Source organism: Epargyreus clarus, unplaced genomic scaffold (genome assembly GCF_041222505.1).
Source record: "Epargyreus clarus isolate Ecla_fem2 unplaced genomic scaffold, WU_Ecla_fem_2.2 ptg000007l, whole genome shotgun sequence".
Classification (NCBI taxonomy): Eukaryota; Metazoa; Arthropoda; class Insecta; order Lepidoptera; family Hesperiidae; genus Epargyreus; species Epargyreus clarus.
The window spans coordinates 6,022,475-6,166,653 of NW_027332215.1; the positions used below are offsets into that span (position 1 = coordinate 6,022,475).

General features: G+C 35.7%; 6 protein-coding genes across 7 annotated transcripts; 2 read left to right on the forward strand and 4 right to left on the reverse strand.

Annotated features, from left to right (window-relative positions):
- Nucleotides 1–2,467: 2,467 nt before the first annotated feature.
- Nucleotides 2,468–3,042, reverse strand: LOC140743096 (uncharacterized). The gene is made up of 2 exons (XM_073074158.1): nt 2,889–3,042; nt 2,468–2,805 (listed from the first exon to the last, which is right to left on the reverse strand). Exon 2 carries the CDS (start codon nt 2,803–2,805, stop codon nt 2,518–2,520), a length of 288 nt encoding a protein of 95 aa, XP_072930259.1. The 5' UTR covers nt 2,889–3,042; the 3' UTR covers nt 2,468–2,517.
- A 9,068-nt stretch (nt 3,043–12,110) lies between these two features.
- On the reverse strand, nt 12,111–55,023 carry LOC140743293 (palmitoyltransferase ZDHHC3). Of its 2 annotated transcripts, none has more exons than XM_073074456.1 (6): nt 54,702–55,023; nt 39,297–39,454; nt 33,768–33,959; nt 22,519–22,740; nt 17,447–17,659; nt 12,111–15,746 (listed from the first exon to the last, which is right to left on the reverse strand). In XM_073074456.1, the coding sequence occupies exons 2-6, from the start codon at nt 39,435–39,437 to the stop codon at nt 15,588–15,590; spliced, it is 927 nt and encodes a 308-aa protein (XP_072930557.1). In that variant the 5' UTR covers nt 39,438–39,454; nt 54,702–55,023; the 3' UTR covers nt 12,111–15,587. The 2 variants fall into 2 exon arrangements, with proteins under 2 accessions (XP_072930557.1, XP_072930558.1); XM_073074457.1 differs by having other exon boundaries at nt 17,443–17,659.
- A 436-nt stretch (nt 55,024–55,459) lies between these two features.
- LOC140743294 (transmembrane protein 208) lies at nt 55,460–59,419 on the forward strand. Its single transcript, XM_073074458.1, has 4 exons — nt 55,460–55,712; nt 56,687–56,845; nt 57,337–57,473; nt 57,858–59,419. The coding sequence occupies exons 1-4, from the start codon at nt 55,704–55,706 to the stop codon at nt 58,075–58,077; spliced, it is 525 nt and encodes a 174-aa protein (XP_072930559.1). The 5' UTR covers nt 55,460–55,703; the 3' UTR covers nt 58,078–59,419.
- A 3,539-nt stretch (nt 59,420–62,958) lies between these two features.
- On the reverse strand, nt 62,959–63,507 carry LOC140743286 (uncharacterized). Its single transcript, XM_073074446.1, has one exon. It carries the CDS (start codon nt 63,505–63,507, stop codon nt 62,959–62,961), a length of 549 nt encoding a protein of 182 aa, XP_072930547.1.
- Nucleotides 63,508–65,495: 1,988 nt separating this feature from the next.
- On the forward strand, nt 65,496–107,926 carry LOC140743295 (clavesin-2). Its single transcript, XM_073074459.1, has 7 exons — nt 65,496–65,598; nt 96,451–96,682; nt 97,371–97,530; nt 101,973–102,034; nt 103,151–103,344; nt 103,814–103,930; nt 105,396–107,926. Exons 2-7 carry the CDS (start codon nt 96,469–96,471, stop codon nt 105,651–105,653), a joined length of 1,005 nt encoding a protein of 334 aa, XP_072930560.1. The 5' UTR covers nt 65,496–65,598; nt 96,451–96,468; the 3' UTR covers nt 105,654–107,926.
- A 2,595-nt stretch (nt 107,927–110,521) lies between these two features.
- LOC140743296 (uncharacterized) lies at nt 110,522–114,841 on the reverse strand. The gene is made up of 5 exons (XM_073074460.1): nt 114,078–114,841; nt 113,251–113,415; nt 112,896–113,077; nt 112,666–112,792; nt 110,522–112,574 (listed from the first exon to the last, which is right to left on the reverse strand). Exons 1-5 carry the CDS (start codon nt 114,718–114,720, stop codon nt 112,336–112,338), a joined length of 1,356 nt encoding a protein of 451 aa, XP_072930561.1. The 5' UTR covers nt 114,721–114,841; the 3' UTR covers nt 110,522–112,335.
- Between the last annotated feature and the right edge of the window lie 29,338 nt (nt 114,842–144,179).

Here is a 144,179-nt window from a genome sequence, read left to right on the forward strand (position 1 = left end):
TAATATCTATAGAATTAGAAGACGAGCATGCATTCCACCTGATGGTAAGTGGCTACTGCCGCACATGGACATCTATAATCAACCTCAGTTAGGATTAGATATTCCTACCTGAGATCGGCTACAAATGCGCAGCTACCTCCTGAGTACTAAGCTGAAAGACTTCGGAAAAGTATGTCTCTCTTACCACACACTTCAAATCAGAACACAGCAGCGCTTAACACTACTTTTAATAGGGAGAAATAGGAGTGGCGGTGGAGCTCCGGAGTCGCACTACAAAGGGTTCTACCACCTTCATCTTACAATAGACGCAAATTTGGCTGCAACCTTATCTGATATTATGTGAGACGTAGTCTTGGACGTAGATTGAGTGATTGATTGATTTCATTGATTTCTTGATGAATTTGGGGACTGGGACTCCTTCGTCAGGTATAATCAAATCAGGTAAATCAACGCTAGAAATTGCTGCTACTGGAGGCACCAGTACCTACTACGTATTAATGATTTTTTATATTTGCTTTTATATGATAGAAATAAACTGGCAGAATGCGTTGGATATGAAGACTTCTATATAGATAGTTCAGAAATTGATCTCAAATCCCTGATCACAGGAAAGTTAGTGTGTGTTTAACACACTAATCTACTCACCGCTGTGTTTTCTGATTTATTCATGATGTAATCTCAAAGCTCAAGCATCAGAATCTTTAAGCAGTTCATTAAATTATTATAACATTTATGAATATGAACAATGAGAATCGAAGATTTCCTGAAACATTTTTTTCTTCACAGTTAAATCAAGCGATGTTTAGTTCATTTATAAATAAGATTATGTTTTTCAAAATTTTACGCAATTCTGACAGAGTAATCAGGATCACAATATCATTATGTTAAGGTTGGCATAGCGGTGGTGACTGTGGAAAAATCTCATTAAATAAACTCTTGTCAAAAAGTGTAGATTGATGAGTAGCTATAATTCATAAAGTCATTAAATTTTGACATTCGGCAGTCTTAATCCAATATATAGTCTGACAATCTTTTCTGTGTTGTGTGTGTCGGTTTTCAGAAACGCATTTGTTGTCTGCTACACGAGTTATTTTTCAAGTTCCCAAAGTTAAACGTATTTAGTTTTCAGTTCTATTGAATTACGATTTTTAAAAATAGATCTTATGTTATTTTTCAATAATGGATAATTTCTGACATTATTATTCGAGATTTATATTAATATGTTAAATATTTATTACGTAAGTTACGAGATACACAAACAAAGAAACATTAACATTATAAATCTTCTATTAAATTAAATTAAGATGAAATAAAAATAAGTAAAATTAGATAATAAATTAAACTTATAAAATAAAAATGTCGTCCAAAACCCAGAACTGCCAGAACGCTGGCAGCGTCGCCTCGCTGTATAGCGAGGCTAATTTTTTGGGCAAAAAAGGTGCCAGCCCTCTGGTCACCCGAAGCGAGGATAAGCCTGTGGGACATCTCTTTCATGAAATGTTTAATGTCAGCCGACCATGGACCCAAAGTCTCAGTCGCATGCGCCGCAAATTGGTAATCTTTCATAATTGAAGAATATTTGCGGCGCTTGAGAAACTGAGCGCGGTCGGCTGCAGCCCCAACACTACTGCGGGTGTCATGTATGTATGTTGGGGCTAGAGTGTCCAGTGTCCACACATGATAATAAAAAGTACCGTAAAAAAAATCCACTCCTTTGACAACCTAACAACTTCGTGATGTTTAGTGGCGCCTCTCAGAGAAGTTGTCAGACTATAATGTACTCTTTTATAGCCTATTTTAACAGGCGTGATAATGTCTAACGTTATCTAGTGGCCGGCCAGCGCTAGTGCACATACCATTCAGTTATTTTACATAAGAAAGTCATTAAAGTTTCGATAGTTCAAGGCACCATTCCATTATCATTGTATTCTTAATTAACTAGTCGTAATTAATGATACAAGTTGTTGCTTTAGTTCATGTGACTAATTACGTAATATCATAGATAAGTTTACATATCTCACCGCCTTGTAATTGAAGGAAGCCATTAAATGGCTTAAACCTCTGACAGTTCTGTCAGCCATTTAATGGCCGTCATGGTGTAATTTACGCGGAACAATGCCGACATGCGCAGTTAGGTGGTGCAAAATCACGAAATCGAAGAAAAAATGCGGAGAAATATCGTTTCATTCGTAAATGATCTAAAAACTACTAATTTTTAATATTTCTCAAACACGAAAATAGATGACAGTGACAATTTCAATTGTCAAAACTGGCTACATTTTCTTGTTAGGAGTGAGTAATATTTACTAATCTATCTATCTTTATATTACGATAAAGAAAAATCATCGACAGAACTGATCCTCACGTACTGATTACGATTTATTTTTTATTATTTTTAACGAAAAGTGATTTGAAAACAAAACAAAAATACTTCAATTTCTCGCGAAAGTAAAATGAATAAAACACCTAAAACAGCAAAGACAATTTATTGATAGAATGTTAAGCTTATTACGTAAGTTACTCATCGTCAAAGTTGAATCTCCTCATTCCGTCGAAGCGAAATCCGTAAGCGGCCGCGTTTTTGACATCGATCAGCGCCGGATTGCGGTGTTTATAGAAACTACCATGCCCATGCGCAGGCCGTGAAGAGCCATTCGGTATGCCATGTGCCTCTCGGGGATAAAACGCTTCAAACTGTCCACTAGATGGCAGCACATTTTTCAAGTCACCGTCCTCTGGGTCGTAAGGCCGGCTCAGAGATGGCGCTGCAATCGCCAGAAAACAAATCGCGTAGCACAGCCGCATCTGACGAATATACAATAGTCGGACAAATCGAAATACAGTGACAGAATAAAAACGAAAGAATAAAATAAGATTGGCTTACGTACTGTTGTCAGATGCAAATGGTGAGGCAAACTCAATGGGAGTGGTTGCGTAAATGCGGCGGGTCGGAGCGCGGGTCGGTCACCTTGAGGCTAGCCAGGCGGTCTGGTGGTGGCGTGACGCGCACCACTTTCCCTTCGACAAGCCGTTTGAGCTGACCATTTATGCGTTACTATTACGTGTGCGTATAGCCGTGGCTTGTGGGAGTTATGGTTTCCATTAGTGTGATCATCAGCTTATTTCGCAATTAATTTTGAGGAGGTCGTATTGTTGGTCATAAAAGAAAACAGGTTTTCTCATCACATTCACATTAATTTGAAAGTATATGTTTATCGTATTTACCCAATATAACTAGACACCAAGTATAATTCAAGTAAATACTGAAGTGAGCTACGTTCACTTTTTTGCTCCATTCGTGTTGTGCTGGTAAGATCGAAACTTGCTAAACCCGATAAACTGTGTCAAGTTGCAGTATCCACACTGTGCTGTATGTTACCCAATCTAACCTTGGACCATACCATGACCTATGATGTCATGTGGTCATTTATCTGCTCATATTTGCCTCGAATACTTCCAACGTGGTGATGATATGTGACGCTTATTTTTAAATACTAAACGGTGGACTTAGAAACCATGTAAGCAGATAATATCTTATTATATGTCGTGGGGCATCTGACACCTGAGGTAATTATTTAAAATGTTAATAAAAAGTATACAAATACTGTTATATGGATACTGACAGTTATTATGTGTTCCCCTTACGCGTAGTATGAAATAATCAAAGATGGTGAAAGTAGTATATATAAAATTGAGAATTTTAGTCACTTATTGTCTATATTATTATCAATTATACTAACAGTAGTAAAAATGTAATTTAATTTCTCTTGTAATTCTCTAGTATTCCCTTGAAGCAGACTTTAGCAATCCACGCACCTATTACTCCCACAAATATACAAGATTGCAATGAATTACAGTAAGTACAATTAATATTGCTGTCAGGGACATTTAGGTTCACCAAAAAATAATAGGGTTTGTAATTCGACTCTGACGGCACCACCGCCACACCTATTCCTGTATAACAACAGCAGTGCTAATCGCTGCTGTTTCTGGTTTGAAGGGTAAGGGACCCATACTTTTCTGAGCTTTCAGTTTCATTCCAACGTAGTCCTCAGAGGTTGCGATGTATCTGTGACCGACCTGAGGTGGATATGTAATCTTATCTCGGGTTCATTACAGTACAGATGTCCATGGGTACTTTCCATCGTACTTGGACTGCATGTCCGTGGTTACTCCTATTATGAAAAATAAAACACATCCTTTAGAAGTACAGTTTATTGCACAATACTGATAGATTCTGATATAGCACTTAAATCATAAAATTAAACTAAATACAAGACATAAAATCATACAATATATTTCTGGAAAAAAATTAGGCCCCGTTCACACGTGAATTGGTGAGACGGCACATCACTTCCACACCGTTTCATGAAACTCTTCATCCATTATAGAGTAACTTAATTAATATTAATTGCATCCATATTTCTGGAATTTAAATATATACCATGCATATAGGGTTTAGGTTATTTTAAAGTAAGTCGTCTAGTAGTTCACCTTTTAACACCTAGTTATTTATAGGTGTACCTAGATACATCCAGCTTCGGGAAGTTCTAGTTTGTTATGGCCAAGGATTACGTCCGCCCTCAAAAGTGGCAAGGTCTGTGGTAGCAACGCATCTGGTCAAATAATACTTCTGTTCTATTTACAGCTGTTTATAGATGTATACTTTTAATCAGAAGTCTACTTTTGATTCTAAAATCCAATAGCAAATATATTTTAATAGCTTGCATGTTTTATAAAATGGGTACATAATAAGAAATCTAAGATCGTTTTGAAGATCGAATTCCTTTTATATGGAGTTGTTCATAAGTTGAACGGCACGATAGGTTTAAAGAATGATATTAAAACATTACTCTATATTGGACAAGACATTTAATTCAGAAGACATTTCCGTGAGAATAATTTATTGCTTATAAACCGCTAATAAATTGATACAATAATCGTGAAATGTTAATCCACCATAAATAACTTAAGTGCACACTGTTCGCAATTGTTTTATAAAAAATAAATATTTCCTATGATAATCTTCAACGCTAGTGTAACTTAAGCAAATAAATAAATAATTTAATACACAAACACCGACTGACAAATCAGAAGCACGCCTTTGTTAAAAGCGGCGTTGATATTACATCGACTTATATTCATTTGTCATGTATTATTGCGGGAAAATTATAACTAAGCCTGAAATTATAATTGAACCCGTCAAAGAATTCGGACTCGCCTGCAAGTGTCATAAATATTTAATGAAACAACGGTCAGAATATTTTTTAGAGGTTAGTCATACTTCGGTTTTAATGATCACTAAAACATTCGATCTGCATCTTAAATCGGTATCGCCCGTTATTTATATTAATTAAAATTCTACCTAATAAAGATCGAAATTTGGACATTGAAGGCAAAACATTGGATAGATCGATTAAGAGCAGCAGAATTAGGGCTGTGAGTGTAAATCTGAGATAAATGTAGCCTTTTCATTTTTAATCAGCAATACTTTTGAAGATTATTTTGTCCTTCACGCTGCTCTTTTACCAACAGAGATGGAATTGTAGAAAAAACTATAATAAAACCGTATGTTTCGCCCTTTGATCTTAATTGATAGAAACAGACTCTTTTCACTAACCCCAGGCTAAGTCATAATGTTCGTTTTACCAAGCATAAGTATCCCTTCACCAAGTCTGGTAAAATCAACGCCGGAGTATAGGTAATCACTACTACATTGATTCTTAAAATTAATAAACGCAATCACACAATATGATATACATGTGTTCATCGGCTTATTGTGACCAGTTTTCAAAAATAACATTTACACTTATCTGTACTATTTATTATTTATGTGTATAGAACTCAAATGATGTGGACACTTTGATAGACAAAACAATTGTGTCTTCTTGTTAAATATTTTTTCGATAACAATTAACATGGGAATTTACTAAACAAATAATCCAATTACAAAATTTTGCGTTCTAAAATTCTATTTTTTTTTTATTTTGGTAAGATGAATCGCATATGACTATTCAATTTTGTTTGGTCATCTGTCCATGACATTTGAGTAGAACACAAGCATACATTAATGTTATGTAACTTACGAAAAATATGTTATTTCTGCTAATAGGCGTTAAAGTATTTGTTCGGCTTAAATATCAGAGTACATAAAATATAAGTTAGGCCTATAGTATAGATTAATATTGATAGAATCGATTCATACCAACATGGCGGTTCATCTATATTTAATCTAAATATATATAACTCCAAGGTGACTGACTGACATAGTGATCTATCAACCCACAGCCGAAACCACTGGACGGATCGAGCTGAAATTTGGCATGCAGGTAGATGTTATGATGTAGGCATCCGCTAAGAAAGGATTTTGATCAATTTTACCCCCAAGGGGATAAAATAGGGGATGAAAATATGACTTCGTAACGCGAGCGAAGCCGCGGGCAAAAGCTCGTCTTAATATTTAATTCTACATGCAATGATCAGTTTTCAGTATAAGATCCGCTATCCCGTTATATCGTTATATATTTAAGGAATACGTTCGATAAGAGGGAATAAGCTGTGTGTACGATTCTTCTTTAAAATAAACCTAGTTTATTTTCCTTCAGGTATGAATCAATTCTACTTTGAAGAAGTTTTTAAGATTACAATCACATACATTGTTAATGAAAAGGTGGAGAGAACTAACATTACCACAATATTACAATTATTAGAATTACAGGGAATAGCAGTTTTTGACGTACTATATTGTGAGTAACTGTGTGTAATATGCATATTTTCAATAACCCTGTAAATAATATGAATATATTTAATCAGTTTGAAGTTCATACATATTAATTCAATATAGACATAGAAAGACATCGCTAATATCTCATCTAAATAGATATATTATTTCAAAAATTGTATCGGTCTACACACTTACTTATGAGATACAGTGTGATCAAAAATGTGTTTACTAAGTGAGACATCTCTATAAACCCACATAACACACTCTTTCGTGATACGTGATTTTTAACCTAACTGAAGTACTAGCAATGTATTATTTATGAATAAATAATTGTATATATAATAAATACGTCGTATATATTAAAAGACACAAAAACTTCATACATATTGAGCCCATTATACATACTTAATTATATAATATTATGATGATCAGTAGACGAAATTTAATGATTCTAAGCTGTTAAGGGAATATACTAACTAGATTATAATGTACTATAAGATAATAAATGTGAATGTAATCATATTTATTAAAATATTACACATCAATTACAATTTTACGCAGCATCTCAGTTATAATTAACTTTAATATTGAAGTTACTATCTCAATAACCTTAATCGAACGATAAATATTACACCCAAAAACTATACACGTATAATTTTATAGAATGCCCCGCATATTGATTATGACATAATATGCGATCGGCGCATATATATGAAGAAATCCCTACCAAGCTATGAAATTCTATCAAAAATAACGCTAATATGTCTATAATAGATATCGCGTAACACCTCAGTGGAGACATTTGTATGTGCTTTATTATAGATATTATAGCAAATTCTATACAAAAGACAAATAAACGAAATGTTGTGTCTATATCGTGGATGTAATAGAAATACACAAATATAACACACTTATTGCTTATTATTTAGGTTTGGTAACGAAGCAGACGAGACGGCATAAGCTGAGATAATCAGACGAAATTTTGGAGATAGTACGCGGACATTATCCTCTGGAGTCGAGTAAATAGGAGAATACAGCTAAATACCTCATTATTCCAAATCCAATTATATAATAACTTAGCAGATTAATCATTTGTTACGTTATATAAGCAGGCAATCAACTAGCAAGTACTACGAGTACTAAAGAATAAAACATGCATAAGTGTACAATTATATCTCAAATTTTACAAGCTACAATTATCAATAGATATACCCTCGACTCATTGTGTGATTGTTTTTTTTAATTTGTGCGCCAAATTAGCAAAGTCCCAAACCCGATGTCCCAATAGCAAAATATATATATATTACAGATTAAAGGCGATTTGACACATTTAATTAAATAAATGTTGATCAAATGTATCGTTGTTTAGTTTACATTTAGAATTTCAATTTGAGCAATGTAGTTCACTTCATTGGAAAATCTAGACTCAGTTACCTTTCACAGAATATACTCGTATCTATGATTCATTTCTGATAATTTGTGTTTTGTTACAACATGGTAAACTTTATCACATTAGCCGCAATAATAAATTATTTTACAGTAATATAAATAAACATTCATTAATTACTATTTATTGCTAAAACATTGTTATGGGTATAATCAGATATGTTCCTCACATATCACCTAATTATATTGCTCGTGCTAATTCATTACTATGTAAGCATTACCTCGCATAATCAATTTTTAAGTTATAAAATTTATATAAACTACCCATTTCTTGTTATGTTACTTGTGAGAACTAAGCCGGAAGGCCTGTCCTTAAGTCTGCTCTTAGACCCAGACCCGAGCAGCTTAATACCGCAATTATAAGCCAGAAATAAGTTTGAAGGTGGTAGAACCCTTTGTGGTTCGACTCCGACAGCACCACCGCCACACCTATTTCTACCTAACAACAGCAGTGTTAGGCGCTGCTGTGTTCCGGTTTGAAGGGTGTGGTAAGAGAGACAGGCTTTTCCGAGGCGTTCCAGCTTAGCGGCAGTCCTCAGGGGTAGCGGCGCATCTATCTGGGGTTGATTAAAAATGTCCATGGGCGGCAGTAGCCACTTACCATCAGTTGGACTGCATGCTCGTCTGCTACTCTTATATTATAAAAAAACGTATGGCGTTAGAACTTGGCGCTGGAACACAAAACATAAGCTGGAATAATAAAGTCAAGTTATCATAATATTTTAATTTTAATTTGAATATGTGACAAATTTATTAATGTTCTCCTTGCCATTTTTTTAAGGGCTGCATCAGCTCTTGGTAGCGTAGGCTTATACTAATTTTGGAGAAAATTCATATCTAGATTTTAATAAATCACTTTAGTTCTAATTTCATTTTTTCAAATCTTATTTGTGCCTTTTTAGAGCTTGATTGTACCTACGGCGTATCTATTAACGCCGCTTATTAATAAGCAATCTATCCTATTTTTACCAACCAAAGATCGAAATTTGAATAATGTATGGAGAAATAATCAATGCCTGTCTTAGATTGACCATTAATGGTTATAACAATAAAATATATTGAAATGGAATCGCGATTAAACTGAACGTCTTATAATAATTAATATCAACAAAATGAATTATTCCCAAGCGACGTAATCCTTTACCGTTATTACAAGAATATATAATCACATACAAGAGATCCTTACGCCCACTATTAAGTAAAGCTTAGACAACTAATTACTCGATAATATATATAATAATCATACAGAAATTTAGTAAGCATTAAACTTTTTCATAAATTTTGATTAAGAAAATTATATTTACGATTTAGAATATTCATTTATCATTCGCAGATTAATAAAATTATTTATCGCTCATAATATAAATTTAAGAATTATTGTTTGTTATCGTTACAAACTAAAGTCTGAAGTTATTCAGACCGCAAACATATTGCTATTTTAGCAGATATCGATTATTCTCGAAAAAGTTAACTTTTTTAAATAACATCGATACCTTTTACTCTCTAATAAGTTTTAAATCAACTTTCCGAATAATATTGCCCAAAAAATTTTGAACTCAACTAAGTGAAAACGACTTAAAACGTACCATATCTACTATTTTGTGCCCTTTTTATTATTAAATCGCCACTAAAGAAATACATATTACAAGACCGAAACGAAGAGCCTATATATATTAGCCCGATAGGTTTCCTATGCGTGTGGCATGGACGCCACTGTCCATCATAATGTTGCCCGGTTGTCAAAACAACCTAAGAAAGGGAAAAATGTAATGATTATATTCAACAATATTTAGCATTGTAATATGAATCTCTAATAATAATTTTAAATATTAGAAGCTGATCCGGCAAGCGTTGTGTTGCCATATAAATAAAAAAATGTTAAGGGTGAACAAACCTTATCACTTAGGGATATGAAAAATAAATAGTAGCCGACTCTCAGATCTACTGAATATGCATATAAAATTAGGTGAAAATCGGTAAAGCCGCTTCGGAGGAGTACGGTAACTAACATTGTGACACGAGAATTTTATATATAAGATATTAAGATTGAGAAATTGAAAAATCGCTCATGGAGCTGACAACAAATTATTGTTTCCCAAATCCGCCACAAGCTCTGAAAAGTCACCCGGACTAATAATTTATACATAATACACAAAATACTGTTAACATTATCAATTTTGAAAAAATATTTTCTATTTAAAATTATAAACAACTTCGTACTTATTACTGAGTAAAGGTATGAAGTTACACCAATCACGAACCTACGAAAGTAATCCCTAACTAAAATATTGCTATAACTATAATGTGCCCAAAATTCACTTTAGCGGTACAACCGTGGACCATATTTATGTAACATTTTGTAAGCAACTGCTTCTAAGTAATACACGAAGTTTTCAAAACACTCCCAATGTATAATAAATTTATATTCAAGTAAAGCTGACGAATAATGTATCCATACATACTGAAGCGATTCACTGCAATGTTTGGAAAAACGAGAAAGGGCCAAGAGCTCGTAATTATTAGTACAAGCAATGTAATGAATAGTAATGAATAGTATATGATTTAAAGAGAAAGGACAATGTAAATTATACGCGAGTTCAAACTACTTTTATAAATAATGAAAATATTTCACTCGTCATATTTATTAAACATTTCATTAATATGGGGTCTCCATTCGATATTGTAAGCCCTCTTAATTTTATGTAATACATGTATATCAGAAGTTTAGCTGTAATTTGTGTGGCATTTTTCAAATTATTCAGTTTGTAGCAAACACATTTTGTTGTTTTTTATCTCAATTCACGATTCCGATCACATGTTTCAATTAATATTATTTTAATATTTGTAGAAAAAACTCTATTTATTATTATCTAATTTATTAACATGAAAATTCCGCAAATTACTTCAGTCGATTATAAAATATATTAAATGTTATTGTTTACATATTAAATTCAAAACATATTTTAATTACGTCGTTATTCATTTTAACGTACGCGGTTGAATGAAAAGCCACATCTTTATCAAATTCATGAATAGTTACGAAATGTTTCACGAATACGACGAGTGGAGTATACCTAAACAATATCACGCTGTCAGTAACTTCCGTGATCACAAATCGATATTTAAACTTACAAAAAAACCTTAATGTTAGGTATTGTGTTTAATGCTAAAATTCATTATTATTACATATTTGTTCCGTCATAATCTAGTTTCGTAAATAATTTGGAATAATAAGTAAATAAACGTATCTATACCTTATTACGTGTTAATTTTTCGATTCATTTATTTCTCTCTACAGATCGCAATTACCTGCAAAACTCGTCAATTTAGGTCCGATATTGATATTCAAACTCTCCAAGTTTCTTCTATCAAAGATCGAAATCATTACTGCTTTAATTACTGACAGCGCAATATAAATAATAACTATTGTGATTGCTCTATAAACGACAAAGTAAATGCATTGTTTTGGTTACTAAGTAATGATAACATAATATATTATGAACATATAAAGATTTTTCATAACATCAATACGATATTCATGCGAAAGTTACTTGTTGCACCGGCTGCGAACAGCGAGTATAATCTTAGGATGCCTTTCCACCAAAAACGGGCGAGATAGCTAAAATGGATGTTTGTCAAATCCATCAACAGAATTGCTTCATTTAGTTTCACTCACACTTCTTCTTAATAATCAATCTATCCAATGATCCTACCAACGATCGAAAAATGAATATGTTAAATATGATATTGACAAAAGTTGATCTATTAGCGTTAGCGATAGTTTTAGCGCCTTTAGGCGTTAGCTACTGTAAGACCCCTTAAGTGTCATAAAAGTAGAACGAATAAGAGATCTCCCTGATTTTAATGTATTTTTGAAGGTATAATACATAGACATTGCTTCCACCGATTTCTTAGTAATAGGATACGTAATAGGAAACGTTTTCCATAATACTTTAAGGACTTTTTATTATTTATACTTCTATAATTTTCCTTGTTATTTAAGAAATAGGAATTAGTTTTACTCGACATAAAGTTTGCACGTTTACTAAGTTTCCAAGCCAATTTACCTATTGCAATCGTCAAAACAATTTCCATGTATGTCATTACAATTTTATCCAAAACCTCCAAATACCTTCATATAAAGACATTGAACTTTAAGAAAATAATAAAATAGAGAATCATATTTCTTAAATCTTATCGCATTATTTAAGTTCATTTAAAATTATATTGGTCTTAGGGTTCATGTGTCTTAGAGATTTCTACAACATACATTCACGCCTACCACTATAAACGGGGAGGGGGACACAGTTCTAATATATATGAAATTTATGTATACTTTATCTCTAAGCGCCGTGTGTCGTGCGTATCAACTCCACTACTCTAATGTTAACTTACATATTACTTTATGGGTCACTACTCACTTATCACTAGCATTTTGATATATGGTTTACTAAAACACGATGCTTCCATATGTATAGTTATTGCCAAACTGCTAGTCCACTCTGAAGTTGTTGCCAGCAGGTATAGCCATACAATTTGCTTTCGCAACGCAACTCATTTTTATATTCAGATGTCGATGATAAATTAATAATTGGCTACTCTTTTTCTTCAATTGATTCCTAGCCAATTGTGCATAGATTCCTTCATTAAGTAGGATTTAAGCTATAGACTCCTACCCTGGACTAGTGGGAATTCGTAGACTTCGCAAACCTTTTAGAACATTTATTTTTCAGACATGTAGTATTTCTTCCTCGTAAAAAATCGCCTAGTACTCTATTATGCTTACTTAAATTATTGTATTGTCAGTTGGTCGTGATACATGCGTATTTTTTCGTTTTCAATGAAAAATTCTTATGAATTAATATTCAACTCTCGAGTTTTAGTCTTAAAGTTTATTTTATTGGTCAATTTTGAATCGAAAATTTGTCATAAGTAATTTTTGACTAAACCAAGCAATAGGTATTGAGCTAGGTAGCAAGTTAGTTAGAAGTAATTATTTATTAAATACATTTTCTCCAGAATAAACGCCAATGCTTTATTAACTTCTTTTACCCCTTTTCAACAACCGCATGCTTTAGAATATCTAAACTATTTTACATTTCAAATTTTAACGATTAAAATATATTTAAACATTGACGCGATAAGTGAGTTATGAGCCCAGAGCATAAAGATTAAAAAGCAATAGTCTTTTACAAACGTGAATCAGAAATGTAGAAGTATATTTTCAAAAAACACCGCGCTAGTTGATAAATCCATCGCAAGGAAGCATATCGATAAATCGTTCATCGATATCTCAAACTCGATAAAAGTATTATATTCCCATACAAAGACTATGCAAATATTATAGACTACACGATACGACCTACAAGATACACGTGATTGCGTTACTCCAAATTGATATAGAAGAAATATGATAAAAAATAGCCTAAACAATGCTTACAACACAAACTTATAAACACCACAAGTTGCCCTATGAAAGGTCCTACGAAAACTTAATATTATTGCAATACGCTTCACATTGGAATGACAATAGATACGCTAGCGAATATCTAACGATTTCTCGATATAACGACATATACGAAAAGCAAGAACATCTAAGACGAAAGTATTGCTTAAGTTGAATGATAATGTTCGTTTCACTTATAATCTAATTTGAAATACTAACGATATCTACTGGTTATGTCAGTGTAGTGCATAACTACATATAGCTACATGATTTGACGTGTTTCGTTTATATTTTTTTACCGAGGACCACTATAAAACGCTACTAGCAATTAATTATTGGTCTATTTTAATCGAAAGGTAGAACTGATGTTTTTTAGAAACAATTTATTACCCCCAAATATGTATACTAAATTTCCTTTTGGGGGAAGAGTATATAAAGTTTTAATCGCGGTGCTCAAACGTTAATATGTATTGACTGTGCTTGCTTTAACACACTAATAAAAGTGTATTAATACAATTTTATTGTACAGGCAATACTATGAAAGTTCGCGATTTAAGCAGTTCTAACTTTCGATTAAATTAGACTTTATAGAGCATACGACATTTCCTTGTCCGTACATTGAGTGCACAGTGAGTACAGTGCGGAGTATGAAATGCCGACCTAACATGGGACGGGGTTCAGTTACATACTAAAATTACACACTGGCCTATTAACTTCTATAATACAAATGGGTCGCCTGGGTGGTCGAAATTCGACCTTAATCATATATTTTACAATATTTCCAATTCACTATTAAGTTAGGATGAAAATACTTCGCCAGTTGCAAAGTTGCTTTATTTCGAAGTAGTTTCATACTAACTGTAACATGGATTTCTGAAAAGTAACGTAAGATACTATTAACTATCCAATTTCCTATTGATACCACTAAAGCTCGTCAATACCTACCTAATAATTAACTACCTAATAAGTAAAAAAAATCACTTGACAGAGGAAAAGTGGTTCTTAGCTGTGTTGTCTTAGCTTAGCTTAATTATATATGGATAGTTTCTGCAACTATTACATTACCTATTACCTATACCTATTATTCACTGCCAACAATGTGTGTCAAGTGTCGTGTTATCGACCGTTATTATTAATCAATCTATCCACTGTTTTGCTAACCAGAGATTGGTATTTGACATTATGTTCATACTAGACGTTATCAAATTTCGATCTATGGTAGGTAACAAATGGTATTGATTGATTATTAATAATGAGCGTAAGTCTACATCGTGTTCAATAAAGCTATGTACAATAATGAAATATTAAATATTTTGACGATAGTAATAGGAAAATCAATTTGGTAGTAAAATGACAATAATTCGATATTATTTGAAAACTACTAAGTGTAACTTAGTAATTCTATATATATTTCTCATGATTATTAAAACCCCGTCCCGAACGTTTCACGAGACATTGAATAACGAAAAATCTTTAGTCGCAAAATACTTAACCTAAATTTATTTGTTCTTTTTAATTTTGACATCGAAGCCGTTTGCATTCGATCTCTATTACATCAATTTTTGAAATTATTTATGCGCAGTTCAAAGTTTCGCGTGAGTTGCTTAACCATTAATCTTTTTGTTATGAATAATTCCAATAATTGGCCAAGTGCAAGTCGAATTCACACATCGGTTCCGAGCCACAAAATTTTCATGTATTTTTATTTTTAATATTCGATGTTGGCTTTATACATATGCTGTAAAAATTTCAAGCGTCTATCTATTACAGTTCAAGATAGAGTATGTGACAGACGGACAAACGACAACAGGGTTCTTACCCCATGGGTACTGAACCCTAAAACTATCAATTTTGGACTGAAGTAGTTTCGCCTACAGTTTGCTAGTAGCGACTCCTGGCTGCTCAAACTTTGAAGTTCACATTGAGCGAGCGTCGCCTGGTGTTCATAACGAGTGGTCCCCGTGAGTCGATTCAGACACTATACAGATAGCTTTCCAGCTTCGTCTTCGGGGATGGTTGGGTGAACGGGGAGAACCAGAAGATCGAGAACCTTCCGAACACCGATTGGATGCTCTTCCAGCGGGACTTGCGCACCCATCGCGCTTGCTCCTTCTTCAGTTGCTCGATGCCCTGGAATTATTACACGTTTTTATATAATTACTTGCCTTAACGTCGCGTAGTCTGAGATTTTGTCTATTCCTCGGAACGTACCCTACGGGATAAAATTTATAGTCCGCGCCAGACTTCAAGTCCGCTCTGAAGTTGATGCGTGCAGGTGTCATTCAGAGAGTCAATGAGGTCGAACAAGCACATACTCTGTAGCAAGGGCACACTATGTCCCCGCGGGCGAGAGCGGGTAGTGAAGGATGTCGGAATGGTCCCGCGCTGTCTTCGTCTCGCTAATATCTACAATTTGCTATTGCGACGCGACTCATTTCTATATTCGGGGCGGACTAGTAGTTTGGCGTTGGCTCTACCTTATATCATTATAGCTGTTATAAAGCTGCTATGATGGCCATACTAGGCTAGAGACACGCATTTTTATTTTTGGGTGTCAAAGAGGGGTTATAGTGAAGCTAAATCTAGGTTTGTGGGTTCAACTACGGTCAAAAACTCCTGTCTTTCCTGGGTTTTCACGCTCTATCAGCCAAACTATTTATCGGGTGTTAGAGCGTGAAATCGCTTTTCGCCCCTTTTTCAAGATGGCGGCCGAGGGACAGAGTTGTGACCCCACAAACTTGGATTTAGCTTTATACTTACCTCCCCTTAACATCCATCAATAAAACTGCGTCTTCTGACATTTCAATGGACCAACGGTAAAATATAAATATCTATCTTATAAAACGGCTGAAAGTAAATCATTAATGGTTTTAAACATTTCTTAACCTAATAAATAAAGAAATAAGTGCTAATTCGAAAATCTTGTAATCTACAATTTTTGCATTCTACAAGATTTTCGAATAACCTACGAAGTACCTTTTCGAAGTACCTTCCTATTACTTTACGAGTACCTTTACGATTAAATACACCCATTAATATCCCACTACTAGGAATGGATCGTGTATTGATGTGAAAATCGTGAATACCGTGATACCTATCATCTGTATGCATTTAATTTGTGAGCTGTCACACTAATGCAATCTGTATCTATGCTTTAAATCTATTTTTACTGCCATACAATGTACACCGAGGTCGGGCGATGATTACAATTGCTTCTATTTTCAATCTTGTATGAAATCAATGAAATTACATTAATGATATTTGTGGGCGTTTCCTATACCGTCTGTTAGTACAGTATGGAACTTCGTATGCCAGTCATGTCTAATATTGTGCTTCGTATAATTTAATTGACGCTCTATCGATGAAATTGAATTAATTATAACATTTGACACCAATAAACAGACGTTTATATTTTGATTTCAAAGATAGTTAATTAAAAAAAGACGTTTAAATAAAGCCTTTTTAAACAATTTTGGATTTTCAAATAACACAATTAATTGATAGGTGAATTAAAGCACCTAGTTTGAAAATGCCCGAATATTCATGTATGATGCTAAACTCACTCAGCCACATTGCATATAAACACAAAAATTAAATATTTACAAATCACAAAAAGACTATCGAAATCACGAAACTAACGGAGACTAATATCATTGAAGACTGCCGTTATCCTGAGAGACTTCATCCTTATCATATATTTTTACGAAACAACAGTTTATGAAACAATATGAAAAAAAGAAACGATGTATCATACCGCACTAGCATATATCTCCAAAACTACACTACACACTACATCAATTAAAAAAATATAAAAACAATACAGTACATACGGTCTCATCGTTCCATATCGCGTGGAGTTGCGTGCCGAGCATCACCGCTGTGAAGATCGCGAAGAGCAACGCCTCCGCTATCAGGAACAGCAGGAGCACCACCGTCGCAGGCGGGGAGTACGCGCTGCAGTCCCGCCACTCGTGTCTGATACACGTCACGAACTGGTACACGGAGAGCGTCAGCGAGTGGATCGAGATCATCGCGATGTAGAACTGGTGATGGAGACAAACAAATTGCTCAGTCAGTCAATCAATCATTTTTTGGACGTTATCGCTTTTTCTATTGAACCCTAACAGATTTCCAATTTTTCCAGTTGACAGTTCCAATTTTTAACACACATTCACTTCTATAACTGCAATAATAGCAAATATTGAAAATAAAAAAGCTTGTGAAAATAAATGAACTTTAGTAGCACGACTCGCACTTGGAAAATATATTTTTATATAGTTACAACAATCGCGCCTGACAAACATGGCGAACTAATGAACGAAGAGCCTAAAAGAGTGAAAAAAAAAATGTGGGTATGTAGAACTGTTCAAGGACAGAAATAAACTTTAGATTATCCTTAAAAATTATAAGTATGGGAAACTGGGGACACTTGATCTCCCCTTTTGTTTTTTGACCACTATTTGGTAAATATTGATCCGATTTTAAATATATTGGTACTGAAATACGTGGAATTTCATTGGCTATACTAAGTATAAAAGCGAATGATATCGGTATATAAATTTTGTAACCAGCTCACGAAAACTTTGTATAGGGAATGATACCATGTGTCCCATATGTATGTCTGACTTGATCCCCCCCTCTGGAACACTTGATCCTGAGGGAAATAAGTCTCCTATATTTTCATATGATACCAAAATGAAAAAAAAATATGTTAAAATTGATTTATCAGTGATTTATTTGCTTAGTAGATAAAGTAGAAACAACAACAACAACATATCCACTGTTTTGATAAATCACATATACGAGTAACTATGTTTTCAGCTAACATTACTTAATGTTCCTATTATCACGGAATCTTGATATGGTTGATATTTTTTTCCTGCACATATTGAACCCTGAAATTATTCAAAAATAAACATTAGTGGATGCTTGATGCGGGGGGATCATATCTCCCATAAGAAAGTGTACCAAGTGTACCCTAGCTATACTGTGGTTATTAAAATATATTGTAAAAAAATCGACTACTATTAACACTATTCTATGAAACAGACGTTTAAAACATAGATAATGAATAGTTTAAAAGTGTTACTTACCTAAAATAAGTTTACTAACCAATTTAATCAAAATGAAAACACGAAAAATATTTTCCTGCGTCTCGAAACACACAATCATCCGCCATCTGCTTAAATATCAAATTGGACAAGAGTACCAAGTTTAGAAAGTTATAACGTATCATAGACAACCAATGTTGCCACACTAAAATCATATAGCGTTCACAGAAGCTCTGTAAATCCAGTGTGCCAAGTCTCCCGTAAGGATCAAGTGTCCCCAGTTTCCCCTACTTATAATTGTCAAAATATTTTTTATGGTCACACCAATCGTTTCTAATACATGACGAACGAATGAACTAAGAGCCTAGTTGAATGGAACAAGATTGTACAACTCTAGTTCATAGAGGGAAAGAAACTGCAGATTATCGAAAATGATTGAAATTATTCCAATGTAGTGCTAATGAACGAATACTATAACTTCATTTTTATAATCACGCTACTCGCGTCTGATGCACATGATGAAGTAATGAATTAAGAAAATAACTAAAAATAAACATTATCGAGATGTGGAACTATTTAAGGAGAGAAACCAAGGGATATCTATGAATACGAAAACAGAAATAACAACTTACATAGAAGTTGAGAATAGGTAAAATATTACGAATCTTTAAATATAACAGTTTTTCAAAACTAAATGTTTATCATCATCAGATATAAGACATTACAAATCAGGAAACTGTTAACACCACTATTTCAAATTGAAATTCAAAATTATCAAAGTTTAAGCTGTAATAACCAATGAAGAATAATGAAGTGGATGTATACGATAATTGGCTATCTCGGACAATCATCAGACACAACTTTTATTTTGCTTTATTTGTTGAACACCAACATAATGTACATTTATACAATTTAGATACAACTTTAAACACATAAGGGGCTAGCTTAATGCCACTATTATTAAAGGTATACAAGTACCTACATAACTACATACAAGTAAAATAAAAAAGAAACATAAAAGAGAAAAAAAAAAATGAATTGAATGAAGCACAATAATATTTATATAATTATAAATAAATGTTACAGTCATAATACAATGCAGTACACTTGATCTTCTTAAGACTAGAAGAAAACATGTCAAAATTTGAGTTCCTGGAGACAGTATTGCATTCTTTAATTATTCTGTTAATAGGCGCGCACATGCGGTCCGAGTTTGTTTTGTGGGAGTACTCAGAAAAAAGTTTAAATGTTGAAGATCTCGGTATTCTGGCAGGAATAGAAAAATTTTAAAGACTCAATAAGCTTGGGCAATCCAGAACACCATTTACCAGCTTGTATAAAAATAACTTTCATTCAATTACTCTACATTTTGAAAAGGAAAATAAAGTTTATAATGAAAATGGACTATTGAATGACGCAAATAAATATGAAGAAGGGAACGGAAAAATAGATAAATAAATTGAAAGTGATTGAAAGAAAATACTGCAGTCAGTATTTTCTTTCAATAACCACTTACTATTGTCCAAAGAAATTTCATTTTCTTGACAACTTTTCCTTCAAGTTAATGAAAGTGAACTCGCTACTGACCAAATCCATTGAGAAAGAAAGGGTATAATGTTTGCAATCTCTTGTGCTTTGTCCACTTATTTTGAAATATAAAGAAATACTGTTTGAAGGTTTTAATTTTAAAATAATAAAATCCCTTTATTTTGATGCCCTGCACGATACTTTTTTTTGTACATGTACCTTCTATTTCGCGACAAAAAACCACCGTTTCTTTTTTTAACACGCTTTTATTAGCTTGGGTTGTACGTTTGTATGTATGTATGTACGAGGGTACGTTTTTAAGTTCGCGGAATGAGGGACAAGGAGCGAAAATAAAATGTCAAAATTATTTTTCTTTTTCTACATATTCTCCTGCAAGACGAATGCATTTTTCAGATCTTTGTATTAACTTATTTAAACCCTCATAAAAAAATGTTTTGTCCTTGTCGGAAAAATACGAGGAAATTGCGTCCTTTACTTCTTCGTCTGTAGAAAATTTCTTTCCACGAAGCTCTTTTTTCATTTTTGGAAAGAGATAATAATCGCTGGGAGCCAGGTCTGGACTATAGGGTGGGTGATTTAAAATATCAAAGCCCACCTTATGCAGGGCAGCCAGTGCAATACGGCTCTTGTGTACGGGCGCATTGTCGTGCAACAGCAGGACACCTCTGGATAATTTTCCTCGTCTTTTTTCTTTGATGGCTTCTTTTAACCGCTCCAAGATTGTTGCGTAATATTCTCCGGTTATAGAGACACCTTTATCTTTGTAATCTATTAACAAAATTCCTTCTGCATCCCAAAAGACTGTCGCCATGAGTTTGCCGGCCGATTGTGACACCTTAAACTTTTTAGGAGGTGCTGTACCCTTTTTATGCCACTGCATGGAGTCTTGTTTAGACTCAGGTTCATAATGGTGAACCCAAGTTTCATCTCCAGTAACAATTCGATTCAGTACAATATCCTTATCTTCTCCACAGAGGTTCAAAAACGCACGGGAACATTCAACGCGCTGTTGTTTCTGAGGCGGCGTGAGCATTCTCGGCACCCACCGCGCGCTGACCTTAGTCATGCCAAGATGGTCATGCAGAATTTTAAAAATGGTTGTATCCGATACTCCAACCATTTCTGCAAGCTGTTTCTTCTTTAGCCGAGCATCTTCCAGTACTAATTTTTCGACTTCCGCTATCGTTTCCGGAATGGTCACCTCAACAGACCGTCCTGGTCGTGGGTCGTCTTCAAGTGAATCCCTGCCTTGCTTAAAAAGGTTGTTCCACTTGTAAACCATCGTTTTTCCAGGGCAAGAGTCCCCGTAAACCGATGACATCTCTTCCATTATGATTTGCACAGACTTTCCTTGCTTGGTAAGGAACTTTATAACGGCGCGATGCTCGATTTTCTCCATACTTCCAATTTTCTTCCGGATTGAGTTGTTTAATTGTCGATAGTTTTAAAACTAATGATGCAATTGTGATAAAACTTTATATTTATACTATTTATGAGTCACTTAACACGTACCGCCCTTAACGAGCTCGCTATCCCCCCTCCAACCCTGCCATTCCGCGGACTTAAAAACGCACCCTCGTACGTAACAGTAACGGAATCTTTGAGCCCGATTTCTATCCACTTTGACCGTTCAGTTTAATTCAAAATTTTGAAGAATTATCAAAAATCGATAACAATACACGATTTTAATAATTTTATACCATTGTTCTTATCAATATCCTCAGGATTAACGATTTTCGAGGCGAGAGAAAGCGCCTTATGGAGCGTTCAGGCAAAGTTACTAGATTGATTTTTAGCTTTGGAAAATAATAATGTTATTTCCCTACAACTCAAATATACTGAAACATATCTATAATGCCATCTTGTAGAATGATTTTTAGGATTCCGTACTCAAAGGATAAAACGAAACCCTCCGCTGTCTGTTCGTGAGTCACAGGGCTTTATCTCTTAAACCGTAATAGATAGACACTTGATTTTTTTACAGACGATGCATAAGCATTTAGCATTGGGTATACGTATTTCTTACCTTTAAGGATGGTAGAACCCTCTGTGGTTTGACACCGGTGGCACTATCGTCACACCTATTTCTACCCAATAACAGCAGTATTCTTACTGAGATATACTTTTCAGAGGTATTCCAGCTTAGTCCTCAGGGGTAGCGGCGCATATCTGGCCGAATTCAGGTAGGAATCTGGTCTTGTCTAGTGTTGATAACACCGATGGTCATGGGTGGCAATAGCTACTTAACATCAGGTGGACCGCACACTCGCTTGGTACCTACATTAAATATAAAGAAATCTTACCGTGAACAGCACGAAGTACTTCTGATTGTTCTCGCCCACGCAGTTGTTCACCCACGGGCAGTGGTGGTCCATCTTGCGTATGCACCGCTGGCACACGGAGCAGTGGTGAGCGCGCTCCGGCTTGATGCTGCAGCACTTCGTGCACTTGAAGATCACCTGCCCCTCGCGGAAGCTCATCTGCTTTATCATTTCCTTCGTGGCGTTACCCTTCGGCACTGCGCCCTGAGGACAATGGACGGTAACTCATAATGTGAATGAGTCATATAAATTTAAGTACCTAATATGAAAATGTAAACTGAAAAAATATAACGCTGATTCAGAAAAAACACGAAAAGATGTCTGTAAATAATATATTATGGTGTAATAAATTTAACAAGCATGAAAATATAAACTGATAAATATGATACGTGATTTACGGGATAACATTTTTTTATAAAAAACTACCTGACCCGGCAAACGTCAAATATAAATAATAAAATGGTAAGGGTGAACAACCTTTATCACTTAGGGGTATGAAAAATAGATAGTAGCCGATTCTCAGACCTACTGAATATGCATATAAAATTTGGTGAAAATCGGTAAAGCCGTTTCGGAGGAGTACGATAACTAACATTGTGACACGTAAGATAATATAACAATTAAGAATTTGGTGTTTAAATTATTAATTAATGTACATAATAAAAATGGCGGCTTTATTATACCTATGGTTCTCGCTCCACATTATATAGAATGAACGAGTGATAGATAGAAATGTCGCCAGTTTGAATAACAGTATTGTCATCTTATCTTTCTGTAGTCACATCTCATTCCTTTTGTTCTATCTTTATTAACAATTGAAAATGGTTGGTTTACAATACATTGTTCATGATTATTTATGGTAGAATAGATTTTTCAATTATTATTTGTTACGTTAATTGGCCAATTGTAATTCGAACTTGCACACAGAGAGTTATGTGCCACCAAATTCTCATTTATGTTTATTTCTAGTATATATTATCATAGCATCCATATAAGTAAATGCTAAAAATTGGAATGTTAAAAATTTTAACTGTCTATCTATTACGGTTCAACAGTTAGTTCGAAGATGCCGAAAAATACCGGTTTGCCTGTATGGAGACCACAATGCATTTAGGAGTACTTGCATGGCTGCTATGATAGTAAATACTAAAATTAAAAATAAATGACTATTCTCCTTTTAGCGGAATCCTGTCTTTGGGTTACCTTAACAAACTCTGTAATATTCAAGGAACTTCATTTGAATGCAGCTAAATCTTCGCTGCAAACTTATTCTATTCACAACGTACACGGATAACTGTGCCATAGCAGGCGAGAGAAATCTAAGCTATAAAAGATACTTTCTTTTTTGTTAACGAGGGGGAAACCTTCAAAAGGTACCTTTTATTTATAATTTTCTTCCACTACTAAGCTTCCACTATGATGCTCCAATTCGGATTGGCAAAAGAAAGTACGAGTTATGAAGTCCGTGTTGCTATCGAATAGAGGCAATTTAACTAATTGAAGGTGTTCTACCAAATATAGAAACGTTTGAAATTTAGCCTTTGATGGTCATTGGCCACCCCGCCCTACTCACGATCACCCAAAGTAGGTAAGCAAGATCTCTGTGGATTGCTTTTATAATGTACGTTAGCTACCGGGCTATACGCGCTTTGGGATATTTACCTTAGCTCACATCATTAATAAAAAATGATTTGCTATAAAGCAAAAAAAATCTTCGGTTGTCATTATTAGCCGCCTTCTCGCTTGTCGCTCAGTGTTACGCTATGTGACAAGTGCTTTGAAACTAATTTGAAATTGCACCCTGGAACGTTACAGAAACATCATTGTATAAAGTCTTGTACAACTCGCAGAAACTCAGATAGGATAACGTGTAATTGGTTTTCTTATCAACAGTACAACTTCTTCAGGTCTATATTAAATTTCAAGAAGCCCAAGAGTGTATAAATACATTTTCACTAGACCTTGTACCTAGTAGGTTAGAGAACAAGTGCATAGTAGGTAAATAGTATTGGTAATGGTGCCTAGTATGACCAAAAACATACAAGTTATTAAATTTTTTGACTAAAATTGCGTAAACCTAAATTTATTTTTTGCCTATCTATATGTGTATTTTGCCTGTCGATTTGTTTGCATTTCCACTTACTGCTAAGTGAACGAACTAATCCACGGGGTCATTTGAACAACGTAGTCCGTTGAGGGCTATTTAGTGACACCTACATTTATCAGAGCAGTAACCGCATAAGTCAATCGCAAATGTTTTACGCGTAGGTATTACATACTATGATGTACATACAATATGAAACCTTCGAAGAGTAAATGTTTTTACAATGTTTAAAATTGATAATTATAACATAATGAATGCGAAGTGAGCATAGTCGTATACTCCGAAGTAAACCTGAGCGCTAGCACAAGAAAGTTACCAGCGGTCGCAACTCTGTTGAACAACAAATTGTGAAAACAAGCCAGAATTATGGCGCGCCGGATCAACTCACGGCACCGTAGAAAACCTAAAGTGCGGAGTCGTTGGCCGTGGCGGGGACATCTTCGGAGCCGTGTAGCGCTGTGCACCTGAATCCCAGCGCACCGTAGCAACTTACAACTTATATCCATAGATACGTATAGATATCTAACCGCCTTGTAATTGAAGGAAGCCATTAAATGGCTTAAACGGCTGACACGTGTAATTTACGCGGAACAATGCCAACATGTGCAGTTAAGTGGTGCAAAAACAGGAAATCGAAGAAAAAATGAGGGAGAGTACATTTTTTTTAATATTCTTTAAATACGAAAATAGATGACAGTGACAATTTAAATTGTCAACTATGTCAATTGTCAAAACTGGTAACATATTCTTGGTAGGAGTGAGTAATCTTTACTAATTTATGCTTATATCGATCTCTTATACCACGCAAATGTGCGAACTCGTGGGTTTTGAAATAGCTTTATTTCAACCACTTGGCTTCCTCAAAACCGTATGTGGACTTGGTTGAAAATCGCTCAATGAGGTCTCACTCTGAAGAGGACATTTTAATTAACTCCCTCAACACCGAGATTGGAAGTTAATTGCTATCATCACACGACTACATCAAGTAGAGCCTTGTAATTACATTCGTTTTGTGGTTTATTGGAATGGAATGATTGAAATGACATAATTAAGATAACTACAATTATTATTGGTTAAATGTGGAAGGAAACAATTATCATAATACACTCACTATTACAGTAAACTTAGATTTTTAATTATAATATGTAATTTATATTATTTCAATGTTATTAGTACGTTAGAATTAACATTAGGAAATGATGGTGCCGCCATCCCATTTTGTCTCACTGCTGGGCACGCACGCAACAACGACTCACAGAGTGAAAGAGTTTACGTCATAATCGACCTCGCTGAAAAAACACGGATTGGTAGAATTCACACAACTTTCAAAAATAACTCTCGTAATTATGTATAATTTTCCTGACCGTGAAAGAAACAGATAATTAATTTAAAAAGCCGTGTCCGGGATCCAAACGTCGGACTTGAGTCCAAATTTTGCACCACCCAGACACGCGCTTCTTCTGACTTCAGAAATAAAATGTGTATTTAAATTAATCTTATTTGCACTTGCTTACACAAAGATTTCCTATTTATTATAAACGGCTAACAACACTATGTGATGGATCTCTGATTTCTCTTTCAGAGATCTCTATTTGTAAATACTTGGAGATGTGAGTAAATGTGTAAGTATATTTCATTTACACATAAAACATGAGAATGACTCGCTTCCAATAATTTATAAGAAACAATCGCGTAGAACGAAGCATTTGTAACTTCCACATCCCTATTCCACTTGCACAGAAACGGAAATGAACCGGGTAATCGATAACTCCACTTAGCTTCGTTGACTAAAGTAAAGACTAACGAATTGAGGTTAAATTACGGTTAATAATTGAAAAGTTCCAAATACGATTTAATTTTGATTGCAAAAATTTTCATCCGTGTTCCGGATATAGCTTTTACCAGAGGCTTCAACTGAGGTCAGAGGTCGAAGACAATTCATTTCAACCACTAGGTTACCACTGCTTTTGTACGTACGAGTAGTTACATGTGTCATGTTAATTCTTATTTTACTTACTGGTTAATGACAAACAAAAATACATACACTAGAAAATGAAAATCTATCCAATTTGCAACCCATCACTAAGAAAGTTAGCCATTGCCTCACTGGTTAGATATAATGGAACTTTAATTCTACCGTTTTTAGAAAATCAACCCATATTTGGGTTATATAAGAGTTGTAAGTTTGTATGAGAGTCCCTCAGTTTTGATGTTAACTGTATAAAAATCGGTATTTGGGTCATCCTTTAAGGTCGTTAAATGGGGGTTGGAATTTAATTTCTAACTCCGTTAATTCGGAAGCAAAGACTATAAAAACTTGCATTTGGCTTTCCTGTTAGAAATAATAGAACTTTTTTAACACCATTTATGGAAAATCTACCCTTAAGAGGGTAAAATAGGGGTTGTAAGTTTGTATGAAAGTCCTCCAGTTTTGACGTAAACAGTATAAAAATCGGTATTTGGATTTTCGATAGAAAATAATTAAACACCTATTTCATTGTTTTTTGGAAAATCATCCCTTAAGGTCGTTAAATGGGGGTTGGAATTTTATTTCAAACTCCATTAATTCGGGAGCAAGGACTATAAAAACTTGCATTTGGCTTTCCTATTGGAAATAATAGAACTTTTTTAACACCATTTATGTAAAATCTACCCTTAAGAGGGTAAAATAGGGGTAGAAAGTTTGTTGGGAAGTCCGCAGATTTTGAAACAAAGTCTATGAAAATTTGTATTCCGCTTTCTGATTGAAAATAATAGAACACCTATTTTACCGTTTTTGGAAAATTAGCCCTTAAGGACGTTTAATAGAGGATGAATTTTTTTTTTTAAAACCATTAATTTGGAAGCAAGGACTGTTAAAATTGGCAAGTGACTTTCTGGTTGGGAATGATAGAACTTTTTTAACACCATTTATAGAATATCTACCCCTAAGTAATATAGGGGTTGAAAGTTTGTTTAGAAGTAAGCTGATTATGAAGCAAAGTCTATGAAAATTGGTATTTTGCGTTCTGGTTGTTAATAATATATAATTTATTTTTCCATTTTTTTAAAATCAACCCTTAAGGTCGTTAAATAGGAGTTGGAACTTTATTTTATAATCCGTTAATTTGCAAGCAACCACTATGAAAAATTATCATAACAATCAATGAAGCATCTGAGTCACGGTTTTTTTAGATCAACCCTTAAGACTGCTATAAAAGGGTGTATGCATTATGTTTACACATCTGTTTCAGCATTTTTAGCAACTCGACAATCAACCACCATTAGGGTACTATAAGTAAAGAAAGTTTCTTTAAAAACCGTTATTAAAGTTACTTCCTTTGGCGTGTCTAGAAAAAGAACAGAATGCAGAGAGGTTTGGTGTAGGGTGAAATTCCACGGGCCATCGTAACATATATTTCTAACATGGGAATGTATTGCGCCTACTGAAGTGCAGATCGACGGTTTTTTAGGGTTTCCTACATAAAGGATAAAAACGGAACAATATTACTAAGACTTCGCTGTCTGTCCGTCTGCCCGTGTGTCACAGGGCTCTATCTCTGGAACCGTAATAAAAGACATTTGAAATTCTTACAGAGGATGCATAACGGTGGCCGCTATAACAACAAAATACTAAAAAAAAAAAAAATGAAACCAAAAAGGGGTCCCCATACAACAAACTGCTATTTGATATTTTTCCAACTAACTTTTAAACTGTTAGAGGTAGGCAGTTCAAATTTTTACAATTTTAATGGCTGCTGCAATATTAGTTACTAGATATTAAAAAAAAAATGAAAATTTTGGTTGTACGGAATCCTGAAGGTGCGGGTTTGACTTGCACTTGGGCAATTATTAGTAACGCGCAGACCCGCGGTCCACAAGGAAAAGTCGCGGGCCACACACCACCCGTGGGTGTCGGGTTGCCGACCGCTGGTGTTGAATATTAGCTTTCAGAAATTTGCTGATTAAGTATTTATTGAGGCATGTACATAGGAATGTTTTTGAAATTCTATTAAGGAGGTTAAAGAAGTGTTACATGTATACGGGAATCTTTTAGGATCGAAGTTAGAAACGTGAAATTTCAGATAACGTCTCTTCAGACAAAAACACGACAACGTGGACGGTGCAAATTTCATATATATAATATACAGGGTGAATTTTTAAAACGGGCCTTCAGGGCCAAATCCGAAACTATAAGGATTAGCGAAAAATGCTGAAAGGAGTTACGAGGCCGATTTTTATAAAAACTAAAACTGCATCATTAGTTTTTTAAAATATCTTTTTCCCTAGCCGGGAATCGAACGAGTTCATTTTGTAAAAAATTACACCCTCTATATTATTCCACCATCTGATAGTGTCGCTTATGAGGATCAAATTCTGGAAAGTAATGTTATGTGACAAATTAAAGGAAAAGGAAAATTTTGAAGAAAATACATATTTTTCCATACATTGCCATACTAATCCTTAAGGATTATACATAACAAAGGATTTATGTGTAATTGTTTAGAATACGTAAGTCATACCATTGAAGAATTTGTTGGTTAATCAACTAATTATTCGATGTTATAACCGTGACATACTTAGTATGAGAAAGTAATAGTTTGGCAAGTAAATTACCGCCGTTTTTAGGATTTATTTTTTAATAAAAATAGATAAGTGATTAAATAGTAAATTGTTATTGTTTGTTGTTTATAACTACGTTTCAACAGTAAATATAATTTTCTATATCTCTTTGTTTAGTTATCGCTCGGATTTGACTCGAAAAAAACATTTTCGCAAATTGTCAATTTTACATCTGTATTAAACGAAACTCCGCCCATAGCAAGTTAAATCTATTATAATGGTCCTAAAGGTAACCTTAACTAAGTCGGACATAAAAATATAAATTCTTGAAGAACAAAACGTCCATTTCGAATGATTTGAAACATTGAGCCAAAAAATTGTTAATACGCGAAATGTTTAAATTGATGAATGGCGGGAACTTAACTGCCAAATTAATATAAAAAAATATGTATTTTCTTAAAATTGAGGCTTTTCCTTTAGTTTGTCATTTATCATTACTTCCCAGATTTTGATCCTTAAAAGCAACACTATCAGATAGTGGAATAATATAGAGGGTGTATTTTTTTTCAAAATGAACTCGTTCGATTCCCGGCTAGGGAAAAAGTTATTTTAAAAAAGTAAAGATGTAGTTTAAGTTTTTATCAAAATCGGCCTCGTAACTCCTTTCAGCATTTTTCGCTAATCCTTATAGTTTCGGATTTGGCCCTGAAGGCCCGTTTTAAAAATTCACCCTGTATATAATAATTTTGGTATACTGATTAGGTATATCGCAACGTGCCAACATTTTGTCCTGCCGTGGAGTATGGTTGTGGTTATGCGTGGATTAGTGATGGTTATGTGGTAGACACATAGACCTTGGATTAAAATTTTGGGCTAGAACAGGGCTACAGTATCCCCTGTCTGCCGTACGAGACCAAAGGGGGACTTCTGGAGTTGCGGGCGGCAAGAATGGGAACTCTAACCGCCCAGCCAGTTACCCTGGAAAGAACCACTGTATGTAAGGCCACATATAACATGGACGATTCCTATGGCATAGAGTAAATAATAATTATTGTATCCTACATGAAACTTATATTTTAAAGAAAGTTTCCTTACAGTCCACTAATTAGAATTTTAGTGTATGTTTCTGGAGAAAGCTTGACCAATTTAGGTACACAGTGACGAAAAAAAAAGCTTTTATTAATTAAATATTAATGCTATTTTATCGTAAAAATTGTTAAAGGTACAAATTTACGATTACAGTTACGAGTATTTGTCTGTCATATCATATTTTTTTACGCGGGCGAAGCCGCGGGTTCTGCTAGTTGTGTATAAAATAGCAGCAAATTTTAATTAGAATGTCAGTGTCACTAAAAATGAAATTGAAAGTTCTAAATATCCTCCCGATAATTTAAATTTCATAAACAGCTCCACGATAATTAATTTCACTTTGTGCTACGCTATCTATACCGAAGTATGACGTACCGAGTATAACGTACCGAAGCGTCTTGTAAGTTAATTCATAGTTTGCAAGCACTTAGTAGAACCCAAGAGGGGATTTTGAGACTTACTCGAGAGCGTCAGATTAACATATAGTGGAATACCTTTCACCCTGTAGTACCTTCATATACGAGCGCTCTATATAAGGGCATTCGTGCAAGAGATCCGATCACTTTAGTAAAAATAATGATCTTTAGAAAAGCTAGAAGCGATAGAAAGGTTAATTAAAGTTGAAACAAACTATTTCTCAATAATCTGACATTTTGAGCATGGCATAAGAGAGTAAGAGGGTCATAAACTTGCAAATAAGATGTTACCTTGACATTTGCGAGCGCGGTTTTATAGAGGAAATAATACGAGAAAACCGGAAACATCATAATCTGGGTATTTCTACAAAAATATAAATATATATAACTCAAAGGTGACTGACTGACAAAGTGATCTATCAACGCACAGCCCAAACCACTGGACGGATCGGGCTGAAATTTGGCATGCAGGTAGATGTTATGACGTAGGCATCCGCTAAGAAAGGATTTTGATAAATTCTACCCCCAAGGGGATAAAATAGGGGATGAAAATATTACTTCTTAACGCGAGCGAAGCCGCGGGCAAAAGCTCGTCATCAATAAAGTTTAGTAGGTACATCTGCACTCATACATATATTTTCCCGCTACTTACTTATACTTAATTTATTATTTTTATTGTTTGTAGGTACTAAGTATTTTCCAGTGACAAAAAATATAAAACATGTAAGTTGAAGTAATTTTTTACAACGATTTGAAGATTAAGAAAATCTCTCCAAATCATTGTCAGATGATGATCAGGACATTAAACTGAACCAAGTACTGTATATACCTATATACAAATCTGACGCGCTTGGGTATTTAAAATGGCGCCTATTTTTTCGATTTTCCAAAACTCATCGTGTGCTTGTGCCACATGCAAATCGTCAGTTTTCCGAAATAGCGCTTCGTTGGAAGGCTTCTGAATATGTGAAGCACTGAAGTAATTTTATTTTCCCCAATTTCTTGTAGGACTGTACCCCCATGCAAATTGGCAGATTAACATATTTCTCGCATCCGAAATACATATGTGGGTTAATACACATTACCAATAAAATCTGAAACGCACGAGTATTTCCATTTGACTATTTTTTTTACATTTTAGAACCTTGTATATTCCTTTCTTCATATTTACATTTAATCTACAAAATCTAATAGGTCCCAACGTCGCTCGAGTAACTACGTATTTAGCGTCGCGGGCTCCCCTACTAATACGCTTTCACGTTGTAATTAAGCTTGCAGATGAAAACGTTTCATCGTATGTCTTGTTCAAAACATAATCTGATTGCAATTTCGAGTTAAATTACATTACATTAAATTTTGTAGAGGTTTCACGAACCAATTTTCAAACAATATGGAAAATAAGAATGTTATGTGTTGAAAGCAAAACTAGTGATATTTTTTCAATGAAACCGCGCCTCATTTAAGGTACTATATATCTTGCGACCCTGTAAAATCACTATCTCAAATATTGCTTTGATAATATCCCTGGATCCACAGCCTTCCTCCATCATACCACTCTCCGAACTATGATGGATACCGAAAGCTCGTATCGTTTAATTACACTCGCTTTCCTTTACTGCATACGTAAGACTCTTCTCTTAGATAGCTCTGGGTTACGACTTGGAGCTGTTTTTCGCTAATAGGTAGAATGACTGCTATGATAACAAAAAGTAACAAGTAATTAATTTAAAGAATGAAAAACCCGACTGCACCAAAAAGGCTGAAATAGAATTTCCAAAAGCAGTGAAATAGGAATTTCATTATTTTTATCCAGAAAACCAAATACAAAGTTTCAAAGTAGGTGTCTGCTTCAAAAACAAAAAATGTTCAAACAATATTATCCTATTTTATCCTCGTAGTGCTCATTTACGCTATGTAAAGAACCTATGTGTAAAATTCCAGCACGCTTAAGTTCAGCGGTTTCCCTTTGCGTTGATCTCTGGCACAGCAACTCACTCATTTAGTCAGACAGTCATCCCGATGTGTATATACGAATGTATATGTACTAGCTGACCCGGCAAACGTTGTGTTGCCATATAAATAATAAAATGTTAAGGGTGAACAACTCTTATCGCTTAGGGGTAAAAAAAATAGATAGTGGCCGATTCTCAGACATACTGAATATGTATATAAAATTTGGTGAAAATCGGTGCAGCCGTTTCAGAGGAGTACGGTAACTAACACGAGAATTTTATATATAAGATAAATTATGTAATGTATGTGTAATCCCCTCTTAAATTCCTTTATTTTGACATCCTACTCGATAGGTTTGGTTAACTTTTTTTAAAACGTGTTACTATTTCGCGAAATAATCCACCATTTACGGTCTATAAATTATATAACTTCAGTAAATCAAAGTTTCGGTCATTATTTTACCTCATTAGAGGTAGAATTTAATTATTTTTATCCAACAAGCCTGATACAAAATTTCATAGTGTTTGCTTCAAAATTTAAGATTGTTCAAATAAACTTTTAACCCTTATTTTACCCTCTACGGGGTTGATTTTTGGGAGGAGGATAAATTAGTGCGTCCTTGTTCCTATTCAGAAAACTAAATACAAAATTTTATAGTAGTTGCTTCAAAATTAAAGGATTTCAAAAAAACTGTTTTCCCCTATTTTACCCTCTTAAGGGTAGAATACAAGATACGCGCGAAAAACATAACCCTTCCTTGGCAGTCGGGTAAAAATAACTAAAAAATGGTGGTATGGAATGCTCGTTGTTCCCTATGTGTTAATGAATATTGTGTTTTCCGGACAATAAATAAAATGTTTTATCTTTGCACAGACATGACTGCTATTCTAGATGAAATCTTTGTTTGTTTGTTTGGTTGTAATGAATAGGCTCAAAAACTACTGGACCGATTTTAAAAATTCTTTCACAATTCGAAAGCTACATTATCCACGAGTAACATAGGCTACTTTTTATTTGAAATATATTTGATAAATAGATTTTGAGGCGATACGAAGTTTGCCGGTTACCGGGTCAGCTAGTAAAATATATAGTACATAGTGAACTTAAGCACATCTTAGTATACTTACAGGATCAGTGAACATGGTGCGCAGATGCGAGGCGAAGGCGAGGAACGCGAGGCACTGGAAGATGAATATGTTGACGTAGCTGTAGAACGGGTACGCCGAGAGGCCGGGGAGCAGCATCACCATCATCACGACGAACTCCGCGTACAAGATTAGGAGCCATGTCAGCACCGCGCAGATGATACCACAGATATCCTACGACAAGGAAATTCAATATTGAAGGAAATCATAAATAAAGATGTCATACGAATAAGAACGGTTACAGGTGGCAGAACCAGTATGATTCGACTAGCGAGTTACCGCCGACATTCCTACTTCTAATAAGAAGCAGATGTGTGAATTTGTTGAAGGGTGAAAATGACGATTGTTGGCTGACTTAAATACGAAGCGACCGTATCGTCCTCAGTCCGTAGGAATTGCAATGGATGTGTGATCAGCTTCAGGCAAAACTGCTATAGCATAATATAGAGTTGGTTAAAATTTTCCATGGGCAGTAATGACTTCTTACCATCTGTATCTCCATTCACTTACCAATATTATAAAAAATACCTGTAGAAGAAATTTGTCATCGCTTGATATGGTACATTCGGGTCCCAATTTTAGTTTAATGGAAATACATGCAAAGATGTTTGTAAGTTGTATACAATATGTATACATATACGACTGTAATTTGGTCATTAAAATAATTATGGAGCAGTTTTGCGTAATTAATGAACAAAGAAATAAATATACGATGCCTACCCTAAGGTTGGGTTTAATATTCAAAGCTAAATGTTAAATTTAGTTAAAACTCCACTCATCTACTTGTGTACCATCAAGTACTTCTTCAAGTTTCAAAGGTCAGTAGGAAAAGTTAAGGGCAGATTTTATCACTTCTATATTATGTGCAAGGTCTCTAGTGAATAAGAAAGATGGTTTATTTCCTGAGAACATATTTAAATGCAACAGTAACTTTAAACTCTTTACACTCAGAAGATCGTAGGTTTGTTATTGGCAAAATAAATGTCACAGCTGTTTATGGACATTTATTACATGACCAGATACAGCCGAAAGATAGCACTTTTTACCGCAATCTATCGATGATAGTACAATGGTGACGTGAGACACCATTCAGTTCTGCCGCGTCTTACACTCTAGTCATACAGAATTACAAGAGTATTGGACTTTGTGGAGGACAAATATTGCCGGCGCAGTGGCGTATAGGTACATTCCTCAGTACTGCAAAAAACATTTGCATTGGCGCATAGAATTACAATCTCGTTCACACGGTGCGATGAATTGCGTTTTATATTGAATAGTCCCCATGATACAGGGCCATAGAAAACTTATGTGAAAACTGCAGTCAAACTAGACGCACGACTGTGCGTCCACAAAATTCAGCTTGTTTTTAAATGTATCATTTCCCGAGTGAAACGTGAGAACGTGCACGTGTTAAATCGAATACGACAAATAACATGCAGTAGAATTCCGTGTGAACCCAGCCTTAAACTGCATAATACTAATTTTCTGTTATGTTGCAGTTCACATTTTTTTTATTATATAGGAGTAGCAGACGAGCATGCAGTCTACCTGATGGTAAGTGACTACTGCCGCTCATGGACATCTGTAATCAACCCCAGATAGGATTAGATATTCCTACGTGAGGTTGGCCACAGATGCGCCGCTACCCCTGAGGACTAAGCTGGAAAGCCTTCTAAAAGTATGTCGCCCTTACCACACCCTTCAAACCAGACCACAGCAGCGCTTAACACTACTGTTATGAAGTAGAAATAGGTGTGGCGGTGGTGCCGCCGGAGTCGAACCAGAAATCGGAACATTTGTAACATCATTAAGTATGAATAGTCTTTCTAAGAGCAAAAGCTTCCAATTTACTACTGATCGAATTGGAATGTTTATAAAGCATTGGAGCGAATGCAAATGCCCAATCAACTGTATACCGATAACGCTCTAGCGCAGCCCTGAAGGCAGACAAAATGTATTCATTCGGACTGAAACACTCAATTGTAAAATGGAGAACAAATACCAATTACCTAACCTAATTACCCTCCGTCGTTTTTAAATCTCTATATCATTGTTCCATCAATTCATCAATCGTTCCTGTTTTGGTAGTCAAGAAATGATAGACAAGTTATGCCTACGGGATTTACCTGTGCAAATACGGATTTTACACAAGTATATCCCTCCATAATCGAAAGTAACCATACGTCCCTGTCAAACAGAAAAATAATATTTATCTTATTTTCATCACACGTAAAATTTATCACATACCTTGACTTGTTTATTGCTTATGAGATATAGGTACGTTTTCAAAAATCGATACATAAAGTTAAATTATTCATTTTATTTATTTTCAATCTCACTCATAATAATGTGCCAAACTGTGAAACAGTGTCGGCAGATCATATTTTTCTCAATTATGTCATTTCCGTAATTATCATCTTCGCCTTAGCTTACATTCTTACATTATCCGATGTAAGTGAACAGTTCAAAATAAGACACTATTCAAATTCAAATCAGCATACCTAACACAAGTGGCTTGTACAGTCGTCTCGTCGCCTGTTTCCGGATTTCCATCTGACGCTAGATTCTATCTATATTTGGTACACTAATAACGTATTATCGATCTGTCTGGCCCAACAGCCTTCACGAATGTCTACCATATATGGTTCATTTACGTCTACAGACAAAGAGCGTGTCAGACGCGTGACACAAGCAAAAAGTATTCTATACATCGTGGCGTACGACGTAGCATGTTTGTGGGGTCCTGCCGAAGTTGAATTCGCCGCTCCCTATAATGAAATAGGCGAAACAAATAAAAGACAGGCAGGACTATATGTATACTCAGTGACCCTGCCACCCCCAAAAATCCTGCCGCCCGGGGAGGGGCGCTAACCCCATGGCACGCCATGCCTCTGCCTATACAATATAGACTTAACGTAGTTATATCTACCGTGACAGCCGCGCAGACCATGCGTCAGTTATGAAAAAAGAAAAAATTGGCTGCTACAGTCCGTGTGTGATACGATTAAGATCCCTAGATATAAACGAGGCTTTATTGATCTGAACAGCCATGCATGAGGTAATATCAAATATCATAGACGCTCTACAATCAAAAAGATAGGTCCGTAAATGACCCTCTCGAGACCGGAATACAGCTTCGATATTCCCTGCCTTTCGTAAGAGGCGACTAAAAGGAGACATCCAGGCGGCGAGAGGGGAGCTCGAACTGTCCAGTCTCCGACCCCGGGAATGATAGCGTTATGTGTGGTCGCATACCGTTGCAATTACCCCAACGTTCGAACCGGGTGTCGCTCCTACAACACTGGATACAGTGTATACCTTTCCTCCCTTGTCAACAAAAATAGGTACGTACGTAAAAATGGGATAGCTTTGTCGGCGACATAATACTATTTCTTGTATTTCATGTCCGATCGATTGCGGTTGCTTTAAATAATTTATTAGATTTGAGTAACAGTCCCTGAAACGTCTGTTATTTCAAATAATACGCGACAAGAAATAATTCGTAACACATGTTAGAATTCCCAGCGATATGACATCGATGCACATTATTTATGCAATAAAAATGAAAACCGAAGGTATTACTGTTAAGTAATTATAGTTCCAACATGTCACAGTACTATTATTCAAGAAATGAAATTGATTGCTACCTGCAACCTGAAACACGTGCACCGTGAAAGTGACGTACGACGGTTATAAAAGTTATCCAATATTTGTATAGAAAAGGTTGAAATGTAACCATTTTATACTAGATTGGTCAAATATCCATTTTTAGAATGGCAATATTTGGATAGATTGAATATTAATCACGGTTATTTCCGTGTGGCTTGCAATCTCGTTCCGCCGATTCTACGCGTTTCCGTGACCGCGTAAAACTGCGATATTGTGAGTTGTGAAATGCTATTCCGCTTCGGTGTGCGGCTGAAAATCCCTTCGTGAGTGGTCACTCTACCGTCCATTATTAATAATCAATCTAACCAATCTTTAACTGCGGAAGATCGAAATATGACAATGTTAAGTATGAAGAAATTGTCACATGTCGATGTTTAGTAGGCAAAACAGATAGATTGATTATTAATAACAGGCGTAAATCTGTCTTCTTTCTAAACGAACAATGGTATATTAATATAAGAAAAAGTCCTGGTGGATACAAGAGGTAGTTTAGATTTTTGCACAAAGAGTTCTACCATTTTTAATATGTTAAGTTCAGATAAGAGAGAATGTAATGTCATCAAAGCCCATACTTCTGTGTACCTGAAAGGTATTTGCATGGCATGCGAAATGTAATATATTTATTATAATGAGTTCGCTAAAACCGAAACATCTAGATATAGGCGGACGTGATTAGGATAATGCAATATACCAGGAATCCAATCGCTTAATTACTCCCTTTGTTTTCATATTGGGATGTCTCATAACATAACACACGTGACATCTTTGTGTTCTGTCTATGTAAGGAAATATATGAAATGGTAACGGTCTTCTCCTCAACTATTACTGTCTCACTTCTGGGCATATATCTACTCTCAGGGTAAAGGTTTGGGCCATAGTCCACCACACTGGCAAAATGCGAATTGACTTCACGCACCCTTCAGTATTTTTATTTTTTCGAACTCCTAGACGTACGAGTTTCCTCACGACATTTTCCTTCACTTTTCAAGCAAGTGAAAATTAATTTTTAATACGCAAATAACTTTGAAAAATTGAGGTGCGTGCCTGGGATTTAAACCTCGGATCCCTAATTGAGAGGCCGAGATCTTAACCACTAGGCTATATTCTTATGCAATGGGTTCAATTTCATCAAAATAATTCAACACTTCCTCTGATTTCAATAATACAATGTGTTATTGTATAAACAAGTCAGTCAAAGACTTGATTTGAATAAATATAACCTTCTAGGGTTTTACCCTATTTACATCTATTACAAAAGTGTTTGTTTGAGCGTTACGTAACATTTTTAGCATTTAAAAACTTATGAGTATAGGTACCAGCCACTTCGAGCATATCTCCGCATTTGCAGGGGAGGCCTATGTCTAGCATGGTGGTTACCTCGAATAATTGATACTAAGAAAGTGAAAAAAAAAAAGGGAAAATTAACGTGAAAACTTTTATAATATATTGTTATATTTTTGATGTTACCTTCGCGTAATTAAAGGTAGGTATCCTATTTTTCTACATTAATGGTGAAAAATCAAAGAAACATATTTAGCGATCACTGTCGCCCATGGACATCAAAAACAAAATTCTTAGGTTTAAAACTAGGGTTCTACCGTATAGTACGAAGCCGATGACGAATGCGTTACCGCGATCCGCGACCACTCCTGAGGACTAACACGATTGCCCTACATGTAAAGCGGCTTTCCCTCCCACCCTTCCACCGAAAAGCATGAAAATGCTTCGTGTTGGTAAAAGATGTGTCTGTTATCTCCCCCGTCGAACTTTGGCATCAGACCAAAACTTCGAACAGCTTACTCCTGTATCTATCGTCTTAAAAAGGGGATTTTTTCAACTTACCCGAATACACCAAGCTCTACCGGCGCAACACCTGTTGTGCATGTCTCGGTCGGGCCGATGGAGCACCAGGCATTCCGGGTCTACTTGGTAAGGGCTTTCCATGTCGTCATCGTCTGAACTGTCGTAGAAATCACGTACCATTTAGCAGTACTTCAGATCTGAAAAAAATAATTACTTTAATGTGTGACTTTAAATGTCACTTGTCTGTATGCGTGTTTGTGTGTCTGCGTGTCTCCATGGGCTTTTAGGTCCAAAACAGGTTAGTTGTATTGAAAATAATTTTCTTTTTTCACGTATTTTATTAAAATAGTATTCTGTTTAGAAATATTGATCAGTTACCCAATTGCAATTTGCACTTAATTACATATTTTTTGCTCAATCTTTATTATTTATTACGTTTTAACCGCGTTTTAAAATCATTTATTATAACTTTTGCCGTAATATAAAACGACGAAAATAATTCAGTAACGAACATAAGAATCAAACGTTTCCAAAACTCGAAAATCGAAACGCACGCCATTAACTAATCAAAAGCTTCCGCACGCGCGAATTAATCAACCGATCGCATCGAGATAAAGCACTCACTCGTGCTTAAAACTAAGATAGTTAAACAATACTAACTTGAAATCGATGTTCCCCGCATTTAGAACATCAAGATATCGCTATAGAATATGAAAACCGCGACAATTCCTATTGTTCTATTGATAGTCAGTAGGCCTACGTGCAAACGTGCACTCTTCAACAACCAGCGCGCGAATGCCGCTCCGGGGCGCTGCAACAGGGCTGACGCGGGGATCGCCCATTGATATAAGGCTGGGAGCACATGCGCTGCTAAAAGCTTTGCTTAGCATGTACGTCATACTGGTCAAGTCTATTTATTCTGTCACTTAAAAGCCTTTATAGAAATGAGTTAAATTTTACCTACCTACTGACTTGAATTGATTTTTATAACGACCAAATTTATCTCAGATTGAGTAACATATCAAGTGGCACTTTTATTGGCAAAATTTATATAACGACTTTATTAACAAATTAAAACAGTTTTATCGATATTTAAACTTGAGCTTAGACATTCGGGCTTGGAGAAAAGAGCTGATGACGTTGACCACTAATTCGAAACTTTGGTGTGGTAAGGGAGACATCCTTTTTGAGGTATTCAGACCGAGACCTTAGGTAGAAATCTAATCTTATCTGGGGTTGATTACAGACGTCCATGGTTGGCAGTAGACCATCAAGTGGACTATATGCTCGTCTGCTACTCCTATATTAAAAAAAACCTACACTAATCCGCCCTGAAACAGCCGGCTCATGTTCTATCGATTATCAATTGGGGGACCCGCGCCGTGCAGTAATACACATACGAGTTACAGTTGATACATGATAAACACAGACAGTTAAATAACCCTATTACCGTTTATTTAACCGAGATGAGATTGCCCACGCCATTTAACGCGGCGCGTCAGGAGCCCTGATCCCGTGCGGATTATTGCATCTATTGTTTTATACTCCGAACGATTTTACACTTGTTATATATATATATATATGTATATATATATATATATATATATATATATATATCGATGTATATCATAATACGTAATAAAGATCCAAATTAGACAATTCCTGCGTAGTAGAAATAGTGAAATTTTAATTTTTTATTGACAAAATTTAATAGATTCTTATTAATAACGGCCCTTAGTGAATAAGTGACAAGTTAATAAGGTAATAGTACTTTAATTTCGAATTTTCTAGTAAAAAGTTCTCAATGAAGCGAACAATAGGAATTTGCTAAACTGACGTTTCATATAAGCGTGCTTTATTAGATCTCTTAAGCAATGCTAAATAGCATACATTTATAACATGTAAATGTAAGACATTTTTTTTAATTATATCCTAAAGTGATACAAATTATTGTTGCTAATTTCATTCGTGAAATTGTTGTGACGTATAACAGCTATAGCACCTTGATATAATAATTGTTTTTGTTTAAGACATAAGCAATAAGCATATTCGAATAAGCATATTCGATCTCAAAATACATATCGTTCATAAAACATAACCGTTACCAAGAGTAGGCTGCTTTAAATACCTAGGACATATTGTCACAGAGACATTGACTGATGAAGCAGATGTAGAGAGAGCAGGAAGGGAGTTAACGGTGAGAGCTAATATGTTGGTCCGTAGGTTTGTTCATTGCTCAACAGAGGCTAAAATAACGCTGTTTAGATACTTTTTCCAGACCTATACTTCGGGAAGGTGGTAGAACCCTTTGTGGTTCGACTCCGGCGGCACCACCGCCACACCTATTTCTACCTAATAACAGCAGTGTTAGGCGCTGCTGTGTTCCGGTTTGAAGGGTGTGGTAAGGGATATAGACTTTTCCGAGGCGTTCCAGCTTAGTCCTCAGGGGTAGCGACGCCTCTGTGGCCGACCTCAGGTAGGAATATCTAATCCTATCTGGGGTTGATTACAGATGTCCATGGGCGGCAGTAGCCACTTACCATCAGGTGGACTGCATGCTCGTCTGCTACTCCTATATTATAAAAAAATGCAGCCTATGGTTCATATATACTCAAAAAACCGTTGACTCCCTACGTGTTCAATATAATAATGCATTCAGGATGTTGTTGGGCTCCCGCGACACTGCCGTGCCTCTCGTATTTTTGCGGAGGCGCGTGTGGATGATTATTTCGCGTTCATGCGTAAGAAAGTGGCCTCACTTGTACACAGAGTCCGCGGGCACCAACACCATCTTGAAAACTATTGGTATTGTGTTATAGCCCGCTGTTTAAACGGTTAGTTCGGATAATGGTGAAATAATACGTTTTATCCTTATCTCATACATTATCCGAATGTTTCTGTATAATTAGACTAAATACCTAATATAATTTAACTAACATAGTTTTTAAGGTGCCTACTAACATATTCAATTCATATGGATTTTAATTGTCTGAAATAAATAAATTATTATTATATGTAATTATAATGATATAAAATATCTAAGTCCATATTTAATAGATTTAAAATCTTTTTCTATATCTTACCCTACAACAGTTGTGTTAATTACGTAAAAAGCGACGTTAATTAACTCAAAATAAACTTCATTTTGATAACAAAAATCTAATGCCGATTACATTTAGCAATCCAATTAATTAAAACGAAATTTCGCTCACAATTTAAAAATAAAACTTTATACAAAACATGAGGCATTCATTCGCTGTTTAAGACTCTTAGCGTGAAATGAAATTTAATTAACAGGAGAGCTACACGGCGTCTCTCAGCGGCAATTCTGAAAATATGAAACTATTCGTGATAATTGGCCAAGTACCTACTAGTCGAACTTCAGAGGGTTTCGTACCAGGAGGTTTATTTTTTTAGTGTTTTTGTGTATATTATTAAAAAATAAAAGCGGAAATCCATTAAGGTTCAACAGATAAACCAAAAATCTACGAATAATACTCGTGCCTTTACGGAACTTTTTATTTTTAGTATTTGTTTTCAAAGCGGCCCTAGTAATTCCGTTTTTACCTTATGAGAACGGGACCCTAATAACAAGAGAAGTATTCGCTTCCCCATGCACTATGAAAGCTTTTCCGATAGATCTAGCTTCTGTACAAATAAACCAAGGATATTACGATCGATACTATTCGTATTTAGGTCATAGGGAAATGTAGACCGTCATACGAAAATGAATTCAGTTTATGTGTCCGTTATGTTGTGTTAGTTAAAATTTTATAAAAGATTTTCAGTTCAAATAGAATTAATATTTACAATTTTTTAGTGCTTCAACGTCGAAATTACCACCATCCTCATAAAAGCAGCATTAAGCGCTGCTGTGTTCTGCTGTAAAGTTGTGTTATGGTAGAGACAGGCGGGCATTTCCAACCTAGTGCGAGGCAAGGGTGGGTGACTTCGGTTAACCAATGCGCGGCAATGGCTAGTTACTGTTAACTGCGTGCTTTGCTACTTCTACAGTATAGAAGGTTCCAATGCCGTGTCATATTTTTGAAATCGACGTTACCAAATCATCGGCACGTGAAATTTCTTTGTTTCGATGTTTTCCAGCGACGTGGCTTTAAAAAAAAACAAAAGGGCTTACCGGTGAAATAGGAGCCATACAAAGAATTGTCTAACGTGGTGGTGATGTAGTAGTCTTACTATCTTAAGCCCATTGGAATATTAGGGTCTAGGATGCCGACGACAAATATATTTCTGGTTAAATAGAAAAATCGCCATAGCTGTCAGCTTTTAACGCTAACTCTTTGAATTACATACAATGTCAAAAATCAAAACTAAAAATAATGAGACAACTAAAGAAATGTGGAAGATTTCGCTATGCATATCCTTACATTTTAACACAGATTTAACACGAACAAAAATAAGCAGACAGACCATAATTTTAAGTCACTTATTAAATTAAAGAGGTAGGTATAATCAAAATTAACTCTAAAACACACAAAATTAAACATAACGTAAAAATATATATCTAACATGATAAAACATAGGATGCAAAAAAAACGATGAAAAACCAACTGCAAAGCAAAAACAACATAAATAGTCTTCAAAAGGATGAGGATAATAAAGAAATATAATTGCACAAGCTAAGGCAAATAAAAAAGCGAGCAATTTTAAATAATCGTAAATAAATAAAAACACATTTTTATTATTTATTGATTATTTTTATGTAATTTTAATTTATTACCAATTCATATTTAATTTAATTATCAATGTTATATTACTAATGTTGTTTCACTACACTAACGTATTAAGTTAGCCTGTAATGTTGGATTAAGTTTGATTAAGTAAATAAATTATAACTGCAAATGTAACTTTGTAATCATATAGGATTATATAGGACTTATATAGGATGCAAAGTTATTTTATGTAGTTGGTGTATCTAGATAACCGGACAGAAATTGCAAAATATTTTAGTTTTTCTGTGAGTTATATACTAAACGCTAATTGTATTCTCAATCTTAACCTTCTATGTCTGCTAGAAGTGCCTTAACATTTTGATGATCGACAAAATTACGAACTTTGACTACTTGTAATTCTTAAACTACTGGTTCAAATTAAATGAAATTGGTAATACACCGTGTCTATACAATGCTTGCTTGGCTCCTGAGGCTTCTAGCTTCATATGCAACGAAGTTACAGAGGGTCAAAAATGGGCCGAATTGCTTCGGGAAAAGAATGCTACGGCCGTGCCGCTTTTTTTGGCTCGACTTGGCGGAGGCACTGCCGTGCCTCCAGATATTTAAGTAAAGGCTTCCTTTCATAAAATAAATTATACATTAATAATTATTCTATTTTATAATAAACGAAAATCCTTAAGGGCAAAAAATATGGACATATTAATTGTATGCTGTGGTATACTAAACATAACACTGAAAAGTTTCTTTGCTTAGAATTTAATAAGCCAGTTATCACGGAAGGTTTCAGGAAAGAATTTATAAATGTCGGTAATCTGGAGAATTCGCCTTCATATACAGAGGGGTTTAATTAAAATGGTTATTGGGATTTTTCACTCAGCGGGTGTGGAGAGCAGAGCGAGTGGGAGCAGGAATAGTGGAAGAGTGGGGAGGATATTATTTTAAAAAGCAAGTAAAACCACTTGGCATACATAGTTCACTATACAGCGAAAAGCTCTATGTGCCGTACATTATTTTGAATTAGAACACCATCCACTTAGCCCAATTCTATTAAAGTTTTATTACGCCAACGCTAAAGGCGTAAGTGAAGACAAAATAAATAGTGCAACAGCTAAATGAGTTCTTTTCCTCCTCCAATGCAATTAAGGCTGCCAATTTAAATTTATTTCCTAGACTATCTCCAAACAAATTAAGATATAAGTAAGGGAAGGAAAATCAAGAGCATCTACGAGTACATTAAGAAAATAATGAAAGATCCTCTAAACATTTCTCCTTTCGAAGTATTAAATTATATAAAAGCTGTGCGTTTTGTTTTTGTAGACTGTGTACTTTCTTCAAAATTTCTTAAAAAATAAAATAAGTAAAGCGCGCGCAACAAAATAGACAAAAGTAAAAATTCTTAAGCAACTTAATTTGCATGTTTAAAGTAAAATAAAAAAACAGTGTAGTTGAAATATATTACAAACAAAATACAATAACAAAATAGAAAACAAACTAAAGGAAAAGCACACAAGATATGTACATAATACCTAAGTATAATTTTTTTAAATTTTATTCTCACTGGGTCCATAAAAATTAATACTTGGATATACATAATTGTATAGATTGATTATTAATGGGCACCATGCTATCGATTGTTTTATCACTGGCCACGAAGACTAATTGTTTTAAAAACTGTAAACTTACATGTACCTTAAAAGGTTAGATCCTTTTTAACGGCCCTTGAAAAGGAGAAGGTTCTGTATTCTGCTGCATTTTTTGTCTAAAAGAAGAAATGTGCAAGATAATACACATAAGATTAAGGAATTTCTGATATATATAAAGTGAAACGAACGTAGAAAGAAGTACGCACAAATATTTTTATTGTGCAGCGAATTCCGTTCACAGACGTCGGCGAGAACACTGAAGTGTATGGAATTCAACAAAGGAAGTATTGAAACTTAAGCACTGGAATTTCCTTGTCTAAACCTTAACGTAACACAGACGAAAGACGGGAATCCAATATCCCGGTTTCATGAAATAGAGTATACTCGGTAGACACGAACAATGCATTATGTACTCGTATATTGTATTTTCTAACTTCTATCTTATAATAATAATCCTATCCTAACTCACATTACAAAAATTCGAACGTGAATTTGTTTTCTATATACGCACGTTTCAAGTACAACTGATTGTCATGAAATTTTATATGTTGTCAGGGGTTCAGAAAAGGGGATAGATAAAAACCCCTGATTGCGAGCGAAGCCGCGGGTAAAGCCGCGGGTAAAAGGTAGTAATTATATAGATAAGACTTAGCCGTGGTTAGCTAACAATCTCAGAAATGCAGTTTAGCATTCATAGCTAATTACAATTTTAGACGACCAGTGTCATTCTTCTTACTCTTGTACTAAGAAGTACAAAAGTATGAAGCTACTCAGGTTTGCATGTAATTATCTCTGTACAGAATTTCTAGTAAATCAACATAGCTATAACTTATAATCCATAGAACAAGGTAGACAGTGAGCCATAGAAATTGTAGTCAAGTGTATTGTACACCTGAATTTTTAAATAGAAATGGTATTAAATACCTATTAACTACAGTTGTATTTTTCAATACGGACAAGATTACTACTACAATACTTTAAGATTGAATATACAACGGAATACTTTGATATAGTTATTGGAATTTTAATAATTTGGGATATACAAATTATAAATAAATCTAGAAATTTCTTCAGCTATAAAGGCCTCCAGTAACGCAGACCTTCAATCTGTCTGGTTTCTTAAAGTATTAGACATCCGTAAGACATTTAGAACATAATTATAACACAGAAGAATAGTTAGAAGATAATGTTCTCAAAAATTAATGATCCTTCTTTAATTTTGAGCTCAACGTTTTTGAACCAATCTGCACATGACTAAATAATGTTCACAAAATTTCAACTTTTATTCATTCATTTCTTTTTGATAGAAAGCCTAAGCCCAACAGTGGGTAATGAAAGACAAACATTGTCATTGACCACATTAAAGCTAACAGAAAGTCAGACTAAATAAGTTGCACTGAAAGGTTTATTTTTCACATGAATTCACCGTCCAACTTTACTGCAAACAAACAAACGTAACTCTGTTCAATTAAAAGTTTTTCACGAAACGTACATAGGTAATTGAAAAAGTTCCAGCAGGTAGCTCGTGCAGGTATTGCTGTAAGCCTGTTTAGTTTAGTCATTTATGTATTAGTTTCAGTTGCAAAATTTGTTTAAAATTTAGAACAACACACATTGCTAAAACTATTTTCTCCATATTTTGGAAAGCAGTATAATAGTTGTGGTTCGAAAGAGGGGGGAAAGGGGCTAATAGAGCCACCGCCACCCATTTCGATGAAAGTTTGTGGTTTCCAGCTGACATATATATGGGGCAAGATTATTAGTCCACTGGCATAGTAAGATGTCTGTGATCAACATCATGTAGAACCCCTGGAGTTAATATCTATCTATGGGCAGCAATGACCTCTTACTATCGGGTGGAATTCATGCTTGTTTTTCTATGTTATAACACTGGTAGTCTGGGACCCACAGATCTCAGTGGTATGTGAAATGCTCCTACCAATCAGAACTTAACGTATGTTCTGTGACTATGGCCTTAACTTTTCCTGCTCATTATTGATGCCATCTATTTCTACCATGAAACACATTTGCATCGATGAAAGCATGTGGTTTTCAGCTTACTTATATAAGGGGCAATATTAGACTATAAGAGTAGCAACATGACTGTGATCAACAAGGTAGAAGCCCATTCCTATGTGGAATTGATAATACACATCTATGGCCACTTATCCTCAGGTGCAACACCTGCTTGCTTGTTACTTCTGTATTATAGTACACTGGTAGTCTGGAACCCATATTTCTCAGCGGTATATGGAATGTTCCTACCAATTAAGGCGAAAGGATAGGCCAAACTACGACATAGACCTCTCTTTAAAGGCCTACTACTACTAGACGGATTTATCAAATTAAAAAATAAAATATACCTAATATGCATAATATAATAAACTTTAAATCTTAAGTTTACTTTTATCGTTATTTTTGGTGGTTTTTAAGAAAAAAAATCTATTATATCGTCTATATATTTGCAGGAATTTGCTTACTGCTTCCAAAGGACTGAAGCGATTTAAATGTTTTTTTTTACATTATTATAGACAATTTCTTACTTTATTAAATTTAAGTTCAAATTTTTGGAAAATGACTACTTAAGTGCTATTAAATCAATAACACCATATTATTCTTTCGCGGATGGCGCCGCGACTGTCTCAGACGCGTGGGCCAGTCTTACCCAAGCGTTCGCACGGGGAGGTTGTGTCACATGTCAGCGCGCTCCGCTCTCTACACTTTGCGTCAAAGAGTAAACAGTTCAGACAGTGCATTTGTTACAACGCTTGGACGTTTTTAATATAAATATTTTTATTAGTGTGCAAATAACTTTGTAAATATTTAGATTTTATTGTTTTAGTAAGTAGACATCTGAATATACATATTTTTATTAGTGTACAAACTCTTCGTAAATAGTTAATTATAATTAAATATTGTTGTAATTGCGAGTGGACTCTGAATATTTTTGAATACAAGATGCCACTCTAGATCAGCTAGCATCAGACAGACAACTGAATGTCCAAATTGCACCCTGTGGGCTTTTTTGTAGACGAAGTAATTCAATTTCTTGGAGCCACACCCGATGGCTTGATTGGCGCTGATACTATTGTCGAAATTAAATGCCCTATAACAGCATACAATAAAAATGTCAGAGAAGCTGTAGAGAAAAAGAAAATACCGTTCTATAAAATTAATAAAGGAGAGATGTTTATAAACAAAACGCACGCTTGGTATTTTCAAATACAGGGACAATTGCATATAACCAAAAGACCAAAAGGTTTGCTTGGCATTTGGACGGGAGAGGATCGGCCTTTACAGACAGAATTGATTCCCAAAGACGATAATTTCTGGGCGAACGAAATGGAGGAAAAATTGTGCACATTTTATACAGAATGTCTACTTCCAGAACTGGTCGATCCCAGGTTCCCACGAAATATGAAAATAAGAGATCCCCAGTACATTCAAAGCGCGATCGAAGAAAAAAAATATAAAGAAAAGCGAAAACATACGAGTACAGAAAATAACGATAAATCTGGCAAGCCACAAAAAAAAAAACAAAAAACTGTAGAAAAAGAAAATGAAGAAGATATACGGAAGTCAAGCTCCAGTAAAAAAAACACAGAAGGAAAAAAAAGTACCTGTAAATTAAACTATTATCATAATGTTGAAGAAAAAAAGATATATGGAAGTCAAACTCTAACCAAAGCAATACAGATGAATCTATGTATTTAGAATCTACGTTGATTAGAGATTTAAAATTTACCGAGTTTTGCTTGATTTAACGAAACTGCAGTGTTTCCGCAAAAAGAGAACTATCGTATTCATAGTGATTTGATGTGATTTTTATGCACAGTCGTGAAATCGGGTCATTTTCACGTTGTTTTTGATACTCATAATGAAGACAAGAACGTTTAGTGACTTTCTGTTCGTTTAGTGGATTTAAGATTTTTATTTTAGCTTCGTGATGTTTCGTCGAATAGCTAGAACCCTTTTCATCATCCCTATAAAATGGAGAAAATGCCATTTTAACGTTAAAAATGTTAAAATAAACGATAGCTATAGAATGGTACTTTCAAGACTGTTTTTAAACGGTCTTAACGAAACGTTCAATAAAGATGTTATTTCCACATTTCAGTTTTTTATTAGAATAAGCACAATAAAAAAGTGTACCTTTTAAAAAACGCATATGGCGCATCTGTGGAACCGGTTCCTTTCACTCACTGTGCAACCGGCTCCCGGTCCCGTCACAGACATGCGGTATAATTTTTTTCACAATATAAATTAAAATTTTCCTAATTTTAGTACTTATTTAAAGAAGTAGTTGGTTAGTAATGAATTTTAAAAAATCTCCAATTTCACTTTTACAACAATAACTGCACTTACTAAACAATATTCTATTCAGGAAATAAGCACTGCAAATATTTGAAGTCTGCTTACATTCAATCATGTTATGATGATAGAAGTCCATAGGTGACAAAAATGCTTCGAACGCATCTGTTTCAAATACCTACTCTTTGACTTTCGGGGGAGTGCGCGTGCGCGCGAGGCAGTAATCGCTGGCCGCTTACTGCCTACCGTGTCGTGTTCGATTCTCAAGGACGTTGGGCTATCATTTCGCCTTAAAACTTAGCCAGCATTGTGTGACTATGGCTTAAACTAAATAATAACAAGTCGGAAGACTTGTGAATGATATTGAAATTCAAACATCAAATTAACATAAAGCTCTTGTATGAAAAATATTTTTGTGCACATTTAATATTATTAACTTTGCGAGGAGGTCGTGAACTTCTCAAAAGTGTAGAAGCAAGAACTATGAATGTTATCTCAACAGGACAACCAATATACTGGCCCATCAATAAAGGGAAAATAAGAGATACAATAGACTTTTGTGTCACCAAAGGTGACCACCAAAGTACCATATCTTGTCATAGCTGCTGGGACTTATCGTCAGATCACTCTCCCTTCCTGGTGGAAATTGCAGCGAAAGCCAGAGAAACCTCCAGGAAATGTACATTGCACAGCTAAACTACCTACCTTAAACTACCTAGTGCTTATTTCGTGCCCTTATGGAAGAATCGATTAGAACTCCAGTACCACTTGAAACAAGAACTGACCTCAGTAATGCCATTGAATTCTTCACTGGCAATATCCAAAGCACGGCTTGGAATTCGACTCCAATATACCAACATAACCCCATTTACCAACATATACCCACAAATATTCTGGATAAAATACGTGAGAAAATAGACCTCCGTAAACCTTGGCAACGCAACAGGTGCCCTGATACCAAGAAAAGACTAAACTACAAAATCAAAGAACTTAAGCACATTCTTGATCAGGATCAAAAGCTGCTGATTATTTATTAGCTCTGGAAAGCAACTCGAAATATTAAACGATCGACAATAATGACCTCACATGTGTTGGGCACGAAGTGACCAAGAAAAAGCTGAGCATCTAGAAAATATAACTTCATCCATATGAAGGCACTCCAGAACATGAGAGGGAAGTGACAGAATGTATGAAAGCAACAGACTCAGATGAAGTCCTACCAATGCGATTTATAACAAAAGAAGTCAGAAGAGCAATACAAAAAGCCAATCCGAAGAAAGCCCCAAGATATGACCTGATTAACAATAAAGTCCTACAAGAACTTCCTGAATCTGGTATTACATTAATTACAGCAATTTTTAATGCGATAATTAGACTTCAATGTATACCACCACAGTGGAAAACTGCACAAATAATAATGCTGCTAAAGCCACATAAAAAATCTGAGGACCCAAAATCATACCGGCCAATAAGTTTCTTGCCCATACCATGCAAGATATTCGAATCTTTGCTTCTCTCGCAGATTCAACCATTAGTTGAACAGCATGGATTTATTCCTGATGGTCTAGACCAGGTACACAGGCTAATTAAAGAAATAGATAAATCCTTTGAAGCCAAGAAGTACTGTGCGAGTGTATTTATTGACATATCTCAATCTTTCGACAGAGTGTGGCATGAAGGGCTTCTATTCAAAATAAAATCACTGTTCCCCAACTGCATGTATGCAGTGCTCAAATCCTTCATAGTGAATAGACACTTCCTAGTACAAAATGGTGACGCTCTCAATACGCTCTCAGGCCTCTGCAGTATCAACGCAGGAGTCCCACAAGGCAGTGTACCATATACTATATTTTCACCAAACGTAAACAACTGGGTCTATCAATATGTATACTCTACTGTCTAATAGGTTGACGATCACAACTATCCATGAGTAATAAACTTCTCCTGTACAAAAGTATACATAAACCAATCTGGAGCTGGTCAGTTATGGGGGGCAGCCTCTCACTCAATTATTGAAACCCTGCAAAGATTCCAAAATAAAATGCTAAGAATGATAATCAACGCTCCATGGTACATCACAAACGAACAAATACATCACAACCTGCAAGTCAGCACAGTGAGGCAAGAAATAGTACGACATACTAAAACCTACTAGAAAAGAATAATAAACCACCCAAACCCCTTGTCAAAGACCCTCATGAAACAAAGAATGCCTCAAGACATACTTAAATAAAACTATGTATTTATGGATAGTAAAGTAGAATGTGACACAGATCACATACCGTGTTGCCGTGCATGTTATGTTGAACCCCAACCAACCTACTATTCATTGTCCAAAGGTGTGACAGATCGTAGTAAATATTAAAACAAAAAAAAATATTATTATACTTGAATGACATTGATGGCTTTTGTTTTTGTATTAATTACATTTTGGATATTATACAGTGTTGAATTAAATGCATTAACTGCGTAATAGCCAGAGTACAGATAAGACTGCGACAGTATGTACAGATGAGACAGAGAGAATGCGTACAGTTTTGTAAATATTCACAAGTCCCGTTTAACTTACTTTTCATCATCATCATCCCATTATTGTCCCACTGCTGGGCACGAGTCTCCTCATTGAATGAGAAGGATAGTCCATAGTCCATCACGCTGGCCAAGTGCATATTGGTAGACTTTGCATACCTTTGAGATTTTTTTTAAATATAAATTTCTCAGGTAAGCAGGTTTCCTCACGATGTTTTCCTTCACTGTTTTAAGCAAATGATAATTGATTTTTATTATGCACATAACTTAGAAAAATCAGAGGTGCCTGTCTGGGATTTGAACCTCGGAACCTGGAACCTGGAACTCGGAACCTGGGATCCGTCGTTCGAGAAGCAGAATTTCTTAACCATAACACTATCACTGCTTTTTACACTTTTTTTTATAATGTTTTACTAAATATAAAAATGTATGTAATAATGAAAACTACATAAGAGATTTAAATAATATTATCCAAAAAAGTTAAATCCCCAATTGTACATGCATTTTGAAACGTAAGAGAGTTCTCCATGTCCTTTCTTTTTCTCAAAATACCTATGTTTTATCCTATATACTTATAATTACTGCATCTTAATATCATCTACCAGAAAATTCTACCTAAAGCCAATCACAGACAAGTTACCTCAAGGAAACAACAATTAATGAGTATACAAAACATTATCATCAAATCTACACACCTGAAAGTTCTTCAGGTAAAAATAGTTTTCAATGGTGAAATGTGAATCTATCAAACTGCATTTGCCCAGGTCCATAAGCTAAGGTTAAATCGAACTCATTCTAAGATGAGACCTGTGCCCAGCAGTAGAATAGTTGTGTATTGACGCTACAATAAAAATATGCTACTTAGACTTAAAGGTAGTAGAACTCTTTGTGGCTCGACTCCAGCAACACCACCACCATACCTAGTTCTGACTAATAACAACAGTATTAAGCGCTGCTGTGTTTTAATTTGAAGGTATTGTGGTAAGGGAGACATAATTTTTTGAGGTGTTCCAACATAATCAGGAGTAGCGGTGCATCTGTGGCCTACCTCAAATAGGAATATCTAATCCTATCTGGGGTTGATAACAGATGTCCATGAGCAGAAATAGCCACTAACCATAAGGTGGAGTGCATGCTCGTCTATAACTTCTATATTATTAAAAAAAAAACTATTAACTTGTACTCCCTCTTGTTTGGTTTTCATGAACTCTAAATCATAAATGCATATTTTTATAGACAGTAATATTATTAAACGTGATAGAGCCCTCTGTGGTTGAACTATGGAGCCTCCAATGCCACACCTATTCCTGCTTTACAGGAGCAATGTTAGGTAATGCTGTGTTCTGCTTTGAAGGATATATATAGTACAAGAGACATATCCGAGGTGTTCCAATGGAGTCCTCGGAGATAGCAACCCTTTTGTGGACGACCACAAGTAGTATATTTATCTTATCTGGGGTTGATTACAAATGTCCTTGTATTGTGGTGCCTCTATTCTGATGAGTTGCTACTCTTAAAGACTAATTTGGTAGTCTCAATGGTACGTTATCGGCTTAGGAATAATACAAGCAAATAGGTGAGTATTCGCTTGTAATAAAATAGATACTTGTAACTTATGGATATCTTTCATTAACGTAAAACAGGGCTGATATTAGCATGTTAATTTGCCATTTTGCATCCTTTAAAGTATGTTAAAATGTCTTAAGTGGATAGCATGTTTAACCATACATAAAACTAAGCTCAATAGCATTAAGATTTAGTTGTATTCCCCCTTGTATATTTTTAAATGAACACACCAAATACTCTAAGATATGTGGATTTAAGCATCAAAATTTTCAAACAATGCACTGTAACATTAAATTATTTCTATAATAAATACTGTATACAAAGACAATTCTCACACTATTCATTATAAAAGTAAAAAATCTCGCAAATTAAGTCTAGAAAAGAGCAACCCACCAATTGTGCCACTAAATAGCATTCAATTGAGTTATAAGTGACCAATTTAAAACTTAATCTTTGACAGTAATAACTGATTCAAACAAATCCACTTTAAGATTTATTTTATTCTTGTGTGAAATATGTGTGGATGAAGATTTTCTCTGCATATATCATTATGTGCATGCTTTGGCCAAGAGATTCTAAGGCTAAAAACATCTACCGCGTAAAGTATTCAACAAAACATTTGTATTCTTACAACAGGTTATGTACTTAACATTAATCAAAACAATTATCAAAATATGAATATATGAACATTGGATACTCACCTTGCCTGCAAGTAACCCAAGAAAGTAACTAAACGTCTCGAAAACTCTCAGTCCGTTCATGAAGACACAAAGTTATGATTTACCTTCTAATAAGAATTTGCCCAAAAAACTTAGCCTAACTAATTTGACGGTCAGGGTCTAATAGTAAGAAGGTCGTGCACAAGTCTCATAGTTTATGAAGTGCGTTTCACTCAGCTACAAAATAATTAAACACATACAAAACTAATCAACTAGATTTCACTCAGTTTTGCTTATCAGACTTTCATTCAAAATCAATAAAACGAAACGAAATCATTCTCTCACTCCGCCGACAAATAGCGAGTTTGCTATATTGCAAAATATTTTTAGATTTTTAAACTCTTGGCAAACGTTCTTACCTTTTCAGCCAAAAACTTACGATAACCACAGACTATAAAAAACGAATGATCATCGCCTTTTATATCGATTTCGTTTCGATATTGATTAGTTGAAAAAGTTAAATGAGCATCAATTTTGCTGGGATGATCGATTTATAAAACGGGAATGCAATTTGTCGAATTTTTTACGATTGGTTTTATTTCTATTCAAGAAAAATATTTTAATACACAATTCACATCATAAAGAAAACAATGATAGGAGCGCTTAATCAGATGCTGATAAAATAATTAGCAATAAATTATCATGATGCACACAACTTTTCGTATAGTGAAAATATTATTATTTCTAAACGAACTGCCACATAATTGGATGATTTGTCATTCTATTTTGTGACGTAACATAAATATTTGAGTTTGACATTTCGACATATTTTCGACATGTACCTACTTTTCGAAATATATTTAATATCATATTGATGTATGATAAGTTAATATTGTAATAAACACATCAGTATCAATTGGAATCAGTTACATATTGATTCCCACTACATTTACTACGTGTATCATTTAATAAATCGAACATAGTGAGAAGAACTTGAATCAACTGGCTGACTACACCTGAATTTTTACAGAAAATACCAACAATATGCCGCCGGTAAGTTTTTATTAATTCAAAATTTAATAATTTTATATGTTTTATGTACGCATGGCAAATATTGAAAGTATACATATTTGTGAACAAAATTAATGGTGAATGTCAACTTGTCAAATAAATTACTTTATTTGCCTGCTCTTTTTTGTTTTACTGCTGTGCCCTAGTCTCTCTTTATAACTGGGAGAAGCATGGCTATATCGCACTGCTCCAATATACTGATGAAGGGTGTGAAGTAGCCAATGCCAAGGGCCAGGGCTACCATTGTGATGTAGCTATGGCATTGACATAGCACATCTTATTTTTGTTGCATTAGCCTAGCTTTGCAAACCAAAGGACGAGATAAGAAGTTACAGATGCAAGTTAAGAATTATGACCCATGTAGCTATGCTATTTTCATCTTATATGGTATGCCTTGTATATTGCGCGATTGCAGCATAAGATTTTGTGGGAGTTCATAGGAAAAATTTGGTTAAATTAGATCACTTTTTTCTAAGATTTTTAAATGTATTTTCTGTATAGTCTGGTATATCCTCTCTGCTACCCTGGGCAGAGAGGAGTCCATGCATGGTTTCCCAGAGAAAAACATTGAAAAAGTTTGACTCAGGGGTCATGACCCCTGTGACCATTTCTGTATATTTTAGTTGCTAAGCTTCAATCTTACACACCGCTGAGCTCTCTCGTAAATCTCTGGTTCATAGGCACTATTGGCAATGCAGGCTGGCGATACTCGTTTTTATATTTTATACTTTTTCCTACTATTTTTTATTGTAAAAAAAGAATATACAAGTCACATTTGACTAGCAAAAAGTAATGCTATTTTTCTCATAAAATAATAAAACATCCTCTAGTTCGTAAGACAAATTGTCTTAACAACACTGTGAGTTTGCCGCAGCGCTACAGGCATCTTTATACTTGTAATCTTGTATACCCATTGTTTTACATAATAATTATTTATTATATAAATAAATTTACAGCCACATAAAGGGAAGGTGCCCACCAAGGGGGCAAAACAGATTCTAACTGAAAATGTTGCTACTGTAAACTTCTACCGCAACATGTCATTGGGAGCTGGCCTATTCTTCAATATTGTTTCTTCCGTATTCTACTACGACAGCCTAACGGGTTTGACTATTGTAAGTATTATATGCTCGTTTTATGATTTCATTTACTGTTACACATACATGCACAAAATAATATTATTGTGTATTTAGTTTCTTTAAAGCCTTGTCCTTTATTCTCTTTGTATCATAGGAGCCATATCTTTCTGTAATATAGTAACATTATAGCATGCAGTCCATCTGATGGTAAGTGGCCACTGTCACCCACGGACATATGTAATCAACCCCAGATAAGATTAGATTCCTATCTGAGGACAATCACAGATGCGCCTCCCCTGAGGACTATGTTAGAATGCTTGAGAGAAGTATGTCTTGGGAGACATTTCAGCTTTTAAACCAGAACACATCAATGCTAAACACTGTTGTTATTTCATATTGCAATTAGTCAGATATAGGTGTGATATTGGAGGTAAACCACAAAGGATTCTGTTACTTTCAAACCAGTTATTGTAGGACTTTTGATTCTCCCTATTGTATTAATGTGTCATTTGATTTATATTTTACAGTTCCTTAACTTTTTCGTGATCATGATCTATGTGGGATGCTACCAAATGATGCGGTACATCAGCCGTCCACGCTACTCTGATAACAGCCAGATCATAGACCCTGGATTGGACTTGAACATGGAAGGTGGTATGGGAGAGTAAGTAATTTTTCTATTTAAAGCACGAAACGGAGTTACCTTCCATGCCTTACGCCTATTAGTAATAATAGAATAATTTATCTAACTAATGTTTGCCTAGGGCAATTTAACTTAGTATTTGAAAGGAGACTGAAAGAAACTGATTCCATACATCTGTGGGCCAATGGAGTAAAAATTGAAAATTTCGAAAGGTTTATTAAAAATTAATTGACGGAGGAAAGCCAAGCCCGTAAAAAAAAATCTGAACAATTATTTCAAAAAATAACATTATAATTGTTATCTTCACTCCTATTACAGTTGATTTGGTAGGTTGCCTAATTTTTTTGTCTGCTAGTATATTTTTGCGATGTGAAAATAACATCGAAATGTTTGTTTTTATTGCAGACATGTGAAAGATATAATCATTTTGTCATCAATCATACATGTACTGGCCGTGGTCTCATCCTACTTCTGGTTGCTGCTTCTCCTGCTACCCATGAGAGCCTTCTACCTGGTTTGGAAGCATATCCTCGGACCGTGGTTCTTCCAAGAGGTTCCTGAGGATACTGAGCAAGATGAGAAGAAACGCAAGAAGTTAGAAAGAAAAATGAATCGGATGAAATAGGGAGGTCTATGCTGGTTTCTACACCTTGATATGTGTATGGTTGTGTTAAATTAGCACTCTTTAAGTTTAGATCTTTTTTGTTATTATTTTTGAAGTAATTTTATTTATATTACATGTGTGTGTGGCTTCATAAATATGCAGGAATCGAAGTATTAGATGTTATCGTCTAACACGCTTTGTTGGTACACTGCTCAGTTGAAAAGCAATATCGGATGATACTATTTGCACAGACAATCTAAGCACACATACACACGTAATTTTCAATACATGAACAAAATAACCTGTTTTGGGTCATACATGTCATATAGAAATACTTTTGTACTTTATTCTGGATGTTTCATAACTTGTAACGTGTTCCATTCTTTTCATCTTTGACTTATAACGACATTACTTCTTAGTAGTTTTAAGGATAATTGTAACTATTTGGTCTAATCATATGTAAAGAAAAGTTATTATTAGTATGAAGGTCACATAATCAGTGCACAGGAGGAATAGTTATGGTTCTATTATTTCGACACTTCTGCTTCACATAATATATAGTGATAGTACTAGAATTTGTGCAGTGTTTTGATTTAAAGATTTAATTATTCATAGGGTTTAAATGTTACGGATGGGCTATGCATTTCTGCTCAAAATTCATTACAATATATTATGACCTTTAAATAATTATTTGCGCATTATTATTTCGAAATATGTTGTTCCTTAGTTACACAAACTCCTTCTGGAGGTATTTTGTTTGTGTAGAATTTTGACATATTTTTTCTTAATATTTGCGTCGTGTTTTGGGGTACGGCATTTAAAATATTTTTAGTTTTATAGCAATATTAGTACTTATTTAATAAAAATGTTTTTGAATATAAATCCGGTGATGATTATTATTTGATTCAATCAATTCAATGATAATTGATTTCTACTTCTATGAAAATTAGGAGGTAATTGGAGAGCCAATATGTTTGATTTCATAAGGAAAAATATAATTATTTATGATGGGAAAACGGTAGTTTCAGTTATAAAACCTTTTTTTTTTCATTTTTTGTGCTACTAAGTATTTATTTTTATTGTAATTGAAATTACAAGAAAAATATGTAAATTATGCATTATTTACATCTTTTAGGTAAGGAGGAAAAATTAATTTAATATTATTGTTATATTAATTTATGACTATATTGTATTTTTCCATGTTATAAATATCACTGCTATTTATAGATATAATTTAATGTATTTATAATGAGGTTTTGGCAAGTGATTTAAATTTGGTTACATGAAAAGACATAATATTATTTTGTTATAAGCTACAATCAAGTACTTCTGTAATTACGAATTAAATACTATTCTGTAAGTACATGTGCTTTATTATTATGATACCTAATAGGGTTTCCTAGTTTGTCAGTGGTTATCCCAGGTATTATGCAAGCACTTGAGGAGTCTGATTCGTTTATTTTATTAAATAAGGGCACGTAACTTGTATAATTGTTTGTTACAGTTGTTTGATAAATAGTAGGTTAATACCAATGTTTCGTTAAGCGTAATGGACACCCTCCACTTTTTACGTACTATTGCTAGTAGGGTGTCTAAAGATACTAAAATGTTTAGGGAATACTTCCCTCCTATGATCAAATATTTTAAAACACTCCAGATTTTGGGGTTAAGAAACATAGATATATTATACTAAGTCATTAGGATAATATATCTATGGGCTCAACCTAACTATGATAAGCGCAAAGCCCTCCCAAAGATACATAAATAGTAAAAGTTAAAATTTCTAACTATCTTGAGTTATTGAAACGCAAACAACTGTCATCAGCTACTTGTGGTAGCTAATTTAACTTTTAGTTAAAGGTTAGTAGGTTATTGAGACCGGCCGTTAGTGGAAAGCGAGATTTTGAGTTGTTGAAACGAGCCAACAGGTGGCGATATCAATTTTCTGACTTCTTGCCCTCGGCGTCTCCTTTTCCGCGCGGGATCGGCGCGCTCCCTGGCCCGTTCGGCGTCCTCTTTTGCGAGCATAACGCGGTCGCAGAATGCGACCACGCTATTCTACGCTTCGCCTGAACGGACAATCGCCGCAACAACTGTCTCTGGCGAGAGGTTCGGCCCTATGTGCTGCACCAGGATCTGCCGCTCGGGCTGCCATGCTGGGCACTCCTCTTATGTGTGCTGCGCAGAATCCTGGGCATGCCCACAATGGTGGCAATGTGCTGAGGCCTCCCTGCCTATTCTGTGCAGCTACTCACCGCAGCAGCCATGTCCGGTGAGCACCTGTGTCAGCCGGTAGGTGACGCGTGTCTTCCTATGCAACCATGCTCGGAAGCTGGGCAGAATTGCACTTACCGCGCGCTGGCGCGCGCCCCGTGCCTCTTGGAGCCGATCACGCCAGCGCCTTAGGGCGAGCCAGCCGGCTCTCGTGCGTAGCACTTCGACCGTCTCTTCGTTGGGATGTTGGGCCGTCTGGCGGAGACCGCGGATCTTAAAAAATATATCTGCGGTCATATCCGCCATAATGTCCAGGGGCGGAAACCGCGCTAGGACTGTGGCCGCCTCATACGATATGGTCCGGTATCCTCGTGCGACTCTGATCGCGATCAAACGCGGCATTCAATTTGGCCGCGAGGCGCCGGCAGCCCGATAGTCTATTAGACCATACGGGCACACCGTAGACCCTGTAATCCGGGGGACCAGACGGTCGAAGTCCTCGTCGAAACGCTAGCGACCATCCCGCACCAGCCCAAGGTAATTGAGATGTCTGCCCACTTCGATAACCGCGTCACCCACCCGCACTGACATGCAGGGTGCATCCGAGTTCCGCCTCCGACGGTGGAACCATAAGGCCTCAGTCTTATTTGGCGCTATACGAAGGCCCATCCCGCATATTTTTGCGACAACTCCCGCCACCCCTAATTCGGCCAGCCTCGCCGTCCGCTCAAAAGAGTCACCCTCAGCCAGCACAAGAGTGTCGTCGGCGTGGCATACGACGCTCACACCAGGAGGGATCTTCGTTCGTAATACCACATCGTATGCGAGATTCCACAGGAGTGGGTCCAAGACCGACCCCTGCGGAACCCCGCCCTCGACACGCCTCTCCTTGACACTCCCGTAACGGCCCGGATAGCTAATACTCCGGTTAGACAGATAGGCCGTCAGTACGTCACGCAAATAGGAAGGCACCTGATCGTATACGAGGGCCTCCCTTATTGCTTTTCAGGGCAGAGTGTTGAGTGCGTTGACTATGTCAAGGCTAATAGCCAAAACCACTCCGCCTTCCTTTCGGAAGCCGTACTGACTGTCGGATAGATCCGGACCGCTGCACGCCAAATGTCTGTTGATACGAGCGGAAATAATCCGCTCGAAAAGCTTTCCTATCTCGTTCAGCAGACATATCGGCCTGTAGGCCGAGGGTGCGTGTAAGGGTCTGCCCGATTTGTGGAGGAGTACCACCTTCGCCTGCCTCCATTCCGCTGGGAAACGGCCGGATGGTAGGCACTCAGTGAACAGAGACCGCAACCTCTCCTCGAGGACGGTTAGCGCTAACACCCAGGCACGACCCGGGATACCGTCAGGGCCTGATGCGGTGTTTCGCTTGGCCAGTCGTTTCACGGCCCATCTTAGTTCTGTTTCACAGACAGCCAACTCCTCCGTCCATTCGGGCAGCACCGACGGTACCGTCGCGGCGTCGGGGCTATTCGGAGTGACAGGAAACAGGTTTCCCATAACGACCGTGACAGTCGGGATCCAGGGTTTCCGTTAACGGAGGGACCCATGGGCGCAGCTTTCCGAGCACTATTCCATAGGGGCGTCCCCATGGATCCCTGTCCAGCCCGTCCAGGAGTCCCGACCAGCTTCGCGACTTGCTATCAGCGATGGCAGTCTGAAGCGCCACGTTCGCGTTTCGGTACTCCCTGTACCTTTCCTTCGTTTCTTCGGCACTGGCAGTCCGACGTCTGCGGGCGCGTGTGTACTTGCGACGGGACCGCAAGCAAGCCGCGCGCAACTGTGCGATGTGGTCGGACCACCAGTATACCGGTCCCCTTCTGCCAGGTCTAACCCGCGACATGGCGGCGTCGCAGATAGCGGCCATATCGGAGCCGGACAGCTCGTTGCTCAAGGTCTGGGGACGCGCTCTCAATGGCAGTACCGGACCAATCCACGACGTGGGCAGCGGCGACGAGCATATCTCGATTGAGCCGCTTTAAAGCCCAACGTCGTGGGAGACCTTCTCTCTGGCCATTATGGACCGGAAGCTTCAGTGTCACGCCCATCGTTATGAGACGGTAGTCGGACAGAGTAACAATTTCCTCCGCCACACGCCAACCCGTCACAAGGCGCTCAGCAGAGGCAGTCGCCCATGAGAGGTCCACGATCGACTCCCCCTGCCAGCGCACGCATGTGCTCACTGAGCCCCGGTTCAACAGGCGTAGGTCCAGTTCCGCCGCCCACTTGAGTACCGCTTTACCCATGGCGTTGTCGCTATTACTCCCCCAAGCCCTGGAAAGGTGCGTTGAAGTCCCAGAGAACGAACACTGGACGGGGCAAGCATCCACGAACGCAGTCTCCCACCCGACCCAGGTACGCCTCGTACTCCGCCAAACTGCAGTTGGGGGAGATGACACCCTAACACCGCCAGGGGATGCCAATCAACAGCAACCAAGCCCTGCTCCGCATGCCGCCTAGTGCATGGAGGATCTGTTTCGACGCCAGCCCAGTAGATAGCAACCAATTGGGCGTCATCCCCGAACCACCGCGGATGATCCGGGACCCAGTACGGCTCTGCCACCACTGCCAAGGAGACTGAACGCTCCGTGAGGCACTGCAGGAGCAAATCTTAGGCTCGACGGCAGTGGTTCACATTCCCCTGTAGCAGCTTGAATGATGGAGCAGCGTTCACTATGCTTGCTCCATCATTTCCTCAGACGGGCGATGGGCCGATGCGCTGGTTACCGCTTGCGCAAGCCCCTCTGCCCATACGGATCTGGCAGCCATCCCTTTTCCCCCTTTTTTCTTAGGGGGTCGGCAGTCCTTTCCACCTAAACGGTGGTCGGCTTTGCAGCCCGACTCTGCACACACCATGCACTTTGGCGTCTGCGCCACGCATTGGCTAGCCTTACGATTGGCTTCGCCGCAGACATAGCACAGAGCACTCCGGTCAATTGAACTGGTGCATTGATGTCTCGCATGCCCTATTTCCAGGCAGCAGAAGCACTGTAGTGGCCTGGCACTAAGTACTTCCACACGGGCAGACACCCAGCCGACACGAACCCGTTTTTCGATGGCCAACTTTTTGATGGCGACGAGTGGGCAGCGTACCCAGGCTGTCCCTAAAGATGAGTGCCCCTTCCTGATTTCTCCGACCTTTACGTCGGAGGCACTGCACCCCCCGGCACTGGCAACGGCATCGGCTACATCCCCTTGAGTGATGGAGTCGTCCAAGTCCATCACCCTTACCTCGCCCAGTTCACCAGTTCACTGGTCGGCCCACTCGAACGCCCATGTCCGAGATGGCATCATGAATTTTGGCCGCTAAAGTATTCGCCTTCTCGGAGCATTCTTCCCCGACCACTTCCAACAAAAGTCCGCCATTTAGCGGTTTGAATGTTCTAACGCGTGTAACTTTAACATTATTCACGTATAATGCAGTTTTTTTTCAAAAGGATTCAATTATACCATTTAAAAATTTTAACTATGTACCGTTGAATAATGTTAAAGTTACACGCATGAGAACATTCAAATCGCTCTACTGTAAAGTTGTCAAAACGCACTTGCACCAGTTTACGTAGGACCCGTCGCTATGTCCTCTTATTTCTAGGCAGAAAAATGATCTTTTTCGATCACTTTTCAGGTTATTGTTAGGTATAGGATTTAATTTGTGCCGACCTTTGGGGTCGTTAGAAAATAATTGATTCTAAAAGCGATATTCTTCCAAATGCTATTCACGGAAAGATTCAATGCACAATGCACGGAGAGATTCGAATAATATTTTAAAAGCGACCGCCGACCGCATTACACTTTTCCTTCTCTATAACTAGATGGCACTAGTAGGCACATCTGGTAAATTGTACCAGTCACTACTACTAAAGAGATTATTTTATTTTAACTTATTAAAATATGTTTTTGAATTCTTTTAGTGGTAATTAGTAGTTAAAATTTTCGTCCAAGTCGTTGACATGCAAAAATTAGAAACATGTTTTTTTATTACAAAATATGACGTAGAATTAACCATTATTTACCATCGGTGTCCCTCTTTCTAGATTTATTCAATTCACTCTCACCCTCACTCACCCTGAAAATAATTGAGTTTGAAAAACGACTATAATTTTTTTAGGTTATTCTATTATCCAAAAAAGTAAATTGAACGTACAGAGATTTATTTTATACCAAATAAGCAATTTATGAGGTAGTTATACTGCAGCCCGATATAATTATGTCTCATTATCCAGCAGCGTATATAAAAAAGTGCAAGTCAAATTGCATTCGGAGAGTTCAGTACCACCAAATTGTTTATATTTATTTTTATTTTTAGTCATTGCATTAGTGAATGTATTGTGAGAAGTGTCTACATATTACAGTTCAAATTCAACTAAAAACGTCGAAAAATAGCTGTATCTTGTATGGCGACCTCTGTTTATTATTAACTTATTTTTATTTATAGTATTTATTGTCATAGTGGCCACACTTATACATACTATGTAAAAAATCAAGTGTCTATCTATTACGGTTCATGAGATAGGACCCTCTGACAGACGGACAGCGAAGGCTTAGTTACTGGGTTCCGTTTTTACCCTTTGGGTACGAAACCCTAATAAAAGGCCCATTTCATATTTCCTACCACTTTGGTACACATTGGTACCAGGTTGGTATATCTCATTGCCAAAAACTATTTAGATCTCATTGTTACACCTTAGAAAAACACCAAATAATTGGATCACTAGCTAATTTTCTAATTTATAATGTAAGCACAAAAAATTTTTGAGAAAGTTTAGAAGATTCTTCACTTTTTTTTCATCAACAAACTTTTCTAAACACATGAAACTCTGCATGATATCATATAATCGCCCAAATATGATTTGTCTAAATTGCTAGGTATGTGCAAAATTTAAAACATATTATATTTACCTAATATATAATATTAAGTAGCGCTTCGTCAAATACCGCCTCCAAATTCAAAACAATTACCAGAAGAACAGAGAATTGCATAAGGAAAATGCCAGCTCGCTATCATTTTAAATTATCTAATAACAATGCAGCAGATTTTCCTTTTTACTTTTAAGGTCATCTCAATTACGTATTTACGGAGAAAGGTTAGAGCAAATTGTTAGTTCTATAATATAATATTCAGTATCGAGGATCATTGTTTCAAACTGCGTGATTGATGTTATTATGTTCTTGCTTAATGCTAAATATTACGCGTGTTGCATCGCCCGAAAACCGCTGGGTAGAGGCGCAGGCGCACGCGCATGCCCACATTGCTGTTTTGTGCGTCGGCGAGCGAGGCAGCCGCACCTCAGGATACGCACCGAACTATTATCTGTGAGTACTTTTTTATTTGTCTATGCCACATAAAAGAAAAACAAATGACATTAGTATAATTGTTTTTCTTTCAAATGTTTTTAGACGTATTTTTAATAGTATTTTTTATAAAATTATACAGTAATAATTGATAAAAAAAATTGGTAGCTTGCGTATATTTTTTTTGAAAATGCGACTGAATTTATTTTGTATTCTTTTATATTCAACATAAGTTTATTAAACAGTGAATTATAATTTCTATAAACTTATTTATATGTACCTATATGTATACAACATTTTTTAGAACTTACATTCGTGTAAGCAACAAACATATTTTTTAAGTATCCTAGGTAATATTTAATAGTATAATATTATTATAAAAAATATACCCGTGAGCGATAAAAATGCGGCGATGGATTGGCAAATTAAATTTTAAGAAATGGCAAAAAATATATATAATGTTATTTAAAAATAATAATAATGTTTTTGCGTACAATTGCGCATTACTTATTAGGTAAATTTTAATTAGAGCGAACGAACCTGTTAGTAAATGAAATAGAAACTCAAATTAATTTGAAAAAAAGAAATAACAGACGTTACTTAGGTATTTTATTTGAATGTACTTGAGTAATTACATTATTTGCTATAATTATTCATTAAAACCTGGATATACAATAGTACTTCATTTTTATGAAGTAATTAAAACTTTAGCACCTAGTACAAAATCCTGTTTAAATTAATATTTTTAGTAAATTTGTAAACATAATAATGTTATAGATAGGTAAATGTTGGTTTGTCCTTCTTTCATATGGCAGGAGTAATACTTACATAAAAAGGTGTTATTTATTCAACACAATAATTTATAACGTCATATCATATTATTTATAAGTCACCATCGACGGCAACTTTGTTTGGAAATACATGTGAATATTGCACACAACATTTTTACGCACGATTAATCAAAATGAATATACGCATAGATAATGTCCACACACACACTATCATTCTCACGCACACGTATTACATTAAGTTGCGTGCAATATTATTGCAGAGACTTTTCTGTTGCAAATATAACTCTAATTCCTTAATCTTTGAAGGTTTTAATAAAATTATTGTGTGTATTTGGTTCCATCTTAGAAAATATAATGCCTTTGGACGGAAATGACGCCATTGCCTTTTCATTTTTTATAGCAGGATGTCTGCTTGGGTTTATTAGTATTTACTTAATAAGTACAAAGTAACAAAACACACGACAAGGTAGAGGTAGATGGCATTTTGAGGAAAATACATTTTCGGTCATTTAAACTAGACAAAAGAAACAAAAGAACAAAGGTAGGCAGATCTCCTTACATAACCGTTAATCAAAATATCAACATAATTTATTTTATGTACTTTTAGTAACATTACAGGTACTACTTATAGTTTATAGGTACATGCGTTTCCTCGCGGTATTTATTTCACTATTACAACAACAAAACTTAACGGGATGAATTTCAAAAAATCCTTAGTGATCATCTCTACCTTATAAGTCCTTTAAAAAACCTCCACATTCTAGCGCTGGTTTAAACTGTCATCTGTCCTGTAAGAGTTTAATTAAGTTGAAAATTTTGCTCTAAGCCTCATTACCAAAAATTGTGGCGTACTTAAAGTAAAACTGGAGGCTTTAGCGTGGGAGAAATTCCTACCACTGTTCTACCAGTTAGTTACGTCACACTAAGTGGGTCGCTTTGTAAAATTGGTCGTACGATGTACCGGGCCGATGGGCCTGATGGGTAGACACCCACTACATACGGACACTTATTATTCACACATAAATCAGTGGGTACCGATTTGTTAGCTAGCATGGAAGTAGTAAGACAAAGCCAGATTTTTGTTAAATGGCTCGAAAAGATCAAGAGATGCGAGAACGTGGCGAGAAAGTGTCAACTAGTCCCTGAATTTATTTACGGGAGTAACTGAGATAGTAAAAAACCTTTCTACACTCACAGCCCCACACTATGATTCCCTGTGTCCTACCTGACGTATACCAAAACCAGATGTCTGTCTGGCCCACACGAGAGTCTTCAACATAAGCATCAGGTGGACTAGTTAACGTTTTCGGGGATTAAACACGAAACTTTCTGCATGTCAGGTGATCTAAGACCGTATTAATGGAATTAATAGTTAACATTAAAATTAACATGAATGGCACAAGCTTAAAATCTCTTATATGGAGATGTAAGCTAACAACATGTAAGTTCAATAAAATTTAAATACAATACGTTTGCAGTTTCACCATGTTAAGTCATTGTAATAATGATAACGTGGAACGGCATCTATAGGTAGAAAAACAGGTAGTTTCGCGAAGACTTCTCATTCGTTTAAGTAACTTTTTGAAAATATTCCATAGTTTGTGATAATAATTTACAAGCGGTTTAACTGGCCTTGTTGCAACAAATTGCAACTGGATACAATGTCACGTTACATATCGAACTTGCTTTGAATGTCCTACTTGTAGTACTGTATTATCTTCCTGACGAATGCTTTAGTATTACAGATATTGCTTATGTAATTTTTACCCGCGACGGAACCGAGGCGGTATCTTTTGAATTTCAACATAAATATAAATATGCATAAGTAGAAATAAAATATCTCCCAATTATTCACGTTACTATAAAAGTACAAAACTAGTTCATTTAATGGCAGCCCTCGCAGGATTTTCTTGCGTTCCTTATTATGATTATAGGAAGTTGAATACCTATTTATTGTCACATCTATATCTTCGAGAACCATGTAGTTAAGAAGGAAACTGCTATGAAAACGAATACTTATTTTTTCATATGTGCGACTCTCTGAGAGATTAATTAAATTTAAATTAATTTACCCTTTTTTATTACAATTTAACCGTCGTGGGCTTTTTCAAACATTTTAATTTTGTTTTTTATTAACGCACATCATTGTCTCTTAATTATTGCGTTATTTTTGTTACGTTTTACGAATAAATGTCCTATGTCTTGAATTTCTGATTTACTTAGGATTTTTTAAATATGAAAATAAATGAGCATTGGCAAAAAGACACTAATTAAAACTGCGACGCATTATACAAGCTTCGTAAAGAAGTTATCCACGATTACTCATATAGGTTACCTTCAGAATACAACGGATAACATAAAACATTCATTAAATAAATAATAAGTTAGAGAATAAACAATAATTAAAATATTTTACCTATTAATGTAAAAAAAATGTAGAATGCACGTATGCATATTACATGTGTAATATGTAAGTACCTACGTATAACTCATTCATTCTTCATTCATAGGTAATTTAAGTTTTAATATTTTTCTTACTATAATTTTAAAGACAAACCGGTGTAATAAATAATTAACTAAAAATGATAATTAAAAAGCAGATGTAGAAATCCAGCGGTCGAATGTTATGCTTATTGGACTTTGTTAATTTCCGTAGGCGACGTCGGCCACCACATGTTAGCCTCTACTATAAAATATTTGGTTTTAAATTTAAATTTTATCAACTTATTATCCGACAAGGTTGTCGACTGATTGGCAAATGTTGCATCTCAATAGATTGGTACATTTATTTTAAGCAGGTTGAGGCATTGGAAGGCCTATTACGATCATTTATTTGATCTTAAAATGTACAGTATCCTATCCTATCCTAGGTTCGACGTTTGGCAATTCTTGCTTATGTATAAATTGACATATTTCAATGTTTTTTAGGCAAAGATTGGAAAATTTATTTATTATTAACTTGTCTAATCCTAATTATGAAATCTGAAGGTGGTAGAAGCCTTTGTGGTTCGAATCCGGCGGCATCATCGCCACACCAAATTCCGCCTCATAACAAGTGTTAAGCGCTGCTGTGTTCTGGTTTGAAGGTTTGTTGTGAGACACACTTTTCCGTGGCGTTCTAGCTTAGTCTTAAGGAGTAGCGGCGCATCTGTAGTGGACTTCAAGTAGGAATATGTAATCCTATTCGGGCTTGATTACAGATGTCCATGGGCAGTAACCACTTACCATGAGGTGGATTGCATGCTCGTCTGTTACTGCTATATTATAAAAGCGTTATAATATAAATCATTTGAATAAGAATTTAATGCAATGTTCGTTTATAATAAGTGTCATAAACGTAGTAAATAAGGTTAACCTATAGGTATATTATATTTAATAAATTAAAATTTAAAATGTTCAATCATCATTTAGGCCTTTTTGCAGTCTATAGTATTCTAGTCGATTTCAAAAAAGGAATTTATCAAATATATTCAAATCTATTGAATACTACTCGTAGTTCTCGTTTCGTAATTAAAACCATACAAGGTCCAAATAAAATCAGATTGTAAGTCACTAGGTACTATCTTCAAGATTTCGTATTAAAAGTAATACCTACATATATAGACCGCGACATATAGATGAAAAGCACAATTTTTCAAATTATTTAATCTTACAAAATTGTAAATACAATAACAATGAGCGAGTACACATAAAACATAAAATACATAACAATTGGTATTAAAAGCACAAAGTGTGTTACCAAATTTCAGGTACGCGCAGTATATTGTATATTGCCCGAAATATTAATTATGAAGATATAATTAAATTAGATACCGAGGTACATCTAACCAATACTACAGACAGCTTATATTTATATATACTTGCCTAGTAACATAATACGAAATAAATACATTAAAAGTCAATAACCAATTAAATAGACTTATTATTAACATCTGTTAAAGATGCCTATCTAGGCATCTTTAGATATACACATCTTTAGATAGGCATAAGCATGTAGAAAAAAATACATTGATTAAATGGTTTCGATTCTCATTCATAGAATGTACCGTAATTTACCACCGCATAAAATAATCCCCCATGTTCATTTAATATAATTTTACTACAAGATTTGATTACCAAAATAATTATAGATACTTATTAAAATCACAATGATAACACTCTAAATATAATTTCACTTATCCTAGCTACGTACTGTACGCGAAATTGGCAACTACGAGAACAGCCTCGGTAGCTTTGACGGTAAAGCGACGGAAACGTACGCGTCTCCGTAGATGCTGGTTCGAGTCCAGCTCGAGGCTTCCTGATAAAGTTTGACTTCCTTTTTTATTTCATATATTTAAATAAATATTTTTGATTCCGAGTAAGTTTCTCCAGTGAACAAAAAAAATAAGTCTAATACAAATAATGTACAATAATTAAAATGAAAATTTTATTTCGTCATTTAAATTATAGTTTTCTATTTTTTAATAATGTTTCATGATTATTAGTAATTAAAATTTCCAAAACCTGATTTGTCTAATCCATGTTACGGCTCTGTTTTGGACTCTCGCTAAATAAACTAGGAGATCCACTAGCTCCATCATCAGTACAGCTCCAAATTACTAAATTATTGTATTGTCATTCGAACTACATAATATAGGTACGTCCAAAGTTTCATTCCAACATGAAAGTTAGATTTCTGTGAATTATGTCAATTTTAGTCACCCTCCTATTAATAATTTGATTGTAACTGTTCATAAACGAAAATGAATCCTGCTAAATCTTTTGATTGCAATCATAGATGTATAGTACAAATTGTCATTGACTGCAATTGATTGACATCGATAATAGTGGCGGAATCGTGTACGGTTTGTGTTTCGTCGTATTTTAGTTTTTACTGCGTCCTTAGCGGACTGTATCAGAACTGATTGGAAATGTACTCGTATGGGTAATACATAAACAAATACAAAAACAATATTTTTTGTACAGTATGACGCCGAACAATTCTACTGCTAAACGACTTTTATGGCGTGTGAACTGTCAGGCATGCGACACTTAAAGCACATCACTTAAAGCAATTTTCTGAAAATTTTCAATTATCTGCGGATGTAGGTATAATTTGGTAGGAACCTTGAATGAATAAAATCCATTAAGTCTTTCTCGAATTATGTCATAACCAAGGGAAATAGGAATTCATTATTATATATGTAGATTCTTGTAATTGAATACTTGTCATATAAATTATATTGATACATAATAGCTTCAAAACTAGTGGATCAAATTTCACAAGAATACACGTAGTATAAAGTGCTATCTTTATACTTAATATTTCAGTCTTCTAGATCATTGATATTTTAGTATATTTTTAGTAACTCCTTAAGGATGCCTTAATGAATGTCTTCATGGATGTCACCCATTACTGTCCCACTGCTGGTCATGGGTCTCTTCTCAGAATGAGCAGGATTAGGCCATAGTCCACCGCGCTGGCCAAGTGTGTATTGGTAAACTTCACATACATTTGAGATTTTTTTTTATAAATCTCTCAGGTATGTAGGTTTCCTCGCGATGTTTCCTTTCGCCGTTTAGCAAGTGATAATTAATTTCTAATACGCACATAACTTTGAAAAATCAAAGGTTTGGATTTGAACCTCGGACCCCTCGATCAAGAGGCCCATTTTCTTAACCACTAGGCTATCACTGTCTTCATGGATGTCATCTCTAGAAAATCGTAATGAAGGTTGAGATTTTATCCTAATGTCGTAGTTATGCAAATATAACGCATAAAAGGCGGGCAGAATAGTTTATGAAGGTAACCGGCTTCGAAGACAACTCATCGGAAATACCAGTCTTGTTCGTGACCGAGACCACTTGTAGGTTGCTGTCACCTACACTGTATTACTTACATACAGAGCTAGCTTTAACTCCTGCCTTCGTGGTATGTTTTTACATCTCTCGGGAACGGTACACTTTTCCGGGGTAAAAGTTATCCTGCCTTTCTCTGAGTCCTCGATAATGCCCAGCTTTAACTCCTGCCTTCGTGGTATGTTTTTACATCTCTCGGGAACGGTACACTTTTCCGGGGTAAAAGTTATCCTGCCTTTCTCTGAGTCCTCGATAATGCCCAGCTTTAACTCCTGCCTTCGTGGTATGTTTTTACATCTCTCGGGAACGGTACACTTTTCCGGGGTAAAAGTTATCCTGCCTTTCTCTGAGTCCTCGATAATGCCCAGCTTTAACTCCTGCCTTCGTGGTATGTTTTTACATCTCTCGGGAACGGTACACTTTTCCGGGGTAAAAGTTATCCTGCCTTTCTCTGAGTCCTCGATAATGCCCTGTAGATATACATACACGTTATACAAAATTACATGACGGTAGGTATCGAATTAAATTATTAAACTGAGTAGATGGTACTAAATACAAATAAAATAAAAAAAAAATCTTTAAAGCAAATGTAAAATGTTTGTTTATTTTCCTGCGTGATTGTGTTAGGATTACCAATATATAAATGAATTACACAGAATTTGCATATAAAATGTAATATGTACCCATGTTAAGTGTTGGTAAATGTTAAAATGTTATTTTTCGTACTTTGAGCTTCGCCTACGAAACAAACCAGGCGTGCCCTCCTATAGTTTATACTTGTGTCCATTAATTATCCTTTTATCAGCTTTAGGTAAAAAAGTTAAATATTATTAAATATAAAATCTATAAATGATTACTGAAAAGTTAAAATTGTGCGACAATTGCTAAGTCTCGAAAATAAATGTTATTTTTAGCCTTAGAAATACATTATACTGAAGTGTAAAATTGTTTACGTATTATTGCGATAAATACCTATCTAATAAAAAGATTTAATGTATGTTTTTATGGTTCTTATCTAGGGTTCCGTCCCCAAAGAGTAAAAACGGAACCCTATTTATAAGCCTGCGATGTCCGTCGCAGGGCTCTATCTCTTAGGCCGCTTTGACAAGAAATATTAAAAATAACAACGGTTCGGTTCGGTTTACCTATTGGATCGTAATAGATATCGTAACAGACATTTTAGTGTGTTACTTCCATAGCAGGTAAGATATATTTCATTTTTGGCCAACAACGCCACATGGCACGGCAGATTTTAACTTACTTAATTACCTATTCAACTGATTTATTGATCAATATGTTTGTAGTATAAATGTGCTGGTGCCATGCCGGTGTCGTGCCTAATAGTAAAATTTCACAGAAAAATGCATTCACTGTATCGTTACCGTGCTGTTGTCTTGCAACTAAAAATATCCCACGAGTCGTAAAATCGTAGATGTTGTCGCTTTCGCCATCAGCGCAATTAACTCCAAAACACAGACAACCGATTATGTAGTAATTAGTTAAAATATTTAAGTGTAAAGTGTGTCAAACAGATGTGGTGTTTTGTGTCTTCAATAGGCACTATTGTTCAATCAGTTTGGTGTTTATTTTACAAACGCTTTATTTGATGGTCAATTATGTAACACGTTTGACTGCTTACCTTAATAGCGAACTAGATGCCCACGTCCAGGCCTTTGACCTTTGTAATATTCTCCTAAAGGAGTGCCAATTAAAAATGCCATTTTTTTTAAATTTTAGATGACTATTCTTCTGATGGCCATCTCGCTCTATAATAAAGCAGCCCGAAACCATATAACGTATGTAACCTGTAACACATGTTACAGTTAAAGGGTAGAAGATGGTGAAACCTCTTTTGGATTAAGTTATAATGTCACATTTATTTATTACTAGTTTTTGCCCGCAGCTTCACCCGCGATTAAAAGAAAATAATATGACATACTAACATACATAAAATTGAAAATTCGTACCTTCATTGGAATGACAGTGGCGCCATCTGGCGAAAATTGGTCGTACCAACTCTGAAACCTTCGTGGGCTCATCGACAACAACTTTGCTAAAGATCATCACTTGATCAAATGCATAGTTTACGACTCAATCATTACTAATATCGATTAAAATATCGATTTTTTTGGTCCAAAAGATCGATTCTCCGGTTAATCGATCTAAGATCGCCATCCCTAGTTCCTGTGGGATTTCCAGGATAAAAACTATCCTATGTCCTTTCTCGGGTCTCAGACTATCTTTGTACAAAATTTCATTAAAATCGGTTCAGTGGTTTAGGCGTGAAGAAGAGACAACCAGAAAGACAGACAGACAGAGTTACTTTTTGATTTATAATATTAGTAAGGATGTTTAATTTAATACTTCAAAATGATACAATTATTATGAAATATACTTAAACTAAATTTAAAACAAATAGAAATAAAAATATTTACAGTAAGGATGTTAAGTAATTTGAATGTAAAACCAAAACTGCACCGTTCGAAATACCCACGGAACCCTATAGAAATCCGTAACTACATAAGCTACGGAAATGAGAATAGGAATTATTCAAGCTGACCTATCAGGCGATCTACTTCGGAAATGGAATCGTAAATAAAGTATTCGCCAATCTAAATGTCAGACATGAGGATAGTACCTAAATTATTTATCGTGCCGCTTTCAGTCATAAAGATGGATATAAAATTAAGCAATATCCTGCATGTTTTATTATAATAATTAATATTTTATTATACAAGTTTTACTACAAATTCGTAAGGTATTCCATCAATTGAGACGTGTATCTTAATTATTACTTAATTAATTATGAAATAAAATTAATAAGGCTGTAAAACGGATTGTGCCTATAAGAGTTCTGTTAACGTGTTTTATATTTACTAGGGGAGTATATAGGTACGGAAAGTTCGCCTGAAAACCATAATTTTGCGAAAAACACTCAAATTTTGTATTAGCGCTGTCTGGATAAAAATAATAAAACGCCTATTTCACCGTTTTTGAAAATTCCACTTCGGCCGATACGTTGAATATCTTCAGGGTTATCTGAGTATACAAGTTGTAACTCCACCTAGACTAGATAAACTCCTATAAGTTTCTATCAACCTATTGTGTAGATATATTTTCAAGGTACAATAGAATATAATAAGTTGCGTTATAAAAGAGCCATAGAAGTTAGGAAATTCTCCAAGATAAATTTATTGTAAGGGCATAGTATTTGCATTTTAAAATGCAGGTCACATCACTCATAATCTACTTGACGTAATGAGTAGGTGCATTGTTCTGGTATTTCACGCATGTATTATACGCATTATGGAAGGTTAAACTATCTCATTAAGTGAAAGCGTAATAAGCAGTATTTTGCCTATTGTATAATATTTCAATAATAACGTTTTATTTATTGTCTATAACTCAGCTATTAAGAGTTCTACAATATTTCTGATAACATGGTAGATAGAGCAGCTTGAGCAGTCTCAATAACATATACCTATTATTTGTTATATACTTAAATGTTAAAGTGCAGCGTATGTTACTAAAACGAAACGGCTTTACCGATATTCTTCAAACTACCGATATGCATCTTCAGTAGCTCTCAGAATCGGCTACTATCTATTTTTCATACCCCTAAGTGATAAGGGTTGTTCACCCTTAACATTTTTTTTATTTATATGGCAACACAACGTTTGCCGGGGCAGTTACTTTGTATGTAAAAACACATGGCATAAAAAGAAAAGCAAAATAATAACTCTCAGAAATTTAATGATAATGGAAACAAAGACCGTTGAATTTCTTACCGCATTATCGCAGTTGAGGCCGTGTTCCAATAAGGTTGTATAACAAGAATTTTGTAACTGACAATTTGTAAGTGCCTCTATAGGCCAATACTAAATATATATCACATTTCATCATCATGATCAACCCATTACTGCCCCACTGCTGGGCACGGGCCTTCGCATAGAATGAGATGGATTAGGCCGTAGTCCACAGCGCTGGTCAAATGCGAATTGGTAGACTTTTTTTTAAGACTTCTCAGGTGTGCAGGTTTCCTCATGATGTTTTCCTTCACCGTTTAAGCAAGTGATAATTAATTTCTAATACGCACATAACTTTGAAAAATCAGAGGCCGAGTTTCACTAGGCTGTCAATGAATGCTGCTTATTTCAAATATTATTTTATTCGGCAGCGAGTTGTAACAAAAGGCGGGGCCAGCTGTGATTTTAAAATAGTTAGTATACCTACCTACTAAGGTACATTATGTTTTTAATGGCAGAGGTCCAATAAAAATACGGATTTAGAACACATGCGTTAAAATGAAATAAACTGTTTAATTATTCATAGCTAAAATGTGATGGAACTAGTATGGGGAGCTACCACTCTCACACCTATTCCTAGCATAAAGCCCATAGAAGTATGTGACCTTACACATGACTTTAATATAAGTCATAGCTGTTATAAGGAGCATAAACACATATGATCGGAATCATCTATAAGTATGGAGTTGGTTACACACTCATACATAAGCGGCGGTTGCAATTTTTCATCGGGTGGACTGTACGCACGTTTGCAACGTTTTATGTTACTTTTTTTATATATAATATAGGAGTAGCAGACCAGTATGCAGTCTACCTGATGGTAAGTGGCTACTGCCACCCATGAACATCTGTAATCATCCCCAGACAGGATTAGATATTCCTACCTGAGGTCGGCCACAGATGCGCCGCTACCCCTGGGGACTAAGCTGGAACGCCGCGGAAAAGTATGTCTCCCTTCCCTTCAAAACGGAACACAGCAGCGCGTAACACTGCTGTTATTAGGCAGAAATAGGTGTGCACGTTATTATAAAAATAGCTATGCATAAATTCAGTTCATTCTGTATAAGTGAATTAGCGATGTATAGGGTTAATTGTGTGATATAAAGCTAAAATTAATTTCATATCGTTTTCATTCTATATTTATAAAAAGTATACCTATTTATAAACTGTAAATTTATTTGAAGGTGGTAGAACCCTTTATGGTTCGACACCAGCGGCACCAACGCCACATCTATTTCTGCCTCATAACAGCAGCGTTAAACGCTGCTGTTATGAGGCAGAAACAGATGGGGTTGATTACAGACGTCCATGGGCGGGAGTTAGCAATTACCATCAGTTGTACTGCATGCTCGTCTGCTACTCATATATTAAAAAAAAGTGTATCGCAAATTTCTCGTAACTAGGGTTTAACATTTTTAAACAAAACAAAGTCTAAAATCGTGTTAGTTACTATTAACTTAAGAAATTAAGAATCGATTTTCATGAATTTTGTTTTTTTGGATTTGTATTATTGAAATAATTAAGATTGAACAGATTGACAACGTTCTTCTCTTAATTTTTGATGGTACGAAGTCCGCCGAGTCCGCTAGTTAAAAAGATCTTTGAAGTATGCGACATTTCGTTTCCGTATGCTAAGTGGTAAATTCTAAGATAAGCGATACCAATTATTCAACTATTTGTCCTCGTACGTAATTCAATTCAGAAATCAGCATGCCTACATGAAAACAATCCGACCATCAAGGCGGTTGGTGGCGATCAGGTTATTGTAATTACATACGTTTCGTTAGCATTTGTAAATGATCATGATTTAATGGGTTAGGTTGTTTATATGTTACGAGTATTTCAAGAACAAAACACGTATCGTGTTTCAATAATAACTATGAAAGTCTGATGCGAGGTTGGAAAGTTGATAGGGATTTATAAATAAGCAGATGGAGCACAGAATAGAATATGACACAAAAGTGAAAGAAATGTGCAAGTGCAAATTAATGCGCCACTAAATCTTATATATGTATAAAATTCTCGTGTCACAATGTTAGTTACCGTACTCCTCCGACGGCTTTACCGATTTTCACAAAATTTTATATGCATATTTAGTAGGTCTGAGAATCGGCTACTATCTATTTTTAATACCCCTAAGTGATAAGGGTTGTTCACCCTTATTTTTTTTATTTATAAGGCAACACAACGTTTGCTGGGTCAGCTAGTAATTATATATGTTTATATTATATAATACATTACATAATAGTAAACGGAGCGACAGGGTGTTTCTAGATCACATGAATCGCCTGAAATCAGGCGAATCTAACCCGCGGAATATTTGGCAATTCGGGGTGCCACTTACACTTCAAAGTTTTTTTGACACTACGGAGCAATCACAACTGAGGCGACTACAGTACCCACAATGCTTGCCATCGCAACATTCATAAATCCTTTGAATAGACAGCGAATCGGCGACGAGTCCTTTCCGAGCGGATGGTACGGAAAACGTTGCAAGAAAAGTGTTTAATAAAGTGGCGTTTAAATCCACGTTCCACAAAGAGTTTAATGTTGAAGAGAAAATACGGCAAAAATACTTTTTTTAACGCAGATGAAACCGTGGGTTTAGCTTGTATTGAGCAGTTTCTTGTTGAAATTCCTTTAAACCCATTTCCAGGCACTTATATATCAAGTATGGAATAGATAATTATAAAATTACTACCGATCAATTAAATATAATTGTTAGATGCTTCATTAATATATGCACATGTTTACAGACAACAGGTTGTATTTATTAAAATTATTATAGAATAGTTTCTTAATTATTATTCTTAATCTGTTAATATTCTTAATTTTGATAAGAAGTGAACGTCAAGGCTATGTCCCAAACATTTGTAATTTTTGGAGTACATGATGTGGTTTCTTTAAAAGGGACATAAACCTTATTGTGGAAACTAACAGTAGCAAATAGTCTATGGTATAAACTATTCCTTTAGTTGGGAGTGCATCTTAAAAACGCTGAAGATAAAAAATATGGTAAAACCAACAGATTGCATTACAACGGCTAGATTCCATTGCAATTTTTTTTTTTGGCGCTATATCAATACATTTAACCAAGTCGTTTTAAATGTATAAATTCCTTGTAGGACAAACGTAACTTTTGATATCAAATATATTTTAAAGATAATTTAGAATAATAACTATTTCAAGGTGGTAGAACACTTAGTCCTTCTGCTCAGGGGGCACTACCGCCACAACGCCAACTAGATATTGCCAAATTTCGATCTTAGTATGCGAAAATTGGATTGATAGGTATCAATAACGGGCGTTAATCATTATTAACCTGATCATCTTCTTTGTTAAAGCAGGTTTTTCTTACAATACATTCATAATTTACATTATAAATATTCTTAGAATCCCTACCACTAATTAAACTAGTTATCAAAGTGACCTCGTTTATCCTTTCGGATATAAACTCTGTTACACGTATTACGTGTGTACCGGTAACTCATATTCATATATACATTCATATATTATATACAGATACATAATATATCACGTATACAATATAATGTAAACTCATTATTGTTAACTCTATAATCATATTCCTATCCGAGGTCGGCCATAAATGCGTCGCTACCCCTGAGGTCTAAGCTGGAACGCCTCAAAAAGTACATACATATTTTGTCCCTTTAGGGAGGGTGGTAGGTCACCCTTCAAATCGAACACAGTAGTGCTTAAAATTGCTGCTATTAGCCAGAAATAGTAGTGATGATGGTGCCACCGGAGTCGCACCACAGAGGGTTCTACCATCTTAACAATCTGCACATATCTATTTAAGCTGTGACTAAACATAAATAATAAGAGATTTTCAATTAAGATTAGGTATACCGGCGTATATTTGCCACGCTTTTATTAGCTTTTCTTGTATGTAACGGAATCTTTGAATTCGATTTTCACTTTTTTCTGTTCCATGATTTTTACCACTTTGATTGGTCCGATAAATTTAAAAATCGAACAATTATCAGGAACCGATGGCAATACACGATTTTAACAATTTTATCCCATTTTCTCATGAGGACCTGGAAGATTCCTTGATCTATTACCAAAATATATCAACACTATTAACCTACTTTATTGCAGATGTTTTTTTGTAAAACACGCACTTCTATTTAGGCAGAACGCCTATTAAGTTTTTTATATTTACAAATTACCAAAACTATGAGACGAGTTCTCTTCAACAGTAGTAGGTACCTAGTACCTACAGTGTATGGCCGTTTGTATGAATTTACATATGTTGTAAATTCATACGTATTTACGAGATCCAAGTCCCAAAGTCCCATGCGAAGAAAAGAAACAAAAAAAAATATCTTTAGGTTTTGATATGTTATTGTATAAAATATGATACACAAGCAGACGTCAGTATTATGCATATTTTGGTTTGCATGGTATGCCTATTATTATCCATTACGATGCCTCATTGCACAGTCAGTTTGCTCACGAACGCATGACTTGCTCCTACATAACGTTTACTTAGCGTTCACATAACAGATCTGTGCTAAGTACTCTTAATTTAAACGATTAAGTTGTTTGTTGCAAATATTAGTATAGTTTCAGGAACCGAAACTTCTAAGGCCGTTATTAATAATCAATCTATCCAATGCTTCGCTTACCAAAGCTCGTTTGTCAATTACTTCATACTAGAAATAGTCAAATTTAGATATTTATATAAGTGGTAGAACTCTTTGCGCTGCTGTGTTCTGGTTTGAAGGGTGTGGTAGGTGCTTAGCACTGCTGTTATTAGGTAAAAATAGGTGAGACGGTGGTGCCGCCGGAGTCGAACCACAATGGGTTCTACCACCTTTAAATAAATTAAAATCAATTTAACATGTCAATTACAAGTGGACAAATTCAGAAAGCATATAAAATTTTGAGAAAGAAGGTAAATAAATATATTAACCAGACACTTATATTTCCGTTGCAGTGTTTAATTATTTGTAAAAAAATATTAATTAAGAATGATATTAGACATTTATTAAACGGTTAATAAATCTTATTATTATTTAAATCAAATCAGAAGATTAGAATATGAAAAAATACTTTAATGCCTATAAGAAGGTTCTGAATGGAATACATAATAATATACTGTGACCTTTCCATAATACTTACGTATAAATTATTTTCTATGGAACTTTCGTAGCTATAACAGTTCGTTTATTTATGTACATACATAATTATCACCAAATCATTAGAGATGGTGATCATTTGAGGTAATATACGGGTATTTCTTGTTATTTAAAACGAGTTAAATTTAATTATTAAAGGAGTGATAGCCTGCTGGTTGAAACTTAGCCTCTCGATCGAGGGGTCTGAACATCGACCCCCAGGCATGCACGTTTGATTTTTCAAATGTATGTGCGTAGTATGAAACTATCACTTCGACGGGTCCTACGTAAACTGGTGCAAGTGCGTTTTCACAACTTTACAGTAGAGCGATTTGAATGTTCTAATGCGTGTAAAGTTGTGAAAACGCACTTGCACCAGTTTACGTAGGACCCCTCGACTTGCTCTAATCATGACGGATAACATCGTTAGAATCTCTTACCAATGCAGGTTGCATTGGTGAATTCTTAAAAAAAAGTTTTCAAAAGTATGTGAAGCCTACCAGCGTACCACTTGGCCAAAGCGGTGGACTATGGCATCGTTCTCATTCGAAGTAACAGTGAATATTAATGGGTTAACGACTAAATTAAGTTACACATACTCGTATTATTGAACCGCCGACGAGTTCTTTTTTCTAAGGCTTTAATTTTTATAGACACAATACACTTAATAACTGTATTTCAAATACATCCCGAAATTAGTTAGGAAATCCAATCAATATAATCAATAGTTAATTAGTTAGATACGTACTCATAATGGCAAACCGTTTCTCTGATAATTTTATACCGGCTTTCAAAGTCGTAGAGATTTTATCAACTGCCTTGATATTCGTGAAACGTGTAGTTTAAAATTCATTTCAATTTTTATTTTTTATAATAAGTATAGGAGTATTCGTTGAGCATGCCGTCCATCTGATGTCTACTGTCACTACATTTGATTTGATTCCTACCTGAGGTTGACCACATGCGCCGCTATCCTTAAAGATTAAGCTCAAGGAATGCTTTAGAAACTTATGTTTGCGTTACAAAATCATGTAATTCAGAAATCAGCTGGTATTATGCATAATTAGACATGGCGGTGGTGCCACCAGAGTCCATACACCGAATGTATGGACTCTGGTGGCACCATCTTATACCAAATTTTCATACACATTGTTAATATAACACAATTAACGTAAAATACCCATCTACAGTAATTTGTTATAAAAAAATTAGCAAATTTATTAATAAATTAAGCTCTTATTCGGAGTAGATAACAAAAAAATATATGAAAAACAAACAACAAGCGTCTCATAAGATTTATTATGAAAAATAAGTAACGAAGAAAACTCTTGTTTTTTTTTGTTACAAATACCTCAAGAAAATTTAATGAATCTTATTAGGTAGCATACAATATACATATGTATTTATATACTGGTTCTAGTTTATAACAGATATATTTTCAGAGCATTAGTTAATCTTTTTGGTAAATTTTATTTTGTTTGTAGTACATATTACAATTTATTTATTTTGGTATGTTTTATTATTGAATAGATAAGGTACTTAAAAATGTTATGAACATACAACAACAACTGAACGGACATACATGACAGAATAATGGATTACAACATTATGCATACGTGTAACTTCCTGAGGACGGCATAATATTGAACAACAAATGCAAGGCCATAATCAAATGACTTCTAAAACTTCTGACATTGGTGTAATGTTATACATTATGTCAGTGGGTTAAGGATTTCAAAATAAGAGCAAATGTTTAGTTTCCAGGAAGTGTAAGACCGTGAAATCAAGGTAAGTTGGTCGATGCAGTTTTGAATGCAAGTTCACAATTCACATTATCGTTATGTTTGGCCTCTAGCTCGCGGCCTTAAAGTTTAAAGGTGATTGCACTTTGTGCATGTGAAATAATCTCTGTTGTGCTTTTGTGATATTGATATGACAATGAAGCGATGTTAAGCGATCAATGTTGCTTATGATGATCTATAGTCAAGCTCATGGCATGAGGTTAACTAATAATTAGAAATTAATTATCGCTTGTTTAAACAGTGAAGGAAAACATCATGAGGAAACCTGCATATCTGAGAATCCTTAAACAAAAAGTTTTTTAAGGTATGTGAAGTCTATCAATACGCACTTGGCCAGCGAGGTGGACTATGGTCTAATCCTTCTCATTCTGAGAGGAGACTCGTGACCGCCTAGCAGTGGGACAGTAATGGGTTGAGGATGATGGTGTTGGTATCCCTGAGGAATCACTTGGAACTCCTGCTTTTCGCTTTTCTATACTATGAAAATTAGAGTACACCAATTCTTATCCTGACGATATAAGGCTGCTAAAGTGTTGCTGTGTATTTAATTTGCAGTTGAATCATTACAGGTTTTATTATATGTATTTGCCTTCAATTAGGTAATTAACATTGTTTACTTGAAACAGAACCACAGAGTTGATTCTCATGCCTATATCTCTAATATAATAATATAACATAACATAAAATAAAAACATGACACTACAGACAGGTAAAATATGTCACTCAATATTACTTTTAACACATTTGCCACATCCGGTACTGGAGTACTTTCGATCTTTGTACTATTTGACAGTTCTGGAGGTACAGCCATCTTCGGTAAATTATATTTGTAACACATTTATTAAGCAAAGACCATTTGTTTTCTTCTGAACACCTTATATTGCTATTTATAGGACTTTTCTCTATAAATGTATTTTGTATTTTTTATAGAGAAATAATACAGATTTTAAACCATATTTAATAAAAAAAAAACTCGGGAACACTCGGGAACTGACGCGGTAAAGCTATTGCATAGCATTTTTGACGAATTAAGGTGTTAGGAATTTTTCGTTACGGAATTTCTCGATTCGGTCGCCGCGCTCAAAGCCGGGATAAAAGCTATGCAATGTTTAAATAAACCAGAGGGCCTACCACCATCTTTTAAAATCCATCATAGATCAGGAAAGTTTTATTTCCTCCTTAAAACAGTAAAATATTCCGTCATACACAGTTGAACAAACTTACACCCTTGTTAAATTTTCGCTTATCCATTGTATAAAATCAACTGAAATTGTCATATTTTGCTTAAAAAGTTAAATTTCCTGCAAAAAAAGTAAAAGTATGATTAAAATAATATTGTGTTAAGAGATGGTAGTAACCCTCCTGTAATAAATATATTCGTAACTTAAAAACTTTAGTAACTTTAAAACAATAGTCTTCAGGAAATCACACCTTTTCACCGTACATTATCTAACAAAATTGTTTACTGAAATGCCTACAGGAGATTAGCACATGAGTTCATTTGCCCACTGAGGCAATTCGGAGACACCGGGCCTTTTGTTTAGACCTGAATAGGTACAAGTTACGGCAGTTACACATACGAGATCTTTACGTAACTACAAGTACATGTTTACCCAAATGGGCCGAAAAGTTGTGCACATAATTTGACAGTCAAATATCCAAGTTTGCTAAACGTATGACGTTACCGCGTTCCGGGTTAGTGACCTTCAACGCTGATCTGCCAATATTTGTTTTGTGTCCTCGTGTTATGTTATATCATTAGCGATATATTGTCCCATTGAGATTTGGTTATGATTTCGGAGACAACACAATATGTGCTTGAGGTTACGTGTGTGAGATGATGTCCTTGGATTTTTCGTAGATTGAAGTGCCTCCTGTAACTATTAGGGTTTTTAAAAAGTGTCTGTGTAAACCGGAAGGCGGTAAAACCCTCTGTGGTTTGACTCCGGCGGCACCACCGCCACAATTATCTCTGTCTAATGACAACAGTGTTAAACGCTATTGGTTTTTGGTCTGAGTCTGAGTAAGGTATATTTTCCGAGGCACTCCATCTGAGTCCTCAGCGTAGGAATCTGGGATAGTTATCTGGGGTTGATTACAGATCTATGGGTGGAATTAGCCACTTACTCGCATGTGGACTGCATGCTTGTCTGCTAGTCCTGTCCTTTCAAACCAGAACACAGTACACAAATATGTACAATGTCGTGCTATATTGGACTAATTTACTGGATAGTCTTTTGGAAGATAAAAATACCAAAAATATTAAAAAAACACGATTTTTTACAACGAATAAAAATAAGAATATTTTTGTCTATTTCAAAAAATGTGTTAATTTCCTGTATTTACCCTATTTGGAATCATAAATATTATGATCGTGTATGTAAAGATTTGAAATATGAAACGGCCTTGTTCTTACTTTGTTTAATTGCTTGGAATATTTAAAACTATTTGTAATAGGACTGGTTTACCATCTATTTAGAAATGCCGTTTCACGTGTGAGCGTTTTGACGTTTAATACATTTAAATGTAAAAAGCATTTAAGTCAAGTAAAGGCATTTATTTTCGTGGATCTCCAATTTACATAACACGTTTAAAGATCTGTACCCTTAGTATGAGTTTTTACGTTTTGACAAAAATTACTATTTTTGTATTTGATTACGTATTTGCCTATACATTTCCGATTAGTGCCCCTAGCGGACTGTATCAGAACTGATTGGAAATGTATGGGAAATACGTAAACAAATACAAAAACAGTAATTTTTGTAAAATCTTAAAACTCATACTAACCCTTAGTATGATTTATTTTTACTAAACGATATGTATTTGTTAGCACGATGGTGCTTATTACATTGTCACGTATCATAACATCATGTAACGTCATTATGGTAGTTAGCGTAAATATTACTTTCTATTTCGAATGTAGATTATTTGTAATATTGTAGCACTGAAAAAACTAGTTAATTTTGAAAAGTTAAAAATGTATCACTATAAGATTGTATATGAGTTATGAGGCGACTTACGAGTACATTTCAAATTAGCAAATGAGAATTCAGTCCATCTGATGGTAAGTGGGTACTGTCGCCCATAGACATCTGTAATAAACCCTTGAGGGCTAAGTTGGAACTCTTCGGTATATCTCCCTTACCATACCCTTCAAACTGAAATACAACAGGGCCTTTTTTTTTTGTTTTCGAGGGGGAAACCTTCAAAAGGTACCCAGTGTCGTAGGAGCGACACGGGGTTATGTGGGATTCTTACCGCACTAAAACCCCCCCGGTGGCCGTCCTCAGCGTTGCCAAGAGGACTCCGGGATCTCCTACGGAACGCAACCGGAGTCCTCTGAACCCTTTCCCCCTTCGGGCTCCTCCTAGGTGAGCTTCAGGACTCACCACACCGTCTAGTGTTTACGACGGTATGCTACCACACATACCGCCGTCCTTCCCGGAGTTGCTTGCTGGACGACTCGACCTCCCAATCTTGCCGTCCGCAACCCCGGAAGCCCTCTTACGACAGGCAGGGGATACCGTAGCCCTATTCTAGTCCCGGGACTACAAGGACAATACAATAGAGCCTTACACTGCTGTTATTAGACAAATGTGACGGTGGTTGCGGCTGAGTTGAACCAAAAGTGTTCTACCACCTTAGACTACCACTTAGGTTTCTTCTCTTAAAAAAAATATGTTCGACGAACAGTCACGCGAATCTTACATTCTCATTAGTTTTCGCCATCAAATAATATTGCGTATTATTGCGATTATAGACACGTAGGCGATAATTTACTATAAAGTGTCCGTACTAGTGGTAATTTATTTAATATCATAGATGTAAATGACCGACGATTGATATAGCAATTTAAAAATACCAGTAAAACGTAATCGTTAGGTGCCGCAACATACCTACTAATCGCTCGAGGTTACTTGTCTGAACCCTGGTATTGAAACATAAATGTACAATGAGCTCTGTCGTAACGGTGACTATTCTATTCGTGAGGCTATTCGAAGAACGACGCCCCTAACACAGAAATCAAAGACAGAAAGCTCTAAACTGAAAGGTATTAAAGTGTGTTTCGAAATCATGCTAATGTTAACATTAATTCTACCATCATTTATTCATTGTATAACATGTGACGATGTTCTGAACCTGCCGCCTGAAAGTCAAGTTTCATTACAAGACCTTAAAGAGATGATTCCTAAAGACATTATTGAATGTCTACCACGTTTGGGAAGAGAGGCCATCCAGTTAACGGAAGCAGATTATATATGGCAAACTATAATTGAGTTCTACGGGGGTATTTCAAGTATTCCGGAAAATATTTTATCGAATCTTAATTGGGTTACGACAGCGGTTAAACTGGAAGATTACGCCAACATTACAATAGATACTATTGAAATAGTTAAAAATTTTGGATTCGACTATGGTTTTGATTCGAAATTACTCGAAGTTATTGCAGACCGGGTTCGAGAAGATTTTGCTAACAAAGAACCTGAAGATTACACGTATTATGACTTAAAGGCATTAAATAAAATTCTATGTGCATTTAACAGAAGTGAAATAGAGAGAATACATGCATCAGCGTACAAAGAATCAGCTTCGTTTATAGGAAGACTAGACGGTTGTAGTCATGAGGTGATGCGTGGGTTTGCAACATTGGCCGAAGATAAAGATGCCTTTGGACCGTCGGAGGAGTGGACAGGGTCAATTTTGAAAGCTGTAGGAAATGTAACGGATTATTTACCCGGAGGCATAACGAAGGAACAAGAGAAGAAAAAGAAGACTGCAGAAGAAAAAAACGAGCCTCAAGATCGCGTAGACGAAATTTGAAGCACATTTTAGTGTTGTAAGTAACATCAAGAGTTAGTAATATGAGTAATCATCTTGTCGGTGTCTTATAATTAAACGATTAAAAGTCACGTTTCGAAATGCACTAAAAGGTTACATTGTCTCAAAGTTATTACAATTATGTTGATATTAATAATCTTATGCACTAAAATATTGCATTGGCTAACAGCGCAACTGCCAAGGGTCACGGATAAATGCGTTATGTCAGAGGTAAGATAATTGCAGTAACTGTCAGTTATGTCTGTAATTCGTCGTGAAAGATCTAGAAATCTTAGCTATTACTCCGACGTGTTCGTGATGAGATTTCGTGTTACTTTCGAATTATCCTGCAACATCCCATTACAAGTGTAATTGAATCTCTCTCTGCGTAGAGTTTACGTGTATCACAGAATAATTATGGTTTCTTGGTTGGCTGAGGCAAGAAAATTGGTTCTGGTTGTATCTGACTCATAACGTACAATTTTCGTCGAGTTTGCCTAGTCTTAAAATGATTTAATAATTTGAACAAACTTTTCTTTACCTTTCTTGGTGATTTAAGTTAGTTAACTTGGATTGATATTATAAAAGAATACAATGTTCCTTGAAGAACACATCCCAAAAGCTTGGATGCCTTGGATGGTGAGGGATTCTAGCCTTTAACTTTGCGCGAGAGGCGAAATTTAATGAATGTAGTAAAAGCTTCAAATAAAACTGTAAACATTAACATACTTTAGACCTTAAGAGCATAGAAGATTGATAGCGGTACGATCAATGAAGTTACGATATTTCACTTGCTATGTCTAATGTAGCTTTGATTCAAATGTTACAACCTAATTTCATTGTTCACTACCTACTCACACTTAAAGAAATATCTGTGTTTATGTTTCTGTGTGTGTGATTTTTGTAGAACAATATATTAAGCAACCTTGACTCAGATCTTATCTTAGTTGTTACGCCACACTTATATAATAACAGCCGTTATTTGGACATTTCTCCGGCCGACCGGTTCTGTTGGTACGGCGGATCATAGATTACATACTTGTTAGGCTTTTCTTTATAAGGCAATACAAAACGTTTTCTGAAGGTCTGTTATTTTTTAAAGAAGTACTAGCTTCTAACCACGGTTTCGTCGCGGTCAGAGGTTTTTAAATATCCCTCAATAAAGGTAGTTTTTTCGGGATGAAGCCAAGTGGTTTTAATTTGGAATTCTCATGCTGTTGAGGTCTGAGATTCGATTCTCTGGCAGGCATCGCTGATATTTCGTAATTATTTCCGTATTAGAAAGTAAATAGCATGCTTTAACGGCGAAGAAAGCTCCGTTAGAAAACCTCCATAATTGAGATTTGTAAATAGAAGTTCTCATATAGGTTTGAATGAAATCTTTCATTTCGCAATCTCAACTTATTGGGGAAAATGCGCTAAATTGGCTGTTTGTCTGTTGCAACAATCACCCAAGCAAATATACTCCCACATTGATAATATGATGTACTTAAACGGAGAGTGGAGGTGTAATTAATCAACGATACTTAATAAACATGTTTAAAATTTAATCGCTGAGGTTGCGTTGTAGTAAAACTAACGTGGCATATTATTCAGATGATTGATGACCTAAGGTTCTATTTAAACCAGAGGTTCCCAACCTTTTCTTGGTCTGGGACCACTTTTATAACATTCTTGTTAGCAGGGACCACTATATCTATATATATAAAAGCGAAAAGATACTCACGTTCAAAACGTATTAATCAAGGTTTTGACTAAACTACTGAAGCTACAATCATGAAATTTGAAATATAGCTTCATTTTATAATGAATATTTGATGGGACGGAACACTCAACAAGGAAACAAGAATATCTTATATATAAAATTCGCGTGCCACAATGTTAGTTACCGTACTCCTCCGAAACGGCTTTACCGATTTTCACCAAATTTTATATGCATATTCAGTAGGTCTGAGAATCGGCTACTATCTATTGTTCATACCCCTAAGTGATAAGGGTTGTACATCCTTAACATTTTTTTATCTATGTGTATAGCAACACAATGTTTGCCGGGTCAGCTAGTGATATCGTAAAAATGTTATGATAAACACATACTTATTTATGTTTTGGAGATAGTAACCACCTGTGAAAAATTCAATTTAGAAGCCCTCTGCGGGCTACATGTAGATGTCCTTTATTTAAGGTAGTAGAACCCTGAGTAGTTCGACTCCGGCGGCACCACAGTCACACCTATTTCTGCTTAATAACAGTAGCGTTAAGCGCTGCTGTTTTCTTGTTTTAAGGGTGTGGCAATGAAGACATAGTTTTCCGAGGCGTTTCAGCTTAGTTCTTAGGCGTAACGCCGCAATTGTGGCCGACGTCAGGTAGAAATCTAATCTTATCTGGGGTTATTCATAGATGTCAGTGGGTGGCAGTAGCCACTTACCATCAGGTAGGCTACATGCTTGTCTGCTACTCCTATATTACAAAAGAACATAGCGACTTAATTATCTCTCATAAAAGTTGGGCGAGATTTCTCGGCAGATTACGGTCACGGTCAAGATTATTATGATTTATCGTTTACTAGTTTTTGCCCGCGGCTTCGCCCGCGTTTGAAAGAAAATAATAATAACATACTAACATACATAAAACTGTAAATTCGTACCTTCAACTTTGCTAAAGATCATCACTTGATCGAATGCATAGTTTACGATTCAATCCTTACTAATATCGACTAAAATAATCGATGTTTTGGGTCCAAAAGATCGATTCTCCGATTAATCGATCTTAGATCGCCATTCCTAGTTCCCGTGGGATTTCCGGGATAAAAACTATCCTATGTCCTTTCTCGGGTCTCAGACTATCTTTGTACAAATTTTCATTAAAATCGGTTCAGTGGTTTTGGCGTGAAGAAGAGACAACCAGACAGACAGATAGAGTTACTTTCGGATTTATAATATTAGTAAGGATTACAAAATCAGTGGTTGATTCAGCCATATGTGAAATGCGCCTAAAACCTGAATCTACATATACCTACCTAAATGCCCACGACCGGCAACTTAATATTAGGAATTATGATCATACATAGGTACCTATATACATTTGAATTGTAATGTGAATAATATTCAGGAATTCAAGTACAAGGTTTTAAAAATTAATTTATTACAAATGCGTGTTCTTTATTACTTTAATTTGACGCTCCATTAAAATATTTGCGGGTTAAAAAGATGCAAATTTGATTTATGTTTAATGTTATCATTGTACAATTATGATTACGTGATCCAAAATGCAAAATTCAACAACAATAACCAAAATTTGCGTGACAATGCTATATATTGGAGGTACTTAATTGAATTTAAATGTGAGTAGATATAAACAAAAGAAGTTTACATGTAAATAAAATGCTGGAACGGTATACTTACGGTTTACTAAAATGTGAAGGAAAGTACACGAGCTAGCTATTATTTTAGTTAGTTTTACTTGAAGGTGGTAGAACCAGTGGGGGACTAAGGCCGTCGGAGGCCCGGGGCTGAAAGTCGAATGGAGGCCCCCAGTGTAAACAGTTTATTTGATTTTACAAAATGACAAGTGTGTCATAGATTTATTCGCCCAAAAATTGGTATGATTTAGGTGGCCGCTATTGTTTGGTTTTGACGAACTTTTTTTAGCAACTATGTTTGGGAAGGGATCGGTATTTTCTGTTATTCTTACAAAATTAATACTAATGGGTTGCACGGTGAAACCTTAACCGTTATAAAAGCCTAACCAACCATCAAATCCTGGATATACAATACATGAGTTGCACCATTTTAATTACTCTCAACATGACGTCATAAATTGTGACATTATAATTTAGTAGGTTAAAGTAATTGTTTTTGTCAACTTCCGTATGTCAACTACTCGGACAATTAAAGTTGACTAAAAATTGTAACGGCAGTGACACAAAATATGTTGGTGCAACATTGAATAGTTACATTCCATCGCAGCCGTCAATGTTATTGTTATAAATAAATAAAAATAAATAAAAAGCCTTTTATTTCTTGTAAAAAGTAACAGAGTTTTGTCTTAATTAATGCTTAAATTGCTATCTTATCACTACTATTTTGTGCGTTATTGTTATAGTTATCTAATTGCAAACTTTAACCCACCCTGAGTTACCACTTTCTAATCCAATAATTCGGAACCTACATGACACATATAACCAAAATTCGAAATGTAAAAGTTGAATCATCGTTGTAAAATACTTTTCGGCTTTGAAATCGAAAACTGTAATACCACTGACCTTCTTGGAACTGGTTTGGAATCTATTTCGCATCTTGCTCAAACACATGCGTAATAGGCAATCGATATCACGCACGAAATTAAATACAATGGCGAATTTGCGAGACCAATTGTGGTGTTAAATGGTTTAAGACCTATCGTGTTGCGCCCTCTGTACATGAAATATAAATTGAAATGTATATTTCTTGGTGCTTAAGGAAACTTTCGTTGTCCCTATCCCACTTCTGGGCACGTGGTTTTTCGCAAATGCAAAGGGATTTAAACTTGGACGTTTTTAACCTTGTTTTTTCTGTTCCATGTTTTTAACCCATTACTAGAAACTAATATATAAACGTTGTTCATGCCTATAATTGGCACTCATACGAGCCTTATTATTATTAATACTACTATAGTGTATTTCTAAGTACTATATAATGTATTGTGTGTGTTGTTGTTGGCATGTAAATAAATAAATAAATTACTATCCCAATTCTGGGCAGTGGTCTTCTCTCAGGATAAGGCCATAGGATACCGCGCTGGCCAAGTGCATATTGGTAGACTTCACATACCTTTAAGATTTTTTTAAGATCTCTCAGGTATGCACGGTTCCTCACGATGTTTTCCTTCGCGCTTAAAGCGAGTGATAATTAATTTCTAATGTTCATAAAACTTTAAAAAAACAGAGGTGCCTGGGATTCGAACCTCGGCGCCCTCGACCCAGAGTTCGGGTTTCAACCACTATGCTATCACAGCAAACGGTAAACTATACACACCTTTGACATTTTTTTTAAATAATGAAAATAATGAATGTTGTTTTCCTCGCGATGTTTTCACTTAAAGAAACAGCTAATTACATTTTTGTGAAACTTTTACACAAAGAGAGTGGATTACGTAAACGTTACGTAAGGTAGATAATGTTAATTTCAGAGATAATTTATATTTCTGCGAAACTATGTAGTGTTTTTGGCTTTGTTGAAATCCGAAATACCTGTGTGGGATACCTCGGACATATAAAACTACCTACGAAAGCTGTACGTACAGGTATGTGTATTAGTAAACATTCACGTCTATATAAAAGTAACACCTAACACACATTCATAAAGACTTTAGAGTACTTAAATAAAATACTACTATTAAATAAAGTACTTAAATATGAGAGTCTACATTAAAATTGAAATCTTCAGTGTATTAACGCATGAAATAATGGCAAATTGATTAATCAAAGGAAGTTGCTGCAAAACGCAGGGAAATTCCGCAAGATAATTGATGCCGCGAATAATATCAATTTGACGACCCAGTTAAGGCGGCGAAGCGCACCTGCTTATACGTATTCCACTATTTTTATGTCCTACAGTAGTAAGACATCTTACTTATAGTAAGACGTAAAAATAGTGGAGTTGGCACATTCAAAACATTTGAAAAACAAGCATCGTCAACTAATGACTAAATCTAATCCTATCTGGGGTTGTTTATAGATGTCCAAAGGCGGCAGTAGCCACTTACCATCTGGTAGACCGCTTGCCCGTGTGCTGCTCCTGTATTATAATATAGAAGAGTAATAATAAATAATGTATCTCATTCATCCCAATAACAGATATGTACAATATCAAATATCAGCTTAAAATTGTAGGCATACTCATAGCTGCGACTATATATATTTATATTTAATTATTATTATTTTACTATTTTTATAAGGTTTTGTTTATGTGTATAATAGTTAAATTAGTTTTGAATAATGTATATTAGTTTAGAATATTATTTATGTAATTTTAATCCTTCTCATTATGAGATGAGACCCGTGCCCAGCTGTGGGACAGTAATGGGTTGATGATGATATATAAGTTTTGCAAAATGTGAATATTTATGTGTTATCTCAATAAATTGTCCCTACTACGACTTTTATTATGTCCTACTACTGCGCAAGAGTGTCCCGCGACTAGGCCTAGAGCATGGTTCATCAGCTAGGTATACTTATAATAAATCTGTAGAGAGGTCAATTCCGTACATGAAATATATTTCCAAAATAACTATCAGGGGGTGTTTAGGTAACGATACTGATGCCAAAAATGCAATCAGTAATTTTTTTGTCTGTCTGTCTGTCTGTCTGTCTGTCGGTCTGTATAACCTTTATAGAAACAAAAACTACTCGATGGATTTTAACGAAACTTGGTACAATTATTTTTCATACTCCTGAGCTGGTTATAGTATACTTTTCATCACGCTGCAATTAATAGGAGCATAGCAGTGAAGGGAAATGTTGAGAAAACGGGAGAAGTTACTCTATTTTTTAAGCTTCCGTCGCGTGTGCAACCTTAATGGTTAAAGCTACACAGAAATCATGTATGACGGAAATTTTCTCCTTAAAATTATGTAAAAAATATCCCACGACAGCATATGTCTATCTTTTATGGTTGACTCACAATAACACGTGTAACTCACGATAGTTTAGCATTTCGAAGCTTTCTGATTATATTTGTCTATAACACTCAGTCATCCCTAATTAAAAAGTTAACAGTATTAACTATTCCATAAAAAATAATCATAGAAATCCTTTCTTATTACTTATCACTTAGGGATAAAAGAGTGTCTGTGTTTAATATGGAAAAAAGAACGCTTTTTACTACATGCATATGAATATACATACGGTACATAGACCAAAATAACATCTGCTTTTGTCTGTTCGTTCTGTTTGTTCTGGCTAATCTCTGAAATGGCTGGACCGATTTTGACGGGATTTTTATTGGCAGGTAACTGATGTAATAAGGAGTTACTTAGGCCACTTATATTTTAGAACTAGCTGTGCCCCTGTTTCTTTTTAACGCGGGTGAAACCGCGGGGCACAGCTAGTTTGAACAATAAAAATATCAAACAATCTTTTTTTGAAGATTAATCATTTTTTAGCGTAACAAATGTCTGAAATAATAAATGTTACAACACTTACAATAATGAATGTTTGCTCAATCATGAGACCATCGATGTTACTTTCGGTAAAATAAAATGTTTAACAAAATTGCGTAGACATTATGCATGCGTAGTATTTCGACCACGTATCGCCGCAACATATTGCCCAATGCTACCAACCTACCGTATATCATATCATAGCTATATGATCACCCGTCGACTCCGTTAATTACGGTGTTAGGTAACAGTCAGCTGATTGTAAATTTTATTTTACTGATCGGCGTCTGTTTATATAGGGGAAGGTTGCTCAAGTCGTACCCCCTAAGGGAAAAATGCTGTATTATTTGGGATAATTTATATGAAGGAAAATCTTTTGCGTAAAGGAGAATGCCCATTCTTGGTACAGATTTTTCTCATGTGTCAAAATCTTTAGTTATTAAAGTATCATATAGAGCTTAAAACAAAATAAAAATATTTTATTTTAAATGGTGATTTCAACGTTTTTCTAAAAAGTACCTTCGTTACGACTTAGCTTATATTTGAAACACCAGAGATCACTTTTTGTACATAGGAGACTAGATATTACTGTGGTACGATTTAGGCATTGGTACGACTAAAGCAAGCTTCCCCTACATAATATGATCTTTCTTTGTTATGAAGCTGCTATTTTTTTATTGCTTCGATTTGCACAGAAAAGATGTTGGGTAGATTGTGATGATGATTTTCTATGAAGTATTTGAAGTAGAAAGGTCATAAATAAATATTTTTTAGATTTTTCTTTTCTGCTTTGATTTATACCATTGCAACTATGATTGATCGCTTGAACCTAGTAACTAACCTATTACAAATCAAATGTAGGCTATTCGCAGATGAACTGGTGTGCATGAAATCGTGTCTACGGTATTCTTTATTTAATGCCACCAAATAATTAACTAAATAAAGAAATAACTCTCTACAAACGGTTGGCTTGATCAAAATCTATAACAACTACAAGCGCCTACGAACCTACACAGTCCATGTCAAACGTTCTATCCACACGCTAGTTTGTGACGGTGTCCCAAGCGTGCGGACGCGACATAACGCTTAGCCATGTATGAAGTTTCTTTTTAGCAGTCAGTACCCTTACCATGGGTTTTTACGTTTTGACAAATATGACTGTTTTGTTATTTGTTTAAGTATTTGCCCATACAATTTCCAATCAGCGCCCCTAGCGGATTATATCAGAACTTGGAAATTGTATAGGCCAATACGTAAACAAATACCAAAACAGTCATATTTGTTATCATAAATGTAAAAACCCATGGTAAGGGTACAGATAAACCAAAAACACCGTCATATTTTTTCTAACATAGATTGCAGTTTTGAAAGATTCATCTAAAATTAATTAACCTGTGTCTGTATTTTTTCTAGTTCTTTACACTTTTTTATTGCTATAAAAGAGTAATTTTCCAAAAAAAAACCACGTAATGTTTGATAGTAAAAACTATAAGTCGTACTACCACCAAGTTAGCAACGACATTTCCGCTTGCAGAATCCATTGCCGATCAAGATGACAACCGCGAGCGTGCTGCTCACAGTGAGCACGACATGGACGACGAACAGCGAGAAGTGTGAGAAGGACGAGCGCCTGGGCCGCGTCGCGAGGAACGTGGCCGCTGTGGCCGCGCGGGAGCTGCGCGAGACGCCGGCGACGCGGGAACAGGCGGTGCGCATCATGCGCGACTGGATACATCAGAACAACGACATTGAGAATGTTAGACAAGGTACTGACAGTTTGCTTAAACAAATTTTAGGAACATAATGGAAGTTTTATTAGTATTACGATGAAGATCTGATTACCCAGACCGTCAACAGCATTCATGTAACGGTACGGCCATGCAGACTAGATTTTTTTAAATATAAGAGTAGCGGGCGAACGTGCAATCCATTTGATGGTAAGTGGCGTCTATGATGGACATCTGTAATCAACCCCAGATAAAATTAGATTCCTATCTCAGTTTGACCTCATACACGCCGCTACCTTTTAGGACTAAACTCGAATACGGTGGAAGAGTATTACTCTCGCACCACATTCTTCGAACTACTCGTATAAAACAGTAGGGCTTAACACTGCTGTTATTAGGTCGAAATAGGTGTGGCGGTGAAGCTGCCGGAGTCGAATCAACTAGAGTTTTACCACGTTCAAAATAAGTACATTTAGCACCGCCGATTCGTCTATAGGTGAAAAATTGTTCAAGACGACCCAGGTCGTTATTATTATTATTCAAGTCAAAGGTGAATAGGCAAGCGTGTTTTATCCAAGGCTGCATCTCACTTAACATCAGGTCATGTTGCAGCCAAACGCAAGCCTATAGTACTTAAGTAAAAAAAATGTCAATAGTTCACCAACACGTTTGTCTTTTAGACCATCGATTTATTGACATGATTTTAAACTTTTTGTTTTATTCACAGATGAAACGTTCCTTCTTCGTTTCCTTCGTCACAAGAAGTACAGCATCCCGATGGCACAACAGACCCTGCTGAAGTACCTCAGCCTTCGGAAGTACTACCCTCAGTCCTTCACAAAGTTAGACTGCGAGGATCCCAAGATTAAAGAAATATTAAGTAATGGGTAAGCTTTGTACACAGTCAACTGCTGTCCTACTGGACACAGGTCTCCTCTTAGTGTGAGCCGATTAAGGTTAAAGTTCTCTGCATTGGCCTAATGTTTTAAACTTTAAACACCCTTTTAGGGTTCCGTACCCAAAGGGCAAAAACCGAACGCTCTCGCAACAAACTCTAAGAATAAAAATAAAACTTGAATATAAAGCGGTTTCTTGTATGGGTCCCCATACATGAAACCGCTTTTTTCGGACATTTTCTCTTCTTTTATCTATTAACACTAGAAAGACCGCGCCGGCGGAGTAGTTTTTGAACCTATTCATTACAACCAAACAAACAAACAAAGTTTTCCTCTTTATAATATTAGTGTAGATAACTATAAAATTAGAACAAAACTGTGTCAGGCCAAGCGTGGTTTACTCACCTTATTTCTAATTCTGCGATCAACTGTCGATAATGGTCTGATGATGGAGTACATTTCAAACAAGTGTCACAAAGTGACAACTAGCTTCGATGACTTGGTCCACGATTATGATTGATGTAGAGCAAAAGTTATTTCATAAGATACATTGACGAGTTGGTAAGGCAGACCCAGTATATCAAACTCTTTATTGTCTACGAAGTGTTAAGCTTCTCCAAGATGTCATCCTTAACTATAACTTTGTACTCCAATAAATAGACGGCCAAGATACGGTTATATTTTTTCACATAAATAAAATTAGTTAGAAATGTAATCGAACTCTTCAGAAATGAACTGCAGAAAGTTAAATTGATAAGGGGCTAAACAGAAGATGAACCTGTAGCCTCAGCTTGATCAAATAAAGTTGCATGCGTTAAGAATTAGTAGGCACACTTGGCATTTTTTTAAATAATCGTTTTATGTAATACGCCCTTTTATTTTTTGAGATATTGACGTAGCAGACGAACGTGCAGTCCGTTTAATAATAAATATATAAAATTTTCGTGTCACAATGTTAGTTACCGTACTCCTCCGAAACGGCTTTACCGATTTTCACCAAATTTTATATCTATTTTTCTACTATCTATTTTTCATACCCCTAAGTGATAAGGGTTGTTCATCCTTAACATTTTTTTAATTATATGGCAACACAACGTTTGCCGGGTCAGCTAGTAATAAATAACCTTCGTGTGCATATATGCACTGCGTATAGGACGGGTGAACGGCATATACAACCGTGTCGTGTCTATATAGAACGGGGATACCCTCTAAAGGCGAATACATCGTCAATCATCATCATCAACCCATTATCGTCCCACTGCTGGGCACGGGTCTCGTCTCATAATGAGAAGGATTAGGCCATAGTCCACTGGGCTGGCCGAGTGCGTATTGGTAGACTTCACATACCTTTGAGATTCCTTTTTTTTATAATTCTTTCAGGTACCTACGCAGGTTTCCTCACGATGTTGCCTTCTCCGTTTAAGCAAGTGATAATTAGTTTTTAATACGCACATAAATTTAAAAAGTCAGGGGTCCGTGCCTGGGATTTGTACCTCGGACCCCTCGATCGAGAAGCCGAGTTTCTTAACCACTAGGCTATCACTGCTTTTTGAAGGCGTATAGATGCGTTGCTATTCTTCAGGATTAAGATCGTCGTCACATATGTAAGTCAGCTGACATACCAACCCTTCTGCTGAAACACAAGAATTGCTTCACACAAGAAAACCGTTTGTATTTTAACCCTGACCACCACCGTCACACCGATTTCTGCCCACTTACGTAACAACTTATCTGTGGCCGATCGCAGGACCGTATTTTATCAGGGGTTGATTACAGATATCCATAGGCGGCAGTAGCCACTTACCATCAGGTCTACTACTTGGGATTGGCGTGGCGGTGGTACCTGGTCCTGTGCATTTAGCGATTTGTAATTTTTGATACTTAATTAGTAGTAATTTAGTGAATACAGCAAGAGTGGATGGGACGATGTCTACTCTAATATCAGTGTTGGAGTCAGAAACATTATACCTAACTACACCATTACTGTCCATTGCTGGGCACGGACATCCTCTCAGAGTCAGATGCGTATAGGGCATAGTCTACACCGCTGGCCAAGAGCGCGTTGATAAACAGGTAGTCATACATACATATCCGTATACATATACATATATATTATTTTATTAATAAAATATATATTGATATATTAACAAGACTTCTCATTCATTATTTTAATTATATATCATACTAGGTGACCCGGCAAACGTTGTGTTGCCATATAAATAAGATAATGTTAAGGGTGAAGAACCCTTATCACTTAGGGGTATGAAAAACAGATAGTAGCCGATTCACAGACCTACTGAATATTCATATAAAATTTGGTGAAAATCGGTAAATCAGTTTCGGAGGAGAACGGTAACTAAAATTGTGACACGAGAATTTTATATATAAGATTATTAATTATATTCAAAATCTCAATTTAAATTTCAGGAACTACATTATGTTAATGTCAATTTTTTTATGTCAATTATAAAGTGAGGTAGCTTCAAGGATATACGTCTTTAAAGTTTTAATAACATTTATCGATTACCGTGAAATACATACATACATAATATATGTACATTGTACATACATACATATATAATATACCTAATGGTAAGTAGCTACTGCCGCCCATGGTCATCTATAATCACCCCCAGATAAGATTAACATAAGAAAATATAGTTTAAAAAACTAAAAATCACGTTTTTATGATAAAATCAACTAAATTTCTGCATCTAAGTAAACTGCTCCATTTATCAGTTTTCGAAAAGCGCCCCACACTTTTTCCACAATTATACTATTTATTGTTTCTGATTTTTTTTTTTATAATGTAGGAGTAGCAGACGAGCATGCAGTCCACCTGATGGTAAGTGGCTACTGCCGCCCATGGACATCAGTAATCAACCCCAGATAGGATTAGATATTCCTACATGAGGTCGGCCACAGATGCGCCGCTACCCCTGAGGACTAAGCTGGAACGCCTCGGAAGTCTGTCTCCCTTACCACACCCTTCAAAACGGAACACAGCAGCACCTAACACTGCTGTTATTAGGTAGAAATAGGTGTGGCGGTGGTGCCGCCGGAGTCGAACCACAAAGGGTTCTACCACCTTTTAATTGATTCCTAGATCGAAAATTGTTTTCTACTTCAAACCAGAACACACCGGCGCTTAACTAGTTATTAGGCAGAAATAGTTACTCCCTAACGACTAATATTACACAGCAAATGTGTCGTAAATTTTAGAAATAAAATTACAGTTTGTTATAAATAATATTTTATACTGTATGTTATAAACTTATGATATTTTATTACGTATGACATTCACATTGGGCATCGCAACATGTATAAAACAGTAATTAAAATTAGGCAAACTCAATTAATTAAGCCGTGGCTAGCATAAGCCCGTTAATGTAAGAATGTTAATGTTAATTGTTTATTGCATATTACTCGTATTATGAAATACTTGCAAGGTTTAGCAAACAGTATTTGGCAATGAGAGACCAACTCGATGGGCCTACTTAAGTTCCGTGTATATCGTGATATCTAATAAGATATCATATACAGATATTAATGATACTTGATTATTATTATGAGATATGATTTCGCCTAGAAGGCTCTAAACAAAGTAAATAAGACTTACGGAGGTATCTTCAAAGCTACGATTTCGATTTTAAAAGTTGGTAAAGTATTTAGCTTACGAACGTGTACATTTATTTATTATCTACTTTTTAAATGATTTTTATTAAAATAATATAATATCACTATCGTTATTATATAAATAGCCATATAAAAGGGTTTTAGATGTTTTATGATTATGGTCATATTTTAGGTACTGGATAAACTTATCATAAATACAAATAGGCAAAGATTCAGCCTAGGAATATAATAGGAACTTTAGGTACTTTTTCCACTTTTTGTATAAAAGCAGTTCTTATGGTAAGTGATTACTGCCGCCCTGAAATCTGTAATCAACCCCAGGTAAGATTAGATTCCTATCTGAGGACAGAGACGCATCGCTATCACTGAGGACTAAGCTGGAACGCCCTGGAAAAGTATATCTCCTTACCACACCCTTCAAACCAGAACACAGCAGCGCTTAACATTGCTGCTGTTAGGCAGAAATAGACGTAGTGGTGGTGCCTACGCAGTCGAACCACAGATTTTACTACCTTCAACTTACCATACAAGCGTACGCATAAAAAGTTATCGTTATGCTAACGCCCGCGAACAAATTGCCCTATTGTATTGTGATATTGGCCTGAATCTTGCGAAAATCATTGAACCTATTAACACACACAAATCTGGGCGTATCTTACGACATAGGTTGCTTAATGGTAATTTTTTGGAGCCGCATGCAGTCTCACGGAGGCTCACGGCCTTGAACGCCTTGAACTGTGTGGACTGGTTATGCAAAAGAATTTCTCCTATGATATAATTTTATTTCCTAATTCAAGGTACTTGGCGGTTTCGCCGGTCCGTGACGCGAAGGGTCGTCGGGTCATCATTTATAACATGAGTAAGTCGTTTACGACACCATTAGTTTTTTGCACTGTGCGAATGCCTGCGATTATGTTATGCGTGATATTGCGTGGTCGGTTGTGAACTTTGTAATTAGTTGTTTTCACTTTTTTGTTTTCTTTTTTTGTGTCGTGTGATGTATTGCTGTGTTTGTGTATGTATAATAAATTAAATATACTACGATATGCACATAATGTCTAAACTTTTTTTAAAATATTTCTATTATATTTTGCTGCTTTGCTATTTGAATTATATTTCGGCGACTTAAATGTTGATTTGGCTGGCGTTAGTATTTTACGCGACTTTTTCTTTTTATATAAGTAATCGATAGTTATGTTATATTAAAAATGTCATAACAATCTATTTGATTGATTATCTGACTATATTTTATCTAATTTACTGCATCTATCTATGACTTAAATAAACTTTATTTTGTAAATAGACACAATCTACAGTTTAGAATAATAGATAAAATATACAGTTAAGTGAATAATGCGGAAAAGGTGACTAAGTTTTAAAAATAACTAAGTTTTAGTGTAACTACAAAGTGCGTTATAAATTAGATATCCTTAATTAATTTGAGTTAGTGTAATCCCAATATACATAAAAGATCAAATTTTATCTCTCGTAGTTTAACTATCGAACCGATTTTAATGCAGATGTTTGAAAAGTTGAATTAACAAGGAAAATAACTAACTATAACTATAAATAACTAACTCGCCATCATTAAATTTGATGACATTGTTAAGTTATCACGTTACGTAGGCAAATAGTCAATCAAATCACGATCATGATCAAGATCATGAACTGATCTGATATCAAATTGAACCTTTATTTTCTGCAATACTACAACCGAAAACGTGCTCGTGAGAAATTGCAAGGAAAGAGGCAGAGACGTAGTGTGGCTGAGTTATTCGTCATGCTTGTCTTACCGCTCGTCTTGCCGTTGATCCACGTTTTGTCGGTTTTTAGTGCAAGTTGAATTGATAAATTATGAATGTTGCGAATATGCGAGTGTCTGGATGCTACAGCAATATTCAAAGCAGCGCTACCAGCAAATCGAAGTGCATAGTATGAATGATGGCAATAATTCATTTAAATAATTTTCTCGTAGGTAAATTCAATGCCAACAAGTTCACATGTTGGGATATGTGCCGCATCCACATTCTGGTTTACGAGACGTTGCTCGAAGACCCTCAGGACCAGATCTTCGGCTTCGTGCACGTGGGGGAGGGCACCGGCGTTACCACCGCTCATGTTACTGCCTGGAACCCGACTGATTTCGCGAGGCTTATGAAGTGGGGAGAGGTAGGATGGCTTCTATTATTTTTTACTATATAGCAATAGGAATGAACGTCGATAGTAAATGGCTACTGCTGCTTATTTCTGTATTTCAAAGTTATGTGCGAATTAGAAAAAAATCTCAAGTCTTTGTAAAGTCTACTACTTTACACTTAGCCAGCGCGGTGGACAATAGCCAATACCCCTGTCACTTCGGGAGGAGCACCGTGACCACGACGGTAACACAAACTGGTAGAAGCAAGATTACGTTAATGGCTAACTCGGGCGAAAATATTAAACTAATTAAGGTTAGTGTTATCGTTAATAATAACACTACTAGGAGGCGGACCGTGACAATTCATTTCTATTACGCACATACAACAATCAGAGCGTGCTTCAGATTCGAACCCCGGAGCCAAGATTGTGAGCAGGCGTAACCAGTGCGTCGAAAAGTATGGAGAGTCCCTCACGAAATGGATTTTTCTTTTGATTACAGCAATCCTTACCAATGCGCCACAAGGAGTTCCACCTTCTAAATGTTCCATCAGCTCTTAAGTACATCATAGATTTCGCTGCCAGCAAACTGTCTCCGAAGATGAGCGAGAGGCTGCACGTAAGTATATCCTAATCCTAACTAATAATATAAATGCGAAAGTGAGTTTGTTTGTGAGTTCTTTATTTGTTTTTTTTTCACGAAATTTTGTACACACATTTTCAGGGGTCCAGAAAAGGACATAGGGTACCTAATAGGATATATAAAACAACTATTATCTATAAAATCCGCTCAGGTTTTATCAAATAAACTTCAAAATCCATTAATTAAACCCTTCGATCACTAATAGTTTTTATTAGTGATCGAAGATTACACCTATATTTATTATTTCTCAGACAAATCATTGATAAAACAAAACAAAAACAACTGAATACCGTCTATTTTTCCTCTATCTTCTAAACGTTAACAAGTATAAAATTATAGTATTGCTATATCAATTTCATATTAAATAATTAAATCTCAGCAAATATTATCATCTAAAATACAATAGTTCAATTCGTAATTATCGAGCACTATTTGTACTACGATGATATCATATCCTTACATGTCATCAACTTTGACCGCGAGCGAAGCCGCAGTTAAATACTTATAAATTATTTAAGTGATAGCCTAGTGGTTAAGAAACTCGGCCTCTCGATCGAGGGGTCCGATGTTCAAACCCCAGGCACGCACCTCTGATTTTTCAAAAGTTATGTGCGTATTAGAAATTAATTATTAATATTAAACGGTGAAGGAAAACATCGTGAGGAAACCTGCATACCTGAGAAATTTATAAAAAAAAAACTAATCTCAAAGGTATGTCAAGTCCATCAATACGCATTTGGCCAGTGCGGTGGACTGTGGCCTAATCCTTCTCATTCTGAGAGGAGAGCCGTGCCCAGCTGTGGGACAGTTAGGTTGTTGATGACTTATTTTAATTTTCTTTTATCGGTCTGCGAAGGGTACTAATTTTCTAGCGCATATTTGTATTTCTTATTTTTTGGCACGCTCTACAACCCACACAGATTGATAGGTTTTCACATATGGGTATGGTTACGTTAAATTACTTCTCTTTTCAGCTAATTAATTTTTAAGTGGACGCAAACGCGTCGCCGTTGTCGAAATTCCACAGCAATTAAACCCAAATAAAAACTTAACTTCAGTTTCACCAATGTTCCTACCTATACTGTACTGAATTTCAATATAATATATTTTATTTTTGATATAACCCATAATTCTAAAATGGATAAATAGGTACTTAGGTATGTACCAAGACTTTTTGCATTACAAAGAATTTTCTTGAAAAATTGCTTGATCAAGCCGTAATTACAGTCAGTAACCAACCAGTATTTTCCTTTCATAGCTTTCTTTGGTTCTTTTTTTTTTCTTAGTTCAAGCGAAAATAGTGAAAACACAGGAAGGAAATCATGTTTTTTATCAACACTTGTCCTCAAAAATTTTCACCTGACGCGTTATGCTTAATTTAAATGCAGACCTTTAATCCGTGAATGTAATAACTATGGATAAGTGATGTCACATTTTCCAGATGTACTCAAGTTTAAAGCAACTTCACAAAAACCTGGACGTAGCGTGCTTGCCAACACAATATGGAGGTGAGCTCCAGTGGCAGGAGATGACCAACTTCACCATACAACTCCTCGACGAGCACAGGAAGAAGCTACTCGCTCTGGACGACATGAAGATCATCAGCACACAAGGCATCGTCTCCACAAGAAACAGCAACGCTCTCACACCAGACGCGATGTCAGTTGAAGGGAGCTTCAGAAAACTGGAGATAGATTAAGCTATAAATTAGCATTTAATAAAAAATAAAAATGTTATTTCTTAGTTAAAGTTATCTCAATGCTTATGAATAGTGTAAATGTTTCTTAACACGGTGTGACGCATTTGAAAATTGTTTCGTTAAAATTTTGTATATACCTAAAGTCGTCACAATTTAATTGGCCCATTTTGACACATGCCATTCTAATTTCATTATGGTTTGAAACTAAATTTTTAGTAGGCAGTTTACGAGCACGTGACGGCTAGAGCTTGCGACTTCAAAGCATTTGGAAGAAACCATAATCGATTAACATTCAAATAATCGAAACTTAGAATTATCAATAATTAATTATTTATCCCTTTTTCATCATAACAACAATAAAATAATCAAGACTTTGTTTCTTAGTGAATGATAAAACGAAAAGAAATTACACTTGAATTTATGTTATTTTCGCCTTTTAATTAAATATTTAAATGATTTAGAAAAATATTAAATAAATATTCTGTTTACAAAATATTAAGTAATCTATACAATATGATGTGGGGTTGTAATCGATTTGTCGTAAAAATCGGTTTCTTTGGTTATCGATTTGTATATCACATGCTTAGTGTCGCTAGATGGCATGTGTCAAAATGGGCCTATTAAATTGTGACGACTATAATTTATAGTGCGTGCGCTGTATCTCTGAATCTCTTTTAAAATCTTTCTCGACATCGAATTTCGATACATGTTATTTGTCGACCTTATAAGTCGTGTCACATTGACTCTCACACTCACACTCTCTTACTGTCACAAGAAAAAAATAAAAACATTTCCTGACAATTTAAAATGAAAATTGTAAAATGTTTATAATTTTATTTCTATTTTCGATCTTGTAATATTTGTAAACTCCTTTTTTTTGTTCTTAAAAAGACAGGTTTTCGAACATGTTGTTTTTGAGTTTGAGTACAAAACTGATTATCGATACTGGAATTTATTCAAAGCATTATATTTTTATGGCGTTCCTGTTTAAAGTAATACCTTTTAAAATATTTATTTATATTTTGAAAATGGTAAAACTTTCATGGTACGAATGTGCCTGCAAGTTGCATCCGCCAAACCTTTTATTTACATTCTATTTGCTGTCCTAAGGCACCAAAGTTTGTTACAAAGCATACGGTGTTATAAATCAGTTATAATAATATGAGATTTGACTTTACATAATTTCGGATCTCCTACAAATGTTGACTTAAAATCATGTTACCATTTATATTTTTTTTGCTGTTACATCAACTAAATAAAATAGTTTCCATTATATAAACAAAATAGTTTTCGTTACCTAACTGATTTTACTACGTAATTAAGTAATAAAAATACCTTCCACAAGTATAATACTCATAGTATTATACTTACAATTTTAGTTAAGAAGACATTTAATTTTGTATATTATAATTGTGATTTTAATAAGCTGTTATAATTATATATATTTTGATCATAAGATTTTGTATAGTAATAATAAATAAATATGGGAGATTATTTTATGCGTTGGTAAATTGGTGTGCATTCTATGAATGAGAATCTAAACCAGGGGTTCCCAAACTAAAATTAGCAAGCCGTTTATTAAATGTATCCGTTCGAAAGTAATGATTTATGTGTAACTTTGAGTAACAATGTTAGTCCTAGGTAGGACCTAGGACTGACATGTAAAGCTGAACTTGTAAAGATGCAAGTACCTATAGAAATTACATTAATACAAAACTACAAAAGTTTATCCTATAAAATTATTATTTCTTTATATGTATGTTCCTATTGAGTTTTTCATCAAAAGTCAAAGTTTTAGTCTTATTATTACAGTTTATTTTTATTGTTCCTATATAGTGCTCTCATAAAAGTGGTCTCTGACGTGGAAAAGGTTGGGAACCTCTCTTTAGTTTCTAAATTATTTAATCTATGTTTTTTTTTCTATAGGCTTTCGCTTAGTATGTATAAAAATGCCTATGTGTATATGTAAAGATGCCTATCGCCAATTGTTAAGTCTATTTAATTGATTATTGATTTATTTCATATTACGATACTAGGCAAGTATATATATAATTATGAGCTCTCTGTAGGATTGGTTATATTTATCTTTTTCTATGTAATTTAAATAATATATCTTTTTAAGTAATATTTCGTAACATACAGTATAGCCTACGGTTTAGAACTTAGTAGCTCACTTTGTGCTTCTTGTTAACATTTATTATATATTTTATGTTTTAAGTGTATTCATTCATTTTTTGTATTTACTAGGAAGAAAACAATTTTGTAAGATTAAAGAATTTAAAAAAATGGTGCTTTTTTCATCTATAAGTCATGTTCTATATAGGAAGGTATTACATTTAATAAGAAATATTGAAGATAATTTACAAGCTGATTTTGTTTGGACCTGTATGGTTTAATTACGGAACAATAAGAAACGAGAACTAACATTTATTGTTCCGTGGTTTTAAGTAATAAAATTATTAAGTTACATTATACTATCGGTAACGTTCGGTTGGTAACGTAACTAATAATTTAGAATTATATTTCGGCTACATTATGTCCAAGAACATTATAAGGCAAGCTGTCTAATTGCTCAATAATAATAAGCTAATTATTATATGAAGAGCATAGAACCAGGCTCTAAGCCCAACCAACCAAAAAGCAACCCATATTCATATGTGTAGAGTAGCGAAATAAATCCAAGTCTATGCTCATACTAAACAATATAATATGCTAACATCTACCAAGTAACTGAGACCCAGCCTCTAAATAAAAGTGCTATAATATAATCAGGCGCATAATAGACGTTTTAAAGTATTTGTCACGTCAATACCGTATACGCAACCAGTAGACTAAAATGTTTTTTCCAAGAACATAAACCTAGACTCTATACAATTTGTCACTACATTATAATCAGGCGCGTCTTTTTTCTAATATAAAAATGGCAGAATAGCATGCAGGCCACCTGATGGCTATTGCCGCCCAAAGACATCTGTTATCAACTCCAGATAGGATTAGATTCACACCTAAAGTCGGCCATAGATGCGCCGTTATCCCTGAGGCCTAAGCTAGAGCGACTCTGAAAAGTATCTCTCCCTTACCATCTGCTTCAAACTACACACGACAGCGCTTAAAACGACTGCTATTAGGTAGAAATAGGTGTGGCGAACCACTCAATAATAGACATATAGTTTTGTTACGGCAATAATTTAAGTATTGGTTCGTTTGACGTTGCGGTTACTATAAATGTTCTTCCAAAAAACAAAAACTATGACTAAATAAAGTGCCGTTAATATAGAACCAGGCGCTTACCTAATAGTAACTTAACTTTGTCTAGGGGTCGTTTTTTTTTCTAATAAATACTAGCTGTAAATAGTATCATCATTATCTGATATTACATAAATATTTTTCAAGTCGATTTAGGTAGGTAGTATGTATATCTAATTTGGGCATAGGGCTATTAAACTATTCCAAGGGTGGGTCTTTGATACCTTAAATTTTATGACGTAGGCACCTAAACTTTGATTACGTAAAAATACGTATTTCGTCATTGTGTTCGATTGTTTTTGCAAAATAGATTCTAATTCTTAAGCTTTGGTAAGAAAGCATTGATTGAAAGGAAAAAAATTGTTTAATTTCCTTTTTTGTAAGCAAAACGTAATTTTCGTTCGGATTAAAAAAAATACTGTAATTATAACGAAACTCAATGACCACTTCATGTTCGATAAAACTGATACTTAATTTAACTATCAGGGAAATCGAGAACTAATCAAAATTTTATTTACTAGCGAAAACAATTATTTATGAAAGAAATGTTAAATCCTAATTAATTAGGGAGGTAATTATCATTAATTGTACTCGCAACTGTTAAAAAACTGAAAGAAGTGTTAGAAGATGATGGAAATTATTTCATTATTAGCTTTTAAGATTTCTTTAATAAAGAGGTAGACAACTGTTTCCGACAGCAAACAAAATTTCTGATTACCTTTTAGTTTTCCATATTTTTTAATTTACAATTTCTGTATAAATAATACAGGGGCTAAGTATATAAAATATAAAAACGCAAGTAAAGATAAGTAAAATAAAAAAATACAAGCGTAATCGTAAAATAATATCGTTCTATTATGGAAATTTGTAATAATACTAATTATAATCTGAACGCACGATTATAATCTGAACAGGGCCATAGCTACCCCTGTCCCAATTATTTGGACCCCTCCAAAGCACGCTACACCAATGAATCTGTATGTACGTAAAGATGTGTGAGTCACAGCTATGTGTGTGCCATTTTATCGCGGCACGTAAGATTTAACATTGACCTTGAAGGGGTCGCTGTTCATCCCCCTGCTATGAATAGGGTTCAAGGGTCTTTGTTATGACGCGTAGATTGATTTGATTAAGAGCTACCTACTCTTTGCGTTTTGGCCTTCAAAAAGACGTTTTGAAAATGTGAAGAAAAGAACATTAACAGTGGATATTAAATAGGATGCAAGTATAGTAGGACATTATGTGTTGAGTTGTTTGAATCTGTAATAAAAATAAATATTTGTTTCCTATTATGGAACTTAGAAGACGTTGTAAAATAAGTGTAATTTTGTATCTGTCTACCCCAAAATGAGAGATGGATAAGTATGTAAGTACATTTGTACGTAGATTTCTTTATAGTCAACTTACGTTATAAGGGCTTTGCGAATTTTTAAATTTTAAAAGTCCTTAAATTCCTCGTCCCAACTTCGACATAAGCTATATTTTGTAATTGTGTTGTATGAGGGCTGAGCTCACTACAAAGAATTCATATTGATATAATTTGATGTTTAATTTATTTCTATAATTAAATATATTACGGGTATTCCAGGCATATAAAATAAAACCAAATACGTTTTTGCTGCTACATTTATTTCGAGTATAATATTACAATGTTAAACAACGAACAGTGTTCTACTACGGTCTTACATTAATAATATGGGTCTTAAGTATAAGTAAAACATCAAAATGTATATAGACATCGAATAAATTACTTGTAGATGATATAGTAAGCTGTGATCACTGACCTTACTTTCGGAATATATCTTAAACTTATCTAAAATACGTAATAACACAATCGATATAATATTATTAATATTATACGAAATACGTGATTTAAGTGAATTGTAAGATAATAATAAATTCAATTAAACATATACATTGTTACATTGTATTTTTTGTGATAAACAAAGCTTAAACTACATTTATATTAGAATAAGCACCTAATAGTATGAACAAATCAACAAAAAGTATACAAAGATTTTTTGTCTAATCAATAATTCTAATAAATTCTAATCAATGGAAGTAATTTGATTTTGTTTTTCACTTATCAATAACTTTACTTACTAAATCTGAATATGATACTATAATTGTAACCGTTAAATATAATGTAAATGTTACGCGTAAACTAGAAGTTATTATTACATAATACTACTAACATCAACAACAGAGGAAATTGGAAGTAAATGAGATAAGAAAAGAACAAATCATAGCAATACACCCGAAAGAGGTCAGATCAGGGGATATGCAATAGATGAAGGGAAATAATGCCACGACTATATGGCCTATGTCCTCCTATGTGTCCATTATCCTACGAGAAACATGATCGTCCTTCCATAACTTGCAAAATTTACGAATTAATGTTTATTCTTGATGTAGTTCCATCATAGTCTGAGAAGGAGAGAAAATACCTAAGCTCATTGTACCTATTTGCAAGTATTGGTATCAGTATGGCTGCTTTGAAATCGATACATAAACGTAAGAAGAGCGGATCCACTCTTCCTTCATTGAATAAAAAAAGAGTTTCTTCTATCAGAATAGGGATAATTACATTTTCTCACTGATGTATATCTATGAATCCATACGAACTGTGTTAAACTTGAAATCGATAAAAAAGATATAATTGTATACTAGCGGGACAAACTCTTTTGAAATCTGGCCGAAGCCAAAATTTTAATGACTGATTAATCCTTTAGATTGTATAATTTTTTTCGCACCCAAAAATATTTTTAGTTCAAGAGTTTGAGAGTTATGTAAAGAAAGTATCAAAATTCGGACCATAATAATTTAGTCAAAATGTGTCCCGCTTCTGAAATCGTATACGCATTATTATTATTTAAGTGTAAGATACCTACGCTAACCCACTCGTGATATAAAAATGTACATAAATCTAGACAGGAATAGTAATACCATCACTTATTTGATTAGAAGATTATAAATGTATAAGAAAACGGGACGTTGAGCATTATCAACTAATATTAATATCATTCTCAAAATATATTACTAGTCTTTAATAAGGAAACAGTTTAGGAAACGTAAAAAGGTCTCGTTGATTTAAAATAGAAAAATATTAATACGAATTTATAGTAGGAGTTTCAAATATCGTTCTAAAATATTAAACTATAGATTATAATTATAACGTTCCAAATACCCAGTGGTAATTGGCGAAAGTAAAAAAATAGTGTTCGATTTTTGATAAAAACTTAATAGAGATTTTTTTAATTCGTAGCGCAGAGTTATGGACGAAACTACAATATGTATAATTATTTTTATTTGTCATATCGACATATATATTACGACAAATTGCTAAATAAGTATTAAGTGATAAATTCAATCAGAATATGAGGACGAACCGATGACAAAGCAATCAGCGCCACCCGAACGTTATTAAAAGACGTGCTTAATCCTTATCAAGCACCTGGGGGTCCAAATTGATGGTTACATTTTCGGAGTCATCAGTAAAGTATTCGTACTGTCTCCAGGCCATCAAATTTTGGTACAATTTCTTTGGTGAGTATTTTATCTTTTTTCCGGTGATTTTATAAAAATTGTCTAAGTACTCAATGTGCTCGGATGTCTCCAGAAGAGTTTTTAGCTTATTAAGTTGATGTTTAGTCGGCTCTGTATCCTCGAAATTACCTAAAAAGACACAAAGATTGTATTAATTTTGTTTTCATATTCGTTGTATCGCTATAAGTTATGTAAGTACTTAGTTTTGTAAGTTACTTACCAATCAATGCTACCAGCATCGTCGGTATCTCTGGGAACATTGGAGAAGCTTCGTTCCATCCGCGAGCTTCGAAGATTTTTCCGGAAGGCGAGATTACGAAATTATAGGGCAGTTGTCCTTCAGCGCGCTTTAACAAAAGAAAAACAGATCATAACATTAACAAACAGTGCAGATAATCACACTTTAAATGTTCTTAAGAAGTTACAGTTCATTGTTAGCTTTTAACTTACTTCCAAGTTATTCAACAGTTGTATGCATTCATCGAAACTCTGGCACTGCTCAGTATCCGTTTGCACAACGGTGACGCGTTTTGCCACAAACGTTTTACGGGCACCACCTACATTCATGTCGTTGTATTGACTCCAGTCGTCGCGCAATACTAATTCCATCGGGTAGTAGATAGGTTTTGTTTCTGAAAGATTATATCATTTAATTTATTTTATCTGTAGATTGTGATGAAATAGTGCAATTTGTAGTAAGCTTGTCTTTATGGAGTCATTTCGTGTTGTCGCGTTAATACTGTATTGTTTCTTTGTGAAATTGTATGCTTATGCGCATGACATAGATATATATGAATCTTCTCACCGAACAAAGCTCTAAATGTTGAACTTGGGTAGTAAGCCAATTCCAGGGCCATGAAACAGAATAAAGCGTTAACAGCCCAGAACATGAGGAACGTGAGCGTGGCCTTAAATACGCCGAATGGGTTTTTATCTTCTTCATCCTCCTGGCCGTCGGGTTCATCGGAATCTGTGGACCGATTTGTATATTACAATCGTATCTATTTATTTACTATATAACACACACATATATATATATATATATATATATGTATTATATATATATTATGTAACATTAGTACAAATAATTGCAACGTAGTCCCATGTAAGTCCTGATCTAAATTTATTTCGTTCTATTCCATAATCCGTTGGTATTAGTTGTCACACATGACATTAAATTATACCTATAACAATAGGCGGTATTGTTAGTATGTGACTATAATAGTAGTATTACGCATTATGTAAGAAAAACTCTAAAAGTACATGATAAATTTTGTAAAAATCAAACTAGAAATGATGACCTCTATTCGTATCAATTCAAACTTTATAATTGAACTTTTAAATTCACTAGTCTTGATGTGACGTCGCTTCAACAGAAAATAAAAGATTTAAGGGTTCCGTATCTATAAGTCACACAATGTTTAGTCACTCGAGCTATCGGTTTGCGTTGCCACGCACATTTTTGATTACAAGTCATGCGGCACTTTTTAGATTAAAAATATTAAATTATTAACACTTTATGTCTCAATTTAAACACTTAAGACGCAGAGTGAAGTCCAATTGCACAGTTTCCACCTAATACTATTAAAATTTTATACTATGACAAATATAAACATAAAATTTGTTACTCACCGTCTGATACATCATCAGTAACTTGTGGCACGGCTGGTTCTATGATACCACCTATATTAGCTGCAAGTGGTTTAGCGGCGGCTGGATCCGCCGGGTTTGGTTCAACACCGATTGTTTCAAACGAACAAGCTTCGCCATCCGATGGTTCAGCATCAGCTGAATCATTGCTGACCAAGTCTGTGGTTGCTGGTGTGGGTTTAGATATTTCTGAATCACTATCAGTGTCATGTGGCTCAATAATGATCGGATTGGCAGCGTTAACGACTTCAACCGTATCACTTTCCATGGGATCCGTTGCGATTGCAATAGTTTTAGCAGCGTCAGCTGTCGACTCAATCATAGACATATCGCCGGCTGTCTCAGCGATAGTTGAGCCAAGAATTGCCGTTTCTGTATTTTTATCAACGTTTAATTTTACTTTACCTGCATTAGGTCTTATGATCAGCCCCGGGAATAGATTTAATTTAAATTTTCCCACTAACCCTGGCTCGTGGGTATCCTCCGGCGTAGCCTTTAATTTTAAATCAATCTTTTCTTTTAAGCCTGTTTCTCCATTGGGCTCGGCCTTCAAATTCTTCTCAGGACCTGGAACCGCTTCAGTCTCGGGGTCGGTCATTATACGTCTTTTTATGCCAGAAATCATGTTAGTTTCACTATTTCGAACTTTTGACTATATTTTGTTAATAAGGTATCGAAAGGAGTAAGTGCGTGCGTTGGTACAAGTGCATCCGAGCGACTGCGGCCCGGGCGGCTGCAGCGCTCGCCGAATGCTCCCCGCGCATGTCTCCCAAACCGATATTGATTTACTTCGGCCCCCGGGAGGTTACCCCACGCAGGTGTGCCTGAAGTCTAGGACGTTACCAATCACACCGAATGAATATCATTAGACATTTTACGAGTATTACCTACATATGTTATTTAATTACATGATAACCTTTTCTAATCAATTTTATACATTTTTAATCCATTTTTGTATCAGTTTAAAGTGATGCGAAAATTCATAAAGGCGAAATATTCTTAAATTTATGTGCAACTAAAATTCTAATAGACTGTAACTTTTAGTATTTTTTTCGTCCTTAAAATCTTGAGACCTTGCTTTTGAAAATATCTAGATCCAACATCAGGTCAGCTTAATAATGTTACTACATTATTATGGATATATATTATAGGTCTCATATTATTATAGGTATGTAGGTAAGGATCAATGAGTTAATGGAAGTCTTTGAAAATGTCATTAGTTTGTGTATTTTTTTTACAAAATTCAAGTCAAAGCAGTGTCAGAGAACAGAGGGGGAGGGTAAATTTTCGTGTTCTTTCTTGAATTACCTAAAACTATCAGAAATATTTTTGAGATCCCTATATTTATATATAGGGATTATTTCATATAATACCACTCATGAGGTAATAACAAGTAATTTACCTAATTAAAAAATTGTATACCCCACTGCACTAAAAAGTTTACTGCATTAGTTTTGTGCAGCAAGCCAAATATAAAGTTTCATAATAGGTATCTGCTTCAAAATCAAAAGATGTTCAAGCAATTATTATCCTATTTTATCCTCGTAATGCTCATTTACGCTATATAAAGAACCTATGTGTAAAATTCCTGCATCCTAAAGTTCAGCGGTTTCTCTTTGCGTTGATCTCTGGCTCAGCAAATTACTCATTTAGTCAGACAGTCATCTCGATGTGTTATATATGTTTGAAGGTGGTAGACTTTGTGGTGCGACTCCGGCGGCACCACCGCCACACCTATTTTTACCTAATAACAGTAGTGTTAGGCGCTGCTGTGTTCCGGTTTAAAGGGTATGGTAAGGGAGATAGACTTTTCCGAGGCGTTCCAGCTTAGTCCTCAGGGGTAGCAGCGCATCAGGTAGGAATATCTAATCCTATCTGGGGTTGATTACAGACGTCCATGGGCGGCAGCAGCCACTTACCATCAGGTGAACTGCATGCTCGTCTGCTACCCTTATATTATAAAAAAAATGTATGTGTAAATGCTTTTGATTAAATTATTTTGATACCCTACTCAATAGGTTTGGTTAACTTTTTTAAACGTGTGACTATTTCGCGAAAAAATGTCCACCATTTACACTGTATAAGATATATAACTTCAGTAATTCAGAGTTCCAGCCATTATTTTACCTCGTTAGGGGTAGAATTTCATATATTTTTCCAGCAAGCCAGATACAGCATTTCATAGTGTTTGCTTCAAAATTGACGGTCGTTCGAATGAAATTTCAACCCCTATTTTATCCTCTACGGGATTGATTTTTGGGAAGGGGTAAATAGATGTGTCCTTGTTCCTATCCATATCCAGGAAGCCAAATACACAATTTTATAGTAGTTGCTTCAAAATTAAAGGGTTTCAAAAAAGCTGTTATCCCCCATTTTACCCTCTTATAGGTAGAATTTCCAAAAGGCCTTTCGTAGTACTTATTTATGCTATATAGACAACCTATGTGAAAAATTTTAGTACTCTAGGGTCAGTGGTTTTCTTTTCTAAGACAGTAGGTGCCATGTTTGGTGTGAAAAGACATTTAACCATAATTAAATCATCAAGAGACTGAACAAAGGAAGGAAAAGTATAATTAAAGAGTTTTATCAATTTTATTAATAAATGCGTATTAAAAAGATGTCTTAAATATATGTCAAATAATATTACTGTCAGTGTGAAGCAAGATAAACATTTTTTGTATGAAAATTTTAACCATGGCAGTAGGCGCCTCATGGCGCACAGCACAGGGCGCAGCTGCCTCGCAGTAGGCGCCTCATGGCGCACAGCACAGGGCGCAGCAGCCCCGCATTAGGCGCCTCATGACGCACAGCACAGAGCGCAGCAGACCCGCAGTAGGCGCCTTATGGCGCACAGCACAGAGCGCAGCAGCCCCGTAGTAGGCGCCTCATGGCGCACAGCACAGAGCGCAGCAGCCCCGCAGTAGGCGCCTCATGGCGGACAGCACAGGACGCAGCAGCCCCGCAGTAGGCGCCTTATGGCGCACAGCACAGAGCGCAGCAGCCTCGTAGTAGGCGCCTCATGGCGCACAGCACAGAGCGCAGCAGCCCCGCAGTAGGCGCCTCATATAATAAATATATATATATCGCATATTTGAGTCGACTGACAGACTAACTTTATGTCTTATCCTACATCCCAGGCTCACAGACTGTATTACTGACACGTTTAATGCAGGAACCAGTTTGTCACCTGGTGACAACGAGAATCCATGCGCCCGTAAATCTACAGTCTCATTCCAATTAGAATAAACTAAAATATGTATTATGTTTTTCGTGGCACTGCTTACAAGGCCCGAATGCACAGTTTATTGAAGTGAAAACTTTTTTAGCGAAAACTGGTAGCAATGTTATCAATTTCAATTCAACATTTCGAAGTTTATGGTTACTTTATTTAATTTTAATCTAAGTGCACTATTTTTAAAATTCTGTGATTATTTTTACTTTTACCCGATCAAAATGGCGAATCAAAATGGCGGATTTTTGGCGCGAAATAGTAACAAATTAAAAAAAAAAAGTTAACCGAACCTATCGAGTAGGGTGTCAAATGAAAGGCAATTAAACGGAGATTATAAAAACATATTTGTATATATATATAACAACAAGGTGACTGACTGACAGACTAACTAAAGGAATTAATGAGAAGTATTAGGCCAGAGTTCGCGCCGCACCGCGCTGGCAAAGTGCAAATTGGTAGACATCACATAAATTAGAAAGGGTTTTTTTTAATATCTCGGGTATACAGGTTTCATAACGATGTTTCTCTTCGTCATTTAAGCAAGTGCCAATTAATTTCTAATACGCACATAACATTGAAAAATTACAGGTGCATGCCTGGGATTCGAACCCCGGACCCCTCAATCAAAAGGCTGAGTTTCTTAACCATTACGCTATACAATACTACACATTATAATGATGACTTGATGACACTCATTATGTCCTCAAAAATGAGTTTCTTTCGAAAGAAATAAATACATCTTCTATTATTACACTATCTGTAATTAATAACACAACATGAAAATAACACAAAATAATTAATTAAAATAATACTATAATTAAATAATTTGAATATATTGCTAACACAACTATGAGTTTTTAATAAAAAACGGTAAATCGCGAAGCGATAAAAAAAAGTGGCTACAAAACATATATATTTATTTTGGTATCATGTCACTGGTTGTGATTGCAAGTCGACTTCCTGTATTTCTTTCGTACCATAAATTGATGGAGGAGGAATTTAAGGAAGCCATTTCCAGCAGGCCCCAACAGTAGCATAGTCAAGTAAATACGGGGGATTTGAAAGTTGTTATGCTGTCTTAGGAGACGGTTAATTTTATGGAGAAATTAGATCAATTAGCGGATGTAGCAAAGCTCGTTAGTAATTTTGAATATAGGGAATCGTTTATAAATAAATCTGCGACGACACCTACAGCGAAATGTAACCTAATGTAATGGGCTATACAGTAACCAGAGATAAAGTTACCTAACTTTGACGGGTTGCTACGACTTGTGGTTAGAATACAAAAAATCTTATTTTACCGTGATCCACCGATTCAAAAGTTTCATTACTTGAAATATTCAGTTAGTCGGTCAGCCCTTCAAACCATACCCAACTGCTCTCACGGTTGGAAATTACTAGTAAATATATTCCACAATGTTGTATTTTGGAACTTAATCATGTGAAATCTTTGTTTACGGCTCCTTCTATTCATAAAGAATGTGCTATACAAATTAAAATACTTTTAGACGTCGTACTATGTAACTTACGTTACTTAAATTCTACATTACGCTATTAAAATACGAATATACTTTGCATTGTATTGGCGGAAATGTAATTTAGTGTTCCGACAGATTATATTGATGGTCAATACACATATATACACATATACCTATTTTTTTTTGTTTACGAGGGGGAAACCTTCAAAAGGTACCCGGTGTCGTGGGAGCGACGTAGGGTTATGTGGGATTCTTACCGCACTAAAACCCCCCCGGTGGCTGTCCTCGGCGCTGCATAGAGGGCTCCGGGATCTCCAAAGGAACGCAACCGGAGCCCTCTTAGCGCGTTGCCCCATCGGGCTCCGCCCAGGTGAGCTTGGCGCTCGCCACACGCACCAGAGTGCGTAGGACAGTATGTGACCACACATACCGCCGTCCTTCCCGGGGCCGCTGGCTGGGCGGTTCGAGCCACCCGCAACCTCGGAAGCCCCCTTTTAGTCGCCTCTTACGACAGGCAGGAGATACCGTAGTCCTATTCTACTCCCAGAACTACAGGGACGCCTTTTTTTTTTGGGTGCCCAGACGATAGATGGAAAATTGGACTGACCCTCAACGGAGAGGGAGGAGTAAAAATGCATCCAAGCACTTTCAGGCCGCGACGGCCGGTGCCTGCGTCGTGTGGGGCTTGTGAAAGGACCTCCTGAAGGGACGACCATCCCACTAAAATTCTCCTTAAAAGCTTCGTCCTAGGGGACCGTACAGCCGACATCGGATAGCGACCTCTCGTTGTGGAACGAGAGGTGCTAGCGACGCTCCCTAGAGAGCAACCGCTGGATAGTTGACACTGAAGGTGTCAACGTATCATGAATACGACTAGAATCGTCGGGAAGACGATTATCAATGGAAAGTTGTTCGCCTCTGTGGGCGGCCAGAAGATTCTCCACATCCGTGGAGAGTTTGTTAGGAGCGTCGGTCTAGATATTTCTTGGCCGACGGCAGTTGTGACGTGTAGGAAGAGGGGCAGCGTAGTCCGCTGCACCCTTGATTAGAGGGTTAGGATGATTTTCTGAGCGGGTGAAGAAGGCTTCAGAGAATTGTTTAAGGACTTGTTGCATTGGAGCGAGCTCCGGGTCGCGGTGTAGGTCGGCGTTCCTGACGTACCAGGGGGCATTAAGAGCCCGACGACAAAAGAGATTTTGTATAACCTGGAGTTTGTCTAGGATGATGGGATTCGCGTGAGCGAAGACTGGAGAAGCGTAAGTTAACACCGGTCGAATGCAAACCTTATACAGCGTTCGCTTATTCCTGGCTGACAACTTGCTGTGTCTACCAATCATGGAGTTGAGGCGGCTCATGTAAGAGCGGGCGGTATGGGTGACCTTAGTGACGTGGGGTCTAAAGGTGAGGCACGGGTTTAGGGTAACTCCTAGGTATTTTACTGTGGGCCTCCATGGAATGGGGGCCCCTAGTAATTTGACGGAGGGCAGGTCGAGTATGCGCCTGTGTTTGTCCGCATTGACTTCGATACAGGGACGCGGAGCCTATGAGCGTTATATACGCCCGCGGCGACTCCTCCTCCGAGCGGGTTCAGCGCGCTCCCTAGCTCGCTCGGCGTCTTCCTTTGCGGACATTACTATGTCGCAGAAGGTGATCATGCCCTCCCAGGCTTCGCTGCGTTGAACCATCGCTCCAATAATGGCCGCTGGAGAGAGGTCCGGTCCCACTTTTGACACGAGGATCCGCCGCAGACTCCCACGCTGGGCAGTACTGCAGCGTGTGCTGTGCGGAATCCTCGTGATACCCGCAATGATGACACTGGGCCGTTTCCTTCCTCTGTATCCTGTTCAGATACTCACCGAAACAGCCATGTCCGGTAAGTATCTGGGTCAACCGAAAGGTGACACGACCTTTGCTACGCAGCCAAGCTCGAAAGTTCGGTACGATAGCGTCGACCACCCGTTGGCGTATATTACGTGGTTCCAAGAGTCGATCACGCCAGCACCTCAGAGCATGCCACCTGGCTCTCCTTCGAAGCGCTTCAACCGTTTCTCTGGGTTCAGTCCTCTGACGGAGGTCGCGGATCTTATTAAAGACCCGTGCGTCCATATCCGCCAGAATGTCGAGGGGCGGAAACCGCCCCAGGACTGTCGCCGCCTCATACGATATGGTACGATACCCACGGGTGACTCTGATCGCGATCGTACGTTGCGCGGAATTAAGTTTTCGCGCAAGGCGCCGGCAGCCGGACAACCGGTCCGACCATACCGGCGCACCGTAGAGCGCGATCGAGCGTATCACACCCACGTAGAGGTGGCGGACTTCTTCCCTCGGTCCCCCGAGATTTAGCAGTCTGTGCAAGGCACCCGCTACCTTCTGAATCCGGGGGACGAGACGGCTAAAGTGCTCGTCAAAACGCCAGTGGCCGTCCAGTATTAGGCCGAGGTACTTCATGTACCTGCCTATCCGGACGTCCGTTTCTCCGACACGCACTGAGGTCTCAGCTGGTTCCACTCTCGACCTGCAGCCGTAGAACCACATCGCCTCGGTTTTTTGAGACGCTACCTGGAGGCCCAACCTGCGGATATTCGCTATGACGCGTGCCACCCTGAGCTCTGCTAGCCGAGCCGTCCTGCTAAAACACTCCCTTTCGGCGAGGACGAGGGTGTCGTCGGCATAGCAGACGATTCTCACTCCATCCGGGACTACCGTTCTAAGCACCGCGTCATAAGCGATATTCCACAGCAATGGCCCCAGTACCGAACCTTGCGGCACCCCGCGCACGACGCTCCTCCCGTGAACACTCCCATAGCGGCCTGGGAAACTGATTTGTCTATCCGACAGGTACGCCTTCAGGACATTCTGCAAATAGGAAGGTACCTGATTGAACGACAATCCGTCCATAATCGCTCTCCAGGTTAGAGAGTTAAAAGCGTTGACAATGTCAAGGCTAACTGCCAAGACTACTCTACCCTGGGAGATGACCTGCTGTGAGAGCGTCCGGACCCGGAGGATCGCGTCGAGCGCTGCTGTCGGAAGCCGACCTGGTTTTCGGATAAGTCCGGGCCGTGGCATACTAGATGCTGGCTAATTCGAGCGGCGATAATCCGTTCGAATAGCTTGCCCGCCTCATCCAACAGGCAAATGGGTCTGTACGCTGATGGGGAGTCTCGAGGCTTACCCCGCTTATGCAACAGCACTAGTCTCGCCCGCTTCCACTCGGAAGGAAAACTTCCGTAGTGAAAGCAGGCGGTAAACATCCTCTGTAGCCTCCTCCCCAGCACGGTCAGCGCTAAGACCCAAGCCTGCCCTGGAATTCCGTCCGGCCCCGGATATTAATATATGTACCTACCCAATATTTTTTTTATAATATAGGAGTAGCAGACGAGCGTGCAGTCCACCTGATGGTAAGTGGCTACTGCTGCCCATGGACATCAGTAATCAACCCCAGATAAGATTAGATATTCCTACCTGACGTCGACCACAGATACGCCGCTACCCCTGAGGACTAAGCTGGAACGCCTCGGAAAAGTATGTCTCCCTTACCACACCCTTCAAAACGGAACACAGGAGCGCCTGGAACACTGCTGTTATTAGGCAGAAATAGGTGTGGCGATGGTGCCGCCGGAGTCGAACCATTAAGGTTTCTGCCAACTTTGAAATTTTTTAGACAACCCATTTGCAATATAATTATCGACATATTTAATTCGACTTAAAATACTTTTCATCAATTAACCAGCTCGGTGATGGTCGTCTTATATCGGATTCTTAGACCAAAAGGTTGACCTAGCTGAAATGTCGTCCTTTACTGCAGGTCTCATTCGGAATCTCAGAGGTGGTCGACGGGTCATGCAGAGAGCTATGCTTGGTATTTTATTGCTCGTCAGAATTCGCAATGATTAAATCCGTACAAAAACTAATCGTACCAATATCATCGCCACTATTTACGCCCACCTCGGAATTCAGAAATAAAATTAAAGAATATATAAGGTTAATTACAAAAACACAATTACATGCATCTTAAATCTATGACAAAGTTCAACGCAGATGTGGTGTACGTGTGTGTGTGTTTGTGGTTGAGTGTGTGTGCGTCTCATAGTTAGTTGTTAGCAATAAATGACTCAGTCGTAATTGTAGAATTTTGTTTACTTTGTTGTATACAACAGTTGCAAGGTAGGCAAAATGACGCCTTGCCAGTGCACTAGTACATCTGCTAGTATTGAATATGCGAACGGCCCGCCGTGAGCTACTGTTTGTTTGAACATAGGGGGTACTTGAATGATTACGGAGTAAAATCTGCCGAATGAACAACTGACAAACTAACAGTACTTTGGAGATTGAATACAATTCAGTTGTAGGGAAACGAATAGGTTTTGAGTGTATCACCTTTAAAATTGCGCTCTACGCTCTCTCCAATCGGAGGAAAATGGTTTTGCCAGCTTCCCCCTAGGCCGAAAGGCAGTAAGTCATAACAGATTGCGCCAAAGAGTAATATAGTCTTGAGTGTTTGCTCTTCAGTAATACGAGGAGTATTGCTGAAGAGCAAACACTCAAGACAACATCTTAAATATATAAATTAATTTTCTTAATCTAGAAGCAGTAAGGTCGACCTGTTGCTTCAAGGTCATTAATTAATCTATTAGCACTCTAAGGTATTTAACAGTCTCAGTCATTGTTAGCCTCGTGCAGGAGCAGCAAATTTCGTCACCTCTACATCGGTGAGCAGCGATAGTGATGGGTTCGGTTGGTAAAGAGGATTCACTGACAGGAAATGTTGTAAAGGTAGATTTACTTAAATTTATGGTGAGCATATTATTATCCAATTAATTTTATATGACAATGATGATTAAAATTTCTATACATTTTCGAAAGTATACAATTAACGTAACGGAGAGAGTATGTAACGTAACGTTATAGGTACGAGATATATTTGTCTGCTGATAAGCATAAAACAATCAAATGTATAACATATTGTGATCTGATGATATGGCTAAAATACTTATATCGTTTTAAGGCAAATAAAAAATAGGAAAAATACCCTACGTATTTTTCTCCTTGAAAACGTGCAATACGTATTAGGAAAAGGTACAAAGAAAAAGCAAAACTAATACGAAAATTTATCAAAGTGAACGTCCGTGCCTCTTTACTTTAAAGAAAAATTACAGGCACCTTCTAATTTTATTTGACAATTAAGTAAAGAGTATTACCTTTTAGTACCCTTATCACTGACAGGACAGTTTTTTTTTACTAAATCCTGGGGTATACACTCCTATTAGTCTACTAACACATTTCACGAAAAACGCTCCCTTTAAGACCTTAAAATGACCTCAATGCATTAAGAGCTCTGAGATGGGCAGGTCATGATAGGAATACCTACTCCAGCTAAGCACTGGTACATTTATATTTCAACGTGCGGTCGTGCGTAACTATGCATTAAGATAAAATTTTCTTCGACAAATCCGCTGTAAGATGCCACATAAGATATCTTCTAAGATCTAGGTTTTAGACGGATGAGATGTTAAACTTTGATTATCGTCTCTCCGTTGAATCCTGCTGATGAAAACAATTTCTGTACGGCCCTCCATCTACATGCCTTCTCAAACCCTGGGCGACCCACATTTAAAAAAGTTATTCTTCTATAGATCATTGAAATGCGATCATCCACGCAAAAAGATTCTATATTCAATTCATGAGAATAACAAAAACCGTTTCCCTATGCGACGGTTTGGCAACATCGCTATTTTGATACGTGGCTGACCAGCTACTTTGGACTATGTACTCCCATTGTTAATAATATAATTAATCCATCCAATGTTTTGCTTACTGAAGGTCGACATATTTTGATTTGTTTATATAGATGTTAGGGTAAATGTGGATAGTGCGGTTATTATGTATAATTGCCGGGAACTATGCATAATTACCAGTGCTCGTGGTAAAGGTTGTAAAAACTTTCGAATTAATCACATTTACCGGTAATTATATAAAATTACCATACCCCTTTAGTAAATGTAGTAAATAATGATTCCAAACATCTGCATCAAATGTTTATTAAAATAAAACTCAAAATAGCCTTACTACTTCCTTACTATTATTCATTATATTAATGATGAATTGTGTTGTACCTTGGTTGTTTGTATTACAGTAACTATGAATCATACAGTTTAGGTCCGAATTATCGTAAATTGGACTTAACCACTTATGTTCCAACCTAACATAACCAATCTTAAAGAATTTCATACCGGTTTGGTATTGGTTAGGTTAGGTTGGAATATATAAGAAAATGGAAGACTAATCGAGCAGGGCGCGGCAGCTCCCTGCGAGCGGGTGGGTCCAAATCATGTAAAGTCAATAATGTACTTAAAATATTAATAAGCGGTCAGAGATAATAGTTATCGCCCCGCCCGCGCCGTTTCCTCTCCATTCCAAAGCTTATGTCAACATTTACCACGGTCGCGCGGAAGTTTTATATAATTACCGGTAAATGTGAATAATTCACTACATTTACCATGTGCGTTGGTAATTATCTATAATTACCGGTAATTATAGATAATTACCGATTGCTTACATTTACCGTAACATAGACATTGTCTAATTGAGAACTGGTAGATATAACTGTTCATTTATTATTTTTACCATTTATGACATTCATTTAATTATGGCACCAGTTGTGTTCAGCTACTTACTTATGAATATTTGGGTGTATACAATGATATAATCATTAGATGTACCTATTCATCTACTTCTGAAGCACCGTGACATTTGTAAATTAACAGTTTAAAATAATGGAGTACGTAAATCTGAACCCTTTTCAGACAACACGTTTTTTACTCTTGATGATTCTGTGTATATGAATTATAGAAATTCATATACACAGAATCATGAGCAGTGCAACTAATGCTTTACAGATCTCTAGTAACAAATATTCTAAGTGTTTTAGCGTTCAAATATATACTTCCACATCGACGATTGAGTAATCTTCCCCGTTATATTAATTGTTATTTAATTGTACTGGAGTTGGGTACAATACAAATACAGGTCTGTGTACTGGAGCTACGAGTATCATACACAGTGAATACCCCTAAATAATTTCACAAAAAGAACTTTCTATGTACTTTTTCATTTGCGTATTTTTACTTGCTTTATTTGCTCTCGTTTTTAAATCGTGATCGGACTACAGAGCAGAGCTTGGGAAACTTAAAAATAAATAATACCCACGACGGACAATTCACCCTCACAATATTCCACTTAATAATAGTAATTGGATACTAAAGTAGCCCTTGAACTTGCAGCGAATCATTGAAGTGAATCAGTGTGCAAACTGACCGTTATTTCCCTTTGTGCGAATTAATCTAGCTCGAACCGGACCGTTATTAAACATTTTGGCACTACAAAGAAAACTCGTTCCCAACGGCTAACTGATAAAAGATTTAATACGGGTTCATATTCCACAGCAGCCCCCCTTATATCGTGTATACAATGAACTCATTGAATACACAATAGCAGGATAATCGCAGGATAAGGATCTCTTTGAAATTAGCTGGACTTAAATGTTCTGACGCGAGTAGTATTTTTCATTCGGGAATCTAACATCGCGCCGTGCGTCGTACTTGTATGTTTCATACAGTACGCGCCACAGCACATCTTGGCTATAAACATTATTTTTTAGAATGTTCGAGCCCAAAATAAAATATCTTTTTAGTTTGTGGTTCGAGTGATAACACAAGTGAAGTGTCGTAGTGTTATTCATTTTTTGTGGCGCCTAGAGATATCTGAAGGTGAGTGATTTAGACTATTTAGAGGATATTTTTAGTAAGTTCACTGAATATTTTTATGGTTTGCTCACTTATGCCACATACACGCGGCATAAATGACCGTGAAAAATGTGGAATAAACTTCCACCTGAGGTATTCCCTGCGTGCTATGACATGGGGCTTTGTTATTTTTCTGGTTCATTTCTTACGTGTAAATTTAATATCTACTAATAGTAAATGTTGTACTGTTTTCATTAATTTTATTGATTTCAAATTATTACGTTTAATTTTTGCTGTTTTAAATTTACTTAACAAAAGTGTGGCACAGAATTAGAAATTATAATGATACATATTATACTGAGATAACTTACTACATCATCAGAAGTATTATCCGGAGGAGAGTGAGACATATATACACAGGTGTCTTTTTATTTTACAAAGTAGATATAATACATGCAATCATGATATTGATTTATTTTCGTTAAATTTATATAAATCTTCATGATATGTCAGTAACTTACAGGTTTTCCCTTATAGAGAGAATGTAGGTCTAGATAGATAGGATTGTATGTTCATTTCTTGAAGTGAAAGATATGTTAAATAGATTAAGTTTCGAGTGTTCGCTTTTAATATTACAGTTTAACATCATAGGTGCTATAAATTGACAAAAAGATAATATACAGGGTGAATTTTTAAAACGGGCCTTCAGGGCCAAATCCGAAACTATAAGGATTAGCGAAAAATGCTGAAAGGAGTTACGAGGCCGATTTTGATAAAAACTAAAACCGCATCATTAGTTTTTTAAAATATCTTTTACCCTAGCCGGGAATCGAACGAGTTCCTTTTTGAAAAAAAATTACACCCTCTATATTATTCCACCATCTGATAGTGTCGCTTATAAGGATCAAATTCTGGGAAGTAATGTTATGTGACAAATTAAAGGAAAAGGAAAATTTTGAAGAAAATACATATTTTTCCATACATTGTCATACTAATCCTTAAGGATTATACATAACAAATGATTTATGTGTAATTCTTTAGAAACATACGTAAGTCATACCATTGAAGAATTTGTTGGTTAATCAACTAATTATTCGATGTTATAACCGTGACATACGGCTTAGTATGAGAAAGTAATAGTTTGGCAAGTAAATTACCGCCGTTTTTAGGATTTATTTTTTAATAAAAATAGATAAGTGATTAAATAGTAAATTGTTATTGTTTGTTGTTTATAACTACGTTTCAACAGTAAATATAATTTTCTATATCTCTTTGTTTAGTTATCACTCGGATTTGACTCGAACAAGACATTCTCGCAAATTGTCAATTTTACATCTGTATTAAACGAAACTCCGCCCATAGCAAGTTAAATCTATTATAATGGTCCTAAAAGTAACCTTAACTAAGTCGGACATAAAAATATTAATTCTTGAAGAACAAAACGTCCATTTCGAATGATTTGAAACATTGAGCCAAAAATTTTTTAATACGCGAAATGTTTAAATTGATGAATGGCGGGAACTTAACTGCCAAATTAATATCAAAAAGTATGTATTTTCTTAAAATTGAGGCTTTTCCTTTAGTTTGTCATTTATCATTACTTCCCAGATTTTGATCCTTATAAGCAACACTATCAGATAGTGGAATAATATAGAGGATGTATTTTTTTTCAAAATGAACTCGTTCGATTCCCGGCTAGGGAAAAAGTTATTTTAAAAAAGTAATGATACAGTTTTAGTTTTTATCAAAATCGGCCTCGTAACTCCTTTCAGCATTTTTCGCTAATGCTTATAGTTTCGGTTTTGGCCCTGAAGGCCCGTTTTAAAAATTCACCCTGTATAATGATGATAATATTTGTATTATATTTACCTATGTTAAATTGTTATTTTATGTTTTGTCCGTAGAAAATTTAACTGAAAGTACCAAAAATGTCGGCGCCAACCACACAAAAACCCACACGAGGCCAGCAGCTTCTACAATACAAACCAACAATGTTAACCCGTTTACTGGTAAGGAATAAATGTCATTTTCTACCGAAACCTATGCACGAATTTCTGATTTTTTCAAAGTTGTTTTAAAAGTTAATGATTATATGCTTCAATGTTGAATGGAAACATTCTGAAGAAATCTGTATGCCCGAAAGTTTTGTGCAAAAATCTTTCACGGTTTTACTTAATAAGAGACATTAATTCTAGTCAAAAAACGACCAGCCTAGTTCAACTTGGTATTTTTTTCGCCTGAACGCAATCAACGCTACGCCAGACTATGCTTCCTTATGAAGGTGTGAATGCAAAGCGATACTTAGTTTATGCTATTTGTGCGAATTTTCTATGCGAACAAAATAATCTAATAAAATACAAGTAAGAGACACCTGGGCTATTGCGACTAAAAGTTTGAATGTTCAACTTTGTACTATCGTAATAGGTAACTTGTGAATATTTCAATAAATTAGACTATACTATAATATAATATTACTATTGCTGTTTGTTTTAAATTATATAAATCCATAGATTAGTAAAGATACTTCGCTGCCTTGAAATTGAATGAAGCCACAAACTGCTTATTAGTAAGTTCTTTTTTTGAATTCTTGACAAATAAAATCATTTTTAGAGAAAATTTACGAATAAATAACTAATACTGCGTAATTTACATAATATTTAAATAATTATTTCAAATATTTTAGGGACATTTTAGCACGGAGACGTGGCAAAACTTTTTTACGCAACTATTTCAATTCTCAAAACTGGGTACATTTTCTTGTAAGGAGTGAGTAATCTTTACTAATCTATGTATAAATCAAAGAATAACGTAATAACTAAGGTATAGTAATAATATTTCAGGATGAAAGTGGAAACACTTGAATTAGCCCCATTTCGTGGGGTAAATGCGACTGTATAAAATAAATATGTTCCTTAGTAAGGATTTAAGTTTCAAAACCAGATGAAGAGCATAATGAAATAAAATATTACACAGTTTTAGTCTTTAATGCTACATAATACTGACGTTTTTGTTCAGTGTTTTAACCGGACTGCGAAGCTTAATGTTTTTCGAGTGTATGTAATTGTATGTATGTATGTAGGGGAGAGCGGAGCTGAAAGTGCCGCGGGTAAGTTGTGCCGTCTCGAATTTCTCAAAAACGGAAAGAGTTAACTGTATGTTCTTTAAACGTCGCGAAATTCCTAACAGTTGCACCCGTTTGGCGGCCAATTTAGTTACGCCATCAACGCGGACATTGTGACAATGGGTGTAGGGGTCCTCCAGAACTACATTTGAAAATATTTTCGTGTTCATTCTTTGTGCTGTTCATACGGGAGTTTTATTAAAATGTTTGTTTTATATCTGACCTTGTTTAACAACCCAATTTTGAGACATAGTGTTAACTATTATTCATATGTTTGACGAAATTTCACTGTCTCCGAAATGGGGTAAAATGTGCCTTTTTTGGGGCTAATTGTGTCAGCACAAAAGAGTTACCACTATCATTCTAATACTATCTATTGATTACACAGAAATACTTATGATAAAAATTAGGTATTTTTGAAGGGACCTTTTATTATTATTTCGTTAAAAGCATACAGGGAAAAAAATGAAAACTCTTTGTCCCTGGAATTTTACTGATTAATTAAAGTAAATAATAAAAGATTTCCGAAGCAGATGCTGCGGCAGGACAACAGAAAACAGATTAAAAAATATAGATGAAGATGAAAAAATGTAAGTTCATTGTTCATCACGAAATAACTTCAGCATTAAGCATATATTTTTATTATTTTTCGTAATTTGCCTTTAGAGACTGAATGGAACAACAGACCTCAGCTACGGCACAACTTGCCCCAGAGCGGGGCTTGTTGTGTCTCTCCGTCTCTCTTTACAAAAATCACTTTCTATTACAAACGCCGAAAAATATACGAAAACTTCATTCGAATTAATATTCTTTGATAAATTTCTCGTAAGATAGGAAGCAGTTGCTATTCATAGTATCTATACTTTCCGATTGATATAAGGATGTGTCAAAATCGGCACGTCCAGCCCCGCTCTGCCCTATGTCTTATTCATTGACATGCCCTGCAGCCTATTTGATATATGACCTGCCGCTGGGTTCGTCTTCAATGTGGGAGTGACATAGGCTACATTATATAGCAGTCGTTGTTTACTACAATTCTTTAGTTATAAAATAGATGCGCAGTCACAGGTGAGGAGTGCGGCTAAGAAATCATGTTGGTTTCTCTTTTCAGACTGCTTGCTACGGTGACATATTTCATCAGGAAGGAGATTACATCTGCATCAGTTTGCCAGAGTTTCGTGCTTGCTGGCACATATACAAATAATTTTTAAATTTTACGAATTGTTGCGAGGTTTTTGATAATCTTTATTATTTTATAACAAATTGGTGATAACAGTATTAAATACTTTGAATGTATCTATCCCTCGGATTCAAAATTCACAGGTTAAAATTATTTATTCGAGATATATAATGATTGTTTACATTTGAGTGTAAAGTTTATGTGATCATAAATCACACATACATTTACCTGCTATAGATAAGTTATAAGTATTAGTTGAAAATTAATTAAAGTATATTGGACAACATTTCTAAAAGACATAATAAATGTTAAAAAATATATACATAAATCTTAATTTTAACTATTGATTTTTAAAATTACGGTTTTTATTAATTTTTTTGAGTCGTATTTAATAATATTGATCATATTTATTCATCGAGTTGATCAATATTATACAATACAATAATTCGATATAGTCCATTGAAATGTTACATTTTTAGGCCTTACGTTTTTAGAGGACGAAACTTTATTTTTTAATGTGTAGGAGGTCCAACAGAAGCTTAAGTTCAAGTTTATGGGTTCGCCACCCTTGTCCCCCGGCCGCCATCTTGGAAAAAGGGATGCAAAGGGTTTTCGCGCTGTATCTTGTAAACTAGCAACCCTACAGAAAATTTAATTAAACTAAAAATGTAGCAAATTAAATTACTACTAAGTCCTACTTGAGGTTGTCCACACATGGCTTAAGTTACGAGGAAGTATAGTTCAGTGCTTGCTGGCATTATACATAATATAATTTTTAAATTGTACGATGATCTCCAATCCACGCCGTTCGCGTCGTATAGTAGAACAACAGATAAAAATCATTAAAAGCCTGTTATCCTTCCATCGAGGCTCTTAGATTAACATCTCTTACAAAATCGACTCGGCAGCAAATATTCAGAAAACATCAGCCTAGAAGTAAACAGGATATCAGACCGGCAGTAAAACTGCCAGATCGAAAAGCCTATCAGTGGTGGTTGTAAAAAACTGACAGACCAGGACTTGAGAAAATTTACAGAAAATACCATATATTTTCCAAAATCGGACAATCTGAAACATTCAACTTTTGTTGCCAACACAGCCCAGTAGAAGTAACTCAGTGTTGCGCACATAGATATAGGATGTCAAAGATACACAATGTCAAATTAAACTCATTACCAAAATTATTATGTGTATGTGTACGTAATAGTGTTTTTATACCTATAGTCGTCACAATTTAATAGGTCCATTTTGACACATGCCATCGCTAGGCTCTAAGCATGTCACATACAAATCGATAGCCAGAGAAACCGATTTTTACGACAAATCGATTACAACCCCACATCGTATTGTATAGATTACCTACTTAATATTTTGTTAACAGAATATTTATTTAATATTTTTCTAAATTATCTAAATATTTATTAAAAAGTAGAAAAGAAAATAAATTCTAGTATAATTTAAAAATTTAATTATGTTTAGAAGATTAAATAAGATCGCTCGTAAACTGTATTTTTTTTCGTTTTATATTCACTAAGAAACAAAGTCTTGATTATTTTATTTTTGTTATGATGAACAAGTGAGAAATAAATATTTATTGGTAATTCTAATTTTCGATTATTTGAAAGTTAATCGATTATGGTTTCTTTCGAATGCTTTGAAGCCGCAAGCTCTAACCGTCACGTGGTCGTAAACAGCCTATAGTCTGATTCATAATTAGGTGTCCAAAATGTAAACAAAGGTATTGACCTATCAAGAAAATACGTTTCAAATGGTAGTTTCTTATTTTTGACAATATTAAATTAATACAACAATAATAAAATAATAATCTAAATAAATTAAGATCAATTCACATTTTCTAATATTTATATTACCTCAATTTCGTTCCACTCGGTAATAATAATAAAAATAAGGTTTATGGTAGAAAATTAAAATGTGATAATGGTAACACAATCGGAATCCATAAACATTTCTTATGCCGTCATTTTTATGTTTTGTAGCTGATGTTATTCATTTTTGTGATTGTAATCGAACTTGAATGTATAATCGTTTTCATAGCGCGTTTGTTAAATTGTGAATAATTGTAAAGTTTTAGTTTTTTGTTGAGTTTGTTAAAATTTTTATTTCTTGTTAATTTTGACAGTGACATTTGTTTGTTTACATTTTGGACACCTAATTATGAATCAGACTATACTAAAAAGTTAGTTTAAGACATTAATGACGTTAGGATGGCATGTGTCAAAATGGGCCTATTAAATTGTGACGACTATACAAACTTTTTATCGATTGACATCCAGTATTAATTTGATGAGCCTGGCATGGCAATTTAGCTTCCGTATCCATATTATTACACAAATTAATAAAATACTATATTTTTATATAACTATGATTATTTATTAATGTTATGAAACAAGTATTATGAAATATTAATTAATACGACAACTTCTTCGTATAAAACATTTTTCCTCAAAATGTTTATTAGGTACACATTACCGATGATTTAATAGGAGTCCGTTCTGGCCGATTTATTATTCTTATCCACTTTACACGTAAGTAGGTACCTTACTTGATCGACTTTGTATCCTTGAAAAGATATAGGTGATACAATTGATACAAATATTACTCGAGTTATAACCATAGATTAGTAAAGATTACTCACTCCTAACAAGAAAATGTACCCAGTTTTGAGAATTGAAATAGTTGCGTAACAAAGTTTTGCCACGTCTACGTTTTGCCCTTAAAATATTTGAAATAATTATTTATTTATTATGTAAATTACGCAGTATTAGTTGTTTATTCGTAAATTTTCTCTAAAAATGTTTTTATTTGTCATGAATTCAAAATAAGAACTTACTAATAAGCCGTTTATGGCTTCATTCAATTTCAAGGCGGCGAAGTATTTTTATTAATCTATGGTTATAACATAAAAATTCTGAATATGTAAATTCCGTTACAATACGTCTACAAAGTTTACTTTTTTGCTCTTTTTGTTTTACTTTTATACTATTTTTGTGATACATGAAATGATCTTTATTATTATTATATTATCGACACATTATCGATATAATATGACGTCCCCATTTTGTCAAGCCCTAGCGGAAATAAATAATTTAATTCTCGTATATATTTTGGTAATTTTACATCTAGCTATGAAATATATGTATTTATAGCAAGATAAATGAATATAAAATTGTAACATCTAAATATGAAACGAATTAATTTGAAATTTGACCAAATATTGTTTAAAAACCTGGGATAGAAAAATCGTATTTACCTGTGAAACGTATACTTCTGTGGATTGTTTCTCCTTGTAATGGTACACTTGACAATCGAGCAAGACACCGTTGTAACAAAAATTCAGCAATATATTAATATTAGAGTCTAAGTCTATGGTTGCGCAGACATAGATACACTGCCGGCCAAAAGTTTAAGACCCCCTTAAGTAAAGTTTAAAAAGTAGACTAAAATGAAAAACATACTAATGTGTATAAAGAAAAGTGTTAATTACGATATTTATTGTTTACTTATTGGTAAATTACATTTTTTTAAATATAAACATTGATTAATTATAAAAACACAAAAAAAAAACTATAATAATCTACAGGGATTTTTGAACAAATAATTATCTTTTACATTTAATTACATCTCTTACTAGCTTAGGCGTTTGAGTAGTCAACTTATAAGTTTCCTTTGGGAGGTATTGTTCCAGTTTTCTTGTAAATCTTACTACGTGTCTTTTTTAAAGGTGGAGCAACTATTTCGTACTACTGTATCAAGCTCATCCCATATAAATACATTTCTTCCCAATCTAGTCTAGAAGGAGCAGTATATTCTTCTACAATTACTTTATTGCTTTTTTTCATTATTCCTTCACATCGGCCAGTACCATAGACCGAGAAACAACCCCAGACCATAACGGAATTGCCACCATGCTTGACGGATGGTACCATACAGTTTGGCATCATCATTTCTTCGGCGTTGCCTCGAACGTAAAATCGCCTTTTTTACCAAATGTTTCAAAAATGGATTAGTCCACAGGATTTTTTTAAATCTTATTCAGTCTAATCTCGATGACCAAGACCATTTTTTATTTTGTGGCCATAACGGAAGTTTCTGACAGCAACACGACCAAACAAGTTAGCGTCTCGCAATCGTCTCTTTACCACGGTCATTGGTACAGGTTCCCATCGAGATATATAACTTCGGCGAGAATTTCTGATACTGGCGTTTATTTCTTTTACAAGGCACTTTTTCTTACTAGAATTGGTCCCTTTTTCAGACCATGGACGATCATGATTATTGCCAGTTTTCTTATAATTAAATAGTGTGTGTAAAACAGATTTTTTCGAATTTTTAAGTTGTGAGCATGCAGTTCACTTAGCTAGTTTACTATTTCTAAACTATTAAAAAAATCTCAAGATAGTCCGTCTTTCCTACTTACTATATACTTGTACTTAAGAAGTACATATGAGATAAAAAGATATAACAAATTAATTAATGTTTTATAATACGTCGCTCACTGTTGACAGAGTGGTCGTGGTTTCACGATGTAACATCAGTTCTGGATGATGCCGCCCTTGTGTGCCTCCACTTGTTGCGGTTTTCAGCATTACGGCAACATTGTATAATGAAAGCTTGTATGGTACATTTTATCAAGTCGGTCCAACGCGTAGGAGATCCCGCCGTGAGGCCCCGGCGTAGTAGAATAGGGCCTCCCCCTCTCTTCCCGTGGGTGCCGTAGGAGCCGGCTAAGGGATCCGGTGCACCACCTATGCACCAATATGAATAGTTTATAGGCATAATATATTTCTTTACTTATATTATTTACGTCGATCTTTCAGGCGAACCGTACACCATAAAGAAATATTGGAAAGATCAAGCCTCTCATAAGGCGTACTTTCGTGACTTTGGAGATGTTGTGGCTGCACCATACACTTTAGAATTTATCTACGGCAGTTCTTGTGACACATCCCCTAGTGTTTGTGTTTTCTTTATACTTCTAATATATAATTCTTCGTGAACTGATTTTTTACAAAGTAAAGTCAAATTCCAAAAGGCCTTTTTTAATCTCACTTACGCCATATAAAGAACCCGAACTCTGGTCACCCGAAGCGAGGATAAGCCTGTGGGACTTTTCTTTCGTGAAATGTTTCATGTCAGCCAACCATGGATCCAAGGTCTCAGCAGCAAGCGCCGCAAATTCGTAATATTTGATAATTGAAGAATATTTGCGGCGCGTGAGCAACTCAGGTATTGCAGGTGCTATGTATGTAGGTTGCACACATGTTAGATCCAACACCAGGGGGGCATCAAACCACCAATCCCACGACCCAATTTCAGGTCAGGTCAGATCAGGTCTCTTATTGTCGTCTCTGCACAAATTTCTGTCCAATATACTTTAGTTGATTTTCAACAATCACTTATAACTTATCTATAGCAGGAAAAAATATATATGTGTGATTCTTCCCGTGTGTTATTAAAGTGTGTGTTCCTAATGTGTGCTATTTAAGTTTCTAGTTTAATGTTACCAGGCACTCGGGTTTTAGCGTTACCGTAAATTAGTGAATCAATTCACTGAATTATCGAGTAAAATTAAAGCTAAGAATGTTACATTTCTATACTAATATTATAAAGAGGAAAACTTTGTTTGTTTGTTTGATTGTATGAATAGGCTCAAAAACTACTATGACTGAACCGATTTTAAAAATTCTTTCACCATTCGAAAGCTATATTATCCACGAGTAACATAGGCTATATTTTATATGAAATATATTTGATAAATAGATTTTGAGGCGGTACAAATTTTGCCGGGTCATCTAGTAATTGATAAACTATCGGAAGCTTTTGCGTGTAGGAAAGTAGCAATGCTGATTATTTCTATTAAAGTTGAAATCACCTTTCATATTGGTGCACGTCTACTGTTTAAAAGATCATATAATCATGATCATACATACTATTAGATTTTTTCTACGCATATTGAATTAGGCGCGAAAATGCTCGCAGGCATCACGGCGAATTTATATGTGCAAATGCCGATATCTTATAATATATTTACGTAATAAAAACATCGTCAAGCTGAAAATTATATACTTTTGTAAAATTTTGTATCTCTGGTAATTGATAACAAATTTAATTGAACCCGGGTGTCTGAGGAAAATCTAAAACGATTTAAGTTAATTGTACGAGTGTCTTTTTGATTATTCTTTGTAGTGTTTGAGTGTCTTTTTAGTTTTTAGTATATTTTTTATCTTAGGTCGGTATTCGTCGTCGATATAACAATAAGTTTTGTGTGAGTGTATTTTATGAATTAGTGTGCCTAATATTTAAGATAAATTAATATACCCTTTTTGATTCTACTTTGGAGGTCGTACCGCCCCACTTATTTCTGCTTGATAATAAATAGTGTTAAGTGCTGCTGTGTTCCAATAAACTGTGTGACATTTATATTATGTGTATCATTGTTGACCCTTTAATTGGTCCCTTTACAGATTACGACTGCGCTGGGCTGAGCAGTTGCTTAAATATTTCAAGTGGAGTTTGAACCTCCAGAACTTCAAAGTAGCGATGCGCGATTGTTACTAAAAACAATCGAATTATTCGATTGTTATTGTGTTCGATTGTATTCGAATAACTATCGAAATTCTTCGATTGTATTCGAATAACTATCGAAATTCTTCGATTGTATTCGAATAACTATCGAAATTCTTCGATTGTATTCGAATAACTGCTATCGAACACTCGAAAATGTTCGATTGTTGGTCGATTGTTCGATTGTTCGTCGATTGTTCGATAGTTCGATTGTTCGATTGTTTAGTACACGCAAAACTAATAACAGCGCAGTCAAGCGATACGCGATTGTTACGTAAAAATAGAACTATCGAAGCTATTTGATTGTTGGTCAATTATTTAGTATATATGTTATAGGCAAACTCCGAAGCTCCGGCGCTCCTAGGTTGGACTGGTCAATCCTCAGGTCAGACTGAATGACTTAGTCAAAGCCCAAACAAATGTAAATTTTCGGCCTTTGACTAAACAATTTTCGTCAAACCTGGGAGAGACTAATTTGGTCAGGCAAACGTCAAAACACAATTTTATTAAATCGGGGTTTGACGAGTCAAACTCCGATATAGGTATGAAGTGTCTTTATCTTCGTATATTTGGAAGCATTTTATCATTTAAGCAGCTTTCAAGTCTTAAGAACCGCTTAACTCTGCCAGTTCTGACAACTGATTGGTCAGCTTACGTGATTTTCACTTTTATATTTGAGATGCTTTGAGAGAATGCCGTGTGGCATTAGGCCCACCTTTTGTACGATGTGCAATAAAGTATAAAATAAATAAATAAATGCTTTGGAATAAACGGAGGTTAGTTTGTAAGATTAGGTATAAAAAAAAACATTTTTAAAATTTTGATGTTTATTGTTTTAATAATTTAAAAAAACCTAACCTAACCTAACCTAACCTAACCTCACTCATCTTCAATTTTACACAATTACACGCCCGCACGCTCAATGAACGAACATGAAATGACAAAACAATCGGTCGGAACACCGCGAGAGACATTATGAACCTGTTTAAACATGTTCAGATCAACATTTGACCGAGTTTTGCAGTCGCTGCTAGGATTGACTAGGCCAAAACCGAAACAGAATAATTTACTTTCGACGTTTGACTGAAAAGTTAGGAACTCCTGGGTTTGACTAAAAATACTTCAGGCAAAGGGCGAAATTGAAATGTATTTCGGGGATTGCCTGATGACTTTGGCCAAACCTAGGATAAACCAGTCCTTCCGCGAAGAGACTGTGTATCGGACTTTGACTATAACACATACAAAGCTACTAGCAGCGAGGAGCCCCTAAATTCTGTGTTTAAGAAACCTGAGTCAGTCTTATATATTTTATGGGGGGAAGCGCACGTGCGTCGTGCACCCTTCCGCTGCTTCGTTGCATTCCGTTATTTAATGGTCCGTCCACACCTTGCTTCTCGCGCTCACTGCGCCTCGTGGCCACACACTCTCACACACTACTCGCGTTGTTAACATTCTTCTTCTTCAAAGATATAGTATTCCACCGATTAATTTTAATGTAACTATGAGTACATAATTTTTTGTGATAACTTTTATCTATAATATGCGCCATGAAGACGTATATTATATTTTTCAGATGACCTCTTTTTGAAAACGTTATCATGAAACGAACTTAGGGGATGACTACGACATCGACGATACTCCATAGTATTATAATTACTTTATAAGATACTATTACAATTAAATTTAACTTTACATTACTTTTAATTACATTATAATATACCATTATCTTGGATACAAAATGATTTATGGTATAGTTATTTCTCAACCATATATAGTACAATTGACTAAAATGTAATACAATATTTTACATTTTCCAACCAGTGGCAAGTGACGATAGCTTTGCAACACGACGCACCTGCACATTTTCCTGAGCACACGTATGTGGCCGCGCGATATAATTTATATTCGGTCGTCGATTGTTATTCCAAGGTCGATTTTTATTCGTACGTCGATTGTTATTTCAAGGTCGATTTTTATTCGTACGTCGATTGTTATTCGTACGTCGATTGTTATTCGTACGTCGATTGTTATTCGTACGTCGATTGTTATTCGTTCGTCGATTGTTATTCGTACGTCGATTGTTATTCGAACGTGGATTGTTATTCGAACGTCGATTGTTATTCGATTGTTTTTTGTTACTACGAATAAATCTGGTTAATAAATTTTGAATAATTGAAATTTTTAATAAAATTTGAATAAATTTTTTTTTAGAACAATCGCCCATCGCTACTTCAAAGAACAGCGCAATGTGATACTTAAAGCGTTTTTTAGAACATAGCGAACAGACAAAACTTTAGCACAAGCAAACGTCGTTACTTAATTCTTCCTATCTATCTCTTCTCGTTGTCCTATCATATCAAACTAAGGTTTGGTTGAATAAGAGCGCGTGCGAGGGACATTATCAATAAAGCGAAAATTTGTGACAGAACCATTTGAAAGATATGCCACAGTTGAAAATTATATATAAGAACCTTCGGGTACCACTCTTACATATTGAACAAAATAGAGCACATATAAAATACAGACTCGCTCGCTGTGTTAACCAACCAACACATAGATATTTTACTACATTATAAATAAAACACATTAATTATTTATAATTATTAAAAAATTGCATTGCCTACACTGATCGTATACGCAATCCAATATATACATTACAATTACACATAAATCTATTCTTGTCCGGATTGGTTGGTATTTTAGTAATGGGAGATCTCCTTCCAGGCTAGGTGATCATTTTCTGAGAGTGGCTGGTCAGGCAGCGCCTGGCTATAGTGACCTGAGACAAGAATTCGCTTGTTTCGCATTCTCTTGATGGATTGCTGAATTTGCATCACTGTACCATTTAAATAGCTTGATCGCAGCGCGTCAAGACTACGCCTTCTGTGCCTGAGGAACCGCAACTCATCAAGAAATGACACAATACACTTTATACACATATGACGATCTTAGGTAATATACGAAATTCTCGTGCAGGCTCTTAATGGTTGAATAATTTCTGTCAAATAGCGCTACCGTGTTCTAATTAGAACTCATGTAGGTCTTCCATATCGACTTTAAGTTATTATACTCGTAGATGTCTGCCAATGGTCGGCTTCAGCCACTACTTTGAGTAACTAATAAAATTACAGGTGTGATAGGTGTATCTTAGTAGTTCATACGGTTCACCGCTATACGTGTGTCGACATGCCTTAGTGTATCTTTTCTCATTAATGTCTAATGTGGGAATGTTACGGAAATCAGTACTCACGAAACAACATCCCTGATCTGCGACGACACGAGACGGTGCTCCGAACAAAGTAGCACAACTGTTATGTAAGAATACTATTAGCATCGTCGATATTAATAGTGTGTCACAATAAACCATTTTTTGTGAATGCACCAATCATAAACACATATTGTTTCTTATCATTTTGGCCGCTCAATTTGCCTGTAACATCAGTATGAAGAGTATGTCACGATATTGCAACCCTAGGAATGGGATGTAATTCGGCAGAGACTTTACCCGAATGCGACTTGGAGATCTTACGTGTAAAAAAAAATCCTAATAACCAATTGGTAGAAAGATTAGCAACATTCACATGCCTTTCTTCTAGCCTCGCAAATGGAACCTTTTCAATTAAAGGATTTCGGAAAAAAAGCACATCGTGTTGCTTGCGACTTCCATCAACATGGACAATGTTGAAGTAAAACGCTTACAAAAAGGCCCACATACTATTAACTCTAGGGATGAGATATAACTTGTTAGGGGTTGATTGAAGAGCGCGATAATCTGTGAAAACGATGATTTTTTTGCCATAAAAATAATGTGTCTACAGTGTCTCAATGCATTCACAACTGCGAGCGTCTCTAACTCACAGGAGTGTAATTTACTTTGCAGACGAAGACTTTTACTAAAGTAGGGAACTACATAACGTTTGCCATCCTTCTTCTGTTTAAGAACAGCACCATAGCCCACAGAACTCGCATCCGCATGCAATTCGACAGGACGGCTTGGGTCAAATATGGTCAAATTTGGGATCATTGGTCAAAAATCAGATAATAGTTTGCTGGACCATCTCGTGAGAAGGTTTCCAAATAATATTACCTTTTGAGATGCTTGTCAATGCTTAAATAGGTGCCATTATTTGGAAAAATTTAAGGATAAACGCACGGAAATTATACTTTCGTAAATAATGCCAAACCGATAACCTGTCAGAGCTGCGTTACAATGCTCCCTAGCATAGTGGAAGTCTCACTAGAGTTTCCTGGGGTTAGACCTAGTTGTGCCAAAACTAACTTCAAAACTTATGTACTTCACTTTCTGTTTACAAAATGAGCACTTCAAGTTAAAATAAACTTTGTGTACTTCAAAAACTGGGAGGTTTTCCAGAGCTTTTATTACTGCTCTTTGAAAAACTGACGGACCATTACACATGTACTCGTATTTCCCAATAATACCACAAAGCATTCTTCAAGTTTATAAAATTCAAAAAATGAACCAAAATAACGTAGACAGCTTCCTTTGACGTCAGTTATCGTCATCAATCAACGATATTAAAATATAAGTATCCAAGCATATTACTAAAAAGAAAATAAAATAATAAGGTGGGGCATGATACGGTGCGTAGCAGTGTAGGCATGCCAGTACGACATAATACAAATAGTTTTTACACGTTAGTACACACGAACGGTAGGTATGTAGAAAAATTTTGGAGTTATGACTACATAGCTTGAAAATTAGGAAACTTTTTTTTTATATAGTATAAGAGTAGCAGACGAGCGTGCAGTCCACCTGATGGTAAGTGACTACTGCCTCCCCTGCACATCTGTGATCTTCCCCAGATAAGATTAGATTCCTACCTGAGGTCGGCCACAGGTGTGCCGCTACCCCTGAGGACTTGGGAGCTGGAATGCTTCGGAAAAGTATGTCTCCTTTACCAACAACCATTATGCACAGGTAATTTATATAACTATAATAATATATTAATTGGAATGACGGAGAGTTGCCTGTGGCTTAATAATTCGTAGGTAATATGATGTACAACGGTGTCGTTAAACTAAAATATCGTGTGAAACAAATGGTAATCGTGGAAGGTGCCTGGTAAATATTCAAAGTGCTATGAAACCGGTTTGTTCTTCGTAAAATATTACGTATAGATTAACTATATAAATGTCACTACTGTGTCTAAAATGCTAAGCTGGCCGGATAGAAAGAAGCAATGCTGAATGACCTCGATGACGATAACAAGAATGTCAGATAAGAGAGATGTCTAAAAACCACGGCGTGGTTATTGAGAATTGTTTCTTTAGAATTGGCTTATTGTTTATAGAAAAGCGTGTTAGTTATGTCAATGTTGTAATATTACCGCACCATTAAATATTGTTCTGGTTTATGGTCATTATTGGTCATGTTTCCTCTTATTTATTTCTGTCTAGCTGACCCGGCAAACTTTATACCGCCTCAGAATCTATTTATGCAACGCGTCTTTATTAGTAGTATATCTATGATGCAACGTGTACAAGTTAAGGATTCCTTCTCTGATTGGACTAGTACAGGAGCCGGTGTCCCACAAGGTAGCGTGTTGTCCCCTTTGCTCTTTGCCGTCTTCATAAATTCTATTAATCTCAATCACTCTTCTCTCTACCATCTGTACTCAGACGATCTACAAATTTATCAAAAACATCTTTAAATAATTTACATCAAACTATAACTTGTATCAACGCGGCTCTAACCTGTATTTCGAATTGGAGTAGGTCATTTGGGTTAAAATTAAATGCCGAGAAATATCAGCATATAATTGTAGCTAGTTCGAGGCTGGTAGCTAAAATCGATTGGTCTTAGCTTTCTATTTTGAGTTGGAATTGTTTTCATATGACAGCTGTATATATTTTGGTTACCAAAAAGATTTTAAGTTTATTGTTCAGCGTTCGTATTTCTATAAGTATAGTAAGTATTTGATGTTCTCAAAAATGGCTTTGTCTCGAAAAACAAAACCTAATATTACTACAAAAAAATAAAATCTGAATCCCTTCATCACGTAAACTACTACTTAATAAAGTGAAAAATGGCACTAATTTACAGTCAGTCCGAAGAGTCGAAAAATCAAGTGTTCTAAAAAATAAGTGTCCGTAATTCAGCCAGGTTACCGAATGAAATTACAGCTGAACGAAAACGGAAGGAAACACCTGGCCAATCGAGTTTCTATTAGGAGAAAAAATGAGTCATCCTCATCGAGAGCAGCAAGACTAGTGGCCGTGTTGGGTTTTTAGCATATTTATTCAGTGAAAATTTTACAACGGTACGACAGCGAATGCGAATTGGCATCGCTTTTAAATGTGACACAGCATTATGAAAAAACATTATTATATAGATTGAGTTTATACATTGCCAATCTAACACCGGCCCTGAAACCAATCTCATATACAAACTAACATTTTATATACTTAGCTGTCGAAATGAAACATAATATCTTTAATACATACTCAGCACAAGTTACAGTTGTGTACAAGGACCTTAACAATCGTATGTCGTAACACATATACATTAACAATTCCTCTCAATACACAAACAGTTGAACTTCAGCAAGTAATACAAATATTAAAGACATTGTACACTGTTTACAAATAAAATTTATCAAAAATAATTTATCAACCATTACACAAACATAAACCTTTACCTAACAAATTTATCATGTAAAACTTTCGTTAATGGTTTAGTTAAAATATCTGCTATCATCAACTCTGTTTGCAAATATTTT

What these genes read in the sequence shown, in the direction of transcription:
- LOC140743096 (XM_073074158.1), bottom strand. Translation starts at nt 2,805, where the DNA reads ATGCGGCTGTGCTACGCGATTTGTTTTCTGGCGATTGCAGCGCCATCT.
- LOC140743293 (XM_073074456.1), bottom strand. Translation starts at nt 39,437, where the DNA reads ATGGTACGTGATTTCTACGACAGTTCAGACGATGACGACATGGAAAGC. An exon ending in GTAGAGCTTGGTGTATTCGG is followed by an intron (nt 33,960 to 39,296) that starts GTAAGTTGAAAA and finishes TCCTTGTCGTAG; the next exon opens with GATATCTGTGGTATCATCTG. An exon ending in AGTACTTCGTGCTGTTCACG is followed by an intron (nt 17,660 to 22,518) that starts GTAAGATTTCTT and finishes CTCCATCACCAG; the next exon opens with TTCTACATCGCGATGATCTC.
- LOC140743294 (XM_073074458.1), top strand. An exon ending in GCCTAACGGGTTTGACTATT is followed by an intron (nt 56,846 to 57,336) that starts GTAAGTATTATA and finishes TATATTTTACAG; the next exon opens with TTCCTTAACTTTTTCGTGAT. An exon ending in ATGGAAGGTGGTATGGGAGA is followed by an intron (nt 57,474 to 57,857) that starts GTAAGTAATTTT and finishes TTTTTATTGCAG; the next exon opens with ACATGTGAAAGATATAATCA.
- LOC140743286 (XM_073074446.1), bottom strand. Translation starts at nt 63,507, where the DNA reads ATGGACTTGGACGACTCCATCACTCAAGGGGATGTAGCCGATGCCGTT.
- LOC140743295 (XM_073074459.1), top strand. Translation starts at nt 96,469, where the DNA reads ATGACAACCGCGAGCGTGCTGCTCACAGTGAGCACGACATGGACGACG. An exon ending in AAAGAAATATTAAGTAATGG is followed by an intron (nt 97,531 to 101,972) that starts GTAAGCTTTGTA and finishes TCCTAATTCAAG; the next exon opens with GTACTTGGCGGTTTCGCCGG. An exon ending in GGTCATCATTTATAACATGA is followed by an intron (nt 102,035 to 103,150) that starts GTAAGTCGTTTA and finishes ATTTTCTCGTAG; the next exon opens with GTAAATTCAATGCCAACAAG.
- LOC140743296 (XM_073074460.1), bottom strand. Translation starts at nt 114,720, where the DNA reads ATGATTTCTGGCATAAAAAGACGTATAATGACCGACCCCGAGACTGAA. An exon ending in AACTGTTGAATAACTTGGAA is followed by an intron (nt 112,793 to 112,895) that starts GTAAGTTAAAAG and finishes CTTTTGTTAAAG; the next exon opens with CGCGCTGAAGGACAACTGCC. An exon ending in GATGCTGGTAGCATTGATTG is followed by an intron (nt 112,575 to 112,665) that starts GTAAGTAACTTA and finishes GTGTCTTTTTAG; the next exon opens with GTAATTTCGAGGATACAGAG.